Genomic DNA, 144,179 nt, shown 5'->3' on the forward strand with positions numbered 1-144,179 from the left:
CTCTCAAAAGGGAACACTAAGTTTCTAGTACCTAAGTAAAATTTATCACACTGTTTTTTTGTTTGTTTTCGATGAAGTGACCCAAATGCTTAAGCAAATTAAAGCCCGTTTTGAAACATGAAAGGCAAGAGAATCGGGCCATGACGTCAGAAATTCTGACAGCCTGTTCTTTGTGGGCGTTACCTATTTTCAATCAGCCAATAGGGAGCGTTTCTGTGGGCGGGGTTAGTTTCAAAGATGAAAGGCAAGAGAATCCGGCTGTGACGTCACAGTCAACTCAACTCCTTAAAAGCAGGTGAAACCGCACACTGGACAAGCACGTTTCTTACTTACAGTCACGAGCGACTCATTGGATGAACTTTTGTTCTGCTTCCCTCAGTCTTATCTCAATATCTGTTTTTAGCTTTGTTAGCTTTGTTTCAAATGTCAGAAATGAGCAACCAAAAAGCAAAAGCAGAATTTGTGTGCACTGTGCCAAAAGGTGCACTGGACAACCTTATTCAGGACCAGTATGAGATCCAAGCTGGACAACTCACTGATGAATCAGTGTCATGCAAAGTGAAAATGAGCAGCACCACCAACGAAAAAGGGGATCAGACTTGTTGCGTTTTCATCTCAGGTCAGGAAAATACCATCACCTTTGACCTTGAGATGAACCATCTGAAACAGCAGCTTCAGCAGAGTGACAGCAAAATCCTGATCCTCAAACAGGAGAAGGAAAGTCTGTCTGCTGAGCTCGCACAACTTCAGAAATATGAGGCCTCTCTGGAAGAAACTCTGTCTAATGAGAAAACACACAGAGAGAATCTGGAGCAGGAGAAGAAAGTCCTGGAGGAAGAAAATAAGAAAGTCCTGGAAGAGCAGAAAATGGTGACGGACACAAATGAAATGCAGAAAAAAACGGATGAGCAGACAAAAGAATTAGCGGAGGCAAAGACAGAGACAGTAGAAACGGTAACCCCAGAGAGATACATCCTCCAGACGTATCTGAGCGCAGATGAGCTCAACCAAATACAGGAGACAAAGGCTGAAATATCACCATGGGAGAAAGCACTGAAAATGGAGGATAAGTTGTGTGTGAACAGACTGATCCAGTTGGTGGTTTCACAGGCCATAGAAAAAGTCTCCTCTAATTACAAGCTCTTCACAGAGCGCCTCACTCCTAACTGCATCAGCGATCGCCTCATTCAGAAAATCTGGCCTGAAATTGAAACAATGAAACATTTGGATCTGTCCCCAAAACGGCTGAAAAATCTTGACAGGGCCATTCTCAAGGATCTTTGCATAGCACACAACTGCAAGGACAAGTATTTGATTTTTAATTTGAGGGAACAGCTCGATAACTTTACTGTCCCAGCCTTCACAAAACACCTCTTTGCATTACCAAGAAGAGTACTCAGTGTCTCTAAAAACAGGCAAGAGTACAAGGAAGTGGTGAAAACTGTCATTGAAGATGTGGTAATGCACACTATGAACCAAAGAAAAAAGTCAGCAGATCCAGATATAGTTGAGTTTACTATACAGAGGCTTAACGGTAAGATGTGGAACAAAATTGTGTCCAAAAACTATAAAATGTCCTTGGAGAACATTGAACAACTCAGCCTGACAATATACACTGAACTCCAAGAAACGTGGCCTCCTTCAATACTGAGGTCAAGCAACTCATTGGTTGACAAACTAATCATGGCAACCTTCAAAAAACATGCCAAACTGAGGAGACCAAACATCATCTTTAGGGTTTTCTCGTGTGCACGCTAAAATTGAACTGACACGTGCATGTAATTATGTGACAGAACTCTTAAATTGGCTTAAAATATTCATGTAGATTGGGCATCTAAATGAACTTTTCAAACCAGAGTGGTTAAAAAGAAACTCTTCTCCCAACTTCCTTCCCTCATCACCAACTGGCCAAGGCAGATGGCCACCCCATCCCAGAGCCTGGGTCTGCCGGAGGTTTCTCTCTTTTAAAAGTGAGTTTTTCCTTCCCACTGTCGCCAAAGTGCGTGCTCTAGGGGGTTGGAGCTTTTCTGCATTATTGTAGGGTCTTGACCTTACAATATAAAGCACCATGAGGGAAGTGTTGTTGGGGTTTGCTGCTGTTTCTTACATCAAAATGTCCAATTACAACAGGACATTTGGAGTTCAGAAACAGCGCCAAACCAAGAAAAACAAAATAAAATAAAAAATTTAAAATAAAAAAACTTTGAATTTGTGCTTTGTTTTATTTGCTGTAAATTTGCTAAGAATGTCATATAAGATTAGAATTGTGTGTCTCAATATCATGTATCATAGCATCACCCTGTAGTTCAATTTGAAGTGGATGTCATAGTAATGTCTTTCTGTATGTGTGTATAAACCGGTGCTGAAAAAACACCGGAGACACTCAAAGTATGACCGGTGTTTGAAGTTAGCTGGTTACATTTGCTTAGATATTCTACTTTCCGTGTTCCAGATCCCCAGAATTGATATTTTCATTGAATGGTCTTTTCTGCCTGTCTGTGTGCCATGCAGTTTTCAAGATTAAAGACCTTGACAAAGAAAAAAAAAAGCTCCCACTCCTGGAAATGCATCTAGCCTTCATAACAATATTATTTTAAACACAAGAATTAACCATAAGGCCTTTGATGAGGTGTTTCAGAAAAGAGAATTGAGTAAGTGTAACCAGAGAGAAGAAAAGGTCAGGGGTCACAAAATTCACATATTTAAATCGTTTCAGCTGCTGGTGAAAGAAATGAGCCATCTCCTCAGGTTTATACAAGTTCATTTTTATTCATTACAGCATCTTGGAGGTGTGTTTCTAAATGAAAGTTCAAACCAAGATGAAAATATTCATATATCAGGACATAAACACTGATACAAACTCAAAATACAAAGAGGTAAAATATTTTACAGGAAATGTTCGTCAGTAAATAACTGTTATGTGTATTACAAGGCCTCCAGAATCTCTGCACTCATCTGCAGAATGGAGGCTCAGCAGCTCAATTCCCCCCAAAGTCTTTCATACAAAAATGAATCTCCAAACATCTGGGTTAAACTGTCCTCATCCACATCAGTTACATGAAACATGGTGCCAAATGATCCATAAATAAAGTCCCCATCATGCCAGGACTCAGCTGATGACGTTCAGCTGAATATCATTTAGCTGACAATTCATTTCTGGATCTTTCCAGTCAAAACCGTTTTCAGAAACGTTTTGCAGTTTCTGTTAATGCTTTCAAATTCCTTGTGCTGAACCCTGAAATCAGACGATAACTTCTGGAGATCAGCTGGTAGCTACGTGCTCTGTGTGGGACTCTGTGGAATCGAGGTCTCTGCAACAGCAACAACAGCACCATGACCATGAATTCAGACTACAAACATCAGCTGAGTTACATTTAGTGTTTATGCTCACCCATAAAAGAAACTGCAGAACCCAAGTGCAAAAACATACTCGAAGTCATTTAGAGAGTTCTATTACATAATCAAGCTTTCTGAGCGCACTGAGATCTGATCATGTTTATTGCTCCTGGCCCACTGCATTCACTGAAATGTTATTCAATCTAGTGCAGAGGCTCATGAGGAGGAAAGGGCTTTCCTGATGCATCCTCCATCAGAGGGGTATACTACGAAGCAAGTTTAACATATCCAAGCTTTGTTTATGTTAGCTGCTTTGACAAAACCTAAAACCTCAGTCAAAGATTTCATGCATCACAACGGTGGTTGTCGACATTCCGGTGACTCAGGCTTTCTGCTTTAGGACAACTTCGATGCATCACTTCATTCTTAAGAGGAAAATGGATAAACTGAGAGCCGCCTGTTTCTGTCAGACACATTTGTGATGTCATAATTGAATAGATTTACTACCGAGTGCTCCCATTTATTGTTGTAACAGATCAGCTGCACATTGGAGCTCTGAAACTTTAATGATGGACAGAAAGGCTTAACTTTAGTAATGCCAGTAAAGTACAGCTCAACAGGCTGCATGTCTAAATGGCACTTAAGGCATACTGAAAGTAAAAGAGGCGTGACTGGCTGACTTTAAATGGAAATGGAACATAACTTGATCCAGACAGGTTTATGTAATCGGCATAAGTTACCATGGTGATCTAGCTAGTAAAAGAGCCAATAATGTGACCCTAAAAGCTCAGACTTTAGGCTCAACATGCCTCACTAACCCACTGATCTCTCTTTAAAGTACACTCCACAGCTAAATATGTAGGTATAAAAACTAGTGACATAATAAACCCACTGGCCATGATAAATACAGGTCCTGATGGTCATCTGCACTGAGCTCATTTATACACGGTGTGTAGCTCAACACTAAACAGTCTCTCTGAACCAGTTGAGTTACTGAAACCTCAGGTTTTATCACCCTGTGTTACTCTGTTTTTTCCTTTTACCTCTGTGCAGTGTGGTCGTCTTTATCCGGCTTTCCTCCAGTGTCACAAAGCAGCCGCTCATCTCTTCTGTCACAGCTTCACCCGTCCCAATATCACAAGTCATCATCATGATGGGGCCTTTCCCCCCCTTCAAGTGGACCTGGATGCTGTCCTGCACCAACACACATGCATGAATGTACCCCGAGTTTCAGCGTATGTTTAGAAAAATTTATCATCAGGTTTTGAAAAACAACAAAAACAATGATTACTTTACACACTATTTTAATCATGCTACATTTATTGGAGTTGAACTCAGATAAAAGAGACCAGATCATCCTGAAAATGAACTTTATCCTAGTCTGTGATATTTTAGTATTTTTATGTTGTTTTACCTCTGTCGGTGCAGGAACCTCCAGTTTGGTTTCCTCTGGAGCTTTGACGACGATCACCGTCTGCTCCTGGAAAGCTTCGAGCCGGCTGATGTCCTCATGGGTCACGTAGGCCAATGTGCAGGAGGACAGTTAAAGAAAACTATCTTCTATTCACTTAACAGTTATTACAGGGTGGTTTTAGACCTCACGGTTTCTTTTCATGCCAATGACGAAAGTGACATTTTAATCTTTATAGAGTGTCAGGAGTGATGCTCTCAGATGTGCAGCTAGAGTAAATCGTTGACAGATTTTCTGTTCTCTCATCTAACCTGCAGTAACTAATGTAATGGCCACAAGGGGGCAGTGGAAGCACAAATATGGAATTAAAATCTCGAAAGCAAACTCTGCAAACCAGGGGCTGTTTCTGTATCAGCAGGTGTGACATCAAGTGGCATTTAATTAAACTGCAGGTTTTTTCATGCATGAAGAGAGGACGTTTTGGTGCTCAGAGTTTTTACAGAAAGCCAGAGGAGTCTCAGCTCACTTGGAGTTTTGTTTACTCAAGCATAACATACTTTTCTTTTTAAATAAAGAACATTTACATTAATTTCCATTCAAATTGGCAAAAACAAACTTCTTACCTTTACTGTAAATGACCTAGTCATGCAAATTGACTTGTTTTTAGGCTCATTCTGAAAAGGAAAACTTTGATGTGGTTAAATCATGTTTTACATTCAGGAGCATTGTTTTCATTACTTCTGTTCAAACTGTCCTGAGTCCCTGATAGAAATGCAGAAGGATATAGAGCGTTCTGCCACTCGTCAGTCATGTCAAACAGCTGCTGGGCGCAGCTTTTGATGAGGCTGTCAAGTGTGTCCTCCACCAGCTTCAGGTTCTCCAGCTCTCTCTGGAACTTCTGCCTGCTCTTTAGCAGAAAGCTGGAGATTGGACAGCTTCCTCTGGACAGACAACAAGTTCACTGTTACACTGTGTTACACAGACAGCGCACAGGACCTTAAGTTTAATTAAAGAAAACAAAAACTAAACAAAACATCTTTAAGCAACCTCTTTCTACTGATAGAAACCCAAGAGATGTCCGTGAAGACCCACAAAGAGACCAAAAAATTTATTTTGTCAGCGTTTAACATTAAACGCACAAAGTATTCAGAACTCAACAGTAAGAAATTAACTTTTGCTCACTCACATCCACTTAACCTTATTGGCCGTCTGCTTCTCAATGACGTTGAAGCCCTCCAGGACGTTGGTGATGTCATAAACTCGTCGCCTGCGGGTCTGCAGGCTTTTCGTCACCTCCCGGAGGTCGATCGTACCATCGGGCGACATCAGCAGAAGCTCCAGGAAGCGCACTGTCAAAACTCCCAGAGACGCATCTGAAACCACCATGACACTCAGAGGCGGAACAAGGGGATAAAAACATTTTAAGTCTACATCTTTCTATGTTATCCACTAAAAGATGTTGCAAACACAGCACAGGTTAGGACTACACACCACGTGGCTGTTAAAGTCCCAATCCGTGAGTCTCCAGTTGGCTGGTTGAACATTTACTCGATCTTGTCCACTACTTCTCTGTATTTCAAATCTAACCTAACCCTAATAAAAAATCTGAATAAATAATAAATATCAAAGAAGGATGCACCTTGTCGGGTGGATATCCTGGTCTGTATCATCTCTTTTAAATGACTGAGGATTTCCCTGGAAAGAAAGATAAAAAATGAACTAAATTCACTTATCATTTATCGTTAAAATGTTTGAAAAGATAAGAAAAGGCAGTGGAATTACAACTTGACCGCCATTTGTAAAATGTAGCAAGAAAGCAAAAAAAAAAAAAAAAAATTTGGGGTTGTTTTGGGGTTTTTTACCTTTTTGTTCCTAAATTCGTCTTGGCATCTGGTTCCTCAAGTTCAAAAAGTGAAAACAAAGCAGATCAAAGTCAGAATGATTTCAAGTCCACCAAAAAGTGATAAAACACCAACTTATTCACACCAAAACATAAGAATCAACCCAAAAAGAAACGATCAATTACAAGCTGATTGTTTAAATACATGTTTTCAAACACTGTGGTTAATAAATTAAACAATATTGTAACTACTTATACACTCAGTTATGTCTTCAACGTAAAATATATATTCAGTAAGTCACTAGTTTGGAACTGACAAGTAAACAAAATCAAAACAAAAAAGTTTTTAACTTAAAAAAAATGCATCAACGTGACGTGACATCCCTTTATCCCCCCACTCAACTAAGGTCATAATCTGGTCAAAAATGACTCCAAAGTTCCTCACAGTGGTACCGGAGGCCAAATACATTCTAGTACTCTCACTCCCAAATCACAGGTCATCGAGGCCTTTATGTATTTAACAAAACTGGCAAACTTGGCACTTACAGACCGACGCTGTATGACTCTATACAGGGAACAGCAACCAGCTGTGAACTGGACCTTACTTTACATCACACAAAGAAATGTAGAGATAGACATTTTCTTACCTGCTTATGTGGAGTAGGTCTTCGTGCAAAAGGTATAACAGGAACATTAACGTCCTCCTCCTCTTCCTCCTCCTCCTCCTCACCCCCTCCTCCTCCAGCAGCCCACTGATCCTCCTCCTCGGACGACTCGGCCCCCCATTGACTGAGCAGACCCAGGGCTCCGTCCAGGCAGGGGGGCATTATGGGAATGGCGTCGCTGCTGACGCCCTCATCCGAGATGTCCTCTGGCAAGAAGTGGTCTTCACAGATTAGATGCTGCTCCACAGAGTCCTGCTTCTCCGTCTCCCTCAGCGCTGCAAGCCACACCTGAACACAGTTACAGTTAGTCTTTATTGATCTCTAGTTTGACTGGCTGGGGTTTTACTCCATCACAGATATTGTGATACAGGCCAAATTGGTAACCTGGTAGTTATTTGTGATTAAAACTGCATTTATCTGGTAGAAATAAAAAGAAAACAATATTTACTCGTCTACTGGCCAAACTAGCTTTAAATAGCGTAAACAGCACAGCTGATTCCATGTTTTGGAAATGGGTTCCTGTTCACTCCAGCTGTGTAGTAAATGAGCTAACACATGTCATCAGGGTTATTTAAACAGCAGCTGTTTAACTGGCATCATGTTAGCGTCATGTTAGCCGGTAGAATCAGATATAAGAGATGCTAACGATCGCTATTCAAACATGTAGCTTGTAAATATGTTGTAACTCTCAAAGTTTTTTGACCCTACCTGGACACGCGCAGGGTCCTGGGGGAAGTTGAAGAACCTCTTCTTGGGTCTGTTGAAGAGCCCCCGGCTAACATTAACCATGCGGTTCGGACACCCAGAGACGACACACTTCACCATGGTAATCGTCTCTTCACCGCCCAGCCTCAACACACCGAGCGGGCAAAGCGCACATCCGCAGCCCGTTTGTAACCGTTAGCACACGGGGAATAAAAACCCGCCACAGCACGACTGGTTTGTTTGTGTCGTCTTCCACGCCGGAAATGGACATGTTTTCACCCGGAAGTACAACAACGCAGGCCAACGATTGCGATAACGCATGTGCGCCCTCTACCGAACTTGTGGTTTTAGAATTATTTATGGATTTAATTTCTTTTTAAAGCTTTATTCACATATCACAGTTTGTTATTTACAATGTTTGTACAGCAAAAACTATGTCCAATTGTATTTAGACAAGCAGACATTGAACTTCAGCAGGCTGGTTTGAAACTTCATAAAAAAGTGACTTATGTGACTTTGAAAGTGGCATTGTTGTTGTTGCTAGACAGGCAATATGCAGATTTCTCAAACTGCTCAGTTTGCTCACACAACAATCTCTAAGGGAGGGGTCTCAAAGGGAGACAAGGCAGCCTACAGAGAGGAAATCCTGAAGCTGGCAGCATGGTGTTCAGAGAACAACCTGGCACTGAACAACAAGAAAACCAAAGAGGTCACTGTCGCCTTCAGGAGGCACAGCACAGACTTAGCCCCCTTATACATAAACGGGGAGTGTGTGTTCATATGTATAGTGCTGCAGAAACTGTGCACCTCACCCTCCTTTCTTCTCCCACATGTTCGCACTGAGTAGGAGATGCTCTGTATCTCATTGTACATCTGTATAGTGACAATAAAGGCATTCTATTCTATTTTATACTAAACAGCAATTCTGCCTTGTTGCTGGGGCAGCACCATCTCTGCTGTGGACAGAAAGTGACTGAACAGGCAAATCCATGGGGCCAGCTCTGTTCTAGGATGCCCTCTGGACCCAGTGGAGGTGGTGAGTGACCAGAGAATGGAGGCTAAGCTGTCATCCCTGTTGGACAACATCCCCTCTATTTGATCTTATCCTGTTCCTTGTTTTTCTTCATTTTTGCTGCTTGTAACTTGTACTGTCCACTTTCTGCCGTGACCTAACAAATTTCCCACGTGTAATAAAGGTTTATCTTATCTTGATGCCAGAGGAGAACAGCCAGACTGCTTTGAGCTTGTAGGAAAGCATCAGAAGCTCAAATAATAAGTACTTACAACCAAGGTATGCAGAAGACCATGTTCAACCTTGAAGGAGATGGACTACAGCAGGAGAAGACCACACCAAGTACCACTCCTTTCAGCTAATAACAAGAAACTGAGGCTAGAATTCACACAGGCTCACCAAACTGGAGAATCACAAGACTGGAAGAACATTAGCAGGTCTGACGAGTCAATTTCTGCTGACATTCAGAAGGTAGGGTCAACAACATGAAAGCTTGGCTCTATTCTGCCCTCTATCAGTGGTTCAGGATAGTGTTATTGGTGTGATGGCATGGGGGACATTTTCTTCCAAACTTTGGGCCCCTAAGTGTCGCTTGAGTATCCTTTAAATGTTACAGCTTACCTGAGTATCTTTGCTGACCATGTTCATTCCTGTATGAACAGTGTACCCATCTCTGATGGCAACTTCCAGCAGGGTAATACACCATGTCAGAAAGTTGGTTTCAAACTGGTTGATTGATCATGGCAATGAGTTTGCTGCAAAAAAATGTGCGATGCTATCACGTCAATATGGACAAAAATCACAGAGGATTGTTTTCAGCACCCTGTTGAAACTGTGCCATGAAGAACTAAGGCAGCTCTCAAGACAAAAGGGATCCAACCTGGTACTAGTAAGGTATTGGTAACCTGAAGAAAATCACTGGTTCAGATCAAACACTTACGTGCTTGTAGGTGCCACCAGTAGTAGATAGTAAGATCCTGACCAGCTGCAGAAGCTGTGTATGCTATCCCATTTCTGTTAAGTCCATCAATAAACTACCTAGGACTCAGAGTTAGGGATTGGGTCGATTTAATGTCCACCCCTCCTTACAGAATTCTTGCCCACCTAAACCAAATAAAATTTAAAATATGCTTATCTAGAATGTGGCTAAAACAAAAACCCAGCCTTAACTCTAATGCGTTTCATCAGTACCCAGGTAGATATCCCTGAACTACTTTAGGTACTGAAACTAGCCAGTGCATCCTGGGAAGGCTTGCTTTACTGGAGATGGTCTCAGACTCAAACTACCATTTGTCAAGGTCACACAGATCCTTACATTTTCCTTTTTCCTACATCATAGTGGTTTTAATGGTTTGGCAAATTGGTGTATATTCTATTTTTCAGTCACAAAGGTAACTGGGCAACTGGATCTCTTTTCATTGGTGTATAAATAATAAAAATCCCTAAATGTCTGCCGACTGCACACTATTAACACAACTAACTGTCAGCTTTAAAAATGACAAACAAAGTGAAGGTTATAATCAGTGTTGCAACACAAGATTTATTCAGAGCAAGAGATGCCAACACCAGCATGATAAAAATTGTACAAACTTCACAAGTCAAATTAAAATATCACATAGCAACTCATGACCTTAAACATACAGCAAAAATATCAACAGAAACCCATGCCATGTGGTAAGAAAACTGCTGTCGAAAGTTTTGCAAGTAACAGAGAAAAAGGGGTAAAAGGAGAGAAAATGAATGTTGTATAAAAACCCCTTATCTGTGCACTGCTGAAAAGAAACGATCATCTTCATAAATTGATGATTTCACAAATATTCATATGGATTTTCTTTTGCATTCTAGCGTGTCACATGTTAGTGTTGAGATTCTCTATGTAAATAGTTACAGTTTAGCTTTTACATCTGTTATTACAATATCTAGTCTATCGACTGTCTTTAAATGGCAGAATTGTGCTTTTACTCCCATTTCCTTTGTTATCAGTAAGAATAACTGACTAAATAAAAAATACAAGCTGTCAGTCTATCTAACGCAGAAGTTTACTGGCAGGAAGCTGCAGACGCCAAGTTCTGGACGAAGATGTAAAAGTCAGGGAATGAGACTTTGCAGTAAATGTCCAAAGAAGTCTTAAAAGAAAACTCCCCCCTTTGCAGTTTGTTTCTCCCTTGTGTGGAAAAAAAAAATACATAAAAAATGTATTTTAGTATGATGAGACAATTTGTAGTTTTTTTACACAAGTAAATATTTTCCCCTCATTTATATTCATATCTAGACGAGCTGGTTATTTGTGCAGGTTTAAATATATCAGCACATACTGCTGCACCTGATTACACAGAAATGCAATTTAGTTTCCATAAAAGATTTATCAACATTTCTGTACTTTGAAGTTTCAGCTTTCATTAGTACCGCTTGTCTAAAAACTTTCATATGGATACCAGCTGTATCAAGTGTTTCTGCTGGTAATTATGGTGGCGTAATTATGTATTATTTAGAAACAATCCAATAAATTGCTTTCCTTTAAAACATTAAATTGAACTTTTATGCTTGTATAAGTGAGGAAAATTTCACCCTTTCATCACTTTAACTGTCTAACTGCTATAACTAAGCTGTATAGTGCAAGTTTCAAAATTTGTCTTTATCCATGTATTACAATTTCAAACAAATATATTTTAAAAATATACTCAAACATTTCCATCCTAGATTCTCACGAGGCTCCTGGATCATATACAGTGATACTATTCATGTCTTAATTTGGTCCAGAGTGGCTTTACAGTAATATATCAGTCAGCATATGCAGAGAAGCCCATCAGATGTGCAAATGTTTAAACATTTTGCATTGCATAAACACAGTTTCCCATCATATTATCTGTTTCTATAAAAAATTAGGTTTGATTTATACTTGTTGTTAGTGTTATTAGTGGGTAACCTAAAGTTACACTTGGTTGAATTAATCTTCTGGAAACATTGGGGCTTGTAATCGGCTTACAACATATAATCACGTTTTTATGTACACACAGAAAACATATGTGATTTTTTCAACTCATTTTGGAACCACACACCCTCCTTCCATTCTAACCAACACAGGCCTGTTACATCCCAAGTAACCCAAACATGAGCCCAGGTCTCAGGAGGTTAAGTCCTCCAGGAGTCATCTTACAATGTCTATGCAGAAAATAAAAGGGCACTACAGTTTTCCACTCTGTTGACACCATATTTTGGAAAAGATGGCAGACATATTAAAAAATGATTATTGTCTTATTATCCAGTGCAAACACGTTTTAGAATGTGTCTGCATACCAAAGAAGAGATCCTGAACTGTGATGTTTCAGACAAAAGCTTGACCGTGAAGACGTTTTCTTCTGCTAAATCTTGGACTGTGAAATAAAGGAGACTGGGGAGAGACCACAGGGGGAGTTTTCCCTTAAATAAATCAACTCAGTGAAATTTGCTTCAAGTTGCTTTCCAACAGGCATCTCCAGCGCAAAGTCTTATCAAAGTCAGTTTCCACAAACTCGCTGTACAGTTTTTGCTTCATTTACCACGTGATAATACTTTAACATACTCCAATAAAGTGCATGCATGATCGACGGTGTTGAGAAAACATGTTCCATCAGTACTGTGATTTCAGACCGAATGTCATCAGTAAGGCCGATTCAGATCAAATACTCAGTCGGTAAATTCAGTGCACAGACGTCACGACTGCTGGCTCTAGTTTTCATTCATCTTTTTCAATTACAAAGACTTAAAAAAGAAAAAAAGAAAAGCGGTGCTTGGTCATCACGTCGTCTGGCATCATGTCTCATTGTGGCTCAGACAACAAGATGCATGACTGGAAAGACGTTTTCTACAGAACGAGTGCAATATACAATGAAGGATGGGAACTTTGACCCTGTTAGTCCAGCGGAGCCGTCAGCCTCGAGAAAGAAAAGTCATATCTACAGATCCGTTTGCCTGCTAAGTGCCTCTTAACGGGCAATAAAAACATCAAAACATGGAAACAAAGGTGTCCCTGTGCAAAGTCGAACATGACAGAACCAAAGTCCTCTCACCCGTGTCAGATTCCTAAAACATGATTGTAGTAAAAGGTTTATACAAAACGCAATACATTTATAGTTAGTAAAAAGATCTATCAGCTCTTTTCTAGTTTTATTCATAAGAAATTGCATATACCCAAACAACTTTTTTTCATATAGATTGCATCCCATATCTAAACAAACGCTTTAATATTATCATACCAATATTGCTGACACGTTGTTCTATTAGCTAGTCGAGGTTGATGATTTCAAATAAATTCACAATGGCAGATTGTCTCCTATATTTTCTGCAGCCATTGGTCTTTCCACTGGCACTCCCTCCCACGAACAAAGAAAAAGCGGGCCGCGGAACAGGACAGCTTTGAAACGGAACAACTCCGAAGGGGATGATGGGATTTTGCACCAAAAAGTTTCCGTGTCGTGATGTTTGAAATCTTCTTGCTCATAGCATCGCTTCTTCTCATCATTGCTAAAGATTTACATTAGTGTCCGCTTCCAGACATTAAGAGGAAAACAAAAAGAATTAATGAGCAACTTCCAAGCTCGTGAGAAGCTTTTCAGAAGTGGTTGCTCTTCATGTTCCAGTCGCCGCTCTGCTCCCTGTTAAACCCGTGACGCCCAGTTTGTATTTTTTTTTTCTGATGTATGAAAAAAATCGCATTAAAATAAAAAATGATTCAAGCTTACAATAAATAAATACATACATATACACTAGAATGTGCATACATTAGCAGCTATAAACAGTACATCACATTATATTAGGTCATATGAAAATGTACAAAACGTGAATGTTCATTTAAAACCTTTTTTTTTCAAAGCAAGGCAACAACAATCAACATAATAAAAAAAGAGATACCCATGGAGTTGAGAGCATTACCGCAGAAGAAATTAAAGAACTAATGATAGATTACAGCAGCAAAAAACAACCCACTCCGTGCTTTTTCCACTTTTTTTCCCCCCATTTGTTGCTTTTGCTTTGCATTTGTTGTTCCGGCCTCAGTCAAAGTTAAACCTGGATGCCCTGCACGGCCTGTTTGATGTTCTCCAGCAGCGCCTTGTTCTCCGGGCTCTGGTACTGGTCCTGGTGGGTGTACATGTCTGTCAGTGTACTCACATAAGTGTCAAAGTTCTGTTCATTCATTGGTTCCTGTGAGGGGAAAGAAACCCATGTAGACACAATCAGGTGGGATAAAGGTGGTGGTTTATTTTCACTCAGACACTGGGGGGAGGTTTGGAAGACAGGCGGGCGGCAGGGGGAGGAAGGGACACCATTGGGAAAGCATGGCTTCACTAAAATACTCCCTTTCTAAAAAGTAAATGTACGATATTTGATGTAATATCAGCCGATTATCTACGAAAATGCAACTCCAAACCATGCAAAAACCAGGTGAGAGATGGTTAGCTGGTGGGTATATGAAAGGTTAATGTTTAAGCACATGGAGACAAAATTGTGATGATAAAAACTAATGGGATGCTAATGAGCAGATGGGAAAGACATAACTGGAAAGTCATGTTTGCCAACTGGGAGTTTTGGTGGTTCAAGTACTTCTCTGGGAGAGTGCAGCTTTGGCTTCAGGAATTTTAGTGGGTTATTTGATGATTGCCCACCTTAAATGTCACATTATGTTATAGAGTCACTATAGTCTTTGAGGTCTTCACTGACCTCCATTTAATACTTGGCATTTATAGGTTTTAAGGGACACTAATACAAATGACTATTTCGGTGCCTGAGCCAGTTGCCCTGCACTTAACTGCACTGCTGTCATTGCATCCTGCTAACTTCACACTGACTCAGCCAATCAAAGAATTTGAGTCCAGAGCCTCAAAAAGCCAATGATCCGTCTTTAATTGGCACATAAAAGTCAAATATCCACGTCTCAAGTTAAATGATTCACACACTTTCATTGTTATTAGCCTCTTTAATGGTCATGATTGGTCATAATACCCCCATTAGATGCCCTCCTGTACTAAGAGGAGACAGGAAGGTTGTTATCATCCATTCTAATCACTGATCATTGTAATCCTTAAATGAAGCGATCAACTGAGCCCACTAAGAGGTCTTTCTATTGTTCATTTAAAGGGCTTTAAATGGACAATAAAAAGATTTCAGTTATGTATGCTCTTTAATTAATAAGTCAATTTAGATCTTAGACAACCTACCTTTAATACTAGTATGCCAGAAGACTGTTATCACCCACTGTAATCAGTAGGATAAAAAAAAATCCCAGTGACATGCCCACCGTTAAATGAGGTGATAATAGACTACTGAGCTTACTAGTTGATGGAAGAGGCTGCCTGCGGGCAAATCTATGGGACTGACAGGAGTCGTTTAATGGACTGAAAACAGTTAAAAGATGTGTGTGAATCTGGTTTCAGTGTATGTGCCCACCGAATAATGCTCATTTTAGCTTCTCAGTGCTGGTGCAATAGCAAAGCAGATAATGCCATTCGACTATAGACACCATAAAAAGCAGGACTTGGCTTCTGGGACTGAAAGAAAGAAGCGTAAACCAACTTTCTTTTTACTGGCCACCAGGGGGCGATACCTATGTTTACAGACATACTTCAGTTCATAAAGTAGTCAAGGGGATTTTACCTCTCTAAGTACTTTCCTGATGAGTTTATAGGTTTAGTTTATAGGTAAGCGAAAAAAACAAAAAACATTACGTCATTAAGGCGCAGAATTGCAGTTAATGTCACGTTATCTAATGATCTATCTATCTAATGATTTCAGCATTTCAGTGCAGTCAGAAAAAACAAAGCAGGAGAATTTCTCACACTCTCTGCTGGGGCTAAATTTGATTTAAAGATAGATTTAGCTTCTCAATATATTTTTTGTCATAAAGAGGAAAAGCGGTTATCTACAGTTGATGTCACTATCAACATGGCTGAGTTGAAAGCTGCAGGATAAATGGATAGCTAGGATGTGCCTATGCCACAGTGAGCTACAGGAACTATAGGAAGGGGGGATGACAGTGCAGAAGAGAAGGATAATTGGATAAAGGATAAATGGATCTCTTACTCTGGGAGGCATCTGTAAACAGCAGTTATGCTTTACTGGGGCCTCTTTCTGTGGCAGCGGTCTCTACAGGAGAGGGTGTACAGAGAAGTCTATTAGCCCGCTAGACACACAGCGGCGGTCACAAAGCTTCATAAGCTACACCGAGGAGTGAAAAAAACATAATGTCCACCTTAACAAGTCTTTTCGCCCTGCAGCTCTGTTCAGACTGCAGCAAGCTTCCAGTTTCTGAATAATTTTAAAGTCAGAACGAACTGAAAGAGGTATAAAATGCCAAAAATAAAGAGACAACTGAGAGAACTAACTGTTACACTGCGAGCTAAATTAGAATCAAAGATTTTAAGTCCTGCAGTGTGAACAGAACTTTGGATTCAGTTCAGTATTTTTCTGGTAATGAGATCGCGTCTTTCTGAGAATTCCTTGTTAAGGCGAATATTTTTCTTACAGTGTGATATGAAGCATTCCCGCCCATTAAAGGAAGAAGGAAAGGAAGCAGAGAGTCCAGTTATCAAGCACCTCCTGTTTTTACTGCTTTAAGAGATTATCCAATTAGCCCCAGTCTTCTTCCGACACTGAGACAACATGACGTTAAAACAGCCATGAGCAACTTCACTGAAAGTCAACCAAAAACAAAAAAGCAACAACAAAAGAAAGAAAACAACGGGCCGTTTCTTTATGTGAAAATCTGTGAGGCGTTTCAAAGCACAGGAGAAGCACAGCATGAACTGCTGGGAGGAAAAAAAAGAAGAAGAAGGTGGAGAACAGAAAGAAGCAGATGAAGAAAAACCTGAGTGTTGCTAAGGGGGGAAGAAGCTGGAGAAGGCTTTTTAAAAATCCCTGGGTCGAAATCATGAACAGCTGGCCTCAGATCTACATTTCATTTACAACACGTGAAACAGAAAAGCCTCCAACAAACACTCAAAACACAATCATAACATTTCCTAAGTGGCATTACACAAACTGTAACAGATATAGTAGGTCATGTCAGACAAAGAACATAGAAATAAATACATAGATTTGCATTTCAGTCCATTTTGATTGGATAATGCATGCTAGTTTAAGCATGCTGGTTTTAGGCTTTACTACACTCTCACTGCTCTAAAAACTCAGCTTCAGACAGTTGTTTTTTCTAGTCTTGGGTCTGCATGATGTCGGATAGTGGAGATATCCCAAATATGGTCATCTCAGGCACAGAAGCCCCACCCACCTGGTCTTAAAACCTTCTGTTATGAGGGGAATTTTTTTAACTGTGACACATTCAAAGTAAAGTCCAAGAATAAAAATAAGATCCACTTTAAACTGCTAAGAAAGCCAACACTGCTCTAAAACTGCTGTATATTTGTTCTGAGATGTAATTATTTATATTTGTCTTTGTATTTAAAGCATGTTGTATACTGATGTTAAACATACAAGATTTTCAAACCAGTAAATTCAAAATTTTAAATATTTAACTGACATTTATAAGTCTCTAGATATTTAAATTACACGTTACGGAAGCTTATATTTGTGGTAAAAGAATACTTGTCACATTATTAGTCATCCTAGGTTTACTTCTTCATGCCACAGATGATTTTTTTTCTTACCATGTGTGGAAGCTGGATGTTAGCTAGGCTGTTGATGAGCGACTGGCTGAGGTTAGCCAGCTCGTGCAGCAGGGAGTCGTTCTGCTGCTCGATCACCTTGTTCTCCTCCTCGATGGACTTCAGGTTGGTCTCCATAGTGGTTATCTACCGGATGAGGAAATAAATTAGTAGGAGACCTTTTAAAGCTTTTGTATTAATAGTGACATTAGCAAAAAGGCTGGGAAGAGTGCAAACAATCAACCAACATTAACTTCAGACAATTTTAGGAGAACTGAGTCAGCATATTGCCCACAGATGTCCTCTCTCCCATGTAGCACACAGCACTTGCATTTGCACTACTGGAGCTGGTTTAAGGAGCCTCCGTGAAAACCCACGATGCCCACCCTAAATGCACTGACTGACTATTAGCTGAAAGATCACACGGATTGTTGTACTCAAAGATGGCAGATTAAACACTGTGTCCAACCCATTGCATTGGACACGTGCACATCTGTCAGGTAAAGTAGGAAAGTCTTGCAGATGAAGGAAAATGCAGATGTTATGTCCGTGCAGGTTCTCAGTCATCCAAGTCACATAACATCTGCATCTTCCTTCATCTTAGGATTTTAAAATGGACCAAGAGGCTTCTTCAATTCTAAACATTTTTTAGAACTAACATTGATCTTCAACAAACTTAAAGAAGTTCTCTTCAACCTCTTAAAAAGCATGTGAAACCAAGCAAGATGGCTGATGAGGGCAGGATTTTCTTATGAAAGTATTTTTTAAGAATGCCAAAAGTTCCTCTAACCCTTTCAGATTAAAAGTCTGAGTGCAGTTAAGGTGCAAGATTTATTCTTCTTATTAGAAGAAAAAGAAAACATTGAAGGTTTTCATGAACTTAAAAAACAGCATCATTTTCAAATAATCAAATAATTAAAATATCGAGTAGAAATTTTTTTTGTCAAATAATGTGACAAAAACATTTCTACTGGAAATAGCAGCTTACTGGGACACCTTTATCTCTGTCTATTACAGGACAGTCTAGTTTCTTACCCAACTAGTGTCTTACGTATTTGTATTTATGTTACATTAACAAACAGAGACCATCTTACTTGTGTCCTCAGTTTTATCATGTCTGACTCCACTTGACTGTTGGACTCATTCAGATCTTTGATTTCTTCATCCAGCTGTTTGATTTCTTCATCGTTCTCGATACCTGAAACAAAAAACCCCAAAAAGATCCATCTCCCCTGACTTAGCAGTCAAAGCAGCATTACCGCATTTTATCACATGTAAAATGTCTAATATAAGGAAATTAGGTTTTTTTCACTCTTTCAGATATATAATAATATATATAATAATTCACTTAAAGCTTCTTCTGTTTCTTGAGCTCTGACCTTTGCTTGCTCTTTGTTTGATTGTCAACATTTCCACGCCACTCATCCTGGCTTTCTTCATGGCTGAGGTGGCGCGGGGACAACCGGAGAGACTGAAAAAAAAACATAAACCAAATGTTTCTCCAAGTTAAAAAATCTATCTTATTTTTGCATAGATAACGTCATACAAATCGCTGCCTTATTTGAAAAACGGTGACCAAAAGCCAACAGCATGTACAGCAGGAGGAGAGGACCTGAATATTGGTCATTATTTACCCCCAAAATTGTATAAAAAAAGTTGGAACTGATGACAAACTTTGTTTAAAGTAAGAAAGATCTTACCTCCGGTGGGTCAGGAAGCTCCCACTGACGTGCCCTGAGCCATCACAGCCTGGGGTCGGGCAGGTCATGCCATCTGTCTTGCCAGATTTCCAGACAAACTGCGAGCCATTGACGTAGCTGTCCTTTTGCCTCTTTGCCGCAAGGGGGCAGCCTGATGCGCTGCGATGAGAAGCGTACTTCCCTGTCACATGACCCTGACCATCACAACCTGGCACTGGACACCTGAGAAACAAGTGTAAAGGTCTCCGTTTGCTTTTCAAAAAAAAAATTAAAACACTCCACTTAAAGAAGTCCAGACGCTTTTCTTTGCAAGCTCCTTTGAAAACACTCCACAGTTCTAACCTGAAGTGAAGTCTTGTCACCTCCAAAAAGCTTTAGTTTAAGAAAAGACTAACGCAGCCAGCCACACTAACCATCATCAGCTCTTTGATCAGCTGGACAGAAACACTTTGCTTTAGAAACTGTCCACAGCACTCCATAGGACTCTTGATGAATGGGGGAGGACATTGAGTCACGACTCACTTCCTCATCTACAATCCTCCCCTACCCTTCCAAGGCCTCAAGGCCACAGCAGCGTAACGATGAGCAGGACAAACGCCTATCACCTCCTCAGCTTCCAGACACTCAGCTCTGCCTCCTGCATCCCAAAACGCCCTTCGCTGTGACATTTGGGCTGATTAGAATGAGCCGAGCGTCCACAGGCCGCTCCCCAGCCGAGCTCAGGTTAAGCTTAATTATGATTCTACTGTTAATGATGATGGTGGATGGAACAGAGGCGGCGGCGGCAGCTGGCTACAGACTGACACAAGCTGAACTTTAGATTATTCACAAGGTCGTATTGGCTTAGCATTATGGCTCAGCTTTAACACAAATGTCAAAGGCTCACTAGCGCTAACCTTTATTGGACTTGGTCTGCTGGGAGCCGGAGGTGGAGTGCAGCACTGACCGCGGCTCCCCGCTTTTGCAATATTCTTTGCAAAAGTTAGAAAGGTCAGTCTACATAGGCAGCATTTTAAGAGAGGGATGATGGATGAACCTGTCATTAACAAAGTGCTTTGACCTTGATGCAAAAAAAATGCATAATAATGGGACCTGGAATGTGCTTTTAAGAGGCAACGAAACAAGCCAGTCCTTCCTCCTTGCTGATGATTTGAAAAGTCTAACTGATGCACCTTCTCTCTTTTCTCTAAAAAAGTTGTCAGAAGATGAGAATCCTGTTCTACCTGTTTAAAATACACGGCAACAGTTTAACCTGTTATTTTAATTCTTCATATATCCATTAGCATGTGCAGCAATCCTCCACAACACCTCCAAAGTCCCCAGATTCCAATCCCACTGACCTCACCAACAAGCCTGCACAACCCAAAGAATGCCCCCCTCAGAGTTTGACATCACTAAATGTTTTGTTCTCTCTGACTTATTGTATTTTTTGGCAAGGTGTTGTTTCAAAGATTTATTCTCTTAAAATCCAATATCTGCCTTAAAATAATTATTTTACATTTAAGAGAGGAACATAAAGATGCTGATGAGCATGAATAAAACCAACAGCAGCAAAAAAACTTTTAAGAGAAACTAGAATTTGCTTTTCTAAAGCGCTGTTATTGTTCTATAAGCTTTAATATAGTGGTAAGATCTAAAAAACAGGACACCTAAGCCCTGTATTTGTGGACCTTACATAAAATCTATGAGCAACATCTCAGTTACTGGTCTGAAATCTGTTTTTTTTTACTTGTTCTTTGCTTTGTCTCAGACAGTTTAACAACACCAGGGAAGAAGCTGATAAAATATGGCAAAAACTGCCTCATACATCATAGGAAAATATTTAAGAAGTGCATTCACTTTAAATGAATGCACAACCTTGAATCTATCCAGATATTTAAATGTCTCAATGACAGAGCTTTGGTAGTTTTTTGAGTGGCACTGTCTTTGCCCCTCATTTTGCTTGGGTTTACTTTTAAGCTTAGATCTGACACTTTCCAATATTCTCAATATTAAGGCTGTGACATATCTCCAAAATATCTCCTTACTTGATTGGCTCCTGATCGTCTTTGTCCTCTTTGCTGTGGAGGATTTTTATGCCACTTTTCTTGGCTCGTGGACAACCGGAGAGACTGCAGAACAGAAAATTACTTAAAACATGTGCGTTCAGTGAAGCATGGTTTACTGTTGCTGTTTGTTTGTCTGTGATTTCATGCACGCAGTTGTATATTATAGTCTTTACGAATGTACCTCCTGTGGGAGGCATAGTTTCCAGTGATGTGTCCAGATCCATCACAGCCGGGCGTTGGACACCTGAGGAGTAAATACAAGATCAAACAACTGTATTATCACATAATGGTTCCTGTGTCGAAAAAAAAAAAAGAAAGACTACATCCAGAAAAATGTTTTCTTTTTCCGTGAATGTCTGACATCAGACACTCGCAGTTCTCACAAATCAATTACAGTAACACATTAGAGTGGTACCCAAAGCATCATAGACAGGAAGAAATGGTTTTAGGAAAACCGATGACGGATGAACCAGAGAAGAGCGGGCTCTAAATCCAACCATAGAAAAAGTTACACACTTTTAAATGAAAGGACACTGAATGGACAGCAGTCGATATTTTTAACATTCTTTCCTTCCCACACTTTCCACTCTGCTGAGAACAACACACCAGTGATACACTGATCCTGTTGACTCACTTGAGTTCTTGTGAGTTAGTGGTCATCATCCCGCGGATGTTCTTGTCGGCCAGCTGACAGCTTGACAACCTGCAGGAGGAGAAGAGCCACTATTACTTTAACACCACCGACAGTTTTACAAACATGCTCTCATCCCAGGGCCACACATAATGTGGTTTTCTCCGACGATGGCTGTGTCTCACTGTTACACACAAGAGTTATTTTTCTTTTCTTTTTAGCAACAGTGCCTTGTTGGACTGGCTGCAGGAACATTGGCCACTGTGACATAAAGATCCTGTTTTACAGACCTATGGCAAGCACCTAGGTGGTGCTGGTGAAACTCACCACCAGCATTGTGGCAGCACTGTGCTACTCGCGCCAGGTGTCGTTAACATTTGTCATCTTTTGTATTTTGTGTCTGTCCTGCTTATTGTTTGTGGGTTCCTCTGGTTGCTCCACTAAATCTGGGGTCTCTTCCTGTTAAAGGGCAGTTCTTCCTCACTACTGTTGCCAATCAGTCACTTACAGGGGATTGCCTGACTGATGAGCTTCTCACTATACTGTAAGGCCTTTACTTGGAAAAATGAACTCCATAAGCCAAAGGCTTACTAGCCAGGATACCAAGATTTGTGCTTCCTTTAGAAATTTGAGTTTTACAGTTTGTTTGATTTCTAAGTCATTAGTTGGGTTTAAGTTCAACTATTTGGTTACAAAAACAGCACACAAAAGCACAAGAAAAAGGACTTGGATCTGACAAACACCTTCCTTCCCAAAGACCAAACACCTTCTGCTGAAGACGTTTGATTACTTGATTATTTGATTTGATGACTCTTCTCACTGTTGAGGTCTGGGAAGCACTTCCACTCCCTTAAGGCCAAAACAGAGAGAATGAGGAGGAGCTTCTTCCCCCAGGCTATTCGGACCCTGAACCAGGCGTAGGACTGGACTCTCCCACACACATTACATCACTATAAGACTGGACTCTCACACACATCACATCACCACACGCACTCTGGTTTTTCTTTATGCACACTTCCTATAATTTATAATCTTTATAATCTCTTTCTGCTATTTGCACATTTTTTACTGTAAATTTCTAAGTTAATTTGTAAATTTTTGTAGTAACCTGTAAATTGTAAATACTGTAAAATCACTGTCATTCAATGGTCGGGCATTGCACAGCTACAAGCATTTCACCCCCATGTCATACTGTGTATGGTTGTGTGTGTGTGAGACAAATAAAATTTGAATTTGATTGCAAGGAACAAGAAGAAAGTGCATCATTTGTTTGGAAAACAATAGCCTTACTTATGGTCAGTGAACAAAACAGTGGAGCTAACATACACTTCATAGATAGAAGTCCTCTTTCTTGACGGTGTTATGTTAACTGATGGCTGATGATGTTTTTTTGATGATGAAGTAACTGGTTTAGGAAAAAGATCGGGATTTGGGACAAAACACTATTCTTCACACCAAACATGATGAGTCAGGAGTAACAGCCAAATTGTGTCCCAAATTCTGAATGAAAGTAATCTGATTACATGTAGTTTTATACTATGGGTTAAGCTGTTCAGCCTTTTGAAGATGCCAATGTTCACATTTTTGACGGGAAGCCAGATGGTTTGAAAGCAGGGTAAAAGAGACCATCCATGTCCACTGTGATTGTCCATCACTGAACAGAGGAGGTGGCTCACGACACCAACTGTGGAGTCTTAAGATCCTTTCCCAGGTGTCAGGTGACCTCTATAGGTCACATGGTAGAATGAGGTTAGGTCTCAAAGTAGTTTCACCCTAAACCCTGGTGGTAATGACCCATGCCGTTTTTCACACCTTGGCTCATCTGCTCCCCACTATGGTTTACATACCTGCGACTCTTAACTTAAAGAAGTCCAGTCGCTTCCGTCCAAGCTCCTTAGACTCTGATGACAAAGAATCCTTTTTTTTTTGAGTGTATCATGTTTCCACATTTCACAATCCAAAGTGTGGAAATACTAAAATCTCTACGAGAATTAATTTTTTTCTTTAAAATTTTTGAAATGAAAGAAACTTGAAGTTGCTGAAACAGGTCAAATAACATCTAAGCAGAAGTAAAACGTAAACTTTGCAGCGCAGAAGTGATGAGCCTCTGTAGGGAATGATTAGGCTAAACACGCATAACAGAGATTTTCTCTGTCCTCACATGAATCCTGCTTCACTCATGCAAAAAATTCACAGCCTGAAGTCTTACTTATTTTGTTTGTTGGTTGTTATGCAGTCTTCAAAGTAATTAACCAGATCAACTAAGGGAAACTGCTCTGGGATGATTTTGATGTCTGACCCTCCTCCAACTCAGACGCCTGCCTCATAGTCAAGAGTTTCAGATTTTATTTGCTTACACGAGCGCCCGTGACACAAGCTGATGAAAGTAAAAACAATTTGGCCAGTTGCCCAAACCCCAAAGAAAAGGCTCGATCAGGACACATGCTATGCATAGCAAAGAAGCGAAGCAAGCTCCTCCACAGTTACTTGTTTATATCACACACATCTCCTGATACGTGTGCGCTGTGAAGTGTCTGCACTTATTGAGCTACAGTGAGGGGAAAAGCAATATATCAATAAAAAATGATGAAAACTATTTTTTTTCTTTTGGCCTGTGAATTCCTGTCATTAATAATCCTGAGCTGTTAGCCTTTGTCTTATTGGCTCTTCGGCAGCTGGCGACAGAAGATGGTGCGAACGCCTGTGTCACATCTGATGAAGCCTCTCAACGAGATCAGAAACACCACGGAGACTAAAACACGTACTGATGTGCCGATCTCCGTTTCTAAATTTACAAGGTTGCTAATTAGTTTCGTTCCCGCTTCAAACTCGTGCTGTTTGTCTTTGCTATCTGCTGATGTTTCAGGGTTATGTCTATATTTATGTACTTTTGTAAGAGTGCTGCACCATCAATTTAATGAGACAGGAAAGTGAAGTGACATATAGCGCATAGTGAACCTCAGCTGCCTTTGACTGAGGGTTTCTCGCCATCCTTCGACCTGAACGTGAGAGTGTTTGGCTCAGAGGCTGCTGGGTAACAGCGTGCAGCAGTCGGATTACTTACGTGATGAGCTCCTTCTTGCTCTCCTTGCAGGGCAGGTATTTGTGGTGTTTGGGGCTGGGCATGGTCACCTCGGCCGGGTAGTGCTGCTCGTCCAGCAGCTCCTGGAAGGGATCCAGCTCGTCGCTCTGGTGTAAGGACGAGAAATAAGCCGACTACAGCGCGTCACTAAAAGCTCTTCGTTTGCAAATTTACACAAACTTCACAACACATTCCCATTTCAAACACAGGAGACAACAAGGTTATGTGAAAACAGCATTATCAGGTAATGTTAGGTTTTCCTTAGTCAAAGATAATGTTATCCTCAGTGAAACAGTCGTTAGATTCCCTGTAACATTAATTAGACATTCCTCATGTCTGAACACATCGCTATGATATAGTAAATTAATTTGTGTTCCATAACAACTTTAGAAGTAATTAAAATAAATTAAAAAGTCAGAATTAAAAGAACATTTTAATTTACTGAAATAAAAAATAACTACAGATGCAAACGAAGAGGGTAATATGTAAAGAAATAACATTAAAAAGTCAGACATTAAGTTTGTGAATTTAATGTCAGAATGTATAAATCTTCTATGTCATCTCACAGAATATGTGCTATTGTCATTCATACGTGTACGTTTCCTGCCGTAAGTAAGAATATTACCCTCCACTGTAGTTTAGCTGATTTTAACCCACAACAGGGCTTCATCTCATTTATGTAAAAAAAAATAATCAATATGTCACAAAGTGAAAACTTTTTAGGTGTCATCCAAAATGTTACAATCTGAAAGTTTTAAAGGCTAACTTATAAAAATGTGCAGATTACAACATGTGCGTTATATATAAAACAGTTAAAAGCAGGATTAGGAGAGAAAAAAATGACTGGAACGATTCTCACATTAGTTACACACAACACATTTATCTCAAAAATTCAGAAGAAAACCTGATTCATTCTACATGAGTTGAATAAAATATGGAGTGTTTCCTTACATTAAGTTTAAAAAAAATATTCTAGAATCCTCAGGAATGTATTTGGTATATAGATCTAAAAAAGTGCATTATAATCAGTGTTTTAGAAAACATTTGGCCTTTTTTAGATCAGCGTAGTGTGTCAGTGCCCAGAGAGCTACCAAGCATAAGGTCTGAAAACATACATATAGGCTGTTTACACATAAACAGCCTATATGTACCTACAGGTTTGTTATATAGCTGTGCTTTATGTATATTATGTTTTTTTCTCTGTGTGGTGGAACATTTTAAACATATTTATATAAATTTAATTTTAAGAAACAAATTATAAACATACCAGGGAATTATTGTGGACATAAATCGAGTGCTATGGCATTTATGTGTGTACGAATAACTAATAAGAAGAGCCTGATTTATAGCATTTAGGCCCTTTTTTAATGTAGCTGTATGAGTCATATCAATTTAGTGTCCCTGAAGTTCTGGTCATAATAAGCAGATCTGTACTGGTTGCCAGATGATTTCCAGGTAAATGTGTTCCCAGCACAGGTGTCAGAGGCGTGTCTCTCTGCTTGTTAACCAGGTCGAGCTTCTTTCTGCAGCAGTTTGTGAACAAAAAGCTTTTGTGGCTCTAAGAACACTGCAGTCTGCTCTGCAGTCCACACATCACACCTCCTCAGTCGGGAGCAGAAATCGTTGTGGACTGTCTGGAGAAAATCCCATCAGACGCCTCGCTCTGGGCTCCGGCCTCCTCTGCAATGTCGTGCTTCATTAACAAACGCAATTACTCTCCTGATTAAAACCTTTCACTCCAGCGCTCTAAATCCAACGAGGCAAATGTAGCAATTTGCTGCATGGGTTGCTCTGTGTGATATCAGATCTGTGAGGATTGAAAGCGTGCCGATGATCTATCGTGTTTTACTTATGTATTAGTGCTGTAATTCAGTATTTTAATGCACCGTGTGTGAGCTCCTGAAGCGTTCATTTAGTCTGAACCATGCAGTGCTGCTTCTGGCCACATGGGAGCGCACTGAGCCTTCCGGAGAGCCTGTCTGCATCCACCCTATCAGCCAGGGTTATTTATCAAACTGCACAGAGAAATTTGAACTTGCATGAGATAAAAATGGAAATTCTTGACTTTTACTCCCCAGAAACTTTAGATTAAAACCCATTTATCAAACTTATTTTGTCTCTGTTCACTTAGATCTTAGATTAGTGTTGCAGTGCACTGACAACGTGGATGGACTGTAACGGCTGTGATGAAGAGCTGTAACCCTATTTATGCTTGTATTGCATCACAACTTTTTGTTCTAAAAGACTAAAGCCGATTGATCCTTTTGTTCCGTGCCACATTGTAAGATTTTCTCTGATCTATCGCATCTCCGCAGCATGAGCGACTTCCCTTTTATGTGTGTAATATAAAGTTAATTTCACAGTAGTGTATTAAAGACTGGTAACACAATAACAACAATCTTCATAAATGGAAAGTGGATAATTAATTCAACAGGTTTTTAATATTTAATATATCTAATATTATAGATATTAGATTATATATTAGATGCTGACTTGCTTAAAATAGTCAGATCTTGTTTTTTTATTTACTTATTTTTTAGGAGGCTACACCAAGGAGCTGGATAAAAAAAAAAGAAGAAGTATCTTTTCAAAATAAAAGACCCAGTTTCTGCAGACCAAGCAGTAACCTCCAGAGCTGAAAAACGAAGCCAGTGCAGAGGCACCAAAACTGAAGTTCTTCTAATGGCCACTTGAGGCTGACTCTGAAAGTGTATAATTCCTCAGACTCTCATGTTAATATCTCCAACTTTACAGCAGAAATAAGTATCTTTCCCCCTCCATATCAGTGCTTTAAAAAAAAAAATCATTCATCCAACTGTATAACGGAGTTAGGGGCGTCGCCATCTTCAGTGACAGGTGCTCTGACACAGCTGCCAGGCCATTACTCAGATCAATAAATTGGACTTCTCTGCCATGTTTAACAATAAAGTCCATTTTGTTTCTATATAACATTTTAAAAAGGAGTTTTATTTTGAAAGTTTAACTTATTCTTTATCCCATTCTTGTGTCTGACTTTCTGTCCTCCTCATCTGCTCTTCGCATGTCAAAGATTCACCAAAATAAGACACATGATTATAAGAACAGCAACACAAACTAAACAACATTTGATGCCCCGAGAAATACAAATGAAACTTTTATCACCAAAAATAATGTCTAAAAAAACTGATGCATTGTGCAATATCTACTTTTAAAAAAAACAAAATAATTACTTATTAATGTTTTATTAACGATTACAGTTTATATGTGATGGTTACTATAAAGTGTTATTTAAAGGCTTAAAAAAAGACACAGCTCGACTTTAAAGTTTAAATTACTTATGCTTTGGCAGAATAACATCACTGAGGTAACTAACAGCAATAAAGCTCTGTTTCTTTGTTTTCACTCATACACTCGGCTGTAAGTCTCTTGTGTGAGATGTGTGATGGCGTTTCTTCTTTTATATGATTTTGCAATCTCTCTCTTCAGCGGTCTTTCTTTATTATTCTTTTGTTGAACTGTGTCTGTTTGGTGGCTCCAGGGTGAGGGGTGAACAGCAGAAACTGAGCGGCGATGTACAATTTTGGCAAGCACCATCGTTCTGTGCCATTTCAATGCCTTGGGTTGGTGAAGAAGTGCATGCAAACATAATAAACCCTTCCAAACTCACAAAATTTCCTCTTGCGTATGTAAAGTGATGCAAAAATTATGCGTAACAATCGGCAACCAGAAGTACACCCTCGCAAAAAATAAGCCCAGAACTTCTCTATGGCCCTTTCTGCTTTGCACCGCAGAATAAGGATTCCCTTCTAACAGCTTATAAACTATGATCATCTTCTAATCTATGCATGAACACATAATATAAACTCTGGGTTCCTTAAATCTCTCAATTTCATGCTTGAAATTATCCTTACTTTGCACGATTAGGGGCCTAAATAAATCTTAAATCAAGTGCTTAAAACCCTTAATCATAACTGTAAGGGCAGAGAGTGCAGCAAGAGCAACATTTAGAGCTTTAGCGTGGCCTAAAAATATTTAACTTCCACCTCTTCAGGTTACTTATTCAAAGCACTTGTCACCTTAATCCTAAAATGAAAAATTCAAGGTGTCTCTGCCTCCATATCATTAAATATTTTAAGTTTTAATCAAGCATACTGTAGTACAGAAATTACTCTCTACATTAGTTTGTGTCAGTGTAAATATTAATCTGCTCCCTGCTGCGTTTCTATATAAACTACTTAGAGTGGTGCAGAACCTCCTGTAAAGACGAGTCCTGCAAGCTGTGTAATAATCTGCCGCAACACTAAATACACCAAACTCTAGTCTTCTTTGCTGCATTTAAATCAGTAGATTTTAAATATGTAGTGTAGATGCTGCTAATGTGATCAGCGATTCTGAAAAGTATTTTGCAGAACTTCAGATAACAGTTGATTTGAAAGCCAGAAAATTCCTCATAACTGGTTTATAATTTCAAATGAAGGCTCTTTGAACGACGTATATCAGTTGCTACAAATAAATAATTGTTTATTTCCTACAAGTCACATAATTTCAAATGAGTTGCTTAAGTAATTTGGTCTGTAAGTCAGTGCACAGCAGGTCAGCTCAACATCTACAACAAGCTAACAAAGTTTTAACAAAGGCTGCATTTTTTATTTGAGTTTATTAAAGTTAACCTATATATATATATAACCTACGCCCATTTTACACATGGCCAAAGTTTGAAATGATGATGTCAGTGTATGTGCAAGTAGTCCCTTTGAGCTGAAAGCTCAGGATTTCTACTGCTCTAAACACCCAGTTTCAAATTTTTTTTCTACTCTTGGCTCTGTATGATGTCATTGGGAGGGGTTATCCTTATATGGGCATCTAATGGCAAAGGCACACTAGTAAACCTCCTTGTGATTGTAAGTATTTCTTTGCCACAGCTACTACAGAGCCTCAGGGTGTTGCACACTCAACCTCTAGGTGACCACTTTCAACTGCAAGCAGATGTCACAGATGCAGTATCGTTTAATCACCATACTACACTACGTCACTATTTGTAGAGGAATATCTGAATTTGCATCCACCCATCGATTTTATTCCACTATTCCACCGCAGCGAAGGCTAAAGGAAGGAGCTAAAAGCGCTTTTTTCATAGAGGCTATGAAAAAAAGCTAGAAAAAGGCTGTAAGGCTCATTTTGATCTGTGACTTATGCAAAGCTACTCTAAAAAGTAAAATAATAAACAGCATCAAGTTGTAAAAGGGCATCATAGTCTATTTAACGATATCAGTGAATCGGGAGACCTCTTGTGAGGAAACAATAACAGAAAATAAACTCAACAGTGTCAGGACTTTTTAATCGCCCTATGATAAAAAGTCAGTATTTATAGGAAACTTTCAAATACCTACAAAAACACGGATGATCTGATATCCTCGTGTTGGTGTTGTTCCCAGACCATCATGAAAATGTTGTTCCAGGTTCAACATTGCAAGTGACCAATCACATTGTTGTGACGTTATTCCTTTGCGCGCCAAGCCATTCGTGCATTTATAAAATTCCAATGTTGCAAGGACAATATAAATTCTGCTTACTGTTTATTAAAGGGTTACGGTTAGGGTTAGGGTCAGGGTCCGTTGATCGGCGGACAGAGGCGGTTTCACGCAGCTTTAGTACAGTTTTTTGTTTTACGCCGGTTTTTCCCGAAGTCGCAAAAGTATGACGTCACAACATTCTGATTGGTCACTTGCAATGTTGATCCTGGAACATTTAGTATGATGATCTGGGAACAACACCAACACGAGGATATCAGATCAACCACAAAAACACACCTTCTACCAAGGCCCATGATCTATTTTAATGAAATATGTTTAGACGTGCTTTGTCAGTGCTCTTCTTTTCAACCAAGTTTCATGAAATTTCACTTGGCAGATTTTGAAAAACCTTGCAGGCAGACAAACAGCATCAAAAACACACATTCGAACAGCACTGCAAATAAAATTTTTTAAATTGAACGCATCCCAAAAAAAAAAAAAAAAAATAATAATTTCTGGAAACATCGTCATAACAGAAATGTATTCTAACTATGAACATTTAGGTGTTAATGTGCTTTTATATTATATTTATATTATATTGTGTTGTATTAAATATTGTATTTTATATTATAGTAGCTTTATAATATGTGCAAACTGTGATTTCTGAGGTTTTGTTCATAACATCCAAATGATAAGTTCTAGAAGTAAAAGTATCATGTCAGAGTTGTTTGTATGTATAATTAATGCATTCATTAACTATATAAGCTGTAATAACATCATGTTGTATTTAACCTCATTCCCATAATGCTCATTCTAAGCTCTGTAAGTGTTGCACAGTGTAGACCTTCCCGTTACCTCTTTGTGGTCTTGCTCGTCTCCCAAACGTTTGATCTTGTTGCAGTCGACGGGCAGGTCCCAGCAGTCGGTGTCGCTCAGCTGGTAGCAGCGGCTGCTGAGCAGAGCCTGCCGCTGGGGAGACATCGGCTGCAGCGGGGTTAACACCGTCCCGCTGCCCTCAGGGCCACCTGGCTGACCAGCCACATCCACCGCCCCGCTGTCATCCAGATCGCCAACTGGACTCTGAAGAGCAAAGGAATCTGAATACTGGTGAGGTATTCAGAGGGCTTATTTTTGTTATGTGATTATTGTTGCTTTTTTTCAAAAAAGCTTATTTTATCATTTCTAACAAGTTCTCAGGAGGTTACAGGCTAGTATACACACAGTCTCAGTCACAGAGGTTTTAAATGTTTTCAGTCTTCAGGTCATTCAAAAAGCTGCTGCCAAACCAGAAGACCTGTATAAACCCTTCTCCATACTAAACTCCTGCTCTGCTGGCATCCAGTTACATTTCCTAGACTTCCAGGTGATGCTTAAATGTGATGCTACTTTTCTACTACTTTTGATTTGTTTCTTTTTTGCACCTTTACTTTTACTATCACTGCAATCTAACTGTTATCTTACTATATGCTAGCCTAAATGATTTTATTCTATTTGTATCAACAGTAATGCCCATAATTATTCGTACTCCTGTGAAATCTTTTACATGAAAGCTCAGGGGTGAAATTTTACTTTATTCAGTTTATTGTAGTTGTGATAGAATGTTCCAGATGCATGTTGATTTTACACAATGGGCATAACAATAAAAATACTAATACTTATAATAATTTGTACATGCTGTCCAAAATGATTCATACTCTTCACCTGCCTCAATATTAGGATTATTGTTTCTTTACAGTGTAGGTATTTTAGGTATTTTCAGCAATGTTAGGCAAGAAATCCATGTCAATTTCTAGAAAAGTCCAGAAGCCGAGAAGCTGAGGGGAGCTGGTAAAAATGCTGCCAGTTCATGGTCAGCACTAGAATGTGCTATGAGTAAGAACTAAGTGAGGAGCTCTGGTCACATATTTTGATTGTTGTCAAGGATGCCATGGACTCCAAAGCCATATCCAAATGATTCCAGGTCCCTGTACCCACAGAGCATCATTAACAAGAACAAGATATTCCACACAGTCAAGAACCTGAAGAGACATCGTAGAAAGCCCAAAGTTACACGCCATCTGGGAAGAAGTGTGTTATGGGAGGCCAGCAGTAACCCACACATCACAACTAAGACTATTCTACAAAATCTGAGCAACACCAGAACACAGATTTCAAGAAGATACAGCAGCAAACACTATCCAAGGGGGCTTTTCATGGACAGTGACCACTCCTCCAACACAGGCACACACAAGCTCATCTAGTTTCTGTAGCTCTGACAGAGCTACGATTTTGGTTGCCAGTGTTATGGTCAGATGGGAACTCTTCAGCCACAGAGATGTGGCTTTTGTTTGGTGAAAGAAATGTGAAGCATTCACCCAGAAAACACAGTCTCACTGGTCAAACACTAAGGCGGGATGGACCCAGATGAACCTTTTAAAAGCTGAAGGAATCATTAAAATCATTCATCCAGCATTCTTGGGCAGCATGGACCATCTAACCAGATTACAGTCCAAAAACATATGGCCTAATTAGTAAAGGAACAATTTGCAGACAACAATCTAAATATTTTGGAGTGGCCAAGCCAGCGCACCGGCCTGAGCCCGGTTAGAATTTCTGGAGAGAACTAAAGACCAAGATCATGGCAAAGAAACCCTCAAACTTTGAGGACCTGGAGAAGTTCACCAAAATCATTGTGGAGACGTGTAGAAATATATTCAACTGCATAAAGTACTTGGAGGCTGCAGCTACAAATAAAGGCTACAGAGAAAGAGTATGAATAATTCTGGAGATGAGATTTTTTGGGAAATCAGTCAAATATAATCATACAAATAGTTAAAAATATCGAACATCGATTTGAATGTTCTTCTCATAGCCTTATGTCACCTTTTTTATAAAATGGTGAAAGAATAAATTTGATGTGTCAATAATATATCTTAAAACCCAAAAGTCCGACACGAGTATGAAGAATTTTAGGCAAAATTACATTTAGATATGTTTTCCTAATGCTCGTCTCTGAGTTGCGCTCTCTAGACAAAGCTGCCTTGTCTTATTTTTCCCCCACTCCTGCCATTGTTTAGGGATGTGATGTAATAAGGCAGGCATCCCATTTTTACTTGCAGCGCCTCAGATTACCTGTGTCAGCAGGTCCTGGGGTTTCCCTCCCAGAGCGTGCGGGAGCTCCCGGCACCGTGTCGACAAGTTAAGGATGGCCGTGGCCGCCATGTGGGCCGCCTCCATGTCGTGGGTGTAGTCAAAGCTACTCTTACTGCAGGTGCTGCTGGCGCTGCTTCCACCTCCACCGCCTCCCCCTCCTCCTCCACCTCCTCCTCCTCCACAGCTCAGGCTGCTGCTGCTGCTGGGAGCGTAGCTGCTGGTCGTACTGCTGGCCGGGCTGGACGTCTTACAGTAGCGCTTAGCTGCAGGGGTGCACACAAGTATGGCTGATTTGTTAGGCTGATGCTGGCTTTTGGCCAAGCTGTTCAGCAGATGGGTTTTTTGCACGGGGTTTAAAATTGCAGAGAGATCCTCTAGCTTTTAAGAATATGCAATAAAAAAGACAGACTGGTGAGGGGAAAGAGCGAGAGAAACAGATTGAAATTTAAGGCTTTCTAGGATTAAGTGGGGAAACAATGAATTGACCAGAACAAGAATCCACTCCAAACTAAAATTCAAACAAGCTCAGTGCCTGAGATTGTTGAAGTTGTTCAACTTTTTTGGTCACTTTGCCAAAATCAGAGCTCGTAAATCAAGATAACATATCTTAAGACTGTTCCTGCCTCAGAACTGAATTGAAAATGCTTTGGACTGGATGTCTACATCTGATTTTTATTTGGAACAAATTCTAAGAACTGCAGCATTTCCTTCTTTGTGAGTAACATTTGCTAAAAAAAAGAAAGAATACAATGCCCAGCTGTCCCAGAAAATAACTGACCTTTTTTTTAAAAAGTAACTACTTACAATATTTGTATCCTCAGTATGTAAAAATGGACCCACAGGAACAATAAGCAAAGTATTTAGAGGCCATTTTTGGTCTGTTTAAAGGATTTGCTGCCAGATAGAAAACATATATGAACACCAGCCTTATGCGCTAAGTAGGGAGACATAGAGTCATTCAACATAAGACAGAGAAACAGATGTTTGGGCAAAGCCAGAGAAAGACGCTGCGTGGTGGTGAATCCGGCCTCGGCAGGCCGGAACGATGCTGATGGAGGGAAGAATGGTGGAAAGGAGGGAGGCAGGGAGGGAGTCGTGACAGAGGGGAGCTCAGACACCTCGTCTAAAAATCTCCCTCCTGCCTGCTTCTCACTAATGGCTCCCAGCCAAAGAAACAGGGCTCGCCTCCATTATCTCTCCTGTTTCACAATCCCTCCATCTGTACCTCCTCCCTCCCTCCATCCCTCCATCCTCTGCTCAGAGGAGGCAGGCTCTTAGCTTGGCATTTCCATAACTCTGCTCCAGCCATGTGGAGAGGCCGAAAACATCAGTGTTTTTAGCTCTATAACAAAGAGAAGACAAGCAGCACAGAGCATGTGTCGTTGTGCACGTTATAATGCTTTTAACATCGGATACAAAATGTTCTCCTCAGAACAGGAAAATGAATAGTAATCCCTAAGAGTGGGATCATCTGGAAGGATTCTTTTTCCTTTCAAACAAACAAAAAAAGGAATCACAATAAGCCTGACCATGGTTTTTACGGTGATTTTGAATTTACCTATAATAAATTTTTTAGACACATGGATCCATCATTAACTCAAATAAATATCTCCAATATTCTTCAAAAGGTAAGAAGAATGTCAGACCCCGTACAAACAAAAGACGCAAATCACCAATCAAAATATACGATAAATTGTTGTCACATGATCTAAATGTGGGACCGATGATTTGCAATTGTGTATGTTCATTCTTCTCACCGTCGAATCCCTTCGGGGAGGTGTCTCGTCCGTGGTGGTGGGACTTGGTCGTCAGACCTCTCTTTCCGTAGCTGCCGTGTTGGGCATCATAGCCGCCATAGTCATAGCTGGTCTTGGAGTATTTCTCCAGCTCCTTCGCCAAGTTGGATCGTGGCGTGCTGGTGGGAACATTGTTTTTGTAGCCATACTCAGGAATCTCCAGCTGCTTCACAAAACACATTGGTCTGAAAGGCAGCCAGAGGGTAAATAAGGCTGGGATCGAACTTCACTGCACCATTTAGCATCCCTACTTCGGATTAAAAAGTGGATTTTTTTTTATATTTGTTTTGTTTTTTCAAAGAACTAATAACAGTCTGTGTTATTTACCTTTACGCCAAAAAATTGGCTGCACCATTCAGCATCCCTAAAAAACTTCGAATGGTAATTAGTGGAAGAAGATGGTGAGTTTCTGTTTTGTGGAAGAATATTTAAGCCCAGCTTTTTATTTAGTTGCTAGCTGACATCCTTTCAGCTTTCAGTACATTCTGTTTAAAAAAGGCAACATATATTCCCAGATTGCCTTACAACTCAGAAATATACCAGGAAATTGTTAAACCATTTTGCATCATCAAATAGAAAACAATGAAGGTTTTCTTTGTTATGGAATATTTTGCAAGTCTCAAGCTTAAAGACACTATTAAGCTTGCCCCGATCATTTAAGGTGGTGCGAGATGCTCTCCATCAAAATAAGTGCAAACTTTTAGTAATAAAATTTTTTGTTTGTGTTTGCTAATTATTCACAGGATAGTTTTTGATTCCGGAATTCCCACCATATCTGAACTAGTCACACATGTGGTTGAATGTACAGTACTAGTGACCTGCACCTAGATATAATGAGGATTACTAGTTGTTCTGCATCCCCAGTTCCTTATGTTTGATATGATCTGGAGCTGTATGTGTGGGAATTTCATTGCACCATTCAACATCCCAGATATAAAAAACCCCAAAGAAAAAAAATGCTTCCATAACATACCATATTCAGAGTTCAGTGAGCAATTCGGCATCCCTTGCTAAGCTATCAGAATTCAAAATATGCTGCTTTACTGTACTGAAGTGGGCGGTACCTGAGGACACGGTCTGACGCCTGATTGGTCTTACTGCCGCTGTCAGTTGAGTGAGTCTTCTCGTGGACCTTCGCCATCTTCTCTGCAGCAGCGATGGGACAGCCGGACAGACTGAAGGATTAGGGAGGGGGAGACAGCACACGGCCTGGTTACACACTGTACCAACACACGCACACACACATGCAGCATCTGGCTCTCAATGAAGAGCGGTTCAGCTGTCAGTACCAGCAGTTCAAAATGAATTATGGATTTAAAAATGGCCTTCTTTGTGTTGACTTTATGACTTGCTTTCCAGAAGACAAACTGGTTTATCAGTTGACTTTCTGTGTGACTTTTTTCTAAACAGGTATTGCTTAAATTTACAGACAGACATGTTTGTGACTCCTGCTTCTGTACATCAGCGGTCCCCAACCCCCGGGCCTCGGACCGGTACCGGTCCGTGAGTCGTTTGGTACCGGGCCGCGAGAGTTGAGGCTCAGGTGTGAAATGTATAGTTTTCAGGGTTTTTATCGGTTTTCAGAGTTATTTTGTTATCGTTTTTATCATTTACTCGGTTTTCCTTGGTCTTTTCACGTGTGTTATGAATAAATTTTCTTTTTTTCGGTACTGGTACTAGTTTTATTTTTGTTGTATTTATCCGCAACACCTTAAAGGCCGGTCCATGAAAATATTGTTGGGCATAAACCGGTCCGTGCCGCAAAAAAGGTTGGGGACCGCTGCTGTACATCACTCAAACTGCAAAATTCTAGGCTGAAAATGAAGCCAGTGCAAAACTGGCATTCAGCTAATGTCCACCTGAGGCTGGCTCAAAAAGTTAGTCACTAGTCCACTCCCACATCAATGTACAACTTCAGCCATGAAAGCAGAATGTTTACAGCTTCATATAAGAACAGGCCTCTTGCCTGTGGTTGTGCTGTTGGTACCTTTTAAATGAGCTGTAGTTTGGAAATGGCAAGAAAATAAATTGTCCTGTTTTATTGGGCTGTTATTTAGCACTAGCTATGACCGGGTATCTTTGTCTATGCATTCTTTGATGTCCTCGCTCCAAAAACATCAACATAGTGATGCCCAAAACAATAATGTGAGGCTAGTAAAAGTGGAGACTAGAAACTAAGTGAGGGTATGTAAATGACCAGGTGACAGCATTCTTGTATCTCTTTACTGTCCTCCCATTTCACATATTTACAAAACTGACTAAACAACTAATCATCAAAGATGATTAGCTGACAGAACAGCAGCACAGATTTGGCATATTTTTCCTTCACACATCACCGGCAAAACCTCTAACCTTGAACCATTTTAATGGAGATAGACAGAATATCAAAAATACAGAAAAAACATTCATAAAAGTTATGAATTGATTTGCATGCAAAGCTCCAAACCGAGCGTAACTGATGATCTTTCTTTTATCAACCAATTCAGACTCCCTCACAGCCTTAATGACATGTTCCAAAACGGGCCTTTGTCTTTATTTCGTTGGTCACTCTATCTCATCCTCTTTAAAGTTTAAGATAAGATAAGATAACCTTTATTAGTCCCACACGTGGGAAATTTGTTTTGTTACAGTGTTTGTATCTGGATCTACTCCCATGACTCTTTATACAGCAACTGAATACTTGGTTGAATAAGTGACTAAATTAATAGTTCTTGGCAGATGCCTCTTTACTAACAACACACACACACACGGAGTATTCTCCAGTTATTTGGGAGAGTTTGGTTATCTGTCCCACAAGACACTTCCACTTAACAAAACTGTCACTTCCCACCAACTCCCAGTGATAAGTGTTAAAAGGTAACACCTTCTCCGTTTTTAATCATTAAATTTGTTTTTCTTCCGTAACCAAGTGCAACCTCACAGGAAGCAGAAACACAAATCTAATCCTGCTCATCGGCCGCTGCAGTGATTGATGATTGTGTGATAGATTAGATCACATTCATTAAGCAGCTGCTTTTGGTCTTCTGGGGAAAATAATTAAATGTCATCAACAATGATAAGTGAATTTCTTTAAAAACAAATTAAAATTGGAATAAACAGAAGAAAATTTTTGATGTCGGACGGAAAATCCTGTGTACTTCTGAGATGTACCAGTCATTAAAATGTGTGACTTGCTGACCCTCATGTGGCGCAAACAGGGGTAAAGGAGAAGCTGATTGGTTGGGGATGTGGCTTCTCCCTCCTGCCACTTTGGGCTTTTCCTAATTGCTTCATACCCACAGAGGCTATGAAACATCATTAGTACACACACACACACACACTCGTTTTAAAGCATGGCAGGGCTACTGTGTGAGTAGTGTGTGACAGATCAGCACGGCAGTGCCTGCTACTGCTGCTGCTATGAAGGCGTTTCCATGGTGACTGCCAGACATGAAAGCTGGTGGCTAACAGTAGCTAAGCTAGCTAGCTAGTGCTTTGTTTCCTTTCCCAGTGGAGCTGTGCTACATAACACACCCTGCAGCCATGTCTGAGTGTGTATGTGTGTGTGTGAGTGTATTCTGTCTGCCAGCACACGTGTGCTGCTGTCTGTGAGCTCATTTGTAAGTGTCTGACTGTGTGTGTGTGTGTGTGTGTGTGTGTGTGTGTGTGTGTGTGTGTGTGTGTGTGTGTGTGTGTGTGTGTGTGTGTCAGGCTGTGTGCAAATGAAACAGCGTGTCATCTAAAGCTCTACGTATGTGTGAGCAAATCACTTTACATAATTCAAAAGTATGTATCTGTGTGTGTGTGTGCATATATGTGCTGCCTGCACTTCATGCTCTGCTCTGCCTGTTAAACAGCTGAACTGCTGATGTGATGCAGGTTCTCCTTCTCCAGTCCCTTCTCCACAATTCCACCTAAACGGGAATACATTACAACATTTTGCATGCTGTTGAAAGAAAATGTGACTTTTTTTGTGCCAGAGTTGAGTTAAAACCAAAACTGATTTTGCAAACTGTTCTTGTTTAGAGGAAAACTCACACAGTGGCAGGTAAAACACAGAAACACTATTTATGATTTCACATTCTACGATGATTTTGAGCACTTATTTATATTTCTGCAGTTTTAAGGACAAAGCAATACCCAACCAGAAGCATCCAGAAATGAGAACTGAAACCACCGCGTCAAAAAGCTGCAGTTCCCCTAATGGCCACTTGAGGTTGCCCCCCAAAATTATTTCAATCCCCACAACCTCCCATGTTAAAATGTCCATGTTTACAGCCAGCTACAAAAACTGGGTTTGTTCTTTCTAGCAGTTTTCTCCCTTTAAATCAACTCTACAAAGTTCGAATCTTTTAATGTTTTTTTACACTTAAAGTTTTGTCTTATTCTGGTTGTTTCTGCTCTGAGCGACAGGTAAGGACTCCCTCAACTGGACCTCATGATGATGGTTGTGCTATTAGTGCTTTCTGAAGCATTTATAACACATGACAAACAATATAACCCACTAACAATTAAATAATAAGAAACACTTCAAAAAGTTTGTGAGAGACTTTCTTTAATTTTAATAGTCTGCAACTGAAGATATCTGTGTCTCCACCTTTGGATGCACCTGATCAAGTCTGGAGTAATACTGAAAACTCCTGGTCAACAATATCATCATCATCATCATCATCATCATAACAGTAACCAAATGTAATCAAATGTAAATTCTGCTTTACTACAGTGGTGCAAAAAAGTATTTAGTCAGCCACCGATTGTGCAAGTTCCCCCACTTAAAATGAAGACAGAGGTCAGTAATTTGCACCAGAGGTACACTTCAACTGTGAGAGACAAAATGTGAAAAAAAAATCCATGAATTCACATGGTAGGATTTGTAAAGAATTTATTCGTAAATTAGGGTGGAAAATAAGTATTTGGTCACCTCAAACAAGGAAAATCTCTGGCTCTCACAGACCTGTAACGTCTTCTGTAAGAAGCTTTTCTGTCCCCCACTTGTTACCTGTATGAATGGCACCTGTTTGAACTCATCATCTGTATAAAAGACACCTGTCCACAGCCTCAAACAGTCAGACTCCAAACTCCGCCATGGCCAAGACCAAAGAGCTTTCGAAGGACACCAGGAAAAGTATTGTAGACCTGCACCAGACTGGGAAGAGTGAATCTACAATAGGCAAGCAGCTTGGTGTGAAAAAATCAACTGTGGGAGCAATCATCAGAAAATGGAAGACATACAAGACCACTGATAATCTCCCTCGATCTGGGGCTCCACACAAGATCTCATCCCGTGGGGTCAAAATGATCATGAGAACAGTGAGCAAAGATCCCAGAACCACACGGGGGGACCTGGTGAATGACCTGCAGAGAGCTGGGACCAAAGTAACAAAGGTCGCCATCAGTAACACACTACAACGGCAGGGAATCAAATCCCGCAGTGCCAGACGTGTTCCGCTGCTGAAGCCAGTGCATGTCCAGGCCCGTCTGAAGTTTGCCAGAGAGCACATGGATGATACAGCAGAGGATTGGGAGAATGTCATGTGGTCAGATGAAACCAAAGTAGAACTTTTTGGTATAAACTCAACTCGTCGTGTTTGGACGAAGAAGAATACTGAGTTGCATCCCAAGAACACCATACCTACTGTGAAGCATGGGGGTGGAAACATCATGCTATGGGGCTGTTTTTCTGCCAAGGGGACAGGACGACTGATCCGTGTTAAGGACAGAATGAATGGGGCCATGTATCGTGAGATTTTGAGCCAAAACCTCCTTCCATCAGTGAGAACTTTGAAGATGAAACGAGGCTGGGTCTTCCAACATGACAATGATCCAAAACACACCGCCCGGGCAACAAAGGAGTGGCTCCGTAAGAAGCATTTGAAAGTCCTGGAGTGGCCTAGCCAGTCTCCAGACCTCAACCCCATAGAAAATCTGTGGCGGGAGTTGAAAGTCCGTGTTGCTCGGCGACAGCCCCAAAACATCACTGCTCTCGAGAAGATCTGCATGGAGGAATGGGCCAAAATACCAGCTACTGTGTGTGCAAACCTGGTAAAGACCTATAGTAAACGTTTGACCTCTGTTATTGCCAACAAAGGTTATGTTACAAAGTATTGAGTTGTATTTTTGTTATTGACCAAATACTTATTTTCCACCCTGATTTACGAATAAATTCTTTACAAATCCTACCATGTGGATTCATGGATTTTTTTTTCACATTCTGTCTCTCACAGTTGAAGTGTACCTCTGGTGCAAATTACTGACCTCTGTCATCATTTTAAGTGGGGGAACTTGCACAATCGGTGGCTGACTAAATACTTTTTTGCCCCACTGTAAATTCCCTGCATTATATTAAAATAAATAAAAAAATATTAAATTCTATATTCAGGTTTCTAAAATGGGTGAAAAAACCCTAAGCCAGGAATTTGTTATACTTATAAATACAATTTATTATAGCCCTTTGCTTTCTGACTGTAGCATCAAGACCAAGAATGTGCTCATTTCGTTATTTTGATTTGTAATTCATTCATTTTTATGTGTTTCATTTACTTTTTTCTACATTTTGGGCATACATGTTGCAAACAGAGTTAATAATCCGTTTAGGAGGTGTAATTCTGGACTGTACTGTCCTAAAGTACTTATGTACTTTCTTCCATTCTTTATAAATAAAGTTGTTAATATTAAAGTCTAGAAGAAGAATTATAAGGACTCTGAGGACCAAGCTAGCAAATAACAAAGTCTCAGTTCAATTTTATTTATATAGCACCAAACAGTCAACAACAGCAATCCAACAGCTTGAAAGAGTCAGTAAAGCCCCAGATTAGCACTTTATAAACAAGTGGGTGATGTCACAGGAGCTCTGTCCTTCTTTTATATACAGTCTACAAGTGAAATTGAGCAGCAGTTTTTAATGCTGGACTTTTAACACATTTTTATTTTTCAAAACCTGAAATACTTATTTATAACTTGAGTTTCACTTGCACTCAGGCATTTAGGACTTTGATACTTCCATCCATCTGTTAGCTACATCTTCTTACCCTGTAGTGTGTTGTGTGGGTGGTGGAGCCAAACTCAGCTTATACTAGGAGAGGGGTGGGGTGACCCAGTCAATCAGAGAGCTATTTTTAATAACCACACAGACAACCAATCAGACTCACATTCACGCCTAGGGGTGATTTAGAGTTACCAGTCATCATAACTTCCAAGTTTTTGGACTATGTGAACCACACAGAGGGAACACTGAAGTTTACTTACATAGATTATGTTATCTATACTTTTTTCCTTCATACTGAGAAGTAAAGTTGCACATACTTGTGTTTTTATTCATTTACATACTTACTTTTTATAAGCAACGAACACTTCTGCAGAGGCAATTTAGTGTTGTGACTATTATTTAACTTATGCTGTGGTTAGACTTTGATTCTTAGTTTCCAGTATTTCTGTTAGGGTTTAGCTAACAGCAGGGGTCCATGACCAAACCCCCTATAGCGATTAATGATGCCCAGTCTGTGGACTTGTTCAGAAATGCTGGTCAAATGCTGATAAAACCAATGTTTCTATAAGAGTTATGAGTTTATGGAGTACAGGACCTAAGCATCAGCAAGTAGTTTGACTGGAGATGTGCTCCTGAAACCACACACACACTGACGATATCTGTACGATGGAGGTGTGGATCAGCTGATAGCGGCCCGGCGAAAGGCCACTCACTCACCTGCGATGCGAGTTCCTGTTGCTATTGACATGACCCCGTCCAGAGCAGCCAGGAGTAGGGCACTTTAAAACATTTTCATACATGGCAAGGACTTTGACAGAGAGGAAAAGGTGAGAAAGACAGCCAGGGTTAGGAGCAGACAGGAGAGTTAACGGGTGTTCAGCTCGACGGTTAGGCATGCACAGATTACAGCTGCACGACTGATGTGACAGTGGGCAAGAATTTCACAAAACGGGCATGAACGCTAAGACAAAGTGCGTCAACAGCAGGAAGTCGCCAGTTCTCCTCTTTGTTTCCCTTGTAGCCACCTCAGATTCAGCTGTGCTTCATGTTTTGCATCGGTTTAAGAAACATGCCTCCTCATGGGGCTTATTTTGTCACAAAAATCATTTTAAAGATTAAGGTAAATGTGCTGTGTTTTTTGCCTTTTTCCCCACGAACTTTCCTCTAAACTGCTCTCCGTTTGTAGTTATGATTGCCCCAAGTATTCCCTTCCTACTGAGGAAACACAGCTCTCATTTGCCTTTTGATCACTGCGGTCATGTCATGAAATTTCATGAGATGAGACTGTACTGGATGCAGTAGTTCGTCATGCACTGTTAAGGATGGCTGATGACTCCGCAGGAGGAAGAGGAATGTGTCTGGTAATAAATGAAGGTTTAAAATTCTGTTTCAGATCGTTTCTTTCAAATATGTATAATCTTCATATACAGTTTAAGTTTCTAGATATTGAAAAGCCCAGCAAGCTTTTACCTGTATGTCTGAATATCTTTCTGTATTGTCCATGCAGGTATTTCTTTTTGTCATTTTTACCTTGTTGCATACAGAAGATAAGCTATATGTAAAAAAGGATGTGAAGTCTCATTTGGAAGGCTGAATGTTTTTGCTGCCAATACATTTTTCTTTTTGTTTTATATACCAGACTGACTTACAACTCGAAAAATAGGCAGGATGATAAAGCGGGGCATGGTTTACACAAGGGCTCACTTGTGATTGACAGATCAAATACGGTCCTCTCCCACCATGCCTGGTCTCAAAACAACACGATGCTAAAAGCCAAAATGTTCAGTGCAAGACTTCTGAACAGGCCTCGTTCACAGAGGACAAGAGACTGCTTGGCAACCACCTGGCAACCACCGTTCGCTAGGGACAAATGAGTATTCTGATTGGCTCAGTCGCTGTCAGTGGTTCCTGCTAGTCACTGTGAAATTGACTGCTGAGACCCAGTCATGCAGGCCTCGAAAATGTGTATTCCCCTATGACGAGTGGCTGGTCAAGACAGCTGGATGTTGCTGGGTGAATATTATTATTATATATTATTCATTTTTCTTTCCTTAGAGGTATATAGTGCCATACTGAAAACCTCCTTCTGATTGCTAATTTATCTGCAAGCCTTCCCCAACTAATCGCTAAATGTTGGGAAATTGTAAAAAACAAAACAAAAACAAAAAAACCAAACAAACTGTGATTAAAACTGGAAACAGAGAAAATTCACCTTCAGAGTAAAAGTTGCACATTGTGAAATGTGTTGATTTCAGCAGTAAGACATGAAATGGTCTTTGTCTCCAGTTTGCATCACACATTTTTGAGTTTCAGTTTCAGTTTTGAGTGTTTGCAGACTTGCCATCTTTCATTCAAACTGTGGGTGAATGTGGTACTCTGCAAATAGCCAAAGCAAGAAGGTTTTTGGTGCAGCACCTTCTTTGCATCCTTTTCACTTTGCTACAGCCAGCAAACTCCAGCATCCACTTCCCAAAAAGCTTTGGGAATATCTTTTTTTTCCTCCTAGTGACCGTTAGGTACTAGAGGGTCACTGACCGGTCTCTGGGCATGCATGACTGACGACTAACAAACTGCTGATGTCTTATTGATCTTTTGTACAGTCTATGTGTTCAATTGTTCCACCAGGGTGAATGAAGCCTCATCTAAACTAATGTAATGTTTTACCTGTGAGTTCAGTGAGCATGCTTCAAGCAGGCTTAGATGGTTGGAAGTAATTTCATGTAGGTCTTTTTTTGAGGTTTTTTAGTCAGCAGGTTGATCAAACTGATTCTTCATGCTGTTCACGTTACAACAGCGACACAGAAATCAAAACAAGACTTCAGGCAGACGCGATGAGGAGAATGAAAAGAAAGTAAAGCAGTTCACAAAATTGAACCAAAAAAAGAAAAATAATACTATTTCTGGTGCCACAGTAAACATGAGTATGAACAGAAGCAGCTTTGTGTCCACAACAGCACTACAGTATGTTTGCTTTAGATAATTAAGATACTTTAGTAGAGACTTCCTAACAGACAGAAGTGAAATTACATTAATATATATATATATATATATATATATATATATATATATATATATATATATATATATATATATATATAACATTTAAAGCGCAGTTGGTTTTGAAACTCAAAACCCTTGATAAAGTTTGGCAGCAATCAAGGTCTACCTTCTCAGTTGATCAAACATGTGTTAAACAAGCTCATTCGCGCATGATGATTAGACAAGACGTTCACAAGTTCTCGTGATCATAACAAAGTTAAAACCAGATTATCTAGCACGTCCAACACGACAGAACACAAATGCAGACTCATGCAGGACAGATGCATGATGGTGAACAGCCAACACTGCCAGCACTGTCCGACTTTAACTGTGATACAATCCATCTAACAAGTCATTTGAAGTCAGCATTTATTCCTTAAATCTCCTCAAATTGGAAGTACAACTAAACAAAAACAGTTCTGACCAGTAAATTATTTCCATTTGGTCCCAAAGACAAATTTTGGGGGTAGATGTCTGATGTGAAATGTTTTTTGTGCTCTCAGTCTTATATAACTCTCAGAGGCAGAAATGATCTGACTGCATGAGTAAAACCTCAAAGTGCGCAGCTAAATAAACACGATTCAGCTCACTCGTTAATGTAACACAACAGAAAAAAGAGGTTTGTGACACTGAAGTGCAGCTCCCTTTATCGCCAACTTTGTAGTCATTTCAAGCATCAAACAAACTAGAACTCATTATCCATGTTGTATTACAAATATGTGGCAGTGAATAGCAGACGCAGAGAATCTTTTTACTTCTTTTTAACTAAATTTAAGATTTAGACTCATTGTTGGATTTCTTTCTTTCCATGTTGGCTTTTCAGAATTTTTGTCACCATTTCTTTTCATTACAAGTTATTATGGGATAACCGTTGGTCACTGTTGACGCCTCAGTGGTTCATTTTAGACTAGAAAAATATTGTAACTACATCTTAACACAGAAGGATGACAAATTACAGATTTATGTAGTGCTTACATGTGGTTATTTATACATTTATACACATTAATTTAGAAATACTACAGAATATTTATTCATTAATAACTGTGTTTATTATTCTGGAGAACCCTTTTCTGCAGATAGCTTGTGTTTAGTGAATCTTATTGTCTACGGTTACCGTAGTTGCTGACCTCTCCTGTCATCATGTGTGTAGTTCATCCTCTTATGAGCCAAAGTGTGACTAATATCATCAGATTAATTACTTGGGACTTCATTGTATGTTAAGACACCTCTCTGGAAAACGGTGAGATGTCTTTGTGAAGTTGAAAAGAAGTCCATCTGCCTTAAAGTCCAGGTTTAAGACCACTGTGGCCTGGATGATGAGCATCTACACAGACATTTGAGGTTATGATGATATTTCAGTGCTTCTGATGTAGCCAAGAATGTTTTGATCAGATTTTAGGATTTTAAGGAAAACCTTCTTTTTATAGAGCAGAGCATTAAAAACGTACTGCATAAAAGTACCTTTTATTATTCAGGCCACGGTTTGGAGATTCAGCAAACGTGTCCTTGTCATCTGATGTTTTACTCAACCAATAAGGTGATTCCTGCCTCCAGAGCGCTTTGAGAAATGTCTGCACATATAAAACTGCCACCCCCACCAAAAGACTGAAATACCGCTCTGGGTGAAATGACTTGTCAGAGTGCTACTGAGTTTGTGTTGTCAATGCAGCACAACATGCAAACAGAGGGACCTACTCTCAGGTGGGACACGATCTTTGTGGGGACACCCAGAAAGGCTGCGGTGATGCGGGTACAGCCCCGTCACATGACCGGTTCCGTCACAGCCTGGAGTCGGACACTTGCTCTCCTTCTTCTCTCCCCTGGAAGAGTCTGTGAAGACAAGGGGCAGCGAAAATTAGACGGAGGTGGAGTTGAGTCAACAGGTAATCGGCGTCCAAGTGTCGGAGCAGTTTTTGGCCATGAAAGGACTGAACACGGACCGTATATGGCTCATGGATTTGGCCAGTAGCCTGGTTCTTAAAAACCACCCACAACTCAGATTTGTTTAGCAAGGCAAACACTGTAGGTGTGATATTGGATCCACTGATGGCTGCTTCATTTGGTTCAAGAAACAATTGATCAATCAGAGCTTATCATGCCGAATTAAGCATCATCAACTCATTACCTCAGCTAGCAAGCACGGATGAGATTCACTTGGGTGTGCATGCTGCAAATCACTGACAAGTCGGGACAAACAGAACAAAATAGGCCCCCTCCCAACAAGAAACCACAATATCAGGCTGAATAGGTGAAGCTGTCCTTGCACAGATGCAGACATCATAATAAAAGCCTTCCTTTGGACTAATAACAGCTTCTTATGGGTTAACAAAGACTCTCTCTGTGCTAATGAAACAGTCTGAAGCCCATCTGAGTCTGTAGTGAGGACGATAACCGCACAGTGCCGACTCCCTACCAGTGGTAGTGGGGTTGTATATGAGTGGATTTGGAGAAATAGGCCGCAGATAGCGTCCCACAGATGAGATTTGCTCTTCTAATGGGCCGTGCAGATTGCCATTACTCATGCCTGACAAGCTGGCCGTCTGATGTTCCCACACCGGCCTATTTTAACAACATAAGCTGCTGTCAGTGGAAAACCATGCATCTGCAAAATAAAAAAAAACCCAAATTGTGTATAGCCCTGAATGCAGAAAATGAGTGCCCATTACCTCGTCTGCAGCCATGTACAACATTTCTGAAATAACACAGCCGGATTTTAACCAAGCCCAGAGGTCAGAAAACTCATTCAGTCCAGCAGTGTCCGTAAAAATGCTCAAATCAGGGAGGAAAAGACATTAAAGTTACTTTTATGTATTATTTTTTTCCTGCTGCAGCACTAATAGCCCCTGGCTGCTGCTGTACTGAGGGTTTCAATAAGTCAGACAGACAAGATAAACTCCCTCTCTGCTGACCCGGGGTCAACATTTTTGAGTTAAATATGGCTATGGTTAAATATGATGTGAAAAGGTGATGGGAAACTGGCAGAATTTAAAGAGAAGCATGATTATTTGACAACTTTGTGAATATAGTAATAGGTTAGAAGAAGCAGGAATGCAAGCAATATCTATTTCTCAGACAGGAGCTACAAAGTGCTTACACACATACACGGCATATAAGCTTACTGTAGGACAAAGAGCAAAACAGCAATTTTACAAAAGTAAAAGAGGAAACATGGAAGTAAAACCACTACATAATGAATCCTGTTCATTACCATCACATTTAACCTTTACTGCTGAATTAAAGGCACATTTCTTTTAGGAAGTTTATTTTGATCAGATGCAGCGTGATCGTGTCGAGCTACAGAGGGCTGACTGAACTAAATTCGTTTCTCAGTGTCCAGGCTTTTGTGGTAAAAATAGTCCTGGCATGAAAAACCAGATGCAGGACCGTGTGAATGAAGAAAAGACTCCTCGTGGACATGAAGGAACGTTTCCAATTTAAACATGTTACGCAACATCTTACACTGGAAGTCGAAACAGCAATGACGCCTAAAAGATCCTTAAGTTGGCTCCAAACTACTTAACAGACCTGACACATGGAACATGGAAAATCGACATATGCTACAGTATAATTTTCCAAGTTTGCAGAGTGTAGATCGATAATAACACAGACAGGGTCAGTGTGTGGGTTTTTCCTTGCCTACCTTTAGGGTAGTACGCCCTCTTCAACCCATCCTGCTGCATCCTGGACCTGCGCTCCTCTGCAGCGCTACTCAGCCTTGGGCTGTGCTCGCCGTGGCCGCGATGATGATGGTGGTGGTGATCCCGACGGGGCATCGCGTGCTCCGAGGCCATCCGGTCCCTCATGACCTTTGCCCTCTCCGATTCCAGTGCGATGGCCTTCTCCAGCAGCGACAGGTTTCCCTTGGCCATGTCGAAGGTCTCGTCCGAGCGGTCGGAGGCCACAGATGTGGTGTCCTCGTCGCCCTCCTGGCTGCAGCTGGTCGGGTAGCCTCGGGACGCCGGGCTCAGCTGCTCCTCCAGCTTCATTAAGTTCACCATGTCGGAGTAGCTGCGCTCCAGAGACCGGGGCTCGTCTTGTGCACCCTGCTGGCAGCTGTCATACCTGAATGTTTGAAGTCAAGATGCGAATATGTGGAAAGGTTATCAAAAGGATGTTTTATATTTCCTAACTTATTCAACTAAATGAACTTGAATGAAGGGTCACAATTTTGCCAGTTCAGCTGTATTCTACAAAAAGGTTTATTACAGTTTTGATTTATTAAAAAAACTTTCTGAAATAATTTAGGAACTGTTGTTGTTGGAGCTACCTTGAAGTTTAAGAAGCAAGGCTACCTATACAATGTATGCTCAACAGTCAAAGTAAAAAATGTTATCAAATATTAAAAAGGATAAAGTTATGTTTTAAAAGTAGATCCTGCAACCTTACAAATGAAACCTGTAATTGAATGTTTAATAATTATAAAAATGTAATACTTAATAGGTTTGTGAAAGTACATTTTCACATTTAAAAAGGACTAATATAAAGATAAATCAAAGGTCTTCTGACCGTGCCCACAAAAAACTGATTAAGATGTCTGACCTCCCCTTCAAGGCTGTCTCTTTGTGCACCTCTGGACCATGCAGAGCATTATATTCAGAATGAGCACCTGCAGATGCACGTTTCATACTTCACTGTCTGACTTCTGTATCACCTTGAGTTTTATTTTGCAGATCATCATTATAAATGAGAGCCGGTGTGAGGCTATAGCTCAGAATGCAAACAGCGATTTTCATTTTTCAGTATAGCATAGTCTGAAATTTTGGAGGAGTAGTGCTTTAGTTTGCTTTATCCTACACACCCAAAACCCAAGCTACCCACAAGCTCCCTGTGGTTTGTCCTTTGCATCATAATGGAATTAAACTTAAAAGCTCGCATTTAGAGTCAGTGGAGGACAAGCAGCATGACAGCTGCAAGGGCAAAGAATTAAAGGAATACAGGAAGAGATCCAGAAATGCACAGGAGGACAGCCTTCAAGGGGGAGACAGGCCAAACTGAAAACAAAACATTTTTTCCATTGCACTGTTTATGCAAATCCTCACACTTCATGCATTACTGATAGTAAATGGTTAATAAACTGGTTCTTTTATGGCGTTTTTCTACTGTGAGCACTCAGAGCACTTTATGCAACTTGCCTCATTCACCCAGTGATGGAAGCACTTTTATCTATGCTTTCTTTGCTAGTGATATCTCTGTCCCGCCATTCATGAACAGAAACACGCATCAGAAGGACTACAAGTTTTAGTTTGCCGTTGGCTATGGAAGAAAAGAAGAGTGCCCTCTACCCTTTCCATGCGTGCATGCTTGCATAAGAACTACTGCGTTACTGCTGTATTAAGTACCATCAGTACCATCTATGTAGTTTTGAAAAGCTACCTACTATGTTTTTCCTCGTTTACTTGTAGATGCTCATGTTAAACATGACCAAAGGTTTCAATAATGAGGTCAACATATTTCAAAGGCAGACAGAGGTAATGCGCATATAATTTTAATCTTAAAATCATATCTGTGAACTCTTAAGAGATTATCTACCTGTTCAGGTGGTGCACCCCCTGGTGGTCTGCTGGATTTTGGAGTTGGTGGTGGAGAACGTGGTGGACAGGACGATCAGACGGCTGAGTCTCACTCAGCTTCCGGGCCAGATCAAAGCACTGATTCCTCAGACACTCTAGGCTACTGAGACACACCTCCTCCTCGCTCTCCTCAGTCTGACCCCTGACTCCCATGCCGGGCCGCCCGTTTGTATGGCTGCCGTCGTTCACCATGGTGTCTTCGGGGTAGCCGTCTTCAGGCAGCATGGCGCCGTGACCCTGCGCCAGAAGCTTCAGGGAGTCCACCGTCTCCCTGACCACGTCGCTGTCCAAGTCCACGCTCAGCTCACCCTTCCTCTCGCCCTGCTCGCTGCCGTCGTCCTCTTCGTCATCGTCGTCTTCCCCGGCGCTGTTGGAGGAGTTGCTGTTCATCTCGGACTCGGTCATGGCCTGGTAGGCAGCATCCTCGGCGATCTTGCCAAGGTTGAGAAGTGACTTGGCAACCAGCTCGTCGTAGTTCTCGTACTCCTCTCCGGTCCCGTTACCGGCGCTGATGGTACAGCTGTTGTTGTTGTTGTCGTCCTTCTGAATTGGAATGAGCTTTGATTGTCCACCGGGTTTGTAGTGGTTCTCTGCAATCAGGAAAGCAAGAAACAAATCCCTTTGTCTTGATACTGTTCAGGAATCTCACAATGCAGCCAAGAAACGTTTCCCGCAATAACCCACGCTATACGCAACATAAACAGCAGGTAATTTGTGAAAAATGTGAGGGGAAAGTGATTTGTTTTGCAGGTAACACAACTATCAGTCCATTTATAGAATCAAAATCCTGCAGATGAAGTGGAAATGAAACCCTTATCCTCTAATCATGTCAGCAGTGCTGATGAACTCTTTTTTTCCCCCTGTTATATTCTCGCCTGTATTATCTTCATCCCTCCCAATTATGATCCACTGTTTACTCACAAAAAACATACAACCCAGAGCGGTGCGCGGCAGTGTCGCTCTCTCCGATAAGCCTCGCTGTTGATTTTGGGGACAGAGGCGGCGAATGAGAGCAGAGAAATTGAAAAGGGAGGCGTGTGAGGTGCTCCGATTCAGGAGCCATAAATATCCTCAGGAGGAGAAACCGAGGCAGAGCACATGTGACACGTCCGCCGAGACGAGGAGGCAAACGAGGAGGGGAGGGAGGGAGTTAATAACTCAGCAGAGCTCCTCTCCCATTTATTCGTGAGGCACTGTCAGAAGCGATTGAGGACACGGGGGGTGTTTGGGGGGAGAGAAGGAAGCGAGGTGGGAGGGAGAGCGCAGAGCATCTGGTCTACCAAACCCTCCTCAGCAGCACTCATCACTTAGTCCTCTCCTTCTGCAAACCACATGCAAAAGTGGACATCAGCGCGACACAGAACAAGACCTGAATATCTGCGACATTGCTGCGTTTATCCATCTGTTAATTCGACAGCTTTTTGGCATCTTTACGTGTTGTAGGTTGGAAAAGTTCCACGAATCTGCACAAACACGGTGGCCCCGTCACGGATCGAGCTGCAGTGCTCGCAGAATATCTGGCACACAACACTGAAGGCATGTCCCGGCCAGAAGCACCGGTTTCATGAAAAGTGCAACAACAACAAATGTTTACAGCATTTGTTTAGCAAGCCCATGTGTTCTTTCTGTTGCTTTGTTCTAAGCTTAGTTATAATGTTGAGCCTGTCTTTTCCTTCCATGTGCTCTCTGGGTTTTTCTACCTTTTTTTTAACTTACTTCCTGTTTTATTTTAAAGGTTCTCCTTCTTTGCCTTCTCCTTTGTTCCTTCTCCTATAATCATTATAATCTTGACTTCACCTGTGTCTTACTGTCTTTCACTCCCCTGTATGTGTCTTTAGTCTGCAGCTTGTCAGTCTTTGTCTACTCGACATCTGAATCAGTTCTTGCAGTTTTTGATTAATACAAAAAGTTGCTCTTCCCCTAACTGCAAATTTTTATTCTTTTGTCTTTTAATTTCTTTTATCTGCATTGTCTTGTTTTGCTTGTTTTACACCAAGGCCTTTTGTATGCTATGTAAAGCAATTTGAATTTCCCTGTTGTTGAAATGTGCTATACTGATAAACCATGCATCAGCAGTGGTTCAGTTATTCACTACAGTACTTTTTCATTTAACCACCTGCCACTCCACCTTGATTTTCAGTTCACTTTATGAATTTAACTGCTAGCATGACACTGTTGTACATTCCTTTTTTAAAAATGACTCAAGTGTTGATTATTCTCCAACCCTATTTCCAAAGGTGTAAGGACGAAGTGTTAAAATAAAGAGAGAAAGTCGTGATTTGAAAATCATTTTTAAGTCCTATATTTAATTGAAAAGAGCACAAGGACAACCCATCAGCTGTTGAATGTGAAAAAGTTCACAGCGTTTTTACAAATATAAACTCATTTTGTCATTTTGAAACAGGCAATGTGTTTTATAGAGGTTGGAACAAAGGACTGGAAAAGCTGTGTAATACTAAAAGGATTTTAGTATTACACAGGATTTTTGAGTTTGGGATTTTGAATTCTTTTTGTGTTTTTATGATCAGTTTGGTTCTTGACTTTCATGTATTTTTGAATTTTTATTTGTATTTGAGTTTAACTATTCCTCAAGGTTTGATTTCTCTCTTTTACTAGTCTCGACAGTTTCCTAGGTGTTATTTATAATTTGTGGATTTTGTACGTTTTCTGTGTGTTAGGTGTTTGTGTTAGTTATAGACTTTCTCCTTGAGTATTCTTCTCTCCTTCTCTGTGTCTTCCCACTTCTCTGATTACCCTTAGAGTCTATATAGACATGTCTACACTCTGTTGGTTGTCTGTTTGTTCCGTGATCTAGTCTTTGTCCACATTTGCTATTCATGGATTTAAGCCTGTGGACTTTTGTGGACTTTTGCATTCAACCTAAAAAAATTCACTTTTAGTTATTTTAACTGTGTCCTGTACTATTACCTGAAATTTTAACAAATTCTCTAGAATTTTGGAAATTTTATCACATAATGTACTCAAGGCTTTTAAAAGATTCAGAGGATCAAAAATCACTGTGTGGCAATGCTGTAGTTTTTGAATGGCCGCGACCTTCAGACCATTTGGCAGTTAGGCAGTCTCGACCCGTCACTAAATGGAAACATTTGGCAGATTGTGAAATGAAAAACACAACAATGAAGGCCTCAAACTGATGAACAGCTGAAGTCATACATTAGGCTACGTGGCTGCTGAAACAATAAACTCTTCTTCCTGATTGGAGCTCCAGATCCTGAAAAGCAACTCGTTTAATCTGCATGAACCAAAGCAAAACTATGACGTGGCTCGTGTCCTTCATCTTTTTCTCATCCAAGCAACTAAAGTAACAAACCGCACACTCACCCTGTTGACGACGCTGCTCTTCCTCTTCCTCTTCTTCCTCGTCTTCCTCTCCCTCATCATCTTGCTCCTCCTCGTCATAGCCGTCTTCCTCCTCTTCCTCATCCATCCCGTCTTCCTCTTCCTCCACCTGCTCACCCTCCATTGCTGTATCTGTTCTCTCCACCTCTATCTCCTCTTCTTCCTCTTCCTCCTCCTCTTCTTCTCCCTGCTCCTCGTTGTCCTCCGAGAACTCGTCTTCCACCTCGCCATCTTCTTCTTCTTCATCTCCTTCCCTCTCCCCTTCATCCTCCTCCTCGTCCTCTTCAACTACCTCCCCTTGCTCCTTCCCCTCCTGCCCCACCTCCATGGCTTCGTTCCCATAGCTGCCATAGCTGCCAGCATCCTCCTCCAACTCACCCGGGCAGGAGGTGAGGAAGGGCCTCCTCTTGGCAGCCGGTTCCAGCGGTTGTTTTTCCAGAGCCTTCCTCTTCTTGGCCAGCGGGCAGCCGTAGATGCTGAGATGGGACAGAGGGCACACACATGATCAGTAACCATCTTTGCTCTCCTATTTACTCTTTGATCGTTTGCCCTTTTGCTGCAAACTGCAACAGATTCAGAGGATAAATAAGTTTAAAAACAGCCAAATCTGACAAACACATTTGATCCTGCTGAGCCAGAACACATACCGGCACTTAGCCATAATCAGCTCAGTTTGGCCAGAGAGAGCGCTCGTATTTGGCCTCTCATACCAATGAAGCAGGTAAACTTCCAAATTTACCATGAAATATGAATCCAGAAGAGTAATACCGATCATACTGTAAATGAAGGGGACGGGGTGCAGGAGGCAGGTGTGTTATTTATAATTAATACCACCTGATTTCCTCTTAGAGAAATTTAAGAGTAATTCTTAACATTCTTGTTTGTGCCTCTTGCCTTTTTGTCAGAAGCGTTTGTTTTACAAGTATGACCTCTGTCTGACTTAACCCTTGTGTGGTGTTCGTATTTTTGTTACTCAGCCAGTGTTCATGGGTCTGGTGGACCCGCTAGAGTTTTGGCTTTCCAAATTAACACTATCAAACAATTTTATGTTAAATTACTCAACAGATGTTTACTTCATCCCAATTACAAGACATATGAACAGCAAACATGGTTAATTTTTTCCCTTTACCTTTGTTAGATCACATTTATGAATTAATGTGCTTCTCGTTTTTCTTTTATATAAAATGTTATAAATAAATCAGTTATAATCAAGTGGAGTGAGTGGAAAGACACAACACATTTACACGTGAAAAAATAATTAATTGTTTAATTTTTCTTTTGAAAAAAACTGAACACGGGTCTCACAGACCCGAACACCATACAAGGGTTAAAGACAGTTTAACTGTGCACATAAGATGTTTACAAGTATAACAGGCAAAACCCAACTATATTTATGTGCTTCCTCAAAATCAAAAGCTTTTGACCATATTAATTATTGTAAATTATTGACTAAGTTACAAGAGCACGGGCTCATATCTGGAAAGGATGTTAAATATTACTGGTATCCTTATCAAACTCTGTAAGTCCAGGGTGGCAGGAGTAAAAAGCAGGGTTTGAAAAGGTGGGACCTTGTTCTGTTCAGTTGGTATGATGAACTTTCTAAAACATTAAAGAAGCAGAACACTGAATGTATGAATGCAGAGAGCATTATTAATCATATGATGCATGCTGATCATTTGTCTCCTTATAGTGGCAGCTGCAGCAGCTGCTCAAGTTGTGGATGTCGACGTGTGATACTGAGTTCAAATCTAAGCGTCCCGTAATATTGATCGCTTTGACCACATTGTTCCCTCATTCTGTTTCAATATCAAGTTTTAAATGTGGTAACTAAAGTCAGATATTAAAGTCACATGATCAGGAATGTTCTGTTATATATGTGTAGCATATAGCTTGATGCACAAGCTTCAAAGATGGGCAAGTGCAACTCAGATACCTGTGATGAGTAATGTTCCTACCTTTCACACTGTGCTGAGAAACTTTAGGTATACATTTATGTTTCAATTAATTCCTTTTTATAATGTGCTTCTAAACAAAACAGAAACATTCCTCTAGCATCTCAAAAAAACAGGAACCACTGCTTACTTGTGCTGTTGTTACTGATGATTGCTGTTTTGTCTTTTGGATTGAAATTGATTATACGTAGGGCTGGGCTATATCATACCGTTCACGGTAATACCGGTGTAATTTTGGGCAACGATAGGAAAATGAAATATCACGATAGAATATGGGTAAAACGCGCATGTGCAGTGCCTTTGTTTACATACACACATGCGCGGCGATGCAGAATGAGAAGGGCGTAAGCGGATCGTTGATTGAAACGGATGAACCAGAATTGGTTTGTAAAAAAGCTGCAACTTCAGTGGTGTGGAACTGGTTTGGCTTTCGTCCGTCAGATACACAACAAAGCACTATTTTTGGTAGAGCATGCTAGCGGGCCGTCGTTATTACCGTGTTGTTTGGAAAATACGGCACACTTAAAAATCAATCCTTTGATTCTTCTGAAAATCGACAGTGCCCCTTATAATCCGTGTGCCTCATGTATGAATTCTGGTTGTGTTTACTGACCTCGAAACGATTGCGTGGCGCTCGAAAATCTGTCAAATGTTTCAGTACGACTTTGCTAAGCTACGAAGCCGCACTGCTTGATGGATTGTCAGCACATTACGGCTACCGTAGGCAGGAGCCTGGCGGAGTGATACGTACTGTGCTTCAACATAATATTACCGTATTGTGCGTGTATAACCTCTTTTTAAGTTTTGTGGATATTATACATGGTTATGCTGAGGATATGTCGGCCAATTTCCACTGGAAATGCCTTTTGGTTAAACTGTCAGCAAGGAATTTGCACTGTTACGTTTTTATATAACTTTAATGCACATAAAAAAAAAGCTGCTTGTTTAAGTGAAAATACATTGATGAGGGTTTTTTTGCACTAATAAAGTTGTGGAGTTGTAAAGTATTTTGTCTAGTGTCAATTATATCGTCAGTTATCGCAAATTTTCAAATGTATATCGTGATAAATATTTTTGGTCATATCGCCCTGCTCTAATTATACGTCTACTGTAAAGTTTCGTCCGCTTTATGCGTCTTGCATTTGGATCCTTCCTCCTCTCTCTGAAATCTGTGATGGAGGCTTTTCACACATTTCTGCTCCCGTGAGATAACATATGACTGAATGAATGAGTTCTTTGTGTTTTGGCCTTGAAGAGTTGCTGTCTGCAATAGCACACACCTCCTTCATCCCCTTCCTGACAATACACTGCGTTGGTTTTTGTTGTGAACCTCTCCACAGACAAATTATACATGCGTGTACAGTAGGCATGAACACATCCGCACAGTATTTAGGAAAAGCTATTATCACAAAAAGTTATTATACTGTCGATAACAAGTGAGCGCAAACAAAAACATTCAAAAAAAGTAGAAAACAATTTTAATAAAATGTTTAGTGTTTGTTAGTAAGGTGAACAGCACGAGGAGTCTTCAGGTGAATGTTTTAACACACTGAGCAACATACCAACATTTACTTCGTTCCAAGACCTTTTCAAAGGATATAGTATTAAAATATATATATAAATATATGCTGTTAAAAACGTATTGCCATCTCACTCATTTTACCAAATCTTCCCCACATGTCACATTACAGTGTGAAGTCAGATTTTCCCTGAAAACTGTTTCTTTTTAGCTCAAACAAGCAGAGAAACCAAGAGTGTGATGTGTGCAGACATTGTGAGGGTCATGAGTGTGAATGGCTTTGTGTGCACCAGGTTCAAAGGTCAAAGAGCTGTGACTCCCACTGCTGTGTGCTCATGTGTTAAGACACTGGAGTGGATTTCCTCTCGCTGAGGCCCAGAATCTGCTGCGAGAAAAAAAAAAACCAAACAAAGCTTATTCAAGCGGGGCCTCAATTACGCAAATCCCATAATAGTCATTAACTGTTGGGAAAATTCTGCTTTAATTGCTCCAAAACAGTGAGCACAATTATACACGGCTTTAATGTGGATTTTAGGAAATCAATTAGTCCATTTCCATATGAAAGAGCTTATTTTATGTTTGGAGGGCGAGATGGAGGAGGTGGCTGTGTCTTTCTGACAAAAACCGCTGCGTGTTTTTTGCACAAACCTGCACAAAAGACTTTCTTCTTTTAATTTCACCGGCTCAACAACAATGTAGGAAAGTGCCTATTGGCGTTGGTCTATATTACTGAACTCACTGCTAAATCATTGCCCATGAAGAAACCGTCCCAGGAATTTTCTGAGATCATTCTGAAACCTTCCTAAAGCAGTAAAGTGCAAGCAGCTCATTAAGAGAGTTTCTTAACCTAGAAAGAACACATCTGTAGTGTTCCTGTGATCCCTCTGCATTTTCCAAAGGGATGATTTGAAGCCTAGAATTTAGGTTTTGTTGCTACCGAAGCCAAAAAATCCCAGTTTGAGAAATGAGGGATCGTGCGTGGGTGATGCAAACAAGCAGCAACTGCTACAACAACAAAAATCTACCCCTCCTTAAGCATATTTATCTCCCTAATGATAAAAATAACAACAATAAATGTGACATTTCATATCTTCTTCCTCTACTTGGCGGTTCCCTTTAGAGTTCACCACAGACCCCTAAAGAAAGCGGCAACCCAGCCACAGCGGGCAACAAGCCGCTTCCCAAGCCGGGATAAATGGTGAGGGTCAGGTAGGGAAGGGCAGCTGAGCAACATGCGAATCACAAAGAAAGAATCAAAGAATGACGCTAAATATGTGTAACATTTATTATATTCAGGCAAAGTATCTAAAACAGTTTTTAATTTTTAACCTTTCTTGATTGAAATGGTTCAAAACCCAGGTGCTAGGCTTTTCACTGTACTGTCAAAAAATAGGTATAGTAAAAGTCCATTTTTGGCCCTACAGATACAAACACACAAACTCTGTAGGGCTAAATATTGGCCCTCAAGTTACTATATGAACCTTTTTTGAGGGTCAAGTAACTAAATATGTACTCTATGTAGTAAAAGGTACATAGATCCTAGATTTTAGAGTGATACATTTAAAGACATGCATGAACAAATTATAAGTTATATAAGTTTAATTCTATTTTAGTCTTGTACATTGGCAGCAAGGTGCAGAATTGAGATCTTTTTCAGCAAATAGGCTTCAGGTTCAGCTCGTTCCGTTCTTCTTCTTGTTTCCCCCCACAGTCAAATGACATGCATGTTAGGGTAAGTGGCGACAGTAAGACTAAAACATTGCAGCACAAATGGCAATTTTAAGTGTGTGAATAATAATAATAATAATAATAATAATAATAATAATAATAATAATAATAATAATAATGGGTACACCCCTACCACCGCCAAGAATGTCAGATTTTGAAGTTTTGGGGTTTTTTTTAATATCATTTTTTGTACCATAATATTAAGGTTGTACAAAATCTGTCACCACAGGTACACAACAAGGGTACAAAAAAGTACTTATGAGAAGTCATACTTTAAATGGATAAGTAACACAGTGATGATATTACAGATGTACTGACTATACGTTCTGCTTCCAGGTCTCTTAGGTCATCCTCCCACCAACATTTCTCAGTCCTCATCTCTCCAAAGTGGCCATGCTTTCTCTGTGCTTGCCCCCAGGCTCTGCAATAGTCTGCATACAGTCCACATAAAGTCAAGTCCAGGTGTTAAAAATGCTAAATTAGGTCTTAAAAGCCATCTATTTTTACTTAGTTCATGTTACTCTGTTAAGTTACTGGACTCTGTTTACATTTAACTTACATTTAGTAAGTTACACTGTTAAAAAACAAAAAAAAACAAATGCTTGTAATTTTCTTCTAACAAAGGTTTTCCTAAATGGTACAATTAAATGTGTGGTTAAAATGTATAGAAGAATAGATAAATAAATGAAATACTGTAAATTTCTTTATCTTAAAACAGTTCACTGAACTGTAGTTTTAAAGATTTCTTTTACTTTACACTTAGTTACATATAACGATTCTTTTTTTTTCTTTTTGCTTTGAAATGCACATAAACTACTGTTCAGAAAAGAAAAGAAAGAAACTTACCGGGACATATTTGTACCGATTTTGTTTTATAGTGTATTCCTTTATTTACGCTATTTGCCACCATGTTTTTGTGGCTTTTACATTTTGTGGTTGTCATGTTTCTCTTGTCGTTTCTTTCAAAGTCTTTAGCACTAGCTATTCGGTGCTGTCACTATCTATTCTGTATGCTTCTTTTGTACAATCAGCTGGAAAGCATTTTGGGTTAACTCCTGCTGTTTTGCAAAACAGCTACACAAATAAAAGTGACTTTGTTTGACTTGACTACATATATTTTGTTTCTCAAGCAGGAGTAAGTAGCTTCCTATTATCTTATAATCTGAAGAACAAGAAGTAAATCTGTTATGCTAAAAGAAACATTCAGAAGTGACCAAATGAGTGTACAAAATTGCTGAAAATAGACCTGAGTGACATCAATCATCTGATTAAAGCAGATAAAATCCATAAATGGTGTAGTGACACACATTTGTAGCTTGCAAAACTCTTAGCACATTGTAGTGCGTCTGTCTGCTACACTTCCTAGCTGAATGAAAATACGAGGCCAAGAGTCAGTCAGACAGTTTTTGAAGGAATCAGCCTCATTAGGCGATAATGAGCTCATTTTATCACAAGCAGTCTATTAAAAAATGGGTTTGTTTACTTCTTTGCTTTTCTGTCTCTTTTCATCTGGCAACATGAATAAAGACATTTGAAACAGTCCCACATGCAAACACTGTTTTCTACCAAATTGAGTCAGAGTCATGCTAGTTCTGAAACATCTCACCAGTAGTATGCTTATTAGCATTAACACAACAGATGCAGTCTGTCTCTGCTGGCACAGGTTTCTGATGCACTGACCTCAGACCAGTGTACATAACCTTAACCCAATGCTCTCCAATCTGCGGTCTGTTTATATGAGCTGCCAGAACGGTCTGAAACTCAAACTCTGACGGTGGAAAAACAAAACAGGCAGCTGAATCTGAATCTCCTGCTGTAGCTTCAGCCAATTTTTCCTCTCAAAAAGCTGACAAAGAGGGAAAATCTGTAGAGGTAGGTGTGTACCGTCAGCCTGTCCTTAAAAGCACCATGAAAATGCCAAATCCAATCTTTCTGAAAGTACACAAGAACGTGACCTGTCCCTTTTTCCTTTTGTTACATTCAGGGAAACTTTGAATAAATGTTTCAACAATACATGTTTTAAAGCATCCTCTGCCGTAACTGATGTTCAACAGTGAAGCCTGAGCTTGACTTTGTATTGGCCATATCCAAAGTTACCCAGATAAATGATGTTTCTAATTTCAGAGATATTGTGGAAATGCAACAAAACAGTCTTACATATTTGTTTAATATGTGTATTGAAGGACATACCTGGTCAGAAACGACACCAAGGTTCCTCACAGTTTTACTGAAGGTAATGTTATCCAGAGCAAGCATCTTGTTAGACACCATATTTCTAAGATTTTTAGGACCGAGTACAATAACTTCAGTTTTATCTGAATTTAGAAGCAGGAAATTAAGGGTCATCCAGGTCTTTATGTCTTTAAGCCATTCCTGCAGTTTAACTAATTGGTTTGTGTTATCTGGCTTCATGGATAGATAGAGTTGGGTGTCATCTGCAAAGCAATGAAAATGTATAATGTTATAATGCTATTAGCTAAGGGATCCATTCGCATGAATAAAATGGAGTCTATTGGATAGATATGATGCAAACCACTAAACCACTAATAAAGCATGCTCTAATCACTGTAATAAAATATTATTGTCAACAGCATAAAACACTGAACTCAGGGCTTTTAGGACTGTTCATGAAATGTGATGAATTCTGAATCAACTGCCGTCAGTTGGCTGTTGTATGACTGCTGATTTTTTTTAGATAGATGTCTGTAGATTGGTCTACAATTAAATAAGATGCCTGAGTCATGTGACAGCTTTTCAAGTAATGGTTTAATTACCATCATTTTAAAAGTTAATATAGCTTAATATACAGATGAATCTATGTCTAGTCTGCAAGAAATTATGTATAAAATTGCATCATTATATTTCATTATATATAATCACTGATTTGGGAAATAAAAGGCATCTATTATTTTATTCTTTATTTACTAAATGCTTTGCATAAATATTTCAACAACATTGGATTTTTTTTAAAACTCAGATTTGAGTGTAGAAGGAGAACAGAGCGAGCACAGTGATTAAAAGCTGCTCATTCACCACAAACCACTGCAGTGAATATTCCTTCAAGATGACACGCGCACACATGCAAACACGCTTCTCCTCAAATGATCCCTTCGTCTTTTACCTTATAGGCTGTCAGGCTGCCAACTTTCCTTCCTGCCTGTGCATGTGTGCAAGTGTGACCTCGGCCACCTTGCTGTCTCCCGCCAATTAAAATTCCAGTGGTAATTAAAGCAGATCAGAAACGAGGGAACACTGCAGACAAGGGCGAGAGACTACGCATGGTAATTACGGGGAGGAAAAGAGAGCGACAGAGAGAGGGAACAAGAGAGGGTGGGTTTACACACTACATTTTTTCTTCATTCTAAACTGGTGTGCTGCAGTCTTGAAGCATTATGATTGAATACATACTGTGGGCTGAATCACTTAATAATTTATTGGTTATCTATATGAGGATCTGGATCTTGGTGCAGTTTAGAATATCCAACATCAGATATTGTTTTTATAAAATAAAGAATGCAACGCAACAGCGAACTCTACACAGTGTTGCATGACAGCTTATCCATTACTGTGTCTAAGTGGACACTCTGTGTGTTTTTTGGACAGCCAGAGTCCATTACTGCCTCTGTGACACAAACTGCAGTCCATTTATGTGGCTATGAGGACAAGTGGAGGTGCCTAACAAAGACACCCACATATTTATCATCATTTCTATGAGGACTTCTGTAGATTATCAATTGTTTACAGGGCATTATTTTTCTGTATGGAAAGGAACAGTGTATTCTGGTCTCTTAAAGTTACACCTGATATTCCTTTTTGTCTCAGTGTCTTTTTAATGGCCAGCAGGTGGCGATTTGCAAATAGAGGTAACATTGTGTAGCAGTCTGTGAGAAAAAATTGATAGTTTGCTCTTGATTATGTATTTAATTAAACACCTTTCTGAGGAGTTTATGTCTCAATCTCTAGTTTAATGTCTTATTAAATTCCTCATGTTATTCACTGTCTAAGTTTCTGCCCTATTTAAAGTCAAATAGACATTAAAGGGTTCGCTTTAGGATTTAACTCTCATGCCATCGAGTTGCTATAGCAAATGAACATGCAGTGTTGTTTTCGAAGCAGTAAAATAAAATGCCAATGGCCAAAAAGCTCAGAATGGGAAGACTCAAACAAAAGCTGGAGTGCTTTATATTGTCTGTGTGTGACAACTAGCAGTTGTCTTTAAGCACACCTTGAATTTACACATTTTTATATCTACATCACGATCAATGACTAGATGGCTGAAAATTCAAAATATTTTCCATTATTCGATTTAGAGAGTATTCTCATTCAGCTCTTAAACCTCTGATCCACCAAAGTAATGCAGGTACACAGTCTTGAAATGGATTCATGCAAAACTGGCCAATAAAACGCTGAATCTGTCAAAATCAATTCATCAATAAATAACAGATGGATCCAACAAGATTCTGCTTGCCATAATTTTCTTCAAACTAAACCTGCTGGTTCCCGAGGCACCAAGGGAGAACTGGGCTCCAACCAGCATTGACACCAAGTGTTGGTGTGAAACAAGTACAAGAGTCACTTTTTTTTCCACTGAGGACACCTGTGAGGGATTTACTGTCTCTACATGAACACGCTGACTTACCAAAGTAACAAAGAGAGTCCGTTTATTTCAGTTTACCCTGCAGTCAGTCTATCTGAGCTTAAAGCATCAGCGTTAGCTTCAGTTTAATCGTACATATTAACACCTGTCAGCAAAATCAGAAATCATTATAACATGACTGCGGTTCATTTATTATTAAACATTGCTAAGGTGAGACTAACAGTTATATATTTTCCCCATTAAGAGGATAAATTATTGTTTATTAAAATCAGCTTTCCATTTGCTATTACTTATGTTAATAAACCGGCAGCTGTGTGATAATTATATCCAAGCATGTGTGGGATTAGTGCCCTCAGCTCTGGTGCCAGAGGTGACAGAGGAGATCTATAAGAGACTGGGTGGTGACAGTGATACAAGGAGTTGGTGGGGGGGAGGTGGTGTGGGCGACACAATGTTCACATCGTATACTAGCAGTTGCCATGGGAGACAGGCTGCATCCCTCCTGGTCCTCATACTGCAGCATCCGCACAGTGCTGTCGCCATGGTGACATCCTCCAGAGAGAAAGCGAGAGAGGTAAAGAGAGAGAGAAAGAGAGGTAGGGGAAGGAGGGAGAATCAGAAGCATGGAGAAAGGGAGAGAGACAGTGACTCTGAACCTGACTGTCTCCTCCCCAAACTCATTCAGCAGCACTGAAAGCACTAACTGCGTCTCTGCCTCAAGGAGTTATTGATCCCAGCAGAACAATAGGGAGAAATAGGGAGAAATTGTGAATGGATCCTCAAAGCAGGAGGTTGGGTTTGGGGAATAAGACGAGACAAAGGGATAAAGCTTACTGCCAACAAATCCCATATAAACACACAAAATCTTCCACATGGGAAACTCAAACTGCACATAAACAGCACACTAATGTAACACATTGTGGTATGTAGTATTCTCTAGAGTGATATACACTCCAGGGTTTCTCATGCACACTGTACTTGGACAGGTTGCTTAGGGTTTGTTTGTTTTTTGTCAGCCACCAAAGTAAAATTTGCAATTCATTTGTATTTTTATCTGTTATGACGACTGAAGGATTGGTGGACAATACCATTATTCTTATTTTGAAATTCAGTCCCTCACGAATCAGCAACCTGTCTTGCACAAGAACACCACTCACTTTTTCACATTCAATGTAATTCGGCTGTCTCAAGTCCCATTTTATGCCCACCATCTTGAACTGCAGCTGGAAACAGCAGCCCTTGTTCTTTTGAGATGCGCTGTGAGCTGGAGGTCCACTCAAACCAAAACCTGAAGCAGCTGGAGAGCTGCTGCCACTGCTTTGTAACTAAGCAAGGCTGCAAAGCAGAACAAGGACTGCCATCGCCTACTGCAGTCCAGCACTGTACTGGAGTCTGTCCATGAGATAAGAAAATTATATATAATATTATTGACTGATTTAAATAATAAAATGTTGGTTCTTTTCTTATTGCTACTGCCAAAAAAATCCAATCTAATTTTCTTGACAGAACATAGTAGACTGTATACAAAGATGGCCAAATCCTCTGGATCTGCAAAGTCAAGACAATATAGCAGTACCACAAGCTGCAGTTTTTCCAGTGGCTAATAGGGGGTGAGGTTTCTGGTTCCAAATAAAAGGCAGACCTTTGGTAAATGAAGCTTATGCTCACATGGTTTAAGGTTTGAGTAAAAAGAAAATGATGACAATGGGAATATTATCTCATTTTCTAACTAAAAAGACGGTTGTTTTGTACATTGCAATCCCATTTAGAGTCAAATTAACAATAAAGCATAAAACATGACTGCCACTTCTGCCCCGACTTCACTTTTCAGACCCAGAAACTACATGCAGCCTTTATTTGCAGCGCATGTCACACACTCAGGATCATCACAAAAAAGAGTGCAATGTTATTGAACAGTCTTTAATTACATAGAGAAAAAAACGGTGAAATAAAATAAATAAATAAATATTTTCCCTTTCACTGAACTACCTGAATCACTGTGCTGAACTACCAGCAAGCAACAGCAAAACAGAGTTAATCCAGTTTAAATGCATCGACATCGCAACTCCTTAAGCCTGAATAAACACTTTGAGTAACAGTAAAACCAGAGTAATGAAAAAGGATGTAAGGGCAATACTACAGCAAATCCCATCTTTGTCGTCTCACCAACATGAAACCGTTAATAAACAGGTGTGCATTTCCTATATTGACACTCTTTCCCCCCCGTTTGACTCTTTCTTCGCCCAACACTGAAATTCCCGAGCTTCCTCTGTGCCCTTCGCTGCGCCATCCGTCTGCCCTGCCAGCGATTCACCATCATGCCCTCCTCATTATCTCTTTGTTACCACGGGCTTTATCGAAATGCTGTCCTTAGCTGTGCACCCTCTGCATGCCGCCCTCCCCCATGCACACACAGACCAACCACCTACACTTAAAAAAGATATTTTATGCTTATTTTGGACATACTCCAATGAAATCCAAGTGCTTGGATTTCATAATAAATTTCTCTCTCTCTATATATATATATAATATGTATATAATCTCTATATATACATTTATTATGAATACACACACACACATACATATATGTATATATGTATATCTATATCTATATATATATATTCTCATATTCAGATTTCAAATAGATCTTCTTTGAGGGAAAACCTCTGTGATCCATGTCTACTTCAGTGGAGATACAGCAGACTTGCTTTGATATATATTTCACCTGGTTTTTATAATTCATACGTGTTCTACCAGGATTTGTGCAGAAAAAGTTTGGTGGTTTCATGTTGTTTCACTTCTATGTTTGTGCATACATAACTTCCTCAGGTTTGTTTTTTGTCTTTTTTTGGCAAGAAAAAAAGTTTTTAATGCTTTTTTTAAATTTTAGAGCTCCTCTAATTATGTTGGTAATTCACTATTTCCAGAGGTGATAGAGATCTGAGGCACAAACCATCTGTCCTACAGCCCGAGTGATGTGACCTGAGGACTTCGCAGCGCCACACTCCACCAGATTGGGGTTTTTTTTCTATCTGCAGCCTCGTGACAGAGGGACGAATTTACTGAGATGAAGGCTGTGACCTGCCGATCGAGGAGGTCTGAAACCGTGACATGAGCCCATTTAATGTTGGTAGGATTCGTTTTCTCAGCTGCTGAGTGAGACGTTTGAAGCCTGTGAGCCACCGCCAAGAAAAGTCTGCAACTTTTTTGTTATTCTTTTTCACTTTTCTCTCCATTTTATCTGTTCAAATCCTGTATTGTCATATTTCACAATATACACAATTTGTATCCATTATTTTACTTAAGTACATGAATACAGAAAGAAAGAAGGGGCAACGGCATAGAAACAGAAAGATACAAAGAAGGCAACAACCATGTCTTACAACTTCAAACATCGCCAATAAAAATCCATCCCAAAGATCTGCTGAGGTTTTCAATACCATTATGATCTCTTGCCAACATGTTTTTTTTAATATAATATCATTTCTAACGTAGCTTCTATGTTTGAGGAGGAAGTGTCTTTCCTTAGTCATAGGGTCAATGATTCCAACTGATCGAGAAAGTGGCCAAGATTGACTGGAATGTATAAATATTCCTGCTTTGCATTTCGAGCATATGTCGCTGGACATCAAGTGTAAGCAAGCCCAATCTTGTCTGATCTCAGATGGGAGACCATTGGGAAATACCAGGAGCTATAAGGTTGGGGGCAGCTAGAGCAGGTCAGCTACTAATCAGAAAATTGGTGGTTCAATCCCTGGCAAGATACTAAACCCCAATTTTCCCCCCATGTGTGTGAATGAGGCATGTTGTATCCAAGTGCTCAAGTAGAGCAGAACAGCATCATGTAAAAACTAGTCTATTTACTATGAAGTTTAGAGGGAGAAAAAATAAAATGTAATACATAGTTACAATGTATCTACGTTCCTTTTGCCAAATAATCGTCGGATTATTAAACGCATCATTTTTAAATTGGTTGAATATTTTATAAAACACAGCTGCCTAATGCACCATCTCAGGAGAATCCAAAAAATTCCCTCACTGGGTTCTTGTCCATGATAAATTGGCCTTTGGTAATACAGTCTGTCAGTGGTAGATATGTCCAAAAATTCTCTGTCTTCGCCAAGCCATATTTCTGAAACATGTCAGTGAAAGACAGGATCACTCCATCCAAATGAAGGTCTGTTAATTTGAGCTATTGTTTCCAATGCAATCAATTTTACCCTGATCGTTACGGCAGGATTGTGCCATAGCGGCGCACAAGACTGCAATGCCACAGCCCACACATCTGTATGTGTACATTTACCCAAATAGCTCCAGAATGAGCCAGTACTGTCCATTAGTAACTGGGTCATGTGATAGACCATGCAGAAATCTTCAATTGTGATCTAGCTTAAGATTTCCAGTGACATTTTAAAAGAATCCTGAACAGGAATGCTAATGATGGCGGATGTGACACAACCTAAGAGTCAATCAACACCCAAAATAGAAAACATTCACGTGTAATGAACCTCTTTACTTTTGCACCTCAGATGATTAGAATATACTGATAATTTGTCCAACACAAAGAGAAAAATCCACAGTTTTGTTTAAGAAACTTACTCTCTGTCAATCTAAAAAATTACCTTGAGTTTTATGTGGACCAAAAACAACTTCTTGATGAGCTTTACTGGCAAAAGCAAGCAGTCAAAAAGTTGTCAAAAAAATTACCATTAGATGTTCCCTTCTTGGTCTCTCAGCTGCTGCTAAATTGATCTTAGTTTCTTAGTAAACTAGTGCATTTACGATTTCACTTTAAGCTCCTGTTGATGGCTCACTAGTAAGCCTCTTCTCTCAGCTACATGACCTTGTAATACCATACAATTCGGTATGTCGTTTACAATTCACAGGCTGAGGTGTTTTATCTGTCTCAGCAGTCTTTGAAGTCGAGGCTCCGGGGCTCTGAAACGGAGGAAACCAGCTGGTGGTGTCATTAACATCTCCTAAACCCCTATTTAAAATGGACTGTTGAAAATTTATGCAAGTATTTCCCTGACTATATTCATTTTTTTCCACTTTATTTCAGGTCATATCCTTCTTTAAATTGTCTTTTAGCTTACAACTGTTCATGTCATCAGTTTAATTGTATTTGAATACTCAGTTTAAAGGACCTTGTAACAGATTATTTGCTGTCCAGTGCTTAAATAAAGATGATTAGTTCCACAAGTGTCGGCAGGACCGAGCCGATGACGTGTGCTGATTAGGACGATATCCCAACCTTTCATATATACAGGACATATTTTAGAGCTCCCTCAGACCTCAGCTGCACTGGCTTCATTTAAAGCAGCTTCATATCTCAGGCACAAGGAAAATAAAGACCAGCGCCAGCTCAAAGACACTGACATGACAATATATTACAACACCTAACATTATTCTAAGAGTATCTAAGAGCGTCATTTACACTGTAGAAAATATGTCGAGCATCTCATACCTGCGGTGTCTGGCGTACTTCCCGCTGACATGACCGCTGCCATCACAGCCGGGGGTGGGACAGCTGAGAAGGAAACACACATGGTCAGAAAGAAACAAGCAGCACATCATCTGTCCTTCAGCAAGTCTGGATTTTATTTTTCCTGTACCGCACGCAGACCATCTCAATCCAGCACGCAAAATATAATGATATCTGAGGTTCATCCAGGGCTGCACGTTCAGCCTATTTATATCTATCATTCATGCCCTGCTGCAGTTTTTTATAGCTTGTATAGCTTCTTAAGACTTTCGCTTACATGTGTTTTTCTGACTTTTTACATTCTCCAAGTATTTCTGTTCTCCTTGTGTACAAACTGTTATGCATTTTTTAACAGTTAAGTATGCTTTTTTGCATCTATGACATGCATCGAGAGAAAATATCCTCATAAAGGTTACAATACAGTCAGATTAATGCAAGTTAAATAGATGCTTATAAGTATGTTATTACCTGATACCACTACACTTACAAGGGTTTTAATCTGAAAGAGTAGCTTCTGTACACAAAGCAGTCTCTAATGGCCATGAAATTTGTTCAGTATAAAGGTACAGTGAGTTACTTTTTGAGGTTATTTAATAGAACAAATATTGTACACATAAATATACACTGAATAGTGTGTAAGTGCGTCTTCCAATAAACTGAAGCACTCTCATAAACTCAGAATTAATACATTAAAACATTAAAAACACATAGGTGTGGGCACCGCTTTGTGGAAGCTGCCATGTTGTTCCACCATCTTGAATACAGTGGACGAGTTAGACCGCATTTTGTGTATGTGGCTAAAGACACATATGCAGTATGGAAAACATGTAGGAGAGGAGAAATCGTAGGTGTTTTACCTGTGGTGGAGGCAAAATTTAAATTCTTGTCTGCACCTTCAGACCCAAGATATGAAGGATCATAGCTAAGTTTTATCATTTGAGAATGGTTGCTCTACAACAAAGAAGTGAAAAAATAAAGGAAAGCAACAACCCGACCAGCGCTGGGAAAAAATGACATTAAATACAGAGAGAGAAAGATTTTAACCCTTTAAGACCTACCATAGAACCCAGAGCTCATCTTTAAATTTTTACATGCTGTAGTGCCATTTTTGGGAGTACTTCAAGTTGCTATATCAATACAACCATTATATCCCAAATTCATTCAAGTCCATAGTACCTACATGAATGGCAAAAAAGTGCAATAAACTAAAAAAAAAAAATCATTTTGGGGTTTTTTTTTTACACATATTTCTATTTTAGAGAATTTTTAGAGAGATATCCCTCAAAACTGTAAATGCCAAAAAGTTGCACAGGAAATTTATTTTGAGTGTCTTCATAGTTTTATTTTTGAGATACACCAATTTTTATGTACTGCGGGAAAAACAAAACAAAAAAAAAATATTATAATCCAAACTTGCAAAAAACACAGGCATAAACTCAAACATGAATTTTAAAAGCACCAGCATAACTTCGTAAATGCCCCATAGGAAAAAGAAATACATTTTCCACAAAATTACGTCACTGCCGGTTATCATGCTTGCTCTGCAGTGGCCACCACCACAGCTGAGATTTTACACTTGAATTTCGAGGGATAGGAAACCAGAATTCAGTTGAATGAAATCTGCAATATACTGACATCTAGTGGTGAGATTTCCAACACTCCACCTTTAAAATTATTCAGCTTTGTGTTGCCACCAGAGATGGGCTGTAATCTGATTACTTTTTTCAAGTAACGAGTAAAATAAGGGATTACTATTGCAAAAACGGTAATTAGATTACCGTTACTTTCCCGTAGGAACGCTGCGTTACTGCGTTACTAAAACCTGATTTTTTGCGAGAATGTCTCACGACAGTGACGTAAGCGAGTGCGCCGTTAGTGACAACAGCTGTGTGCAGATCAACAATGGATCACATATCGAGTGCAGGAGAGAGTATGAGCGTGCAGCGTTTAAAGCGTGGAAGTACTGACCTTACTTTGAGTTTGATTCCATAAAAAGTGACAAAAACATTAGCGTCCATTGTGCGTGGGAAGAAAACTTCTTTTTACAGCGAAAAAAAACCCTAAACTTCCAAGCAAGCTCCGAGTGCGCCATGACGTAATGGGAAATTCACAGAGAAAGTCGCGGATTCTTCAACTGACCGCGGCACACCTGCACCAGGGTAAACCTCCGCCTATGCCAGTCCTGCTTTACAGGTGAAAATAGAGCAACAGCACCGCTGAGTCTTTGACTTTATTGATTTTCTGCTGTGTTTTACTTGCATCTATTTGAAAGAGTGAGTGTAAACACAAAAAATATTTTATTTTATGTGCTGGAATGTGCAGAAAATAGCTTTAAATGTTAAACTAATTTATTGAAGTCAGAGAATGTTACATATAATTAAATTTTTGCTTGATGCATAAAGTTAAAAGATTAAAACTAATAAAACAAGTTAAAAAAAGAGACTTTTCCATTTGATTACATTTTGTATGATGGATTATGCAGAAAAAGTAGAATTGGGCTGAAAGATCTATCGCTTTATCACCTATTCAGGTTGTAAATCATGTTTTTAAAAAGTAACTAAGTAATTAATTACTTTTGAAAATAAGTAATCAGTAAAGTAATGGGATTACTTTTTGGGGGAAGTAATCAGTAATTAGTTACTGATTACTTTTTTCAAGTAACTTGACCAACACTGGTTGCCACCAGTTACTTTGTCCAAGTCAAGATGATCCTCTGGAAAAAAAAAAAATGCTGCATAATCCTGTTTATACCATCATCTCTGAACTCCACAGGAGGTGGCTTCTTCTAAAATTATTTGAGATTGTACAGCAATATCCCATTTTTCACGTGTTGGGGCCTCTAGTTCTAAAAGGTAAATGCTGCAGGAGAGAGAGTAACTTTGAAAAAAGCAGCCCAACTGGGAAGAAATGTGAATTACCACAAAGTCAAAATTTATACAGATTTAAAGTGAATAACGTGGACATTAGCACAGAGAAAAGGTAAAAATGGAAAACTACTCACAACCGTGTGAAGCTGGTGTAAACTCAGCATTAGTAACATCCCACATTTGTCCACATTTAGCTTGTTGTGATCTGGACTGTCTTATCTGTGATTTTTTTTTTCACCACTGGACTCCATTGTAGTTCCTCTAAATTCAAGGCCACTGCTTTTCATTGGATTATTCTTACAGTCGGCAATCAGACAGACAACAGCGCTTCAACTCAGCCTCCTCATTCATTTCTAATCCACAGGGGCACCAATACAAAAGGCTTCAGCCAAAAATGCAAGGATAACAGTTTTTTTTTTTCCTTCAGCACATATGATGACCTTTTCCAGCAAAACTGTGCAGTGCTGGCCAATCAAATACAAGCAATTGTACATAAAAGCATAATTCACTTACTAGGCCCCGAAAAACTGACTGAAATACTGACGACAAACAAATGTTTAAATTTTATTATCACCTTACATCCTGCTCATCAAAGAGGTTAAATTTTTTATATAGCACCAAATCACAATAACGGTTGCCTCAAGGTGTTTTATACTGTAAGATAAGGACCGTACAATAATACAGAGAAAACCCCAACAACCAGAGGACAGTAACAGGAAGAAACTGGCAGAGCCAGGCTCAGGGAGGAGAAGCCACCTGCCGCAACCAGTTGTGGTTGAGGCCAGAGATAATAATAACTGATAATTAAATGCAGATTGGTGTATAAACATATAGTGACTGAAAAAGAAACAGTGCATCATGGGAATCCCCCACAGCCTAGGCCTATTGCAGCATACTTGAACTAAGGGAGAATTCAGGGTCACCTGATCTAGCCCTAACTGCTTTATCAAAAAGTAAAGTTTTAAGCCCAATCTTAAAAGTAGAGATAGTGTCTGTCTCCCAAGAGAGGTTACAACAAAAGATTTGGAAACTGAAATTTCACTAGCAGATCAAAAATCAGTTTATGCTCATTGCTTGCACGGATTAATAAATTTTAACTGGTTATCGCAAACAAGTGTAACTTCTACCCAATATCATAAAGACATATTTATGACCTAATAACAGTTGTACTGAGATGCTTCACAGAAAGATTCTGGAAAGATTTCAGCATGGCATATGAGAAAATTATCTCAAAGGAAATTCCACTAGAACCAAAGCTGTTTCTACAGAGCTGTTTCTACCGAGTTTCTACCTCAGTTGTTTAAGAACCCAAAAGATAAAAGATAATATTTTTGGAAAAGTAACTCATAGATCTAATCATGTGGAGTGGGCTTTTTGTTTTCTCAGTGTGGATTTTTTTGTCCTGAATAGATCGTTATTTGGTTTCGATATTTTTTCCATTGTAACAGCAGAAAATAAGGAAAACCATAATAGGTCTATTTTGAAATTTCATGCTTAGGGACCCACAGCACCTAATGGTCTGTTGTGATACAGAAAAACTTCACAGACTCAGACCTGTCTGCCGAAAAACGAGCTTATTTAGAAGGTCCCACCAGAAGGATCCATCCATCCTCTTAACAACTAACGCGGTTCACACCAACAAAATTTTGAATCACCAGTTAACTTAACACACGCGTCTTTGGAGTGTTGTAGAAAACCAGAGTAGCTGGTGAGAATCCACGGGCACAGAGAAACAGGCAAACTCCATGCAGCCAGCATGGTGGATTCAGACCCTGTTACTATGATGCAACAGTGCTAACCACTGGACCACTCCTCCCACTGAAAGAAAAGAAAGTGCCCTATCTAAATTAACAGTATCACTTTCAGTTTCATCTTCTTGTAACCACTGCCAGTGTGGCTGCTGTCTTTGTTTTATTGCTTCATGGATATCCCGTTCAGACCGCAGGCACGCGTGCACCTGCGATTTCAGTATGGACCTCATGTGCAGTGTGCAGAAAATTTTGCGAGACTTGGCTCCGTGCAATATTGTCCTCTTTGCCAAAATGAAATTCAAATTTAAGGGATCCAGCGGACATGACAGAAACGCGAGTGTTTGGGTCAGAGAGCAGCCTTTGACAGAGCGATGTAAAGTTGTTAGTCATGCTGGAAGCAAAGCAGCGCAGCAAGAGGAGATGATGTTTTTGTCCCAGGGATTTAGCTTGTTTGTCTTCTCATTACATGAAAAAACCCACACACAAGCATGCACTGTTTGCAGATTACTTTGCACGTGCATCTCTACTTGTTCCCTTTATGATTATCAGTCTTCCCTTGCAGCATCATAAAACCCTGTGAAGCACTGGCTGTTGGACAAAACCTTAAAAATCACATCTGTGATCCAATTTTGATTTCCTGGATTATGTTTTGCATCTTTCTTTTTTTTTTTTTTATCAGCATTTGTTCTGGTTCATTAAGACAGATGTGGAACATTTTCATCTGTCAGCCGCAGCTTTAACAGTTCTTATCTCTTTATGTATTTATTAATTAATTTTTTTATTTCTGCATCACAGCTGTAGATTTCTCCCGAGCTCTGAGTCACGCTTTCAAACCTCTTTGCAGTGAAGACACGCAGACCGTTCAGCCAAATCACGCTGCCTGCCTTCAGGGACTCCACACCCAGCACGACCTCTGACCCCGCACTGCAGAGCTCCACCCACCCTTCCACCCACCTAACATCACCTGATCTATATGCTTTGCAACCTCGGGCTAAAATGAGAGCTGCTCGAAAATAGAGGTGAGGCTCACGAGCGCAGGGAGGCAGAGGAGGTGGAGAACAGAGGGGAGGAGGTTAAAGAGGAGGAAGAAGAGTAGGACTGCAGGTAGGTAAATGAGAGGAATTGGAACAAGGAGTGGAAGTAAAAGAGAGGGAAAATGAGAAGTAGGAAGACAAAAAGAGAGTGACGGAGAGGTGAAGAAGAAGGAAAAAACAGCCAAATGGAGGAGGAATGGCAGGAGAAAGAGGAGAGGAGGAGAAGGAGATGGTTTGTTCAAGGTGAGGCAGCTCATCACCCGGTGTGGGAGCTGAGACTGATAGCACTGCATTATTGATCCCACCACAGCTTTGTGTGTGTGTGTGTGTGTGTGTGTGTGTGTGTGTGTGTGTGTGTGTGTGTGTGTGTGTGTGTGTGTGTGTGTGGTTAGAGCCAAACATACACGGTAAAACTTTTTTTTTTACAATGCATCAGTGCGACCTTAACCTTAACGAGCCCGAGTTTGAAATTACAAAATGTTGTTTCTCTTGTGCGGTGAGATATTTCCACTTGTTTCCACAGCAGCTGAATATACCTTTGACTTCAGCATTATTCTCCCGGTCACAGTGTAATAATCAGTCTTACTGATGTCAGCACAGTGACATACAGTACTATTGAAATCAGTTTCAAGTCGCTCTCATCTGAAGAGCATTTTTAGATTCATTGTGAGATTGAATGGCTTGCTGTGTGCTAACCCTCCCTGAGTTAAAGTTTAGACACAGTCATGTGACGCAATACAATGGCTTTCTTTAAATCTGCACCCTCTGATCTTCTGTTTCTCTGATTATTGTTTGCAATTATTCAAATCCACTGATTGAAGTTGATTGAAAACGACTGATTACCAACAGCAGGGCTGCATTAATAAAGAAAGAAGTATCCCATTCCCACTCCTATCATCTATCAGTATGTCTCAGATAGGTGGACACACAAACAGAAAAATGTTCACCCAATCTGTTTTTTTTCCACCAAACATCCAGTCATGCATTATAATATCAAATAAAGGGGACCCATTATACTAGCTCCATACTTTTCTTGGAGTATGCATGATTAATATTTAAAAACTATTCTTCTTTATCTTGTAGTTGTACTTTACGTATCCTGTCCGTTCAGTCAGCTCATCTCCTCAATCCAATTCATTCTTCTTCTGTTTGGCCAGCTCTTCTCAAGGGAGCTGCTCGTCCACAGAGCTCCCGGCACACAGTATTTGAGCTGATGTTAAAGGCAGAGGAGGTTCAGAGCTCTGCAGTTGTTCAGTCACCAGAGCATTCTGTGCAGGTTGGCACTCCCCAATCCTGCCACTTTGCAGCTGAGTTGCCACAGCACTTCCACTTGCTAATAACATCAAAATCAGTTGATCATGAAACATCGAGGTGGCGTCCTGTTAAAGCACCACGCTCGACTACAACGACACATTCTTTCACCAGTTGTTTAAGGCAGACTGTGGCTGGGTTCTTGATTTTATACCTGTGTGGCAATGCAGCTGAAAACACCGGAATAAGAGGTGTGACATTGCCTATTTAAACTTCAGTTAAGCTTCATCATTCTGAGATTAGAATAGGAGCGTGATCTGAGTTAATGCAGAAAAAGCTAACAAAGCTAATAAATTTGCATAAGAAACTGATCTGACACATCAGGTCAGGGTCATGTGACTTGATGCACCCTTTGTCCTCTTCCCCAAAGGAAATCCAAATCACATCGTGGGAGCACATGTTCTTGGCTCAGAAATGGACTGCAAAAGGAGTCAACCTTGAAGGGGATAACAGCTAGATTACAATCAGGTATGATTTTTGCTTTCTTCCTTTTGTTTTCTGCAGCCAGAAACATATCAGGCACACCGGGATTTAGACGAGAGTTTGTCCCCACAGTGTGCTCATCAAATGTTGACATTTCCTGGGTACAAGCTGAAATTGCAGCCCAATGGTTACACCAGAAGAGAGTTCAAGGGGGCCACCAAAACACCATCCGCAGGGAACTGTAAATGTCCACCATTAGCTGTACTCATTAGTCATCCCAGAAATTACTGCAGCTAAAGTTAAAATTCATCGCTGTGGTGCAGCATTAGCTGCAGCTCTGATTCCCACTGAGCTGACAGATGTGATGTATTTATTTAGCAATTTAAATTAAGTCATGGTAGAATTTTCATTTCACTCCCCCCCCCCCAATCTGCCGCATCACACCGCAATGACAAATTTATTTGTACATGTTTATCCCCGAAGATTAGTCAGATTAGTCAACGACTGTGATGAAAAAATAAAACTGACGAACACATTTAAGCGATTGGTCATGATGTTCTTATAATATTTTGCAGTATTTACTCTGTGAATCATTTCCACGATTTACTGCTGACTTTGTCCTGTCCGTGTCTGGCCCTCACCAGCACCCATCAGATTTAAATTCAGGGTGAATCACGCCGAGTTTTCTGCTCCTTCGCTCCGGGCTCACGCGGCACAGGCAGGACATGTTGTTTACAGTAAAGCGCTGACCTGGATCAAACTGGGTTCGACCATAATCTGCTGCACACACCAATATTTGTCAGTTTTACTAAATGAGATTAAGTGAAGCAGAAACCTGCCCTTCTCGCACACACACACATTTACACACACGCACACACACACACAGGTAGCAGTGGTATTCAGCAGTCACTGTCAGGAGCTGCTGCTGATTCTCTCTAGTCAGTCATCAAAATTTAATGAATTACTGGCTGCATTTAATTTAAATTAGCTGTTCGTGTAATACACAGCGTTGGACAAATTAACACGCGACCGACGGTATTTATTTATCGCCTTCGAGCTCAGCTCAGGCTCAAAAATCTGATGTACTGCATCAGGCCAATTCCTGTATTTCACAGGCTGGACCCCAGCAGCAGACGTGGTGGGCCTGAGAATAAGAACTGCAAGATGATGGATAGAAATGACATATAACTGATTATACAGGAAAAGTCTCTCAGTAATATTTTCTTTGATGAATGCTAGCTGCTGCCTCAATACAAAGCCAAAATGCAATAAAAAAAGAAGAAAAAAAAGAGCAGTACAGTGATGGATGCACGAGATCAGCAGAGGTTTACCTACCTGAATAACTCCTGTGTTACTGCTTCCACGGCGGCTGCAGACAGGGACACAACACCAAAGATTAATGTTAATGCTTTCAACAGTCACGAGCTAACAATAATAAACACATCCACTGTAATTGTGCTTCAGATGATCCCACTGTAGTTAGCATGAAGTGGAGGCAGAAATACAACCTGTAAAATATGTTAAAATTTCCCCATTTACTAACTGGACATCACTAGAAAGGTATCTTCTAATTTTACTGTTGTAGACAAACTTACTTTCCTTTTTATAATACAACAGGTCACCGAGGATTATAAGAGAAATAATAGCCCACGCTAAAAATGATATATAAACCTAATCCTGCGTGCAGGTTAACAGGTTGGGTCCTGCTTTCAGGCATCATTGTGCTTTTCTACCTTAACTGAGCCCTTAGAGATCTTTCTAAGGTACAAGCCACATTGACCCGCTTACACACACACACACATTCATTCATACATCTCTTTATTATATGTCCTTTATCATGCACACAATCACACTGCAATGGATGCATCACAGGCAATTTGGAGTTCAATATCTTGCACAGGGACACTTTGACATGGAGACTTTTCACAAGGAAAAGATGTTGAAAGATTTGTTACATTCAAATTTGTGTGAATAAAAGTTTTGGGACAGGAGCAGCTAACATATTAGATGTCTAAATTGGCTTTTTCCTAATACACGGTGATTCATTCAGCGGTCTTGAGCCACTCTGGCAAAAAAAAAAAAAACATTTGTAAAACCTGACAGGCAGATGGACAGACACATACCTCTGACTCCTTTGGATCGCGTTCGATGGCGTTTTTCAACTGCATTCACCTCCATCTGCAGAGGGAAAACGAGTTAGCTTCCTGAAACTGCAGTGGCAGAAGTAGTTGTGTTCATATTTCCGTGAGGCACTGTGCCACCTCTGCTTTAAGCTGTCCTTGGAGACATGAGGACTTTAATTCCCATTTGCATCATTCACATCAGCATCAAAGTCATTAATTACAAGCGGGAAAGCCAAGTTTCCAAAAGCTCCGACAGATACTGTTTAGACTAAATAGTGCAAACAAAAAGCTAATGTGGATATGTCAAAGTAACATTTAATTTATATAGACAGTTCTGCAGTAAAACAGCTGAATGCGTGATTTATAGTTCTGCATTAAACCCACCATAAAGGCTACGGCGTCACTCTATACCCCAGCCTAAACTGTAGCCTGGCCTGCACCCCAAGAATCCTAATAGGTCTGTCTGTGCAAACACATTAAGGTATATTAACTACCACAAAGACCAAACCTCCTGAAAGAAAATGTAATAGTGCAGCGGAGTGAGCATCTGCTGAACATTTAGACTCAATCAGCCCTGATTTCTTCTCCCCTTCCTGTGTTTCAGCTGTTGTTCAGCTTAGTTTTTCTTGTGATTGCAGAAGAACCCAAACACACCAGTGCACAAGTTTGCAAATAATGATATCACCAACTACAGCAAGTATTTAATGCATTACTCTATCTTAAGATTTCGGTTTAGGTTCTTTGTTCTCATGTGGCTGATATAAAACCACTTAAACCACCACTTGGAAACCACTCTGAACAACTCTTTATATGGACTACTGAAGCCATTACAACCATACACACCCTGTAGACACACTAATCAGTCAGTCTTTAACCTGCTAGCTCTGGAGCTCCCTGTTTCCTGCTGAATACTAGGTGAGAGAAAGCCCATCCGATCTGACTCTCTTGAAATTATCCGGATTTTGTGCACAAAAAGAGTTTAATTGCAGAGATTATCATCAGATTGCTGCTGGAATTAAAATTTTTGAGGTTTTAGTCCCAGGATCAGAACAAATCAACTATAAAAAAGCAATTACCACCATACTTTGAGCCAAAAAGAATAGAAACACCAGTCAGTTGTGACGATACCTGGCTGTAGCTCAGTGTGGCACCTCTGTATCTGCTGTTGGTCCTGTAGCTTTAGACTTCAAATTCAAATCTCAGACACCATCTTCCAGAGTCATGATCTGCAAAAAAACAAAAAACACTTTCTCAGTTCTGCTGCCAGACATTTGTTGTCTGCAGCTGTTTGCTCTGAAGTAGTTTCCTTTAGCGAGACACTATGTGTGGAAAGGTGGCGAACTTCATTGTCTCTGTGAAATGTATAATTATGAAGCCTAATGACATTTCACGACTCGAGAGACTGGTACCAAATACCGTCTAAACATTTCACTGATATTTTCAAATGTGAGATTTAATTCATCCAGTCAATTAGGTGTTTCTCGAGAGAGGTCCTTGAAAGTCACTGCTAAACACATTTCAGAAACCCGTAGCATGACCTGCAAATTATGGATAATAAGGCCATCTACACAGAAATCTTACCCCTGGAAGGATAACGTGCTTCAAAGACATACCTGTCTGAATTATCAGCATAAAAGAAGAGCATCTCCCTGCACGTTTGATGAAAAAAGGTGCAAGTCTATGTAAAGGCATAAAAAACTATGACTCCTAAGGAGCATCTGAGCACAAGCAGCATTTTAGTCAGCAAGTAACAAAAACCCAAAACTCCCCCACGCCTCGACTAGGGCTGGGCCATATTATACCGTTCACGGTAATACCGGTATAATGTTAGGCAACGATAGGAAAATGAAATATCGCGATAGAATGGGAGTAAAACGCGCATGCGCGGTGCCTTTGTTTTCATACGCACATGGCCGATTGTTGAGTGAAACAGATGAACCAGAATTGGTTTGTAAAAATGGTGCAACTTCCGTGATGTGGAACTGGTTTGGTGTTTGTCCGTCAGATACACAACAAAGCACATTTTTTTGCAGAACATGCAAGCGGCCGTTGTTATTGTCATATTTGTCGGACTAAGATGCTCTTAAATCTGGGAGTAATCTGGGTCCTAAACTCTGTATGCTTCAGGTCAAACAACACTGCAGCATCACTTAGAGTTAAAAACTGTCTAAATTCTTTCATCTTTAATAAAACGATCAGCATTGCTGCTTTACCAGGTGTAACTATAAAGTTTAACTTCCAGGCATCCATGAAAACAAAATGTATTACATTTAACGGAGTTAGAAGTTAGCAGGAAGCTAGCGGAAGTTAGCTCGCTAGTTTCGCTAGTTACCTAAGATAAGATAAGATAAGATAAGATAAGATAACCTTTATTAGTCCCACACGTGGGAAATTTGTTTTGTCACAGCAGGAAGTGGACAGTGCAAAAGTTATGACGCAAAAATTAGAATACAATAAGAATAAATACAGTACACAGCTGTACAGAATAGAATAAAATAATATACTATATACAGTAGAATAAAATAGAATAAAAATATACAATAAGATAAAAATAGAATACGAATGCTATATACAACTGAGTAAAAATACAACGATGCCAGAAAAGATTATTGCACTTAGTGTTATTGCACATGTGTGGATGTGTGTGTTTGTTCAGTTAAAGTCTTTGTTGTGGAGTCTGACAGCAGTGGGGAGGAAAGACCTGCGAAATCTCTCCGTCCCACACCGTGGGTGCCGCAGTCTCCCACTGAAGGAGCTGCTCAGTGCTGTCACAGTCTGCTGCATGGGGTGGGAGACGTTGTCCAACAGGGATGACAGCTTAGCCGCCATTCTCCTGTCACTCACCACCTCCACTGGGTCCAGAGGGCATCCTAGAACAGAGCTGGCCCTTCGGATCACCCTGATATAGCATGTTCTGACTGAGAGATTTCTGAAAAAAATCAAACGTACAGCTCTGCTATCACTTCCAACATAAATGAAGACAGGAAACTAAACAGCAGTGATGTTTGTAGGGTTACTGAAGTTGGGCTAGCTGGTATATAATGATGTGCTACGTGATCGCTAGCGACACAGCTATGTTAGCATAACATAAACAGTGAAGCTGGAGGACGAACACTAACACTTTTCCACTTATAAAAGTTAACGTGAAGGTTCTTCATGGTTAGAGACAAATGCAATCGCATGGCAGGATGCTGTAAACGGACCAAACTTCAGTCAGGAGAACAACTGAGATAATCCATCCACAATGCGAGGTTAGTCATTAATATACTGCAACAACATGGGAATAGAGCAGCTGCCAGAGAATTCAACATTAATGAATCAATGGTACAGAAGTGGAGGAAGCAAGAAGAATGAGTTTAATAAAGTTTGATTTATCTGACTGCTTTGTTTCGCTTAATGTGCCTTATAATCCTGTGCACCTTATGGTCCGAAAAATGCATACTGCACACTGCAGTTTAATGTTGCAAAGCACCTCTTTTTAACTTCAGTGGATATTATACATGGTTATGCTCAGGATATGTCAGCCCATTTCTACTGGAAATGCCTTTTGGTTAAACTTTCAGCAAGGAATTTGCATTTGCACTGTTAAATTTTTATAAAGCTTTAATGTACATAAAAACCAGCTTCTTGTTTAAGTGAAAATAAATGGAAGGTTGTCTTTTTGCACTAGTAATGTTGTGGAGTTGTATTTTGTCTCGCATCAATTATATCGTCGGTTATATCGTTATCGCAAATTTTCAAATATATATCGTGATAAATATTTTTGGCCATATCGCCCTGCTCTAGCCTCGACATCTGTCACCTTTAAAAGAGGGTCAGAGCCTCCCCGTTTTTAACGCAGAAGAAAAGCACTTTGAAACTGCGCACGAAAGGTCTTCTCCTAATGACTTTGCACACGTCGGCGTCGGTGTCTGCAGGCAGACATTTGTGTTCCTGAAACAGTCGTGGTATTTATGTGTTTTCGAGGCTTGAATTCCTTCCCATCAACACATTTCTCATCAGGCCGCGTCGACATCTGTTGAGTTTTGCACATGTAGACGAAGCTGAGATTTTGCAGGGCTCAAAACTCGACGTTTCGGAGGCAAGAGGCAAGAATAATTAGATCGATCACACCAGAGATCACGTTTCAAGTCCTACACTGAACCACAGATTTATTTTTTTATTTTTACACTTTCACAGTAAATATATTCTGTTAGGGTTTGAAAGTAAAACCAAATTTGGTCACTGTTTTGATTTGTTATTCCTTCTCATGTTTCTGATGTTTATATACTTTGTCTCCCTCGGTTTTGAACATGTGGTACTTTTGCTTGCCTCCCTTGTTTCCACTTCCTGTTTCACACCGAAAAAAATATTCTTGAAGCAAAAACATTTTTAGTAAAATGTAACTGAAATATATATATATATATAGATATATATATATATATATATATATATATATATATATATAGATATATAGTCTTATATATATATATATATATATATATATATATATATATATATATATATATATATATATATATATATATATATATATATATATATATATAGATAGATAGATATATAGTCTTTTTATATATATATATATATATATATATATATATATATATATATATATATATATATATATATATGCATTAGGGGTGCAACGATATTCGTATCGATATTGAACCGTTCGATACAGTGCTTTCGGTTCGGTACGCATATGTATCGAACAATACAACATTTGTAATTTATTTTATCAACTTTCCTTCTGACGATGCTGTCTGTGTTGAGCGCTCAGTGAATCTGCGTTCGACTACTCCGCCTAGGCTGCACTGTCAAGCGCAGATCCACTGAGCGCTCAACACAGACAGCATAGTCAGAAGGAAGAGCGCAGGGCAAGCTAGCGAGACAGAAGTTAAGCTCTCCAGATCTGGCGTTTGGAATTATTTTGGTTTTCATGTGACGTATGACCCTGAAGGTAAGCGAGTCATGGACTAAAGTAAAACAGTATGTTGGATGTGCCATGCAATGCTCAATTACATGGGTGGGAGCTAGTGTGTTAGCGCAGTTAGCTCGTTAACGTGTTGGCCGTCTAGCCCCATGCACGGGGCGATCGGCGGTAGCTCGTTAACGGAGATTTGCCGTGTTATGGCGTTAAGGTCATTTCAACGAGATTAACCTGAAATCACTAGTGGGAACACAACGAATATGACTGCACATTTACGCCGACATCATCCTAGTGCAAAGACAAAAACAACAAGCATGCTACTAACTTTAGCCGAGTCATTTAGACAGCTGTTAGCACATGATTCTCCTTATGCTGCTGAGAATATAGCCCAGAAGAAGCGGATAGTATAGCTTTTATTTTGGAAAGAGACATTTCTCTGTAATAAACTCTCTTTTCCAAAGATGAGTGATTCCTCAATCAGATACAGGGCTTGCAATATCGCTAGCCCGACATCCTGGGGCTAGCGATTTTTTTCAGTCGGGCTACCAAAATCTATCTCTTCCCTGCCCGTCGGGCTATTGTAGGAAGAAAAATATATGTCAATGCTTTTGCATTCTTTCAGAAATGTAGCTGGGTAATTATGTCATTGGCATCGGTGAGCCACTGTCAATATGTGACATATTGAAGTCGCGTTTGAATTTGCGCTTGTTTTTTTGCTTTCACTTTGCAATCGCGCGAACTGTGTATAGAGAGCGACAGCACTGATCTGTGAGTGATGAAAATTTGTGCACCAATTCCTCTGACATCGTCTTATTAATCGTTAGCTTACTATGCAAACATGACAAGTGAAATCTCCCGCAGCAAGCTTAAACATGTGAGAGGTTGAGGATATATATTTCATTTCTTCTGAGCCAAATAAGACAGGTCAGGGTGAAGAAGTGACAGCCAAAGAAAAGCTTACCACAAAACGGAGAAGTTATGACAAATCAGACTATAAGGCAAAAAGAAAGTGCAGCTTCATGGTTTCATGGACAAAAGAATTTCTGTGGCTGCAATATGACGAGCTAAATAACCAGGGCTGCACATAAGTGGTCCGCAGGTGCGCATTTGCTGTCAAAATAAAAAACGCGCACAAGGGTTAGGGTTAAATTTAAAAACTGTACTTTTGAGTTAAAATATATATTTATAATTTTAATAAATGACAAATTAAAAAGGCATGAACATTTTTTTGTATCGAAAAAATATCGAACCGTGACACCAAAGTATCGAACCGAACCGAACCGTGAATTTTGTGTATCGTTGCACCCCTAATATACATATATATAGATATATAGTCTTATATATATATATATAGATATATAGTCTTATATAGTCTTATTGAAATAATGGGAATAATGGGATAATGGGATTCCCATGATGCATTTAGTATTTCTTCTTCAGTCACCATGTGTTAATAGACCTCTCTGCACTGAATCATACTTGTTATTAATCTCTAACATCTCTTTACCAGGTTTCTTCCTGTTAAAAGGGAGTTTTTCCTCCTCACTGTCGCCAAAGTGCTTGCTCATAGGGGGTCATATGATTGTTGGGTTTTTCTCTGTATGTATTATTGTAGGGTCTACCTTAGATTATAAAGCACCTTGAGGTGACTGTTGTTGTGATTTGGTGCTGAATAAATAAAATTGAATTGAAATGATTAATTATTATGAAAAATATGCTTGTTATTACCAATCGAGTAGATTTCATCTGGCCAGAATCCATTAAATTGAACCCTTAAGCCTTTATGTAACAAAACTACTACCTCTCCTCATTAGTTTCATCTTCATGTGCATCATAGCAGGTCAAGGATTGCACTGGAATATTGTTAAATATAGTTAAATATCAGAATAGATTCATTTTAGGTCAGGTTCTTTGCCATAAACCTTTTAATGATCTTATTTTGTTGTGAGGAACACCACAGAGAAGACCCATGGATGTAGTGAAGGAGGACATACAGGGGTTGGTGTGACAGGGTGAGATGAAGGCTGATGGTCTGCTCTGGAGATCCTCAAAGGGAGAAGCCGAAGGAAGAAATCTCTTATATGATGTACTGCATTTTTAAATAGGTAGTAGAAAGCTGAGTGCATGCCATCAACACTAACTTGTCCACTGTGGGAATTGTTGAGGGCCACTTAGATGCCAGAGAAAGTATAGTGTGACTACAGCACACAGTATGATAAATGAAACTGGGAGTGATTTAGGGCAATGTTTAAGATTCTCATAATGTGCTTCTTCTGTGAAATATGATGCAATGTTAAAAAACCATTAATGCAGCGCTGAGATCAGTAAAATCCCAACCGAACCAACACACTGCATCTTTTTGACATTTTAAGCAACGCAAAAACCACATCTTGCGATGAAATGAGCCCCCCAAAAATCTCCACAGCATCTTGCTGCGAGCATTTCAATGCAAAGAGCAACATAAGACGGAGCGAAACAAGAGTGAAACAAGAGTTTGATCATGAAGACGTGAACACAGCAGCTCCGAGTGCGTCTCTCCTCGGCTGCAGTGCAGCTCAGGGGGGTTTGCAGCCTTAATATAAATGTAAATTCTGGACAGCCTCGCCTGAACTCTCAACCAGCTCCCATTATGTTTCCACAGCATACCGAGGCTGGGTGCATCTAAGGCCGCCACTTCACTGAGGGCGCTCCAACGCGCCCTACATCAAACACAGTCTTCCCTCCCTCTGCTGTGAAGAGCTGAGCCGAAAAAAAATTCCTCCACCTCCCCTGGAAACTATACGACTGAGTGGGCTGCACGCTTAATGTGCGCGCAGTAATGTGAGTTTGAGCGCGTGCAGAGGGTGCGCTAACCTCACTACTGCGCCTTTATGAATGTGCATTTCTATAGGCTGCATCCTCTTTGTGGTTCTCTTTGTCTTTCTGAGGACCGCGCTCAGGTTTTGGACACGGGGACTTTCAGGACTGCGAGGACATTTCTGGAAAGCGAGGAGATTTGTGGAGAGGTATATTCGTAGACGGAATGAAGGGGGAAATAACAAGTAGTTTTGGAAAGTGAGGAAAACTGGGACAAAATAACAGTAATGTGAAATAGAATAATAAGAGGAGGGGGAAGTCAGAGACTTTTTTCGAAAAAGGAAAACATTATTGAAAAGGGAGGACATCTGGAATTGTTAAACAGCAAGTCGTTATAAGAAGAGTGAAAGAAATACTGTAAAGAGAGGAATTAAAGACATTTTGGCACTGACATGAATGAAAGACATCAAGTGGAAAGTGTGAGCTATTTTAGAAACTAAGGACATGCTAAACTATGATGAATATTACAACTATGTAAAGTTTTGTATTTTTAATCAAGAACATGTTTTGGTAAATAAGAAAAGAATGAGACAAAATGTCAAATTTTGGGAAACTGATTTTAACATTTTATTATTTTTGTTTTCTTTTTCTCTTTCTGTTTCTTAAGGGGAAGGGCATTATTATAAGTCAAGGATAATGAAAATGTTGTTGGAAAGAGGGCTTATTGAAATAAGAGAAGGTTTCTGTTGAGTGAGGACAAGGACTTCTTTATAACAGGGAGAAGAAAAAAACTTCTGAAAACAAGGAATTGAGGAGATTTTGTGGAAACCGATTTTTAATTCTGAAAAAATCATTTTAAAAACATTTCAGAAAAGGGAGGAAAGAAGAACGTTTTAAGTTAACTTATTATAACTTATTCTTATTTCTGAAAAGTGAGAGCATCTCTACAAATTGGGGGGATTTTGAGTAGAGTCAGAACAGACTGTGTTTGGAAAGAAGACAGATTTTGGTGAACAGCATTTTTAAAAATTAATTTGAATTGTGATTTTTTTAAATTATATTTTATCAGATTTTTGGAGAGAAGAAATAATATTAAAGGACTTACTGGGAAAATGGGGAAATTCTGATATCAATATTATCCAATAATCTTATGCTATATGAAAAAGGATATTTTCATATAGCATCATTTTTGGTGAAGACGGTAGAATTATGGAGAAAGAAAGGCTGTTATAGACGTTTGCGAGTGAGGAAAAACATTTTCAAAAAGAAGGGCATATTTGAAACCATTAGAAATTTATTTTTTGAGAGCAATGACATAAATAGGAACATTTAAAATGACACTAAGTTGGAAAATTACATTAGAAAATGAGGAACTTCCCGCATTTTCTTAGAAACTTCTGAAAGTCACACGGCATTTGAAAGGACTCAGCTGGAAGGAAAGGTGTGTTGTTTTCATAGGATGCACTGTAGGTTTGCAAATGTATATTATTTTAAAATAGCAGCCGTTTTGGAACATCAAGTTTCATAATTTCACTATTTTGTGGTTTTAATAATGTTATTAGCTATAAAATGCATAATGTTTATGAAACCCCTGCAAGAAGAGCATACAAACATATGTGTTTGGTTGTCTAATAATAAGAAATATTAAGCTATGGAGTAGTAATTACCGTGTAATAATACAGTGCGCCTCTTAGATGTCCATTAATTTTGCTATGAAAGACCAACCTGAATTAGTAAAGTGAAAAATGGAAAGAAATAGAAGCTCTCAGCCAGCGAGTGTATGTGTCACTGTGTCCTATATGGCTGGATTGGCGCTGTGTGAAGAGGAGCTTCCTGCTGCTTAGTATTCAGTCCAGCACTCTGCCTGTCTGGTACAATATGATGCAGAGCTCCCCTATACTGAGGAACACACTTCAATATAAAGCGTGTACCCTCACACACACACACAGTCTTCCAAATGCACACAAATTCATTCGAGTTTCACGCACTTTTGGGTTACAGCAGAAATGTACATTACGGTGTTCTCATTTTTGTTGCACTATTTTTTTTGCCTGAAAACAATCTAAAGGTGCCACATTAAAAAGAAATGGTGGCTGCAGATTGCCCTGTAGGTCAAAGCCATCTCAGCACTTAGTAACTATATCTGTGACGGGCTTGTTTTTTTTAGCAAAACTGTGCCAAAGTTCAGTACAATGTAAGAACATCATGGAGGAGGCGGAGCAAGCACCATCAAATCATTTACTTTCTATATCAAGACACCATGGGGTGCAATGTCATAGACATTAGAAAGGAGAGGCATGGCACTTAGAGATGGCCTGCCCCCCCAACGAGCCAATCAAAAACCGATCCTTGAAACACATGAACCAGTCACGTTGTGGCATTCATGCATGCACACAAAAGAGATTCATGAGGGTTGTATGCATGCTAACCGTGTACTGCAGGAAACATGTGGCTTACTGTATCCATAACATGAACTGCATTTGTTCAGCACCCTGGTGGGAGGAGCCAGAGACCCCTGATCATGTGCAGAGCCTGGATTGAGCTGTTGGTGAGACTGTGAGAGAATGAGACCTGAATCAGCTGATGTTTTTGTACAATAACTGTACTATGTGTAATGAAGCCATAGAGACCCTTCAAGTACACAAGAGTGGGCTGAAAACTGACGAGTTTTACATGCCTGGCGTATGACTGAAAATCAATCAGTACCACAAAAAAGTGCTTTAAAATTGAAGTTGGGACCACCTTTGAAGCCAAATGTTTGAAGTCCAGGGTTCTACTCCAAGCTGAGGGATTTTTGATACAAGTAATGGAAAAGTCCTGCTGTAATGACACTTACTTCAACCTAGAGTGCATAAAGTAATTCCCAGCAATTAAAGAAAACGACAGAACAACCCGAAGACAAGGAATTCAATGTCAAAGGAGGGGCTTAACTTTTCGATCTATGTTTCAGTCCTTGCTACGGTCATGAGCTCTGAGTAGTGACTGAAAGAAAGATTAGAAAGTACAAGCAGCTGAAATTATTTTCCTCCACGGGGTGGCTGGACTCACACAGCGAGGAGCTACAGAAAGGAGCCAATTTACGTGTTTCAGGATGCCTCCTAGGTGGCTTCCATTGGAGAATTTCCAGACCCAACCAACTGGTAGGAGACTCCAGAACTGACCCCGAACACGCTGGAGAGATGATTTATCTCATCTGGCCTGGAAATGCCGCCCACATCACCCAGGAGGAGCTCAAAGATATTGCCAGGAAGATGGACGTGTGGACTAATTTGCTTAGTCTGCTGCCACTTTGACCCGACTGCAGATAAGCAGCTGAAAATGGATGAATGGACAGACGGACAGGAAATCACTCAACAACCCGAGGACCCACTTTCATACCTAAAAATGATTGTAAATCATTTGTCATCGCTCCCTAAAATTGCTCCAGTTTCAGGCTGGAGCAGAGAATCTGCTGCACACATCCAAACACTCACAGGCAAATGTTTGTGAGTCCAAACAAGCTTACACACACTCACACACACACGCGCAGATCAGGCAGCCAGGTGAGGTGTGTGTTTGTGCTAGAGCCAGACAGCAGCTCTGTGTTTTATTACAGCAGAGAACTTTAACAAACCCAACAAACAGAAACACCTGGTGTGTGATGTGATGCTGCAGTGCACAAACCAAACAGCACAAATGAACAGAGAGAGAGAGGTGCAGTGCTGCCTCGTGTTTGTCTTCATATCATTGCAGAATGTTTTTATTATTCTGGATGTAAACTGCTTTTATTGGTGACCTATAAAATATTATTTATGTGAGCCGTGCGAGTCTAGAGCCGATGGCAGCTGCTTGACCACTTAAGGTCTTGCCAAAATATCAGTGGAGCTGTTTGATGGATTGGCATGAAATTTCTGCAGAACGTCTTAATTAACTGTTCTATTTTTTTCACATTTTAAAGCCTGATTAAGCAGCCATACAGTTGTAGTCCACAGCAAGACAGTCCTCAGCAATTAAAAGCATATTAACCATGCATAGGCATAAAAAATAATGGCCAGTGTCTCTCAGAGTCAGTCCCAGAAGTTGTCTAACAACAACAATAATAAAGTACCATAAAGCCAGTGTTCACATTAGTTTCTTAACTCATTGTAACAATCTTTTTTATTTCTGTGTCTAAACCTGTGATAATCAGGAAATCCACCAAAACGAGTTCACTTGTGAGACCAGCCCTATTTTTAATTTCTTCAAACATCAGCGAGTGAAATCAAAAGAAAAGAAGTGACTGAAAAATAAAACCACGAGACGTGAACCAAGGTGTTGAAGGTGAAGAACTTGCAACTGACTCCACCGCCACACTTCAAACCTCCTAATGAGGATTTTGTAGCTTGTTAAAAGAGGCCGTCATGTCCCGGCATTGAGTTTCCAGTTCATCAAGGCACAGATGCCAAAACTTCTGCTTATCTAAAGGGCGTCCAGGCATTGGAATGGGCTATATTTGCAGTCCGTATTATTCCTGTGGCATCAGATAGTGCTATTTGTCCAAGCTGGTCTCTGTGGCTCATGGATGCATAAGCTATCCTTTACCATCTGTACCCTGATGCAACGGTTATCAGCAGGTAATGCGTTAGGACGCTAGCGTCAAAGAACATCTTGTGCATAAGCAGATTACATTATGTATAGCTATTTCACTCCATGCTATTTCTATTATTTTAAGATTTATTTTGAGGAATTTTGTCTTGATTTTGACACAGACAGTGGAGAGGAATAAAGGAAAGATAGCAAGAAGTCAAGTGGAGATCCACTGCTCTCGTTTGCATCGTAACCACCTGCTCATTCACCTGAACCATTGTATTTTCTGAAAGTTCATATTAACACAGTAAAGGTGTGTCTACAAAAGATGACCACATTTACTCAACCTCTGCACTCACAGCCTGGAGATAAATATTTTCGTGCTATTAGGACTGACAGCTGATACAAAGGACAGAGCGGATCCTCACGCTGTTACACTGGTGCACAAACAGTACTGCAGTACAGTTTGTGGTGTAAACAGACACTATTAAAAAAAAAAGCTGCAGCATTTAAGCCTGGTGTGAAGGCCTCGACTCCTCGTTCATCACCTCCCTCATTCCATTCTGGTTTCCATGGAGACTGGACTGATCGGGTGATTAGCCGCGTCAATTAACCTCTGACCAATCACAGAGAGAGGCTGAGAAGCAGCAGCTCATTGTGAACTGCAGGTTCAGTCACAGCAGAATCCAAAAGCTCGAACGGCGAAATACAACAAAACAAAAAACGATCTTCTCGAGTCGATCAAGAAGCGTTCGGTGCCGCGTGACAGGCAAATATCACAGCGTAAAATCACTCTGCTGCAAGGTGAGGTTGAGCTGTTGAGATATTTAAGTAAAAGTATGAGAGGCTAATCAGGAGAATTGTGTTTAAAAGAAGCAAAAATACTGTGAGAGTCATTTTCCGCTGCTGCTGTTCACAGTGGAGTCATTTTAATGACTTTTTACAGGACTGAAGCTCATTATTATTTTCATAATTTCCCAGCTACTTTTTTTCAGTAAAATCACTTTTATAATTCGCAAAATATGAACAAAAGCCTGTTACGCTTGCTCTTGGTAACTGCAGCTCGGAAATAAATGCAGTTTTCTGCCTCGGCGTAATTTTTTCCATAAATGTACGGATACATGAGCCCACTTCACACATGAGCTTGCCAAAGACCTGACTCTCCTGCAGGGTGTGCTGGCCATAATTAACCCTGCTGCACTCCATGTGCCCTCCTGTAAATGTGGGAATCTGAAGTGCCATGTTTCATATCCTCAGACCTGGACACAAACACCCTGCCGGCCTCCTCCTTCTTCCAGTTAGATGACCAGGTCTGAGGTGTCACGTCAGCACTTCAGAGGAGATAAAACTCCTCCTCAGCCCTTGGAACAGCTTCTGTCAAACATTATTCACTTCATAACTGTGAAGATTCACACACGGACACAGTTTTAAAAGCTGAATTTGACCTCAAATGATCCCATACAGCAGTGGTTGTCAATCACTGACATGCAGGTATGTGTCTGTTTCTGTTAGACAACTGAAAAACTGATAAAAGAGATACAGCAGAAGGTCGTAAAATGCCAAAAGGCTAAAGGCCAACATTAATTCATGGGTGTCAGTGAGTCATCAGATCACTATATTATAATCCTGCTTTCATCTCACAAAGAAACTCGCAGCACTCTTATGTAAGTCAGCATCTTAACATGCTATGAATTCTTAACAGGATGACTGTGAGCAACAAGTCGTGCTTCTCGATATCTGGATTTTTTTTTCCAGTAACATGAGTTCGATTTCTTTCAGGTTCGTGTTGAGGAGGAGGCTTGAAGGATGCAGAAAAAAACTCCACAGGGTAATGTACTGAACGTGAAGGATTTGGCTCAATGGACATTCAGGATCTTCATTTTCAAATAACTTTATCTTGAGGTTTAGTCTTCTAAAGCTTACTTAGGGATATGGAAGAATTAAGGAAGGCTCTTACTTCCTGCTAAGGCTCAGCACAAAGTTTTGATCCCTGACAATAAACTTCCAACTTTACTGAAACAAAACTACTTCCAAACCCAGTCCAGCAGTGTCAGTCTGAATCATTACTCTATGCTGTGTTTTCCAGTAACAAAGTACACACTTTGAGTGTGCTTTTTTTTGTCTCTTAATAACAAGATAAGTGTGTGTGTAGAGAACATGTACAGTAACTTGTGCTTCTTACAATGAACACTCCAGAACATTAAACAGGAAGCAAAGCTAAACGTTCATTTTGATGCCCAAAAAAGTTGATTCTGTTCATCTGGAATGTTTTCAGCGGGAGAAACAAGTCGTCACTCATCCAAGGGACTTCTTCACCTACGTCCAGATGAACAGAATGAACTTTTTGGGATTTCCTTACCCGGATGATTGAGCATGCATCAAGTCAATTTTGATGAACACAAATTTGGATGTTAGGGCAAGAACTGCTCTCCAAAAGATGCAAGACGGGAGTTCTGTCTGCAGTAAGGTGGATTTGAAAGTCTGGCTCTATTCTGAAACTTCCAGTACTTACGTGTTCAGACAAGAAAACACGAAAAAGTGAGGAAGGCATGAGCAAGACCAAAAAATAAGACAGAGCAGTCATCAGTGACCATCGATATGACACTGATTAAGTCAAATGTAGCATGAAACGGAGGAGTTGAGGTGGGCTGCAAAGAGGCTTGCAGCGACAGAAGCAAATCTATGAAGGCTGAACCAGCTTAAATAATGTCCCCTATATGGATAAAATAATGACACTACATTACACTCTGCAATGTAGTGTAATTACTTTATCCAAAAAGTATCAAAGACTGGCACTGACCACAAGAGCCTGGAGAGCAATGATGCAAACTTGCTTGCATCTTAATTGCCTGAGTACGGTGACTGACTGACCAAACTTCTAAAAATAAAAATTGTTTATTGTAATTGTTTATATGTGGAAATGAATTTGTGACATCTACTGTTATTGTAGTTCAATAAAACTACACTATAGGTCGCAATGCACTGATGAGCTAAGTATCAAATTCAGTTTCATGCTGTTCTGTGTTTTTATTGCAGCACCTTTAAAGCATTGCAGCGATTTCTACTGAGAGAAATCATCCAGGAGCCTAACAGCAAAGTGGCAGCAGTTTGGAGGCGTTTCAGCTGTGCTACACCAACAGCTTCTCTTTGTATGTCTGCAATTTTTTGTGCTTAAACACAAACTGTGATTAAGTAAGTCAACAGGACTAAAGAGCTCCAATGACTGCAACCATTTTAGTCTTTGTTTGGTAGGCTAGCGGAGACAAGACAGGGAAAGCTGGAAGAAAGACATTCAGTAAATGGTATCCAAGCAGACTTGGACCCAGGCATTCACATTAGCCTTACCTCATATGGTATGGGTCGCCTATTTAACCAACGGGTTAAATAGGCGACCCATACTGGTGCCACGTTCTTGGAAAACGGTTGTTGTACTTGTGGTAAAATAACATTGCCCTAAACGTCAGTGAAAGATTCCCAGTCTCTTCCACAGAGTGAGGAATTTGGCTTATTGATCAAACACAAGTATTGGATCGGGTATTTCCATAAAGTTAATTACAATGTAACTCAGTGTCAAATTATAGTGTTTCTTTGTTTGTTTGTTTGTTTTACTTAGGAGGAGCTGGACAAAGTTGGGGCAGTGGATCCTTGAAAAAAAGTTTCTGTTAACTGGCATAAAACTCAGGTGTAATAATATAGTATTCTTATAAATTAAAAAAGATAAAGAAGAAACAACTGTTTGGGCTGATGCCTTTCAACGAAACAAGCATGAGGAGGTTTTGGTGCTTCTGTTTATTGAGGCTGTGATGTCTACATGACTGGTATTTGACAACTGGCTTGTCTGACAAACGCTATGCAAATTATATAAAGACTAAAACTATTACAAACCTAAGTGAAACTAAACATTTGTTGGAACAGAAAGCACTCAAATGAAACAACCATCCACAAAAACTAAACAGAGGACAAAAGGTTTAAAGTAAATAAAAATTAAAAATGAATAAAAGTAAGGAAATCTTATCCAACCTTCAGCAGGTTTACTGGAGCAAAAACAACACTTTGCTTCTAAAAGCAAGAAACCGACGTGTTAGATACCAGCTCACAGCTCACGTGGCCAAATTTCAATCGAATTGTCATTTTTCATCATGTAGACACAGATTTGGCCGCTAACGACTCCTCCACCTCCCATCATTCACCTCTGTGGCAAAGAGCAGCGGGGCGGGGCTGAGTGACTGACAGGATGATGAGTGGATGCGGTCAATGTGTGAAGCTTTAATGATCTGTAACAAGCAGACAAAGCAGGTCGTGAGTGGCTACAGAGATCCACAATCATTACTCCTGCTTGAATTGTGTGTGTGTGTGTGTGTGTGTGTGTGTGTGTGTGTGTGTGTGTGTGTGTGTGTGTGTGTGTGTGTGTGTGTGTGTGTGTGTGTGTGTGAGTGAAGGAACAGAAAACATCCAACCAAATCTGAGGTGACTCTCTGAATCATTTTTAAAGGAAGGAAGGAAGCCTAACAATTAAGATATTTGAGTTTTTCACCCAGACAGACTCCAGCTGTGAGATAAGATTACAGATGTTTCAGGGGTCAGAGGCCATAAAAGATGGAAAAAATATTACTAAGTTTTCCAGTAATCAACGCTCTGAGTCGGACTCCACAGAAACCAGCTGTCGGTCTGCTAACATGAATGATTTTACACACACACACACTCTTCATAGAGAACAGAATCTACCCACACTGAATCACTGAAAATGTGTGTGTCCTTATCCAGAGAGTGTGTGTGCGTCTGTGATTTTTACACTATGAGTCATTCGAGGCTCCACAATAGACTGTGATGAAGCCTTCTGCATCGTGTCTGTGTGTGAGTGTGTGTGTGTGACCTCCATTGATCAGAGTGAGGTAATCAGATTGATGGCAGTCTTGGCAGCAGCTTAGATTTAATAAACCGCAGGCAGACAGGCAGACAGACGGACAGACATGCAGGCGGGCAGTTCAGATGAGGTCGTGTCGGTCTGACTTGACAGTGTGACATCACAGAGAAAGACTGTCAGATGTTCAGATGTTACGTAAACCTGCAAATGTCGGTGTCATGCCAATGTCTCGTATGGTGCTCGTCTTCCTGAGCTGGAATTTTCTGAAAACCACAAACGATGTCAGTTATAATTCCAGCACAGACCCAGTGTGTTCTAATCACAGAGCATCACGTAATGTTTCCTCTGCCTTTGTTAGACACAAGGCGTCTTCTGGTGTTGGTGCACCAACTGGGAATATTGGCCATGGAGAGATACAACCGTTTTTGGATAGCTCGAAGTGTTAGGTTCACCAGCCAGGAGGCTTTAGTTTGTATTTATTCATGTTTGGTTTTTACCACTAGCTGATTCTTATATTCCCACTTTCTCTTGCTGGTTGTGTTTAGGGCAGTGTTTCTCAAAGTTGATATGCCAACTTAGAGATCCACCACATGAATGAAGGCTGCAAAGGTAAAATGGCGATGGCAGTGTTGTTATTTGAGCCACTGATAGAACAATAAAAGCAATTTGGTTGCTCCTTGTAACATATCTTTGGGGTTGATGGTGTTTTAGGCTGGCTAAAGTCATTTTTGTACTCGTTTACAGTTCATACACCATTACTGAAATGGCACTGCATGTGTATGTGTTAAGAATGCGTAGTCTTTCATGATGGCTATAAGACAAGAAGTGAAATTTGAAGAAAATAGCTCATTTTGTTATGTTTTGTGCTGCTATGTCCTACATTATGAAGGAAAAGCCATTTTGGCCCACTTAAAATGACATCGAGCGCTGCCCCTGGACCACCTCATGTGTTTCCTCATTTGTTGAGCTGTCTGCAGACATGACGACCAACATTCTGATATGTGATGTTCTTTATAACCAGGGAACCGTTTGCTATAACATTTGCCCTGTTGAGATTTAATTTCAGCTTCTCCTCCAGTCTTCATCAGCTCTGTGGGTGCAGAGTTTTTTGAACCCCAGAGATCCAAATGGTGCTGCCATCTATCACATTTTCACAAGGCAATGTGACTTCATGTCTGTCTCCGACAGCTGAATGCTGCACAGTCGCTACTAGAAAGTTACTGTCGGCTGCTCCTTACCAAAAGGAGTTGCCACAGTTGGTAGCTCTTAGGATGCTTTCACTGACCCCACCCCAATAGGAATTTAAGTCTCTGGGTGGAATTGTACCAGCGCCAAAGCCGAAAGATCATGGTTTGGGTTATAACACACCCTGTAATCCTTCACACTGAAAAACTGCAGGTTGACTGCACCATCTTACTACTACCATAACCAACAGCATACCAGCTGCTATACAACAGCATTATTTTACACCCCCAGAATGAGAACGGTCTGACTGCTGACCCACAGCGTTCACTGCGAGAATTCTGCAGTTTTAGTTTTAAATCAAATTTCAGCTCATTTAAGTTCTTTTTTGTTTTGTTTTTTAGTTCTGGTATTAGTTATAGTTTTTATTATATAATGGGTGGATTTAAGAACTGCTCAATGATATAGCGATGCAACAATCCCTGCTAATTATTACTAAGTGACAGACTAATTAAATACCAGGATTTCACTTGCAACAGCTACAACTACAATTACCTGCACAGCAGTTCACTTACTTAAATTAGTGGAAGTGAGGCCCATACACCAATAAGCTACAGCAGCGGTCCCCGACCTTTTTTGCGCCGCGGACCGGTTTATGCCCGACAATATTTTCACGGACCGGCCTTTAAGGTGTCGCGGATAAATACAACAAAATAAAACTAGTACCGGTACCGAAAAAAGAAGATTTATTCATAACACACGTGAAAAGACCCAGGGAAACCGAGTAAATGATAAAAACGATAACAAAATAACGCTGAAAACCGATAAAAACCCTGAAAACCATACATTTCACACCTGAGCCTCAACTCTCGTGGCCCGGTACCAAACGACTCACGGACCAGTACCGGTCCGAGGCCCGGGGGTTGGGGACCGCTGAGCTACAGCATCCACGCCCCTAAATTAAGCCTAAACACACATGAATGAATTCAGGTGTTTCAGCTGTTAAGAATAGGGAACTAGGAGGAGCTCCAAGCTGTTTTTGTCTATTTCTGCTTTAAAGTTGGACATTTAGATGTCAGGAAGACTGACAAACTGTTAGAGGAAGCCTCAAGTGGCCATTAGAGGAATTGCAGTTTTTGGTACTTCAACACAGGAAGTTTCCCCTTGGTTGTCATAACTACCAAAAATTAGTTTGTGACAGTATTATGCTTTGTTTCTTAAATGACTGGGCTCTTTCGTGTCTGGGTAACCAGTATAGCTTTGGTTTGTTAGGTGAAATGTTCCAAACTTTCTCATGTTGCAAACTATCGTTTAAAAGTTGTTGCAAACTATCGTTTAAAACTTCTTTTGACTGCTCCCTTATTCACGAGGGGATCCCACAGCAGATGGACCCACATATTTGATTTGGCAGATTTTTACCGAAACAACCCTCCCAGGCATTTTTGTCTCCTCCAAGACTTGAACCCGAGATCTCTCATGTGTTAGATGAATGTGTAAACCACTACATTGTAAATTGTAGTTTGCGAAAATTCCTCCAACTTCCCCACCTTACTGCTGTAAATCTGCATTCAACCACTGATTTGCAAGTCAGTTGCGTAGTAGAAGCTTAGCCTGATGTTCAAAGTGACATCCTCATCCCGGCTGTAAAGAAACTGAGCTGAACTTTCCCGAATGCTGCAAATTGAAACACAACAGCTCGTTGAGCACGGAGAGCAGCAGCAGGAATTATTTTATCTGTGATGTGAAGAGACCCACAGGTGTGAATGGAGAATTTATCTGTGACCAGCAGTCTGCTATGACTGGTCAAGTGTAAGCTGAACCTGTGTTTAATATCCTCTGTCACACACAGGTGGTGCTGGGCTGCGGAGATGAGGCAGGTTTATTTTCCTCTGCAGTTATGAACGATCGCCGGGCTCTGGCCTGTCTCTGACTCAGACTCTGCAGAGAGCCGACAGAAAATAAAGGAGTTTTTCTTTCATTACTTCTCAACTGAGTTCACCTGGTGTCTTTGTTTACACAGCAAAACAGCCAGGAGAGAAATCTCCTACGGTTCATGCAGAGCCACAACACCCGGTTTGACAGGAAGATTATATTTCGTCAGGTCTCTTCTCATTCTTCATCGCAGCAGAGAAGAAGACCGTTTACGCAAAACCACATGCTGAGATCAACGACAAGCGTGATCCTAAACCTTTTCACAGAAAATTTCCCATCTGTCCGGGTTGGAGCACGAGTTTGACATCACTGAACTAAAGTCCACTTCATTCCCTCCGACAACAGCGATACGACAAACAACAGAGACGTGGTCAAAGATCAAAGCTCGCTCAGCCAAGAACACTGTGATCACCCAGTAATGATGACAAAAGGTGAAAATACAGACATCTATAAATGTCTAAATACAGACATAGACATACTGTCTTAGGATGAAAAAGTAAATAAAGTTTTGGGCCTTTCACCCTACACAACCTCAGGCTCTAAATTAGCAGGTAGGACAGCAACAAGTTTTAGAAAACTATCGACTTTCAGCATCTGCAACAACACTTAAAGCTTCAAACACAAATTCAAAAAAATTTGAATTCAAAGGCTACAAAATCATCTAAAAACGAAGACATTTTTCACAAAAATCTAATGACGCATAATTCATAAGTAGGTGGAGTTTCCCTGACATGAGACATAAACAGTTGTACCATCACAAACTGTCTTGAATAGTGTGCCGACTTGCTGTTGGTGGGTTTTATAACCTAAATCAACTTAAGGTCGGTTAGTGGAGAAAAACCACTTGATGCAGTGGACCTTCTACAGGAACGGATGCTAACGCAGCAAATGATTCACTTAAAAGTACAATATAGACTTTAACCAACACCTGAGCTAGAATATTTCATTACTTTGCAGAGCGCATTCACATGAAATTCATAAAATCTTTCGTCATGTATAGAAGCATCTGAGAGTCTCTCTTTTTTAATACACGTTTAGGGAATAAAGCCGCTGGAAACTGGACAAAAGTCCTCACGCCTGATCGAGACAACAGTCTCGACACTTTGCTATCCCTGCAAAACTATGAACTTCTGCTTTAAATGGAACCAAACAAACACAAGGAATAAAGTATATTTTATATATAAAGGATATCTATGCAAACACTCATCCTACGCTAAGACGGCCTGCCTTTGACCTCTAAAGTTCTCTTTTATATTCACTGGTGAACACCTCAGACAGTTTAAAGAAATCCTGCATTAAATCGGAACTCATTCATGGAAAAGCTTGAATGTTGTCCCTGATTTCTGACTATACTGTACGTCCAGACAGCGGCCCACCTCTCCAGTTTCAAGGGTCAAGTGTACCTGAAGCCAGGGTCTAAATCCATTTCCAGTGAGAATGATTTAACCCCCAAAATGATTCCCCAGTAGTTACAACACTGAGCAGTGCTTTTTAAGGCGCTGCTGCAGGAAAGATTTCTAGTTTCTTTAGCTTTTCACCCCCAACTATAAGATCTGTATAAGAATAAAGAAAACTACAGAAGAAGAACAAACAAACATAATCATAAATAAATAAATGAGATTCCATTTTGCTAGCGCATGGTTTTTGTAGAATATTATATTTATCTAATTGAGTAAAGGCTTTAATGTTTCTTTACTTTCTTCACTTCGCATCCTTTCCTCATCACTGACTTGCTCTCCTGTTCCTTTGTCACCTGCTCATTTCCTCATTGAATTCGCCTGTCACACCTTATTTGAGGGCAGCACTCACTTTTTTCACCTTCACACCATCGACGGTTCCAATTTAGCAGTCAGTGTACATCTTTCTCACATTTCTCATCGTGGCTGAAATTAACTTTAAGTCAGATAATAAACCTTTGTTCACTGGATAATAATCTAATAGCTTATTAATTAAGTGCATTCTGATCGGATGCTCATGACGGCAACAAAACCTTCTTATGAACTTCCTAATTAACAACCTGCCTTTGTACCCTGGACTGGGGGTATTTATTTGCACCCTCAGGGTTGGTTCCCTACAGAGGCCGGTGTTGAACCTCTGGTAAGAACTCTGCACGTTAATGTGACGGCACAGAAACGGACCCTTTAAAAAAGGAAAAATTGGGCTCAGGGGCTTTTACAGGTTTATTTTTTATTATTCATTCGTACATGTGGAAATGACATTTGTGAGGCACTTTTCTAGCCTTGCTCACCTCACAACTCTTTATCTTTTAAACATCTTTGGCCAATTTAGAATCACAAAGACCTCCAGAAGATTCAAAGTCCAGGACCTTCTTGTGTGCAAACCTCTGCTGCTGATATGCAAGACGAAAAAGAAGGAAGCTTGTAATATATATTGATTTTAATGAAACAATAAAGTTAATATTTTATATCATAATATTTATTTTTTCTATTTTTACCAAACAGCTGCACAAATATTATTGCTTGAGAACTTCTATGTGCATTTTGAGGACCTTAAGAAGAAACACATGGTTACTTTGGGGCCCAGTAATTGGTCCTTGGGGAAACATAAACGTGTACTGTACCTGTCGGGAATGCACTGATTGTGTTAGCGCCTTTAACAGCAATTTTATTCACCCAGTTTTTTTGGAAAACTTTCAGCTGCACACCGGTTCTTTGTTATTTGTAGTTTGTAGCAGATGATAATCAGGAAGCACAGGAGGTTTTATACCAATGAAAACTGGGTTTGCTGTCCAGATTTGATGTGTCAGCAGGCTATAATTTGCTTTATCTTCCTGTGGATTTGACCCTTGTGTGGAAATGCACTGAAGGAACCTTAATTCTGGGAAAGTTCCTGAAACTTTAGGTGAAGAAAAAAAGAGTTAATATCTGAGTAAAGACACGAGTCATAAATGTTAAAGATGCCCTGATTTTGCTTCAGAGCTTCCAATCCCCCCAAAATTTCCCCCTGCAGGGAAATCAGGTGGTTCTTATTCAAGAGTTTCAGTGATGTAATTTCCCATGGCTGTACTAACCCTTTTTTAAAATTAAGCAACTTTAATTTGCGCACTGGGTTCGACATAAATATGTACAATAAGCTCAGCATAGGCGCCTGCACAGCTAGCAGACTGAAGATAAGCCAGGGCAGATTTTCCTATATAATCCACTGATGGTTGGGTTGGATGATGAAGTCTAAAAGTAATCCAGGTTTCATGTGAAGCTGTCGCATAATCTAAATTAGTCAATTTTAGCATGTATTTTATGTTATTGTATGACGTTTTTTGCATTCTTGCCTGCTGTTAAAAGTTAACAATGAAAATGCAGCATTAAGTTACTTTAAGTGTTAAAAATGTAACTACTTTTTTATTTTTACTGTAGAAGTCAATAATCTCTTAAGGATTTAAGCAATTTACCTTAATTTTATGGAGATTCTTCCCATGCAGGGAAAAGCAGATTGTTCAAACATGTCAAATTGAAAATAGAGATGTTAAAGGTTCCAAAAGGTCAACGCAGACTTCACTTCAGCTCTGCATAAATCATTACAGGAAAATTACTTGGTAACCCAGTAGGAATAAACAGCATTACATACAGTGGTCTCAGCCCAGATTATCATATCCTACAGAGGTATCCTATACACTCACCATACAGAACAATACAGGCTTCATGGCACCCAGTAGGAACATTACATAAATATTACAGGGATGTTACGGAGCCCCGGGTCTGCTCACTCACACCTCTAAGCAATAAAAGTGAAATCATAAACGAGCACGATAATGAGCATAAACATAATCAAAGAGGTGGCATAAGGTCACCACAGACTGAGCAGCTCAAACAGCTCACTGTGGCGCTGCGATGGGAATATCACAGGACAGGAATATTAAAGTCAGTACAACGCGTGACAAAAGGCACAGTGAGGCAAAGCGCCACGGCACCATAGAAACAACGCACAACATGACAAACATGTGCAAAATATCATGGGAACAACAGAAGCATGACTGACTCACTACAGGGAGATTACAGAGGTGCCACAGTCAGACAATGTTCCCGCGAAGGCGCGCAGAAAGCGGCACAGACACACTCCACAGCCTCGCGCTCTTACGGGAATAATAAGAGGACTGTCAACACAACTGAGCTGTGAAACAACGCGAGCGTGACACTATAGGAAAATTACAGCAGTGTGCTCAACGTAACCGGAGCCGCAGAAAGAGCGAGAATGAGAGAAACCTCAGAGAAGGAAAACATACTGAAATGGCGAAGATGGAGACTCCTCTATCTCTTCTTCCTCCTCTCCTCTTCCTCTCAGGTCTGAAAGTCTGCAGCCTTCTTCCCTCGCTCTCACTCTCTCTCTTTCTCTCTAAAGGTCTCTCTACCACTGTCTCTCTCTTTTGTCGCTGTGATATCTGGCCATGCCTTCACAGGAGGGGGAGGAGGGGGTGGAAGAGGAGGAGGGCGAGGAGGAGAAGGGGGGGCCAGACAGACAGAGAGGAGGGAGAAGAGGATGATGATGTTGATGAAGATGGTGGAGGGAGAATCAGACACTGCAGCAGAGAGCGAAGAAGACGGCGCCTTTACCTCTCTCTCTCCCTCTCTCTCTCTCTCTCTCACCTTCTTCCTGATCCTCTTTTCTTTATTTCTCGAGGACGCGCACGCAAGCCCAGCGACGCTCCCGATGGTGTGTGCACGCGCGCGTGCAGGCTCCAAGGATAGCGATGCATTCACCACCACCGCGCCACCTCCTCATCCCTCCTTCTCACTCGCTTTTTTTCTGAATTAATTTCAAGCCTGTAGACTCTGAGAGCGTGTGTGTGTGCTTGTGTGTTGTTTTTGCACCCTGCAGACACACACACACACACAGACAAAAGTCTCTCCATAGGCGTTGAAATGTGTCAGTGTGTAATTCCCTTTGTTCAGCTCTGTGTGAACAAAGAGGTTAGACTCTCTTCATTAGTAGTAGCTGGAGTAGGCCACTACTCACACTGCAGTTTTATTTTGAGAGTAAAATGTTCATTAACACAACTTTTGGGGTGTCAGATTGTGAAAGTGTCCTTTTCTCCTTCTCCAGGTTTTATTTGGCACAGATGTGTTGCAGCTTTTCCAGAGGATTTGCGCTCAGACTGTCCAGTGGAACTGCTTCCCTGGTGCATCAAAGAGGCAAAAAGACAAGCATGCTTGACAAGTGTCATTTTAGAGGATGGCTGCTAAAATAAATGACCTATAACTCATCTAAAGTAGATGCTGTGGGGTGGAGGCTCTTTGTTTTGCCTCTACTTGCCTTGCAAGACTCTGTGGTTGTTGCCAGTGATGGGAATAATGGCGATACAAGTAACGGCGTTACTAACGGCCAGTGTTGGGAAGGTTACTTTTAAAATGTATTCCGTTACAAAATACAGAATACATGCCCCAAAATGTATTCTGTAACGTATTCCGTTACGTTACTCAATGAGAGTAACGTATTCTGAATACTTTGGATTACTTAATATATTATCGTGCTTTTTACAACAACGTGAATGTACTATTGCTGTGTGATTTATTACTATTACTGAAGGTCCGCGACTCCGAACTGTAGTAAAGGGACCTCTGACTAATACGGTGGGGTCCCTGTCGGCTCGTAGCCGAAAAATAGCTAAATACGTAACGGCGGTACATGTATTCCGTTACTCCCCAACACTGCTAACGACATTACTTTTTTCAGTAACGAGTAATCTAACTAATTACTATTTCTATCGTTACAACGCCGTTACCGGTGCAGTCGCGTTACTATTTTTCAACAAACAGACGGTTGAAGCTGTGTTCAGCTTACCTTATATCAGTTGCACGGCAGTAGCTGTAAGTAATCTGGGCGCTACAGCTTTAAGCAGCTGCGCGCGCTCCCGTGGAAGGCAATCACTTTCTGCCCGACGATCACTTTTTGGCACAACACCTGGAGCTAAGGGGCAAAACAATCGCATGAGTGCTGCTGTTTGACTGAGGAAGCATAAAGTAGTCGTGGTAAGCCAATCACATGACCACATCAAGATGACAAAGCAACAAGGTGATATACACCAGTTTTTTAAATTGTGTTGATAGGCCACGTAAAACCAGAGTCATGATAAACAATATATAAGCGGCGTTTTTTCCTTAATAGTTTCTTCATGTTTAACGTCCAAGGACAGCGCTAGCAAGCACTCCATGCTTATGACCAAAAAACCCAAAACAAAACAAAAAAACAGCCTTTTGATCTTGGTGGAAAAATGCACCATGCCAACCGATCAAAAACTATATGGCAACATGACATTTGGTTGTTTAGGAAGAGGGGGAAGTTTTAGGAGTGACGGTGAGAGAGAGAGAGAGAGAAAGACAGCAGAAACACAGAGAGCGAGTTTTGAGATGTGAGAGATTTGTGACATTTAACGTGTTTGTAGTTTGTAGTTAATGTGTTGTCTTGTGTAGTTAGTGTGTAGTGTTGTGGATAGTTTTGTGTTGTGTGTCAGAACAATGAGGTGACTGCTGTCTTCAGGTAAAGAACAGGAGTGATACACCTGCTGCTGTCAGACCTGCAGGTATCAGGCTGTGATGTTCTCCTTTATAGTGGACAGAAATATTTGAAGTGGCACAAATAATTTGTGTGGCATCTTATTGACTGCAGAACAGCTGATTGTTATGTAAACAGTTTGAAATTATTATTTTAAAAAAGGGGTAAAAGGTAAATGGCTGCAAATAACTTTGTTGTTTGCAAAACTTCTGCATATGATTTTAAAACAATGACAATTTATATTTGCATTTAAAGTTATGAAATGTGATTCAATAAACATGTTTGTGGTTGTTACAGTACAAAATATAACTTTTTCTACTCTGATTTTGTTTGTTGTCTGATTTTAGATCAATTGTGTTAATACAGTATGTCAAAATGAAAACATAACTGTAAATTCAGACACGCAAGGTTGTGTTGAAAAGAATGATACCAAACAAGGCAAATTAAATAGTTTTTAAAGGTGAAATGTAGAGGAAACATCAAAAGTAGTGAAAAATATGCAATTATACCCTGGACCACAGAGGGTTGTTTTTTTTAAAGTAACGCAATAGTTGCTTTTCAAGTAATTAATTACTTTTAGAATATTGTAACTCAGTTACTAACTCAGTTACTTTTTTGAAGAAGTAACTAGTAACTGTAATTAATTACTTTTTCAAAGTAACTTGCCCAACACTGGTTGTTGCATGTGCTTAATTCCTTAGTCGCCAATTATCCACACCTGATAACTGGGTTGGCTTGGGAGGAGCACCTCTTTTTACAGCTGTTGCTCATCATGGTTCTCCTGAAGACGTCTAGTGATGTACATTTTTTTAAGACTCTCTCTATATATACATTTATAATTGAGAAGAGTATAAATGCATTTATGTAAGCACCAAGTTGGGCAGGCTTGCATTAAAACTTGTATATGTGGTTTCTGGATATTCTACAGTGCAGGGGAATTATGCTTGCTGGAAAATAAGTGGGAAATAACAAGACACAAATTTGCTGACAGGAGGATTTAATATTTAACGTATTTTCTTCTGTATTTTGGCAACAGTTTGTAAAATATTCATGATTTTTATTTTATTAAAATGTGTTTCTGGACACAATTTTCATCAGATTGGTCTCATATGTCAAAAAAAAAAAAACCCAAAGACAAACAAAGTGTCCATGTACACACTGATATGCACATTTTTCTTTTTTGAAAGGCAGTCAGGGCCACATTTGGAAGCTGAAGGGGGCATTTCACTGCCAGCACCAGAGTACCAGTTTGAATCCTACATGCATCCTCTACTTACCTGCATGATTTCAAATGCATTAAACCTCTTATCTTATAAAAATTACTGGACTCAACTAAAATAAATTACAACTCATTTTCATCCCATCTGAGAAGTAAAAGTAGAAACAAACGTACTGCAAACACAAAATTTACATCCTATGGAAACAGATTTCATTCTAACTCATCTTTTGAATGCATCTGGGCTGATATGAAGGGTGGGGGTGGCTTGCGACAGCCTCTCTAAACTCTAGTTTTAAGGATATTTGGTTGAATCATTCACTACACTAAAAGTTTGGAAATGCATGTTTGGTGTGAACATTTAGCTTAATTGTTCATTTCTCCTTTCCTTAGTTGTTTCATAGGTTTGAATTTATAGATTAAACATTTGGATTAGGATTAGGAATTAGCACTAGATGTTTCTGTAAAACTGCAATCTCTGTAAAAGGAACGAAAGGACATTATTTATTTATTATTGGTAAAATAATCAATGCTGCATTTGTGAAAACTAAAATCAGCTTTAGATGAACTACAGCCAGCTTTGGAGCAATGCGCTTCCTGGGCAGTGGAATGACAGGAATTAGGAATAATCAGGTTTGGTAATGCTCACTGTGGCCAGTGTGAGTCACATGATGAACGATGGAAATTGTAATGCTGTTTGGGCACTGGGCTATGCTGAAATTGTTGCACAGCCCTGTGCTACCTTGTGGCAGAAGAGTGAAACAGTAGCAGAATATTGAAAACAGTAGCAGAATTAGAGCTTATAAACCTTAAATGCCCCCATTAGACTCCATTAGCTCAGAGCTGCATGGTAGAATTTGAACATGACTTTTTTATGAAGTTTAAGGTCTAAGGAGCTTGGAAAGAATGAAGTTTAAGACACCAAAGACATCTTGTTGATCTCTCCTTGAGCTGTCAGTCATTTCAGTTTGCTTTCCTCGCCTCCACAGACATCACGAGGAGGGAGAAGCTTGCTCAGTGCTAGACACTACTAGACACTTGGGCGATTTCCTGGAAGCAGTACCACACCAATCCACCTTTGTTCTTTAGTTTTAAATTCTCTCTTTAGTTTATCCTCATCTTTTCATTCCCCCACCCCTTTAAAGTTCCCTCCTTCCCTCCCATTTTTTAAACATTCACTTCAATCCATTGCCACGCTGTCTTTTCCCCACCTTTCCCCTGATCCATCGCTTTGTCTTTTAACTGAATCATTGTATTTCTCTCCATCGCTGCGTGTCCTCCTGCACATCTCTGTTATCCCTTCTTCTCCCCTCTCTCGTCTCTCTGCTCTGACAGCAGACCAGAGTGAACTGAGGACAGAGATGGAGGGAGAGAGGCTGGAAGAGAGAGCTTGGTTTGAACAGGCTGACCTAGTTAGACTCTCCTTTCAATAAAACATTGAGCCTGAGAAAAGAAACACACAGGTCTCTCTCTCCCTCACTCTCTCTCTCTCCCCCTCTCTCTCTGCTTCCTCAGCTCTCTCTACCTTGACTTCTTTTGGAGAGTTCAGTTTTGGATTCAAGGTTTAGTTCTGGAAACTTGAGAAACAGTTCCTGCGATGCTTGTTAAAGATGTCAGTTTGACTAAATATGAAAACTTACAGTGGCCTTGAAATTTCCAAGAACTGCAATTTATGAGAGAACACAAAGTAAAAACAGTGGCAAACCAGAAAGAAAAACATCTTTTCACCTGTGTGGCATTTACTAAAAATCCTGCACAGAGGAGAAAATAAGAGAGCTGTTTCCAGGGGAAAGGGAGTGCCTGGACACGACTGGGATACGGCTGTTGTTACCATGGTTTGTGACTTATGAAGTTACTGGAGCCAACAGTTTATGTTGCTGCAGAGTTTCAGTGTTTGCAGGACTTGTTTTGTTGTATCGGTCAGTTATTACTGCAGAAATCTGCTATTTCCCAATTTTTTACTTCTCGACCGGCTCTCCACATATGGGCACTTACAGGCCAGCTGCCCTACATCATAACCTCCATGTCCCCCCAGTACTGCCTCCTCTTCTCTCCATTTGCTGCCAAATTCAAATTGGTAGAGAAGCAGTTTAAGTGTATATTTTATGATTTTTATTGCTACAATGATGGATGCTGATATTAAACATGTCAGAGATTAAGTGTGTACAAATAATTCCTATGAGCCAGAAGCAGTTTTCTTTTCTTTAATTAGATCTGTGTGATGTCAGTGAGAGCTACCGTAATATGTTATTATAATATGTGAGCATTGAAGCCCAGCCCACCTCCTAATCAAACCTTCTGTTTATCAGAGGGAGCCAATCACAAGAAAGCTGGCTTAAAGCATCTTTTCAAGCCCCATTTCAAATGCCACACCCTGCTCACCACAATTTGTAATCAGTGGGTAGTTCGGTTTAGTTTTACTCCATATCTTTCCTCTGAGCATCCACATCCCTATGGCCCACCCAGCAGTTGAGAGCTACTGGCTAAAAGAAGAGGAGATAAATCCCTTGAATCGGACATAAGATCAACTGCCCAGCCCCAGTATTATGAACATAATCGTTCATTTAGATTGGGAATTATGCGAAACTACTATGTTATTAGAAATAAGCTTAAGGAAAATGGATCAATGTTGTTAAAGCCAAAACCTGAAAACCACCTACTGAATATTGTGTTAGGGTTAGGTGCTCCCTCTGGGCCGTTGGAGAATGGGTACAGTACATCTAAGGGTGTCATGTGCTGATGGCATGAGGATGTTGCCAAAAGCTTCTATGAGTCATGGAGATGGATAGACATGTTCTGGTGTATTCCAAGTGGATGGATGTTTGATTAGATTAGGATCAGGGGAGCTTGGAGCCTGGGTCAAAGTCATTGGGTCTCTGTAATATTCCAGCATGGGGCCCGCAGGCTGTGATTAGTAAGCACCTCTGCACTGACATTCACTGTAACATCAGATGATCAATTTCTGCAACTTCCATGGCTTTAATGTTGGGGTCGATAATCTACTATTTCCATCTATCCATCCATCCAAACTTTTCAAAGTTAGCTATCTTCAGGGAGTTCTGGGTCTATCTGGGGTGGTCTCTTTTCAATTGGGCTTTTCCTGAAAGCTTTCCAAAGAAGGCACTGAAGAGGAACCCCAATCAGAAACTACAACCACCTCAGCTGGATGCAAAGGAGCAGCATCTTTACCCCAATATCAGAGAGTCTCTAAACTCAGCCACCCCACAGAGGAAACTCATTGACCTCATTCTTCCACCCTGAGCTCACGATGAGATGAGGGTTAGAACATAGCTCCTCTGGTAAATTTTAGGATTCACTTCCCGACCCATCACAACAGTCCAGTGCAACACACACATTACTGTAGTTCCAGATCCTGGAACAAGATCCAGCGATACTCGAACTGTGCTTTGGACAGTAATCTGGAATGTCATATAACCTCTGATAAAAGTTAGAGAATCAACAAAGAGTGGCTGCCAGAAATGTCTTTTTACACATGTGAGGTAAGGTACATAGAGGCACAGGAAGATAGCCCACTGTGAGTGAAAGCAGCAGCCAGCAGAAAAAAAATGTTTTTTTTCTCCTGTTGCAGATTTATCCTAATCAGAGAGCAGGTGGAGCCCTTAATGTTGGCTTGTTGTAGATGATGAGGTTCACGTTTGTTAATCTGTGTGATCTATGAGACTTTATCCTTTAAATTAGACTAGAACATTTATAGTGCCTTAGTTATTTAGTCATCTAATTTAAATCTAAGCTGTTGTGTCACTGATTCGAACTAATGCAGCTGCTTTTATGAAAGTCTGTTTAATGCTGCTACTGCTGCGGTTCATAATCAGAACAATTCTGAAATTTGCATAAGGTTAGCTTTAACTTTTCTATTTGTAATGAGTTTTGTATTTTATAATCTGTAACGTTTCTTGACATCTCTCATATATTATGGAGATCAGGTTTCTATTTAGTTCAAAACTTTAGCTGCAAAAAGCATCAGGGCAGCGCTTCTGCTCGAGCAGTTCATCAAGAGAGCACAGCGTCTCTCTGCAGAGCAGCACATTCAGCTCCTTTATTTCAACTCTTTACATAAAAAAGAAACACGGGGCCACATGAAAAGACATATGAAAGGCTTTCAAAGACTGAAATTAAATTATTGTAAAAGTGGAGAAAAACTGAAAGTGGTGTCTCAAAACCTTCTCCACATCGCCAGGAAAAATAGTTTGGGCTCTTTTATGACCCAGAGATGTATCATCTGCTCCTGTAAAATCCTCAAATCAGCTTAGATCCTCATAAGCGTGATTGACCTGCTTTTCATTCTGCAAAGTTTTCTTAAAAGAGAAAAGTTCCCTTTGTTTTTCTATGTAGTCCCAATGCATCACCAACAGCATCAGCGGAAACTGAGCCAGGTGCTCCACCTCGGCTTCTTAAATGATATTTCTGAATTATTCCAATATTACCATTGATACACAATGCCATTGTTAAGGTTATCATCAAATATTGTTAGACGTCTTCCAGAAACATCATCCTGCTTTTAAAAAAAATCACTTTGGGAACAAAATAAAAACCTGCTGTTCCAAACTATAATCAAACACAGATGGTAATGTTTTCAGAAAATGTTTAAACAAAGGTCTTCCAGCTCTGCTTCATGTATGCGGAGGTTATCCATCGATCTTACCTTCCTTAGCATCGTGTTTATCTCTGAAAATTTCTGCTGTTTCAGTTGTTGCTGTGGGTACAAGTCTGTAAATGCATTTTAACTCTGGGCTCTGAGGGTAGGTTATGACTATTAGATGAAATATTCTGCTGTTGATGACTTAGGCGATGACATCTTTCCTCCAACAACTTGCTGGCCACTTTATTAGATGCATCTTGATAGCAGTGGGTTGGACCCCCTTAGATCTGATTGAATTCTTCTTGCTTCAGATTCAACAAGGTGATAGAAACGTTCCTGAGAGACTTTGCTCCACGCTGACATGAGAGCATCACACAGTTGCTGCAGATGTGTCTCATTCCACCACATCCCAAAGCTGCTCTATTGGACTGAGATGTGACGACTGTGGAGGCCATTTGAATACAGTGAAGTCATTTTCATATTCAAGAAGCCAATTTGAGATGATGTGAGATTTGTGAAATGGAGCATTATCGTGTTCAGAGTAGCCATCGGAAAACTGGTAGACTGCAGCCACATGATGATGGATGTGGTCAGCAACAAAACTCAGGTCGGCTGTCTTATTTGAACAATGCTGCCAAGAGAATACCACCATGTTCAAGCGGTCTGGCCATTCTCCTTTAACCTCTAACATCAATAGGGCCAGAGGACTGCCGCTCATTTGATATTTTCCATCTTTCAGAGATGATTGTGTAAGAAAATCCCAGGAGATCTGGAATTCTGAAATACTCAGACCTATCTCGGCCACATTCACAGTTTTCATCTCGTTCTTGCTCATTCTTATTGAACTTCAGCAGGTCATCTTGACCATGTCTACATGTCCAAGTGAGCTGAGTTGCTGACTAGCTGATTAAATAAGTGCATTAACAAGCAGCTAAACATTTGAGCAGTGTACCTAATAAAGTAACCATTGACTGAATTTTGGAGAGAGGAAACAGCTCTCACAAAGACATCCCAACAATATTTGTTAACAGTGCAGACAGTTGTCCTGAGTTATTTGCCCAAATGTGCTTAAAAATTTGGGCAAACAACTGACAATGAGAAAAGGGTCTTTGTTTTGTGCACAAGTAACAAACTGTGAAGGATTTCACACATTGTTTAGAGAGTTGAGACAAAGCAGACGAGAGAAACTGAAAGTCTTCATTAAGATGTCTGAAAAAATAAAGCACAAAAAATGAAGGAGAGGCTGCAAAAATCCAGCAGGAAAACCAAAAAGCGGCCTGACCATCGACTCCTCCAGTGCATTTTCACAATGAAATATGCAAGAATGAAGCCATCCAAAAAAGTTACCTAACAGGGGTTTAATTCACTCAACCTGAGGAACTTCTCCACCAAAAAACTTTTCCATTTACAAATTCTGGATTTAATTCAATATATTGACTAAACCTTGGGATTTTCTTCATTTAAGTGCTGAAACCCCAAAAAGTTTCCCTTGAAGTCCTTTTTCCAAGTTCCTCTCTTTCTCTAATAGTCTCAAGAATGACCTCGATGCCAGCTGCTTTCACATAATCAGGGTTATGTAACATAATGTCTGGCTGTGAAATATTCCTCATTATGAACACTTACAGAATATTTATGTTCCCTCTAACCTTCAAGCCCACAGACAAGCTTTTACTGGTCTGCACATTTTTAATTTAAAAAAAAGAAAGTTGTGTTTTGTTGACTTTAGGCAAAGAAAAAACAACTTGAAATAAGCAGAGCCTCGAAAATATTTCTGTTTAAAAAGAAACTCAGTGTAAATACAACGGAGTGAGGGTCCCGTTTTTTATATTGCTTTTTTATTGATTTTTGCATTTATTTGACTACCAGCTGTTATTTTTATACCGGCTCTTAAAGTGAATTCTGGAAGATTTCAGCCCCCTTCCTCTTTTCTCAAACTTTATTATGTTGTTGAAGGAGAAGAATAAATGCTATCGAGAATGAAACACTCTCCAAATCTTCAGGACCCTGGAGTTTATCTAAAGGATGGACATATCGTCTGGTTCTATAAAGTGAACCAATGAGGTAGCAGAAATAGGCATGATGATTTCTAATGGTCAGCGGGGGCGACTCCTCTGATTGTCCAGTTTTCTAAAAGTCCATGGGAAAATAATACTTCTGTTCCCTTGACTTATGACCTCAGTAACAACTTTCCTGATGAGTTTATGATCCCAATTGCTAGCTGCAAGCCTCACTGACAGCATCACAGCTTTAATGATGTAAATAATTAATAAAAAGACAACTTTCAGAGTTAAAATGATCCGATTTTTATCTCAGCTACAAATGGGAGACCAAACAGCAGGTTTTCAGGAGATGATTCCACAATTTCTGAACTCAAATGCAGCACACCGGGTGCTAGTGCACCTTAAATTCAAATCTCCAAGGTCTACTGTAATGTACTAATGCACCAAAACATTTCTTGCTCACCATCCACCATGCAGTCAGAATAATTGTCTAAATGTCAGGGCTCTGTGTGCGGGCAGGCAGAGATGAGGATCCAAATGCAGGACTCGAACACAGAATTGAAACTCAAAAAACCTCAGCTTTATTGCTGGCAGAAAAACAAACATGGAGTGAGGATGGAACACTGAGACCAAGGACACACAGGCATAATTCTGAGGGTACAACGCGACACTGAGCATGGGAAAACACAGGGCTTATATACACAGGGTAGTAACGAGGGAATCGGCAACAGGAGGGAGACACAGCTGGGAGAGATCAGGGCTAACGAGACGGGGGAGCTAAGCTGCACACACTAACATAAGACAAAGACTTTCACAATAAAACAGGAAACATGAATTACTAAACAAGCATGCAGACTTTACACTGAGAGACAGACAGAATGACACATGGAATCTGAACTAAACTAAACGTGAGATATAACTGAGAACAAATCCTTAAGCACGGATAAACAGAAACAAGAAACTAATAATAATCATCATCATCACTACGAGAAGAAAACAATCCATGAAGCAGAAATAAACCAAAACATAATAAACTCAAAATACTGGGTCCAACGGACCCATAACCGTGACACTAAAGGCACTTTCACACCTATAATCCGTTTACTCTGGTCCAAATCAGCTGACGAGTTTGTGAACCTGTCGTTTTTATTCCTCTGGTTTGTTTTCTTTACTCACAGAAGAAAATCCAGGTGAATTGAAATCACGTGAGAATGTTCAGTCCACTAATTGGCCAGGTGCGTCTGAGCTGAGATCAACAAGTAAATGCAGGAAGAAGTGTCTGTGTTCTGGATTATTGGAGAACATTAAGAATTCAGTTAATTTCACAGCTAGCTGTTAGCCCATTAGCGCACCTTTGCACATCAATGAATATGTGGCTACGGGAAGGTGTTTAGCTCAAACTTGAAACGTACACCTGGTAGTTGGGTCGGTCTGATCATGTTCACACCATACACCAGGCATGTAAAACTCATTTTAGGTCATGGCCCACATGCAGCCCACTTTGATCTTAAGTGGGCCGGACCAGTGAAACTGGTCTTTATCAGTAGGGAAAGCTTCAAAAGTTTAAATATCGTTAAAAGTCCAAAATGTATGTCGTCCTTTACATTTTCCAAAGCTCTGCAGTGAGCATAGCTAATTTTGGTCCCCAGGCCTTTTGTTTGACACCTCTTTCACAAACAAACCACAGTGGAGTTCATTTGGAGCTGGACTTAGACCACCCCAGAGTCTCTGAGTTTAGTTGTTTTGGTCCAATTGCGAAACAAACGAAGTGCACCAGCCCTAAACACCCTAAATATAGTAACTCTGATGGAAACAGTCCCCAGGTGCATGAGAAGGTGACACTTCAAGGGGCAAATGTCCTGTGACATTATGATAGGCTTCGATCACGTGCTCGAGCAAGGTACTGGTGTAAATATAAAACATTTCAGGTTTTTATTTGTAATACTTTCACTCGATCTTTGTGAATTGTAAATGAAGTCTCTAACACAAACACAAAGTGCAAAAAGTTAAGGCGTCTGAATACTGTCTGAATCGATAATATGAAAATTTACTGTAAAACAGAAGAAGGTGACCTTGTCCTCTGGTATCGGCTGCAGCGCACTTTCTCTTCATATAACTCTGACAATAAAAGCAGGCAGGATTATTACTCTAGATAGATCACACAAACTTGAGTTAGTTTCAGACCTCTGCAGATGGGTTTGTCTGAAAGCACACACACACATCTTCACACACACTCACACACACACACACACACAGATCCATCATCCTCACACTGATCTAAGCTGGTTAATCAGATTTCTGTCGTTCCTACCTGTTTGGATCTGTACCAAGACACACGCTGTCGACTCCTCTGGATGAATTCAGGCACACACTCCCTCCCTCCTCTCCCTCTCTATAGGTCTGCAGTGTGTAGGTGTGCAGCAGTGTGTAATAGGTTTTTCAGTGCAGCTCTGCAGCCTGAAGCCTCCACTGGGCTCAGTGGGAGAAAGTCAATTACAGCAGGGCTGAGCCTGGCCTGCGGGGGGGCGTATGGGAGGAAGATAAGAACATAAAGATGGCTGCCGACGAGCGCTCCCCCAGCTGCACGCATGGGCGGCGAGCGCTGCACTTTGCCCTGCTGCATCTTTCCAGACGCAGAGCCAGAAAGCTGCAGCACAACCTCTGAGGAAGGCAGGAGAGGAAGTGAGGTGACTCTTAAACTTTAATATTTCACATCCATATGGTTACACGAGTCATTTATTGATTAGCTGTATCGATCCATACACCCAATCATTAATTTTGTGCCTTGTAAAATTGCACTTTATTCACAGAGTTTAATAATATATAGTGATTCACTGCATCTTGATGCTTGTTTCCTAAGTTTTGTTTATCATTTGCATCAGTAATGATAACTTCACTGTTGAAATCAAGGTGACATTGCTACAATGGAAACAGCCTGCTCAATATGCATCCTGCTCAAGTCAAAGTACAAAAGTATCATCTAAAAAATACAATATTAAAAGTATAAGCATTCATTCTGCAGCTGAGAAACTGTCACCGATTTGTGACATGCATCACTTTTTACTGCTTAAGTTTAGACTATCTGCAAATGCATTCCCCTGCAGCACGTCAGAATATAAATCGGAGGTGTTTTCAGGTCGTTAACGGGTAAGAAAAAAAGGAAACATTTTCATTTTTTGCAAGTCTCTCTTATCCCAGCCATATCTCTTTGTGAAATACTATTAATTATTCATCTTTTCAAACAGTTATAGAAATGAAACCATGTGAGAATTTTAGCAGGGAAATGTTTCTGTGATTAAACTGCTAACCACTGAAATAGAGCTGAAACATGACCAGAAGCCCCAAATACTCACTGAAATGAACAGAATCAGCTTAACTGGTCCAAACAGCACTGGGTGGATGTGCTCGAAATCAACAACAGGAGCATAAAGGACACAGGCAAGGAAAAGCAAAGAAACTATCAAAATAAAACTGGAAGTTTAAATACGGAAGACAACATAGTAAACAGAAAAACATGAATGTAGAAACAAAACAAACCATTTTAATGAAATCAGAACAGAAACCAGAACTCAACAAATACCATAAAAGAACCTGGGACAGCGGCATTGTTCTCAACACAGTTCTCCTAATGTGGCCTTTGGCAGGTTTTTGTTGTTGCTCACTTTTGAGATCAGTGATAATAAAGGGGGGGTAACTCCTGCGTTACAATGTGAGGAGAATGGGCTTCTGACCAAACGTCACCATCTGACGAGCTGCGAGTGAGAATGTGTTGACTGTACCGCCTGCTGGAGAGGAGGAGTTGAAAAAAGGCAGGGTGTGAGGGATCTGTGAAAATATTCCCTACCTGCTTCCTGTTTCCTGAAGAGTGGAAGCCCTCGATGTTGGAAAGAGAAGCACCAGATTCTATTGATTCATTTATTTATTTTTTTACTGTTCACCACAGTGTGTTCCTGTTTATATATATATATATTTGTGGCTTCTCCCCAGCAGACCAGGATAGATGTCCACATTCACTAACAAATCAAATCTAGATTTGAAGAAAATACATTCTACGATGTGTCTTTTGAGGATGGATTTGTGCAGTTATGCACAAAGGTTTTTAGTATTGTAATATTATAATATTAATTTATTGTGATGTAATATTTCACTGTGTATTTAAGATATAACTTACTTACTTACTGGTGTATAAATACTGTTGAAATAAAAGCTGTCCAGTCAGCTATATCTAGATCTTTTAACCTGCATATTTCCAATGCAGTGCATATCTTGGGTATAAAGAGTTCTACAGACACATTCAGGATTAAACAACTGTTAAGTCTTTGAAGGTTAATTTAAAAGAAATTTAACTGTGGTCTGACAAAACCAGAAGCTGAACTCTATGTGAAAATTAATAAATAAATCCTCATTCTGACTGCAGCCCACCTCCCGCAACTCGGAGGATTTGTTGTTTGTTGCCATGTTTGTTCGGAGCAACCAAAGCTTCTGCTGCAGCCAGAAATGATGCTCTGAGAGCAGTGAACCAAAACGGTAAAGCTGAGGGCCCCGGCAGCCAAACAGCGCGCTGAAAGTCACCGTAAAGCTGCAGATTCAGATGATAATCCTCTGAAGGCTCTCGCTATTGCTGATTTCATATCAGTTTCATGTTAGCATTTGATAAACTGTTATCAGGAAAATGCTGAGGTATAATTAGATATATTGGACACTGCCAATGTGTCTATATCAGGTGAAGGTCTCCACGGTGATATATACAACGTGTGTGCGTGTGTGTGTGTGTACATCTGAAAGCCTAAAGCTCTCGCTGCACAGGATTAGTAGTCTTGTGAGAGAGCGCCGAGCTCATGGGCACGCTCTCTCTCTGTCTCTGCAGAAGCTAATAAGCTCCACTGGTTTTCCTCCTGCAGTGAACTGATTACAGCATTATACCTCATATACCCCCCATTCAGCTCCCATTACACCAATGTACCCTCAAATAAAGCCCAACACACTTTATACCTAAATATAACCCACCGCATACCCACCAGAGGGTTAATCATGTTTGTTCCTGCGATTTAAAGCACCACATTACACCCCTGTGTCTCACTATAGACACTCCCGCATCTTATAGCTGAACACATTTTATTTTCTTAATACTCAAAGGGTAACTCTTGATACTGTGTAGGTTTTAAAATTAACATGTAGGCAAATTCTGTTTTGTTTTTAGTTTTTTAAATCTATCAGAGAATACATCAGTGAAAACACTATAGATTTTATTCATATTCAGTTCATCAAATACTCAATAGTGAATCAAATGTGGATTAATCCACTCCTGAAAATACTCCTTAAAATAACTTTATCTGTGTCAAATTTGAATAAAAGGGACCTATTCTTTCTCTATTTAATGCCACACATGCATATATATGTTCACATCGTTACATTGGCGAATGCACATCTCAAGCAAGTTTCAAATAATGAGGTCAGTTTATCCACAAGTAATCTCTGTAACCCAGAAGTTCAGACTTCAGGCTGCTTTAAATGCTCAGTTTGAGTCTTCTTTTTTTTTTTTTACTCTTGGCCTGTATGATGTCAGTAAGAGAAGATAAAGAAGCATACCAATAGAATGACATCATCTGCATAAACACGGAATGATAATCTGAAGTTCCCAAAAAATGGACAGCCTCCCCGCCCCCAGTAAGCCATGAGATCATGTTCACGAACATCAGAAACATGATCGGAGACAAGGGGTGATCATGACAAAGTTCAAGACCCACTCAAAACACTCTTGACTTTGTGCAAAGGACACAGACTCAGCGCTCACTTTAGTTATACAAAGACCTGGTGCCCTATAACAACAAACCTACAACCTCGTACTCTCAGAGTGTACCCCACATGTGCCCTACCAGATCTGTTTGTTACTAGAACTCGATGAAGAGCATGAAGTGCATCACACATGAAGGCTCGTCGTACTTATATAGAAGTGCAATCATACTTGTGTTTGTTTGGGGTGAGTGCCAGGCTTTGGTGTCCTTTTTGTTCCTGCATCCCCAAAAGGTGAGAGCAAACAGGTGATAGACCCCACAATGTCAGCAAAACCAGTGCAAACACCCCAAACTTCTGTCTTTCAAACAACAAGCCACGAGTAAAGAAACATCTGAACTGCATGACTACCTCCTCTGCCACATCCAACTCTTTCCTCTCCTTCTTGCCCCTCGTCTCCTGTCATCTCTTCTTCCTCCTTTCTACTTTTCACCTCTCTTGCCGCCCCCTCTTTCTTCGTCTTCTGCTCCTACTCCAGACAGAAAGTTTCACCTGTGGTTCCTGAGCTCTCTCAGCCCCTCTCCTGCACGCACATCTCCTCCTAACACCTCCTCAAAGAGCTTACCACCTCCTCCATAACACATACACACACATACGGATCCATATTTGAATTCAGTTATCTAACGTTATTGAGGCCTGTCATGTTGCGGTGGGATGTACGTTCAATGTTCGGATGGGGAGGTCTGGGAATTGCGAGCGTGTGTGTGCATGTGTGTGTAAATTATTCATCACCCCTTGAAATGCAAACGACAGCCGAGGCGAGGGAGCCGCCACGCTATGTAGGTCATTTCCTATCTTGCGCGGCCTCTGTGCTGGAGGAGAGAGAGAAAGAGGGATTGAAGCGAAGCAGCCGGGTGATGAATCGCCAATCAGAGAAGCACGAAAATCACCCCTGACAGGAGGTGGAGGTATCGATGGAGATGAAGTCCTCCTCACTGGTTTTTCTCAGAGACGCAAATATCAGTGTGAATAAGAAATTACAGATTTACTTACTTTAAAAAAGACTTGTCAAAGAATAATAATAATAAGCTCATGGGAGTGTGTTTTTGAGGCGTTTATAGAGAATGTAGCCACAGAAACGTTTATGAGAAAGTGGATATTTTATCATGGAGACAGCTCATGTTATGTTATATTTTTTAGTCATATTTTGCGATCGTGGCTCAAAGAGTAACGGAAGGTTGCCGGTTCAAGCCCCGGCTCGGACAGTCTCAGTCGTTGTGTCCTTGGGCAAGACACTTCACCTACCGCCTACTGGTGTTGGCCAGAGGGGCCGATGGCGCGATATGGCAGCCTCGCTTCTGTCAGTCTGCCCCAGGGCAGCTGTGGCTACAACTGTAGCTTGCCTCCACCAGTGTGTGAATGTGAGAGTGAATGAATAGTGGAATCGTACAGCGCTTTGAGGGCCCCGAAAAGCGCTATATAAATGCAATCCATTATCATTATGTTTTCAGTTTTATATTCCTGTTTTTGATTCATTCTTTGCTTTCTGTTTTAATTGTATTCCTTATTCTAACCTCCACAGTGTTTTCCAGTCAGCGTTCCACTGTCTCCGTGTTTCAGTATATGACGTTTGAGTTGTTTCCTGTTTTGATGGTTAAGTTTTGCTCGTGTTCTTTGTATGAAATTCTGTCTGTATGATTACCTGTATTACTTTCACCTGTGCTTACCCAGTTAATCGAACCCACCTTTTGAATTTTCTTTATGGACTTTATTTCTTTTGTTTTCCTTCATCTGCATTTCTGCCCTTTAGGCACAGAGAGGACCCAGATAATGTTTCAGTTACTTGACTGTTTGATTTTGGAGAGGAAAAAATTAAATATTTCTCATGAACTTTTCCTACACATTCAAGGATGTTCTACAGGGACGAACCCATCCAAAAACAAACAAAGAAAAAAAACAAGAAGAAAAACTAGAGGGATGTTGAAATGTTGGACATGTTTTATTTTAATCAATATAAAACTGAAGTTTAAACGATACAGCACCATTTTACATGATGCACAACACAAGAAAATCTATTAATATATAATGTCTTTATTGATTGAACAGAATCAATAAACAATATGTTTTTCTGTTGTTTCCAGTTTGCTTATTCTCAATTCTTTTGCTGAGATAAAAAAATAAAAGGACACAAACACACTGTTGTTAGTTGACTTATATCTAATGTCCGTCCAATTAATTCCACAACAGCCTGATGTGCAATTATAGAAGCTATTATAGTATAGGTTAGGAAAAGTTTATGTCCCTGCAGTGTTCCTTCCCCAGCCAAATTCCTGCTCTAATAACCACTTGGCTGTGAAGCTGGGTTTTTGTTTATATCACAAGACTTGGGCACTGCTTTAAGGGCCTCAAGCTGAATCTTTAAACATCGGTGTCTTGGTGTTTCTAAATTAAACGTGACTGATGAGGAGTGGATCTGAACCTGAAATCATACCCTACGCATTATCTGCATTTTTTTTTTGTTATCTCACATAATTTGTTAAGTGATAATCACTTTGTATAAAGTGACACTTCTTTTCCATTCATTTCTGTACAACTGGACATCCTTTGGGGGCCACGGGAAATGCCCCCTGCTGCTTAGAAAGAATTTAGTTTTAAGGCACTTCTGAGTTGCCTTTAATTTACATAAGCAAACGCTTAAAGAATTTTATGGACAAGACTTTTTAGCTTCGGTCTCTTACCCCCCACCCACCCCTCCCGAAAAGCCACTTTCATCTTATTGGCTAACTACTGGAAGGCTGTTGAGTGATTATAACCTATAATAAATGGACTAGAGATAAAACTGTTTAAATTAAGCTCAAGCAAACCTGTACAAGATCTCTGCCTGCACTGCTGAGTGTTTGAGCTCTTTACATCACTTAAGCATTTGCCCCGCTGTTAGACTCAATTCTGTCATCATCACTGTGGTCCAACAATTTTCTTGCCACCTTCTGCAAGCCAATCAACCTGTGTTCCCAGTGATTTAAACCTCATTGTTCTTCTATCATTCTGCATCTGACCTCCTCCCCATCTCCACCTCATTCTGCGCACTCTGGTCAGGGAGCCTCATTCAAGACTCCAACTGCTTCATCTCCATCACCACCAAAGTCTAGACTCCAGGGGGCATTCAGTCTCATTTCTAATAGTTGCTGAGACCCAGCACTGCAAATCTGGAACATTCAGTAACAGCAAAGATGGTGGTTATTCCATCCCTACCCTCACCCCCAAAAAGCTTATTAGCCAATTGTGCTGTTGCACTCACACACACAGACGAGGGCTACATTTTTTTTCAGCTGTATGTTGGTAAGTGAACTTTTTCATGTTTTCTGGTTAGATTGTGTCATTCCTTTTTGACTACATATTTTGGACCATTTTTATGTCATGCTAATGCTGAGGCTCTATCCTCATTCATTTAGATAAGGGATTGAAAATAAATGCTCAAAAAAACTCCTGGTGTCAAAGGCCAGTCAGACCAGTATTCAAAACCGAAAAAACAACTGGTGAAGTTCAAACACCAGAAGAAGAGAGAGTGGTTAGTCCAGACGAGTCGATTCAGTTAATCCACTAGAATTGTCCTTTGCTGCAAAAGGAACTGAAACACAGTGCTCACTTGGATCTCGGGAGGAATTATGCGGAGAGGTGTCTGTCCACTGGGTTGTTCCTTGGAGAGGAGGAGGTCAATGGAGGCTGAGCAGGCAGACGGGGAAGCAGGATTTCGGTGGAAGCTGACCAGCTCAACGGAAACAGGCTGGTTCAGGAGTGGAGGAAAGCACTTCTTCAGCCAGCAGGGAGGCACTGGAAACAAAGAAACAGTATGGTACGTTCACAAAGGAGTTACAAAAGAGCCTGATTACCACACTTAGGAGGCCGATGAACTGGCAGAGACTCGGAGCAGGAGCTGGTCCTTTCATACAGTTGCTGATGAGGTTGATGGAGCACAGGTAGCACGGCTGAAGAACAGTTATAGCAGCTAAGACATCTTTTACATTGGATGTAACAGAGTTTAGTACTCTATAAGTTACTGTGAGTGGCACAGTGTGCAGCATTTAGCACTGTCGCCTCCCAGCAGGAAGATTCCTGCTGTGAATCCAGTCTGGGGCCTTTCCGTGTGGAGTTTCCGTGTTCTCCCTGTGCCTGCTTCTGTTTCCTCTGCGCTTTTTCCCACAATCCAAAGACATGCATGTTAGGTTAACTGATGAGTCTGAACTGATTGTGGATGTGAGGTGGATAAAGAGCTTGAAGTGTACATAATAACATCCTGTATGGATCTGACTCGTAGTCTAAACGTCTTGAGAACATTACACAGGAGCAGAGGAAGGATGTCACAAGCTCGGTGATGGATTTCTGAACAGCTGGACACCATCCAGGACTTCCCAACACATGCATCATCATTAACGACGGCTTCTTTCGCAATAAAACAGATCGACTAAAACCGTGACCTCCCTTTCTTTCACTCCCTCCGTCTGCCTCTCCTGGAACACGGAGAATTTTCATTCATCTCCCTAGCAGGGGGGCACGTCTGTTGTCTCCGTGGAAACAGGCAGCCATTTTGGATTCTCACAGATGGCGTAAATGCGGCTGCCATCAATCAAACTGTGGTTCCCCGTGGCGACAGGGCTTCTGATATGAGCTGTGACACACATACAGAGTACAGTGTGTGTGTGTGTGTGTGTGTGCATGTTTAAACCGTGGGCTTGAATGCAAAGAAATACATGTTCTTCATGACTCTTATCTTAAGTATACACAAAATAAATGCTATTTTTTATTGTTGTTGTTGGTTTTTAAATATATCAAAACATTTCTAAACATAATTGAGAACATTAGCTGATGGAAAACTTGCTTTTTACCATCAAACCACAATTTCAAAATTCTTTAAACATGTGTGACATTCCCACTAATTTCAGAGAATAACTGGTGGTTTTGGCTTTAAGGCACATTGATTGTTGAGTCCAGCAGCAGGAGGTGTTTACAGAAAACAAGCTCTGATTAACCTGCTGCACACTGTCTGCTCAGCACCAAGCAGCAGACACAGTCAGAGACTAGCTGGTGAAGCAGCCAGTTCTCGTGCCATTTCATTCAACTACGACAAAAATGTCAGCTTTCTGTTTGTGTACAACGAGTTATTCTTTATTTTTCTTGTGGCATAACTGAAGTGACTTTCATGCCTGCACCACACGCACAGCCTGGCAGCTTCATTAGGTAAACCTGTTCATCTTTACTGGGCAATCACAAGTCAGTCCATTAGGGTATGTAGACACGGTCAAAATGACCTGCTGAAGATCAAACCTTGCATCAGAATTCAGAATCAGAATCAGAATCAGAATACTTTATTGATCCCTGGGGGAAATTATTTTTTGTTACAGTGCTCCATTTTAAACCAACATTAAGACAAGACAGACAATATGCTAACTAAGAATAGTACAATATATACATATATATACATACATACATACATAAGTCACTTATAAATAAATATTTGGAAAAGAAACATGTGTAGCTGTAGCAGCAAACAGTGTGTTAAGTGGATGCGTTGTACAGGGAGATGGCCACAGGCAGGAATGATTTCCTGTGTCGTTCAGTGGTGCTTTTCGGTAATCTCAGTCTCTCACTGAACGAGCTCCTGTGACTGACCAACATGTCATGGAGTGGGTGGGAGGTGTTATCCAACATTGTCTTTATCTTGGACAGCATCCGCCTCTCCGACACCACCTTGAGGGAGTCCAGCTCCATCCCCACAACATTGCTGGCCTTACGGATCAGTTTATTAAGTCTGTTGGCATCTGCGACCCTCAGCCTGCTCCCCCAGCATGCAACAGCATAGAGGATCGCACTGGCCACCACAGACTCATAGAAAATCCTCAGCATTTTCTGGCAGATGTTGAAGGACCTCAGTCGCCTCAAAAAATAGAGACGACTCTGGCCCTTCCTGTAAAGTGCTGTGGTGTTTTTAGCCCAGTCCAGTTTATTGTCAATGTGTACTCCAAGGTATTTATAGTCCTCCACAATGTCAACACTGACCCCCTGGATTGAAACAGGGGTCAAGTGTTTCCTGGTCTTCCTGAAGTCCACGATCAGTTCCTTAGTCTTTGCCACGTTGAGCTGCAGATGATTCTGCTCACACCACGTGACAAAGGAGTCGACCACAGCCCGGTACTCTGTCTCATCATCCCTGCTGATGCATCCAACCACCGCAGAGTCATCAGAAAACTTCTGAAGATGGCAGGTCTCTGTGCAGTGGCTGAAGTCTGTGGTGTAGAGGGTGAAGAGGAAGGGGGAGAGGACAGTCCCCTGTGGTGCCCCTGTGTTGCTAATCACCTTGTCAGACACACACTGTGGGAGACGTACATATTGTGGTCTTCCTGTCAGGTAATCAACAATCCAGGACACCAGAGAAGCATCCACCTGCATCGCTGCTAACTTATCACCCAGGAGGGTCGGCCTGATGGTGTTGAAAGCACTGGAAAAGTCAAAAAACATGACCCTCACAGTGCTCGCCGGCTGGTCCAGATGGGTGTAGACACGATTGAGCAGGTAGATGATGGCGTCCTCTGTTCCGAGACGAGGCTGATAAGCGAACTGAAGGGGATCCAGATGTGGTCTTACTATGGGTCGCAGCTGGTCCAGGATGAGCCTTTCCAGGGTCTTCATGATGTGGGAGGTCAGTGCCACGGGCCTGTAATCCTGGGGGCCACTGGGACGAGGCGTCTTTGGTACAGGGACGAGGCATGATGTCTTCCACATCACCGGGACCCTCTGCAGACTCAGACTCAGCATAAACAGTTTATGAAAGACTCCACACAGCTGGGGGGCACAGGTCTTGAGGACAAGGGGACTCACTCCGTCTGGTCCAGCAGACTTGCCTGAGTGAAGTCTCCTCATTTGCATCTCAACCTGGTATTGAGTGAAGGTGATGGGTGGGGGAGGGGTGTCAGGAATCTCACAGGAGGCAACATGTGAAGAGAGAGGCTGGCACAGTGGTGTGGCTCTGGATTCCAGGCTGACTGCAGGTGAGGTTGTGGGGGTGGGAGCAGACACTGTGGTGTCGAATCTATTGAAAAACAGATTCAACTCGTCGGCTCTATTCTCACCTCCCTCAGCTCCCCTGCTGTTGGTTGGCCTGAATCCAGTGATGGTCTTCATGCCCCTCCACACCTCTCTCATGCTGTTCTGCTGGAGTTTCCACTCCAGCTTCCTCCTGTAATTGTCCTTAGCCTCTCTGGTCTTGTCCTTTAGTAACACCTGGACCTTCCTCACCTCCTCTTTGTTGCCCCCTCTGAAAGCCCTCTTCTTGTTGTTGAGGAGGGCTTTGATGTCCTTAGTCACCCACGGCTTGTTATTTGGGTAACAATGAACAGTCTGAGCTGGAACAATGGAGTCGGTGCAGAAAGTTATGTAGCCTGTGATACACTCAGTAAGCCCATTGATGTCCTCGGCGTGAGGCTCACAGAGTGTTTCCCAGTCGGTCACCTCGAAACAGCCCTGTAGTTCCGCTATTGCCTCCTCTGACCACCTCCTAACAGTCCTGGTGGTCACAGGTTCCCTCCTCACAATTGGCACATAGCGGGGGGTGAGGTGAATCAGGTTATGATCTGACCTACCAAGTGGGGGGAGGGAGGAGGAGCTGTATGCATCCTTGACGTTAGCATACAGTAAGTCTAAAGTTTTCTCTCCCCTGGTGGGACAGTCCACATATTGTTTGAATGTTGGTAGTGTATTGTCCAGTGATACATGGTTGAAGTCACCCGAGATCACAATAAAGGCACTCGGGTGCTGAGTCTGTAGCCGAGCTATGGCAGAGTGGATAGTGTCACATGCAGCTGTGGGGTTAGCAGAGGGGGGAACATAGACAGCCACCAAGATGACGTGAGAGAATTCCCTGGGTAAATAATACGGCCTGAGTCCAACAGCACACAGTTCAGTGTCCGGGCAACAAATCCTTTCTTTGATTGTTATGTTGGCAGGGTTACACCACCGGTTGTTAACTAAAACAGCAAGCCCACCTCCTTTACGCTTACCGCTAGCGATGCTGTCCCTGTCCGCCCGAACAGTGTGGAAGCCTTCCACGGAAGCATTCTCATCGGGAATGACCTGGTGCAGCCATGATTCGGTGAAACACATCAGGCTACACTCTCGGTATTCCCTCTGACTCCGTACCAGTGCTGAGAGCTCGTCGATTTTAATTGCCAACGATCGCACATTTCCCATCACGATAGACGGCAGACACGGTTTAAACCTCCTCCTCGCTTCGAGCCTCCGCTGTCTCACCGTCACCTTTTTTCTTCTCTTCTGTCCTTGACCTCTGCATCCCCGATGTGTTTTCCTCCAAATTTCAGCTGGTACTTCTGCGGGCACTTCTGCGGGCCTGGCCAGCGAGCCGGCCGGCATCAGGGCGATCAGCTGATCTCTGGAGTAAACAGTCCGTGCGTGTAGGAGATGTGCCGCGGTCCCGTTCCATGATAAAAGTAACAGTTCCACGGCCACCAGAAGAACAAAAACTCTCTCAATCCACATGATTGAGTAAGAGATAGAAAACGGAGGAAAATACAAGTCAGAAAAAAAAAGAATACGTAAGAAAAAAGAGCTAAACTAAGAGAAAAGCAGGAGCGACTGTAACAGGCTGCACGCTGGTTGGCGCATGCGCACTGAAAAAAAAAAAATTGGGAAGAGAGGTGATTTTTCAGACTTTGAACGTGGCGTGGTGTTATTGGTCTGAGTATTTTAAAAACTGCAGGATTTTCCCAAACAACCGACTTTAAGATGCTGGGTGCTGCTCCTGTCAGCTACGAACAGACAGCTGAGGCTACTCAGACTCTGAATCTCGATTTCTGCTGCGACACTCAAGTTCAAGTTCAAGTTCAAGTTCAACTTTATTGTCACTTCAACCATATACAGTTTAAAAATACACAGTGAGGCGAAACAACGTTCCTCCAGGAACCAAGGTGCTACAAGACAAGTTAGTGCAAAAAAATAATAATATATAATATATCTAGTAATAATATTGTGCAAAAGAGCATTTACAGGTTGGTGTGTGCGATGGTTTGGTGGTGTAGGTCCGTGTGTTTGCGCTTTGTGTTGGTTAGTCAGTCCAGTCTCAATGTTTTGAGGTATTTGAGTTAAGCTGAGTGATAATGTTAGTGTATGTGTGTGTGTGCGTGTTTATCAGTCAGTCCCTTTTTGCTGAGGAGACGGATGGCTTGTGGAAAAAAGCTGTTGCACAGTCTGGATGTGTGTGCCCGAATGCTTCGGTACCTTTTTCCAGATGGCAGGAGTGTAAAGAGTGTGTGAGAGGGGTGTGTCCGATCAGCCACAATGCTGGTGGCTTTGCGAATGCAGCGTGTGGTGTAGATGTCCTCAATAGAGGGTAGAGAGACCCCGATGATCTTCTCTGCTGTTCCCACTATCCGCTGTAGGGTCTTGCGGTCTGATATGGCACAGCTCCCAAACCAGACAGTGATGCAGCCGCTCAGGATGCTCTCAATAGTTCCTCTATAGAAGGTGGTCAGGATCGGTGGTGGAAGCCGGGCCTTTCTCAGTCTTCTCAGAAAGAAGAGACTCAGATGGTAGACTCAGAAATTTGGCATTAATAGCGTAAAAGCATGGATCCATCCTGCCTTGTATCAACTGTTCAGGCTGGTGTAATGGTGTGAGGGATATTTTTTGGCATACTTTGGGCCTTTTAGTACCAACTGAGCATCATTTCAGTGCCGCAGCCTACCTGAGTATTGTTGCTGACCTTGTCCATCTATTTATGAACACAGTGAACCCATCTTGTGCTTCCAGCAGCATGTCACAGAACTCAGATCATCTCAAACTGGTTTCCTGAACATGACAATGAGTTCAGTGCAGCAACTGTGTGATGCTATCATGTCAATATGGATCCAAATCTCTGAGAAATGTTTCCAGCACTTTGCTGAATCCATGTCAGGAAGAATTAAAGCAACTCTGAAACCAAAGGGGGTACTAGCAAGCTGTACCTAATAATGCGGATGGCCAAGCGTATTTCCCTGTCATCTTTTCTTCAGCCTAACAAAGCAGGTGCCCAAATCTATCAAACCAGCGTGAAAACTAAATTAAACAGTGAGTTAAAACATAGTTTAAGTGTAAAGATGAAACATTAATATAAATGTGTGCATGACTCATGATCTCTGGTTTGGATGAAATTAGCAGTTCATACATCCAAACTCGTGCTCTTGGTGGCCGATGGGTAAAAGATCAAGATTTGGTTTAAAGTTTACCCCAACAGCGTTAACCCTGCATATTTAAAAATGTAGCTAGCTCAGTGTGTTCACATGCGATGCCATGTTATATGGTTAGGAGTGAGCGCTGTCTCACTCTTGCCTTAACCCAGCACGTCCAGATACTAAAGGACAGCTTGTGCAACTCTGTAACACATGAGAGAGCAGAGAGCTTTGCAGCTCTTCTGCAGCCAAGTAGAAATAAAACATTTATTGATACAGCTTTAATTTTCCTCTTATGGATTTTAATGTCAGTTAGTCTTTGCATTTTTAGATTGCGGTTGGTTTCAATCTCCCATCACCTATTAGCACTGAAATTAGCATGAAATGTGCATGTGGATAGTTTTCTACCCTAGGGGTTTGAATCTTAATGATTTGTGTAACCCTCTGACCTTTGCTCTTGCACCACTTCAGGGCAAATATTGCACCTGTATTGAAGAAATGTCAAAAATCTACGGTAATTGTGGACAAAATTAGCATAAAATTTACTGACAGCATTTAACCTCCCCAGAGGATCACCCTTCAACCTTTCTTTTGGTAACTCCCCGGGGACACACTTCACATTTTTTCTAAGAATAGCTCTCTGTCAGTCTTTCTGTGTTGTAATTTGGGAGTGCGATTTGTCTCTCTGCAGGGTTTTTTTTTCTCTCTCTAAGACTTCTGCATAAAGAATGAGGAGAAGCTTTGGAGCTGAATTAAGAAACACAAATCCAGAGAGAGCAGCTGAGTCTGCAGGAGGCTGATTAACATTTAATACAAGTGAGAGACAGACAGAGTGAGACAGCGCTGTCCATGTTACTGAAGGAATTCATTCAAGCTGCCAGAAATGAATGGAAACATCACAACACTGAACAGTAATGAATAAATAAATGCTGATCATTAAATAAAAAATTTTAACATCATTGTACGTAAATGTAAACAAGGCCAGGATGTGCAGATTTGGTAGAACGGTTAATATTCACTGCACTGACCGTCCACCAGCTTTCAACAGGAAGTAGAGTTTGCCTCTTACGAGGACGACGGTGACTACACTTGTTCTGAGTGAGCTTTATAAAGTCTGAAAGAATTACACACAATACCATGGCAGTTTGTGAAATAGTTGCGAAAATACACCTACTTATATACACAAAAAACAATCACATGCTGAAGTATAATGAAGGCAGGAGGGGGAGCAGCGGAATAAGTTAGAAAACGTTTGCCCAAAAGATTAGGCAGACGTTTGATTTCACTCGCTGTTCAATTCCGACTCTGTCACACTGGATCAGACGCTCCGGACGCTCTCCGGACGCTCTCCGGACGCTCTCCGGACCACATCCGGCCCTTTTATTCTCCCCAAGGACCTCAGTGGGAAATCAGAATTCAAACACAAATCAGTGTGGAGTTTGTCCCATTTCAGACACCAAACAGTCTTTAATAAATCAGACAATGGCTTAGTGCTTTTTTGTAAACTTCTTCGAAACTACAATACAACTTTGTACCTTTTATTTTTGAAGGTGACTGCATTTCTTTCCCTCACATTCTGTTCTGGTCAGTAGCAGTAAGTAGCCGAGGGGGTTGTTAATCAGTTTTGCCCTCATCTTTTCTGACTGTTTTTTTTCACTAGTTTTGCATTTGGTTAGCGTCTGGGTCACTACTGGTAGCATGAGGTGATAGCTGGACCCTACAGAGGTTAAATAAGTAGCCCAGCTCCTCCACGATGCCACATCAATACATGTCATTGCCAGAAGGTTTTGCTGTATAATTTTAATTTCCATCAAATGATGTGGCATCCTTTCGTTCCTAACATTCCTGAATCCATATCAGTATACATTTGGAGGATGACTTTTTTCCCATTGAGATCTGATGTGTTTTCAATGTGTTCCTTTTTGAGCAGTTTATTTACTTGCTTAAGTTAAAGGTAAAGCTGTGTGCTTAGTTTGTTTGAATTTCATTCTGAGACTAAACATGCAAAGGAATACAAGAACTTGACTGATGCAGGCCGCGTGTAGACGTCTGAACCTTTTCCAGGAGAGCTGCAAAAGCAACAAGGACTTTTTACTCAGCTTTACACACTCAGGGATGAAGCAGTCATGACCAGCTTGGCGATTTCCCACAAAATCACAAAAACCAGTAAATCATTCTCTGATGGGGAGTTATCAGAGAGTGTTTGGCGGACTGTGCCCCACTGATATGCCCTGAGAAAAAAATATTTGAGAACTGTGTCCCCTTCCTGGCGAACCGTAACAAGACAGATCAAGGACATTGCAGGAAATCTGGAGCTTGAGCTGAAAAACCAACTCGGACTGGATAAAGTGGTATAAATAATGTGGGACCTGAGAGCAGGAATTAGAGAGTTCTGTGAGAAAAAGGCATCCCAGGGCTCTCAGATGTCGAATGGAAGGGAGATCCTGCTGTTGATGCGACTGTCATTCACATTTCTATGTCAGAAACTGAACCTGACTTTAATACACTTGTTCAAGCCCAAAACCAGATTTTTCCCACTGAATGAACTGAAAAACTAAAGATTAAGCAATTAAACCACAAGCCAAATAGCAATAGCATATTTTTTGTAAGTTAAAAGTTTTTAAGTTAAAACATTCATTCAGTTTGTTCACTACTGTTTTTGGGAATGCTGATCAAATAGTGATAAATTGGTGGTGTTACTATGCCCTTGCTGGGTCCCCGTACTCATGCAGCCCTTTTGGAAAATTTATTGCCCACTCCTGCACTGGAGGAGGTCCAACTCTTCCTATACAATGGCAACCTCAACCTCTGGATGACCCCTTTCAGTCAGATGATTCCACGGGTCACCTGGTGAGAGGCAACCGGCCTCCAAACAGTTATGGTCCAACTCTGACTGTCTGCAGTCACTCTCAGACAGTTTGGCAAAGTCTGCGATCTAATTTATAAGCGTAGACTTTTGATTTCCACTGATGCACTGATGAACGCAAACAATCACAATGCATTCTTTTGGAAACATTGATATCAAAATGTGTTATTAGCTGCAGGTTGTGTTCACACTACTGCTCCAAAAATGACTCTCTAGCATCCTCTGGCCACTAGTGAAAAATGTGCATTCTCTAAGCAGTTGGAAAGTGGTTGCTAGCTTATACCAAGGCAAAATGGTACCACAGTGGTATACGGTGCTTCATAGAAAAACTCCTTGTGATTACTGGTCACTAGAAGATTGGTGCGGTTACCCATAGTTTTAATGGAAGACTTTTGTGTAAATGCTTGTGAACTACTCGCTAAGCATGTGTGAAACAATGAAGAAGGTCATTTATGCTGTTTGAAACATGTAGGATTCAGCAGTAACGCACAACTTTTACTTTGAAGGCAGACAGTGTCCATTTCCAATTTGCATCACACTAAGTTTCACTACTGCTTGGTGGTTAGTTAGCGAGTGTTTGCAGAAATGTTGGCATCTTTGATGCAAACTACAGGCAACCCCATCAATCTTCCAGTGACCAAAGCAATCACAAATTGGTTTTTGGTGCAGCGATCTGTTTTCAACCGATTTCACTCAGCAACAACCAAAAACTTCCGGCAGCCTCTCATCAGCTGGTTAGGGAATACTCATTTTTCCCTAGTCCTGCTTCAGTCTGTCAGCACAGACTGAAAGCCCCCTTAACTGTTAGAACAATAATGACGTGACGTAAGTAATCTAAATTCACCAACAGTATTTACATGAATTATCACTTTCTTTTGAGGATTTTCTGAAACTTCTATCAGAATTTAATTTGCATGGAAACTTCAGTGTATAACTTTTCTTGTTGCCCTGGGTTCTGGCTCTCAGGCAATCTGCAGGCTGCCCTGCCTCATTTTATGGATGCTTACAGCCATATTCTCCCGAGCACACTGGATTATTTAAAGAGCTTGTCTGGGCTGTGTGAAGCCTGAGAAACAGACTCCACTCAAGTTTTTGTTTTTAAGATAAAAAGAATTCTGACTAAAAGTGATTTATTTTCACTTACTCTTCTCCAAAGACATGAAGTGCAGGGGACATACCTTTTTATAGTCATGACTACACTAAATTACAATAATTTATTAGCTGGGTTTCTGCAGTGATTTACACAGCAGTTGTAACTGGATCTGAAACCAAACTCACAGCCTTGCTTGATGTTTTCTTAATGCCTTTCATTTCAGTCCCTATAAAGGATTTCAACAAAGCACAAAATCAAAGCAACACACAAAAAATCCAAACAAACAGACTCTGAAGCATCTGTAAATGTCTGTTTTCTTTGTTAACACATAAAAATTGCTGCACAGTCTGCAGATGATTTCCACATATGCTGAGGTCTCAGTCAGTGGAAATATGCAAAGAAAGAAAAAGAATCATTTAGAAATATTTGGCTCACTTCCTCACGCCCATAAATATCAGCAAGGGCTGTGAGTCAAAATAAGATCAGCATTTCCATCTGCTGTAATTTATATTTGGTGGCATGGCTGTGCTCTGAGACCTCCTCGACGTTCCACATGTGTACATGGAAAGCTAGACATGAGGAGATTAACAGCAAGACTCCAGCACAGGGACAGATCAGCCATCAGGGACAACAGATATGGCACGGAGTGAGAAACGGCATGATAAGGAGGAGCTTCACTCACATCACACACACATTACAGTTACAGTTACAGACTACACTCCTGAGTCATACACGTTTTTCAGTTATTTGCATAACAGAAACATTTCATTGCTTTAAACAATTGATTTTCACTTTTTACTCTGTTAGAACTTCAGTTTCTCTCAAGAGAAAACCCAAGAGTAGCCCACAGACCGGTTGCTTGTCTCAGTAGCCGCTGATGGTGGAAAACAGCTGCAGCATGTGGACAACACTCTGTAGGGTCTTTGTAGGACCAACGCACAACTATGATTTTTTCTGACGAAAACAAGATGATAACTGCGAAAATATTCTGAAGAGATGAGACCCAATCAGAACTTGTGTAGAAAGGCGAGACGAGTACCAAGCAGAAGTAATCTCCTGTGTAGTAAGAGTGATCCGCCACTGGAAATCTAACTTCCACGCTCCCTGTTTTTCATGAAAACGCGACAAAATGCTGGCGTTTCGGAGGAAGAGAACAGCACACATATGGACACATTTTGCATTTGATGCCAACAAAAATGAGATGCTTTGTAAATAGTGTGACTAAAACTAAAAAATGTGGATGCCTAAATTATGATGTTTTAGTCAAAAGACTATGACTATAAATGAAAGTCTGCTGTCAAAAGTAAGACTGCCATGGGTTGTACTCAAAGAGTCGACTTTGGGCAGACTGAAGCAGCTTTAAGAGCACATCTTATTTGGGATTTGCCAACTGGATGAGTAAAAGAGCAACCTCAGGAAATGACTCTGTCATCGATTAGTCGAAATCAAACTCAAAACAGAGTGTAACTTCAAAAGGAGACTGTTTATTTATTGTTATGTCTCACTGGTGGAGTCTGAAACCCCCATATTTCACCTTTTGCATTTTAACGGCACTTTCAGATGGAGAAGAAGCTAAAATTCACACAGCGCCGGAGATATTTTCCCTCTTATTCAATTACAATACGCCTACGAAATAATAATTCTTCATATGACTGCATATGACTGGGAAGATCTGGTCCCCCTCAAGCAAGTTATGTGAAACACTTGATGCCGAGTGGAGAAATGAGCCAAAAATCAGTTAATTTATGCAGAAATATGCAGGCCTGTGGCAGACACCACAGGCCTTTACGGAAGCAGACGAAGAGCAGCTCTGCATTGTTGCTGGTTGTGTTTGGTTAAATTAAGACCACATTTCCCATCAGTCCTGTCTTTCCTCCAATAATTTTGCCTCCAACTAAAAAGTCTGATTGCAAAATTCCTGCTGCCAGCTGAGCTGTGTGGATGAAGATGTTTTCCGTTGAGGCAGGCAGGATGTGTGCTTGGGATTCAGGCTGTCTGCCTTTTTGCTGCCGGCTGTCTCACTGGATCTCAGCCTGCTGCAGACCTGAGCAGCATTTTAACAGCCACCAGGCAGCTTGCAGTACCCGCACAGTCCCACTTCTAACCCATGCAGAGCTGAGAGCAGAGCTGGAGAGTAATGACGTACATCCAAACAGGTGACTTGTCATTTGTCACTGCAGAGAGTTGTATATTTAAAGAAATACTTAACTTCCGGCTGATTTGTGCCCTCCTCCTCACCCACTGTGTGCACAAGATGGACAAAGCCATAGGCACCTCACCCATGAGTCTTTCTCCCATCACCCTCTTTTTGTCTTAACCTAGGAATCAAAAGGGCAGAGCAGAGTTGAATGACAAGTCGAGGGACACTCTGTGCAGTGGCAGTCCATCGATTATAAGATAGGCCTGCCCTTAAAAATATTCTACATTATCCTGCTTTTTTACTCTAATTGGGATCATGTTTTACAAATGAGTGTCATGCTTTACTCAAAAAGACTTGAGACTATTGATTGAGACCATAAACCAATAGCTAAAGTGTTTCCTGAAGTCACAGACCAAGGATACAAAAGATTGATTTTCTGGTAGATTTCAATACAAATCACATTTGTTTTTACAAACCATGGAGCCGCCCTCTGCTGGCCATTAAAAAAATGACATTTCAGGCTCTTCTGCTTTAGTATTAAAGCAATTTTGCAGTGGAGAGACAATGCAGAGTACACAAGAGGCTAATAGAAAAATCTAAAAACAATCCAAATATTTAATCAAAGCTGGGCCAGTGGAAACAAACACAGACAGCTTCAAATCCGCTTCAAAGCTACAAATTCTAACACATTTTCAACCCAGCAGCACAGAAGAGCTGTGCAGTCACAAAAGTATAAAGATTAGTGTCACCAAGTCAGTATCTGACCAAATATGAACTATGGTCACAGTATCCCCTTTTGTCACTGAGTCATGGAAGAATTTCTGCAGAATGTCCAGAAAAGTCTTTTTGCTGAACATTTGGATGTCACGGTAAAAGCAACCTTTCACTTTTTTTGGATATAAATGTCATCACCTCATCATTTTATCTGATATTATAGAAGAGAGACATGGTACTTGGATTATCGGGGAGGAAAAAAGCTTTTTAAAACATCATGTTTGGAGGGGTCAAAGTCGGCTAATTCTTTCTAAGGAGGTTGTTTTATCAGATATGACTTGTTATTCCATGCATGCAGATTTGTGCAGAGGAGGCATGGTGGGTATATCGGACAAAGGATGTTGAAGACGGAAGAGCACCTGGGCAGGAAGAGAAGAGGGAGACCACAGAGAAGATTCATGCAGAGGTTGGTGTAAAAGAAGAGGATGCTGGTGACTGGGTGAGACGGAGGCAGATGATCTGCTGTGGCAAGGGAGCACCTGAAAGAGGAAGATTCCAGACAAGCAGTTTTCATGTCCTGGTGACTATTGAGATGAAAGTTAACTTATTCTTCAAAATAAGAACTTCCCAGACACATGATCACTGGAAAACCACGCAGGGCCATTTCTAAGTGACCCCGTATTTACTCTTTTTTCTGATTTCCTCACCTGCCTGTACTTTTCTTTACTTTGTCTCCACTCTCTTCAACCACTCTATTTTTCCACCTGGTTTTCTTCTCAGTTTTATCCACCTCGTCCTCCCAAAGTTCCTCTCCCCCCTCCTTCTCCTCTCTTTGTTTCTATCGTTGCCGTATGTTTCCTCAAATCTCTCCCCATTCCCTCGCTGTCATCTCCTTCCTTTCCCACGTCTTTTTTTCTTCACTCCTCGCCCTCGCCAGCTTTTTTCCCCCAATTCTAATCTCTTTTTTTGTTCCATCTCATCCGTCCTCTCTTTCGTCTCCCTCCTCCTGTTTCCCGCATTTTGAAACATCAGCGCTCACAGCGGGCTGTCAAACCACCCGCAGATCCTACCCACAATTCACCTCTTCTCATAATGAGGACGCTGGGCGCTCACGGTGCCGAGTTCAAACGCTGAAAGCAGCAATTAGAAGAAGTTTATGAGTCAGTTTTGGTGAGGAGGTGAAAGTGGGAGTTTGGTGCTTGATGCTGGAGACAGCTGAGTGTTTTCCTCTGATGTAAAAACCTTTTCGAGTCTTTTTCATGATAATTCTGATCTTGTGTTTCTGTTTCAGAGCCTCCTGAGAGTCACAGTGGGGAATTTTCCGCTGGACTATTTTTATGTTCCTCCACAATTACTGTTCCCTTTCCCCTAATAAGTCCTGTAACCAAACAGTGACATCGTTTGTTTGTTCCTGCCCTCTGAAACAACTGGTGCGAGCCAGAAACACAAATTTTGACCAGCACACTGGAGTTTGAGCCCCATCGTGGATTTTTAAGTTTCACTTCCACTCACTGTTTGGTCTGAAGGCCACCAGATGGCAATAGTTGAGGTTTTAAAAAGGCTTCTGGTCCTGTAGAAGTTTATGGGAAAACAGCTTTCTGATATGACCTCTGTAGACATTTACCTGTTTATGGGCTCAGTCCCTCATTCTGGATCCTATTATATATAAAAGTCATGTATTCAAAATTAAATCTGTTTAGTAACACTTGGTTATGCTGTGGTTCGAGATGGAGGTTATCCTTCGTATCTTCTTCAGCTAATGAGAATCTCATGACATCGTCACATCCATTTTTTGGAAACCAATATGATGATGATGCTGAAAACACTCACCCTGAGGCTTCAAAGCTATTTCCATCTTCTCATCCTCAAGTGGCCACTAGAGGAACTGGCACCTTGATTTTTGGCGTACATAAAGGTCTTATACCATCATATACATCTACATATACTTTACTGTGCATAAAGGTCTATAGCAGGCGCCGGAAACTCGAGGCCATAAGGGCTGGTGTCCTGGAGGTTTTAGATATCACCATGGGTCAAATGATTAGTTCATTACCAGACCTCACAAGAACTTCAAGACATGTTGAGGAGGTAATTTAGCCATTTAAATCAGCTGTGTTGGATCTAAAGCCTGCAGGACACGATCTTTGTGGCCTGGAGTTCCTCCACCCCTGTTCCATAGAAACACTGATAAGTAAATAAATAATATGACCGTAATGACACTGCTTTGCAGTTGGGCAGTTAAATTCTACTTTTTAAAAGGCGCCATGTTTAAAAAAAACATGTATAATTATATATATATTACTGCTGTACAAGTAAAATAATTAAGTAATGCATAAATATAGAGTTTAAAATGTTTAATATAGTGACACTATCAAAAGAGGAAAAGGAAAATTTATTACAAATATTAAAGTAACTATAATTTTACTTAGGTGAATTTACTTCACCTGGTCACTACAGATCACAGACAAACACTTTATTTTAGCCATGAAGGTCGGGGAGCATTGTTTTTAATTTAACTTTACTCGTGTCAGAGTAAAACGTCATTGTCAGCAAGCTAATTGTTGGCGTTGCTTTAACTTTGCTGTTGCTCACGCCTGACTCGGAAAGTCCACAGAGATTTACGTTTGCCAAACACCAAACTCTTGTCACTGTTTGAATGTTGACAACAGCTGCCCACACACTGTGCGCACACAGCCTGGTGGAGCACGTCTTTACTGCGCGGTAAGTAATGCAGAGGTAGATTCATCTATCATGTTAAGAATTCACAGGTGACATTAAAAAGCAACACAGATTATCATATGCCAGCCCACAGCTGGAAGCATCTGTTCACACATAAAGAATACTATAGACAAGACTGTTTCTAGCTATCCTGCCTCAGATAATAAATATGTACACACACACACACACACACACACACACACACACACACACACACACACACACACACACACACACACAGATGAACACTGATGCAGCCTGACAGACAAACAGATGCAGACTCACTCTCTCTCCTCTAGAGCTCCATCTGTGTAATGACATCTCACGCTTGGTTAGGACTCTGCTGCATAATTGGAGCCTTGGCAGCTGATGGATGGCACTGCAGCACCTCCACCCTGACGACCTTGGCCTCACCTCAGCCGTGCTGAGGCCTGCATGGGCCTGAAAACGACCCTTACTTTCCTCCTTTATACAGACCAAAAACAAGCAGCCACCTCCAGCAGCGTCTCACGGCAGACGTTTAGACGTGCTGCAGTAAGAAAGGCACGAGTATTAACAATGACTGCTCAGTTCATATACTGTGCTGAGAAATCCAGTACAAACATGTATCTCCCCCATGCAGAGCTAACTTAAACATGAATATATGCTTTTAAGAAGATGAAGAGCCACAGCCTTGAACAGAGAAGGCTGTTCACGCCAGTTAAACTGCTTCTGTTGGAGCAAATAAAAGCAGGGTAAAAGATGGATGTGGCTTCCACATTTGAAAAGAGACGCCTCTGCCTTTTTTCCCCGTCTGCTTTCAGGTCATATTGTGCATTAACTCAGTTTCATAAATGCTGGTCATTCTCAGATTCAGACGATGATTATGGTGTGCTCTTTGGTTTCAAAACACCAAAGTGAACATTGCCAAGCTCGAGGCTTCATAGCTTCATACATCGTGACATCACAGTCACTATGTCGATTTATACCAGCTATGATCTGGACGCAGAATTAAGCAGTTTGTTGTGTTGCTATCAGCCAAGCTAAGCCGATGAGGTTGTGTTATTTGGGCTGTAAAACATGCCACCACCAGGGGGAGCAGTCGGCGTTCACATTACACAGGTGTCGTTAGCTTGAGCAGAGGCTAACAGTTTTTTTCATGCTAATGATTTTTGGTTTGTTGTTTCTGTCAAATAAATGCACTCATTACAGGAAAATAGATACATTTAATGTGTCACTGCACAAAATTCAGCACTTATGTTACAGTTACAATAATGCTGTTACAGCAGGTCTTTAGTTATCTGCAGGAAGGGCAGCAGAACGTTTCCTTTTTTCTTCCCTTGCACAGGTGGACGAAAATGGTAAAAGAGAATCACCGAGGTGAACACTGAAGTCTCTTGTGGCTGGTTTTGATCTTTGCTTTGTGTTGTCAGTGTATTGTTCGTGCTTAAAAACTAAAAGAGAGATTGTTTCTGTCCTCGGGGATTTGTGTTTGGTTTTTATAGTTGACTGGCAATTATGTGACAATGCATTTCAGGTCATTTTACAGAGTAACACAGACGTCATACAACGGATTGCGTAACAAATTACTTTTTCTAGCAAGTGATTAAGTAACGTATTGTAAAAAAGGACTTTTCTTGATTAAGGATTCAAACTATTTATTTGTGCTCACATCTAAATCAGCTTCCTGCAGTAAATGCTTTAGCTTTTTTTTTTTTTTTTTTTTTAAAGAAAACTGGATAACAAGGGGTCATACTAAAGCCAAAACCAGCAAGATTATAAGCTTAGCTAAATTTTCATCATGTACAACAAAGGGTGAAAGTAAAGAGTGCAAAGAAAAAGATGTTTGAGGGTGTAATGGGACTGAACTAACAGACCACTAGCTTAAATTAGCTCTTAGAGGTGTTCAGCATGTGATCTCATGTTGCTGAATGAAACCATCACCAGCGTCATTGAGCAAAGAGCCACAGAAACAGTCAAATATTGTAATTTTGCCTGGGTATGTGCACAGTTTTTCCCATGGAAATTGGCTGCAAGTTGAATCAATTTAGCATGTTATACATTATATCACGTATACTCAAATTCTACCAAAGCAATTCCACATCAGCGCACACACTAACATGGCTAAGCACACACAATATGCTGAAATGCTCCGGCCCGAAAACAATTCTGAGTATTTGGCTGGTTTAGTCACACAGGCCTGGCAGCCCTGCAAGCGCACAGTGTGCTGAACATACACTGGAGTGTGTTTGGAAATTAGGATTGCATGATGTCCGGTGTATAGTGTGCAATTTTTGTATGTCCAAGATAAAAGATGACCAGCGTGAAAGAATAGCGGTGATGTGTTTGGTCGCAGCTCTGAAACAGCAGTCTTGTGCTGCACAGTGATAGAGTTTCAAAGATGGCTCTTGAAATGACCTAATGGCGTCTAAAAGTCTAAAAAGGTGAGAAGATCACAGTTTGATGGTTGCCAAAAGTTAAGTCATGCCACTGTGTGGGGAAACAAAAAGAAAAGAATTAAATCCAAAGATGAAAGTAAACTGTGCAAAACCAAATCTGGAGGATTCCAGCAAAGACGAAAATCCAGTTGAGTCCTTCAGGAGTTATCCTGACTGTGCTCTGGAGGACATAGCATAAACATAAACAAGAGAGGAACTGAATCAGTGGGCATTATTATCACTGATTACCTGCCTAAGTTTATTTTGCATATGTTTTTTGAAGTTTTACAGTCTGGAGCCTGAAGTTTGACACTGGACCAGCAGTTCAGCAGCACATTAAATACAAATCAATCATCATTAATTTCATTATTTACACCAGTGAGTTTCCTACTTTGACCTGTTAAAATGTCCAATTGTAAGCTCTCATAATCAGAAGAGTTAGGAAAGTTCTGGTAGAGATATTATCATGGCCAGGTCATGGCAACCTAATGATGTTAATGGTGTTGATTGATTGTGAGGCTCTGATAGTGTTCATGTGTGCAGGCAAGAATGATGAGTCTGTTAAGGGACCCTCGAGTGAGTAGGGAATAAGTGCTGGACCTCAGCCACATGCACACAGCCTGATCATTATTAGAGATTGGAGAAGTTGTAGTACCCTCAGAGATGACTTGCAGTATTCACTGAATCGTTTACAAGCAGTTTTGTTGGTGCATGTAAAAGATATTAAAAAGAGCATTTTGTCCTTATTCACTTCTTGAGGGATTATTTTATATTAAAGTGGAGTCTCCTTCACAATAGTCCGTCTCTTCATACTGTCTGATTTCTTTATTCAGACTGTGGTTCTCAGCTACATGCATATTATTTCATTTTGAGGGATGTGAAACCTTAAAAAACACACAAATGTACAGCCGATTGATTGAAACCGCTGGCAGGTGAAGCGATTAACACTGACCATCTCATTACAATACATGGTTTTGCTGGTCAGCCTCGGATCCTGGCTTTCATGTGCATGTAAGACCTTCATGGCAACAGCACATCCAGATGGCAGCAGCCTCCCTCAGTGGTGCAATACTTCCTCCAAAACTGCAGAAAAAACTCGGGAACATTGAGAGAAACACGATGATTTATCCGCATTACTGTGGGATCTTTACCACAGCTCCAATATAAAGCATGCAAAGCACCTTGATGCAACTGATTACATTAATTCAAATATAAAACATCCATAAGAAATTAGTATTTTAGGTTTGGTTACTTTGTTCTACACAATTTTGTTTGTGTTCTCTGCAATGTTTTTTCCAAAACTTGTTCTTTTCTTTTTGTTCTGCTTTTTTAAAACCTCGAGGTCATCATAATGCGCTCATTATTGTTTTATCCACGCAAAATAACCCATTCATCCATCTTCTTAACAAATCTTTCCGGTCAGGGTACCAGTCTGACACACACACACACAGAGATGTTCACATTCGCACCTGCTGAACAGGCAAAAGAGAGTCAACCACCACTCACCTGTGCCACAGATCAATACAAAATAAAGATTTCCTTTAATTGCTATAATTGTGTTGCATTAGAAAAATGCAGAAGAGGACATTTACAGGTAAATTAGAGTCTGATATTTACTGTAACTTTACCCTCTATATTTTTTTCCTGGAATAACACAGACTGTAATACACTCACCAAACAAATAATCACTTATGACAAATTTACCTCTGTGGATCTGAAAAACCACAGATACCCTTCTGGAAACTTCCCGTCGTTTGCAGGCAAATCCCATGAATAGTCAATAAGTTCAATGTATTTCCATAATGAGTTTTACTTTCATGGCAGAATCTGGGTTCTTCTTCTTTTCTTTTTTTTTTTAAATCAGAGTGGGCGTCATAATTTTGAAATGCTTGAAATCTCATTTTGGAGTGAAACTTTACAAACGCCGAGATGGCTGCAGGGGCGCTGAGCCTGCCAAACTTTCCACGAGGGCACAGATTGATTCATACGTTTCTGTCCACGATGCAAATCAGCAGGGAGACGAGATAATGAAGCCCTGGATGACAGGAACCTGCCAAACTGCAAATAGCTGATCCACTGATTGGTGGGTATGAAGGAAAAATTGATCAGACAGAGAGTCCGACTGAGGCCGTCGGTGCGTTCAGTGACCTGGCTGACCAACAGATTCATCCATCCGAGCGTTAAAAGCAGAGAAATGCAGTCTTTGTATCCTTTGTTGCCAGGAAATACCATCACATGGTCATATGGCCACAACGACTAAAGGGTCAGACTACATATATTTACATACTATGCTTCAAATTTGTGAGCCCAGAGTTGGAATTAAGCTGATGTCAGCATGACTGATTGACATCAGCACAACGGAACAAATTGAGATTTTATTTTTAAAGATAAATGTGTTAGCTTCTTAATGAGCTGAGAGCTGGCGGGGTTTTGACCTCGAGTATTTTCTGATTTCATTGATTAGCACAAATTTACCCAGAGAGGAAAATCTGAGCAGCTGCCTCTT

The 144,179-nt window shown here is 40.6% G+C and overlaps 2 protein-coding genes and 1 long non-coding RNA gene across 3 annotated transcripts; 1 reads left to right on the forward strand and 2 right to left on the reverse strand.

The window, feature by feature from the left end:
• Nucleotides 1–2,749: 2,749 nt before the first annotated feature.
• e2f6 (E2F transcription factor 6) lies at nt 2,750–8,216 on the reverse strand. Its single transcript, XM_080883561.1, has 9 exons — nt 7,961–8,216; nt 7,235–7,540; nt 6,610–6,644; nt 6,387–6,442; nt 5,934–6,120; nt 5,462–5,688; nt 4,751–4,878; nt 4,380–4,530; nt 2,750–3,311 (listed from the first exon to the last, which is right to left on the reverse strand). Exons 1-9 carry the CDS (start codon nt 8,075–8,077, stop codon nt 3,274–3,276), a joined length of 1,245 nt encoding a protein of 414 aa, XP_080739687.1. The 5' UTR covers nt 8,078–8,216; the 3' UTR covers nt 2,750–3,273.
• A 2,286-nt stretch (nt 8,217–10,502) lies between these two features.
• myt1la (myelin transcription factor 1-like, a) lies at nt 10,503–103,861 on the reverse strand. Its single transcript, XM_080882208.1, has 24 exons — nt 103,696–103,861; nt 80,335–80,432; nt 79,207–79,261; nt 78,419–78,452; nt 69,680–69,742; nt 54,399–54,892; nt 51,016–51,646; nt 49,127–49,548; nt 47,182–47,316; nt 43,165–43,255; nt 36,548–36,658; nt 35,445–35,668; nt 33,667–33,950; nt 31,411–31,635; nt 25,046–25,170; nt 21,985–22,053; nt 21,532–21,594; nt 21,330–21,413; nt 19,303–19,524; nt 18,982–19,073; nt 18,697–18,800; nt 17,606–17,749; nt 16,026–16,088; nt 10,503–14,150 (listed from the first exon to the last, which is right to left on the reverse strand). Exons 3-24 carry the CDS (start codon nt 79,259–79,261, stop codon nt 14,010–14,012), a joined length of 3,876 nt encoding a protein of 1,291 aa, XP_080738334.1. The 5' UTR covers nt 80,335–80,432; nt 103,696–103,861; the 3' UTR covers nt 10,503–14,009.
• On the forward strand, nt 75,337–87,468 carry LOC308396700. Its single transcript, XR_013971606.1, has 3 exons — nt 75,337–75,592; nt 77,031–77,128; nt 86,778–87,468. It is a non-coding gene; the product is annotated as an uncharacterized lncRNA (long non-coding RNA).
• Nucleotides 103,862–144,179: the final 40,318 nt, after the last annotated feature.

The sequence above is a fragment of the Rhamphochromis sp. 'chilingali' genome, assembly GCF_963969265.1.
Source record: "Rhamphochromis sp. 'chilingali' genome assembly, chromosome: 5".
Lineage (NCBI taxonomy): Eukaryota > Metazoa > Chordata > Actinopteri > Cichliformes > Cichlidae > Rhamphochromis > Rhamphochromis sp. 'chilingali'.

What these genes read in the sequence shown, in the direction of transcription:
- e2f6 (XM_080883561.1), bottom strand. Translation starts at nt 8,077, where the DNA reads ATGGTGAAGTGTGTCGTCTCTGGGTGTCCGAACCGCATGGTTAATGTT. An exon ending in GACCTACTCCACATAAGCAG is followed by an intron (nt 6,645 to 7,234) that starts GTAAGAAAATGT and finishes TTTGAACTTGAG; the next exon opens with GAACCAGATGCCAAGACGAA. An exon ending in ACGAATTTAGGAACAAAAAG is followed by an intron (nt 6,443 to 6,609) that starts GTAAAAAACCCC and finishes CTTTCTTTCCAG; the next exon opens with GGAAATCCTCAGTCATTTAA.
- myt1la (XM_080882208.1), bottom strand. Translation starts at nt 79,261, where the DNA reads ATGGAGGTGAATGCAGTTGAAAAACGCCATCGAACGCGATCCAAAGGA. An exon ending in AGAGCAGCGTCGTCAACAGG is followed by an intron (nt 51,647 to 54,398) that starts GTGAGTGTGCGG and finishes TCCTGATTGCAG; the next exon opens with AGAACCACTACAAACCCGGT. An exon ending in AGCTTCCTGACCCACCGGAG is followed by an intron (nt 19,074 to 19,302) that starts GTAAGATCTTTC and finishes TTTTTTTTTCAG; the next exon opens with TCTCTCCGGTTGTCCCCGCG.